The sequence below is a fragment of the Dipodomys merriami genome, unplaced genomic scaffold (genome assembly GCF_024711535.1).
Source record: "Dipodomys merriami isolate MVZ:Mamm:240054 unplaced genomic scaffold, mDipMer1.0.p SCAF_10, whole genome shotgun sequence".
NCBI classification, from domain to species: domain Eukaryota; kingdom Metazoa; phylum Chordata; class Mammalia; order Rodentia; family Heteromyidae; genus Dipodomys; species Dipodomys merriami.
Genome location: NW_027202271.1, coordinates 20,895,673 through 21,035,621, shown reverse-complemented (window position 1 = coordinate 21,035,621; position 139,949 = coordinate 20,895,673). Strand labels below are relative to the sequence as shown.

The 139,949-nt window shown below is 45.7% G+C and overlaps 4 protein-coding genes and 3 non-coding genes across 12 annotated transcripts in view; 5 read left to right on the top strand and 2 right to left on the bottom strand.

Annotated features, from left to right (window-relative positions):
* The window catches only part of Ptges3 (prostaglandin E synthase 3), a 22,363-nt gene extending 5,098 nt beyond the window's left edge, over nt 1–17,265 (top strand). Inside the window, exons 2-8 of the mRNA XM_070043388.1 lie at nt 9,094–9,207; nt 9,303–9,372; nt 11,187–11,285; nt 12,737–12,826; nt 13,912–13,974; nt 15,165–15,189; nt 16,358–17,265. Of these exons, the coding sequence (XP_069899489.1) occupies nt 9,094–9,207; nt 9,303–9,372; nt 11,187–11,285; nt 12,737–12,826; nt 13,912–13,974; nt 15,165–15,189; nt 16,358–16,377 (481 nt within the window). The 3' untranslated portion in view covers nt 16,378–17,265. The remainder of the gene's footprint in view (nt 1–9,093; nt 9,208–9,302; nt 9,373–11,186; nt 11,286–12,736; nt 12,827–13,911; nt 13,975–15,164; nt 15,190–16,357) is intronic.
* Nucleotides 17,266–23,989: 6,724 nt separating this feature from the next.
* On the bottom strand, nt 23,990–24,096 carry LOC138806475 (U6 spliceosomal RNA). Its single transcript, XR_011365896.1, has one exon. It is a non-coding gene; the product is annotated as a U6 spliceosomal RNA (small nuclear RNA).
* A 2,639-nt stretch (nt 24,097–26,735) lies between these two features.
* Nucleotides 26,736–34,847, top strand: Atp5f1b (ATP synthase F1 subunit beta). The gene is made up of 10 exons (XM_070043387.1): nt 26,736–26,893; nt 27,377–27,559; nt 27,778–27,952; nt 28,498–28,619; nt 28,837–29,021; nt 29,555–29,713; nt 29,808–29,930; nt 31,049–31,261; nt 31,556–31,757; nt 34,577–34,847. Exons 1-10 carry the CDS (start codon nt 26,767–26,769, stop codon nt 34,675–34,677), a joined length of 1,590 nt encoding a protein of 529 aa, XP_069899488.1. The 5' UTR covers nt 26,736–26,766; the 3' UTR covers nt 34,678–34,847.
* On the top strand, nt 27,613–27,687 carry LOC138806691 (small nucleolar RNA SNORD59). Its single transcript, XR_011365964.1, has one exon. It is a non-coding gene; the product is annotated as a small nucleolar RNA SNORD59 (small nucleolar RNA).
* LOC138806682 (small nucleolar RNA SNORD59) lies at nt 28,698–28,769 on the top strand. Its single transcript, XR_011365958.1, has one exon. It is a non-coding gene; the product is annotated as a small nucleolar RNA SNORD59 (small nucleolar RNA).
* A 3,089-nt stretch (nt 34,848–37,936) lies between the features above and the next one.
* On the top strand, nt 37,937–81,636 carry Baz2a (bromodomain adjacent to zinc finger domain 2A). 4 transcript variants are annotated; one of them, XM_070043384.1, is made up of 30 exons: nt 37,937–38,107; nt 42,668–42,806; nt 56,275–56,409; nt 57,892–58,485; nt 60,313–60,498; nt 61,690–61,908; nt 62,634–63,071; nt 63,889–63,949; nt 65,845–65,953; nt 66,115–66,216; nt 66,388–66,598; nt 70,158–70,258; nt 70,551–70,616; nt 70,893–71,126; nt 71,260–71,514; nt 71,780–71,994; nt 72,250–72,324; nt 72,496–72,676; nt 72,778–72,837; nt 72,998–73,142; nt 74,665–75,317; nt 75,449–75,671; nt 75,799–75,954; nt 76,061–76,212; nt 76,840–77,129; nt 77,242–77,374; nt 77,488–77,634; nt 78,279–78,508; nt 78,622–78,765; nt 78,850–81,636. In XM_070043384.1, the coding sequence occupies exons 3-30, from the start codon at nt 56,277–56,279 to the stop codon at nt 79,013–79,015; spliced, it is 5,679 nt and encodes a 1,892-aa protein (XP_069899485.1). In that variant the 5' UTR covers nt 37,937–38,107; nt 42,668–42,806; nt 56,275–56,276; the 3' UTR covers nt 79,016–81,636. The 4 variants fall into 4 exon arrangements, with proteins under 4 accessions (XP_069899485.1, XP_069899486.1, XP_069899487.1 ...); XM_070043385.1 differs by lacking the exons at nt 37,937–38,107; nt 42,668–42,806 and adding an exon at nt 43,322–43,446; XM_070043386.1 differs by lacking the exons at nt 37,937–38,107; nt 42,668–42,806 and adding an exon at nt 47,838–47,855.
* A 5,284-nt stretch (nt 81,637–86,920) lies between these two features.
* On the bottom strand, nt 86,921–137,187 carry Rbms2 (RNA binding motif single stranded interacting protein 2). 3 transcript variants are annotated; one of them, XM_070043371.1, is made up of 15 exons: nt 136,828–137,187; nt 136,633–136,700; nt 111,971–112,137; nt 105,516–105,574; nt 103,829–103,920; nt 101,373–101,530; nt 96,670–96,749; nt 96,451–96,560; nt 96,147–96,193; nt 94,514–94,607; nt 92,568–92,645; nt 90,754–90,864; nt 88,260–88,340; nt 87,606–87,692; nt 86,921–87,139 (listed from the first exon to the last, which is right to left on the bottom strand). In XM_070043371.1, exons 3-14 carry the CDS (start codon nt 112,111–112,113, stop codon nt 87,612–87,614), a joined length of 1,134 nt encoding a protein of 377 aa, XP_069899472.1. In that variant the 5' UTR covers nt 112,114–112,137; nt 136,633–136,700; nt 136,828–137,187; the 3' UTR covers nt 86,921–87,139; nt 87,606–87,611. The 3 variants fall into 3 exon arrangements, with proteins under 3 accessions (XP_069899472.1, XP_069899462.1, XP_069899471.1); XM_070043361.1 differs by lacking the exons at nt 136,633–136,700; nt 136,828–137,187 and adding an exon at nt 134,874–135,303; XM_070043370.1 differs by lacking the exons at nt 92,568–92,645; nt 136,633–136,700; nt 136,828–137,187 and adding an exon at nt 134,874–135,303.
* Between the last annotated feature and the right edge of the window lie 2,762 nt (nt 137,188–139,949).

Sequence of the window (139,949 nt, the reverse complement as noted above, 5' to 3'; positions counted from 1 at the left end):
ATTGAGCACAAAGAGGCTCAGAGACAGTGCCCAAACCCTGAGTTCAAACCCCAGGACTGGGGGGGAGGGGGGAGGGAACAAACAGGTACCTATGTTTCTTGTTTTTTTTTTGCTAGTCCTGGGGTTTGAATAAGAGTGTGGGCACTGTCCCTGAGTTGCTTCAGCTCAAGGCTAGCAGTATACCACTTGAATCAACACTTCTGACTTTTTCTGTTTATGTGGTACTGAGGAATAGAACCCAGAGCTTCATGCATACTATGCAAGCACTCTATCACTAAGCCACATTCCCAACCCCCTGTGTGCTTTTGATCTGTCTGGAACCATTCTTTTTGGTGCCTGTATCTTGTAATAAATTTCCCAGAAATGTACTGTAACTATCAATATTGGTTGAAGATTTCACTTGGCTATCATTCATTCATCTTTGTAGGGTTGAACCTCTCATTAATCTTTTAGTGACCATATAGTTAATTTCTCTTAAGTCAGAGGTACCTGATGATGATCTTTGTTCAATGTTGATTCCTTCACTATACTAGAACCTGGCAAATAGGTATTTTTTTCCTTCTTCAGTTAGACTTTAATTAAAACTGCAGTGACAAAAATTTTGAGTGCTAGCCACTAAATTAAGATTAGTTTGGAGCTGGGTGCTGGTGGCTCAGGCTTACAATCCAAAAATACTCAAGAGGCTGAGCTCTAAGATCATGGTTTGAACCCAGGCTCTGAGTTCAGCCCCAACAATATTACAAGTACACACACAAAAAGACACAAGGCCAGTGAATAATAATGTGTACCCAGAAATCCATATGCTACCAACATAAGTTGGGAAAAATCAATAAATTGTGCTGAGGAAACTTGATACCCATTTGCAGAATGAATCTAGACTATCTCTCTTTCAAAAATCAACTTCGGCTGGGAAGGTGGCTCAGTGGTAGACTGTTTGCCTTGTATGCATGAGGCCCTAGGTTCAATTCCTCATTACCAAATAAGCAGAAAAAGCTGAAAGTTGCACTGTGGCTCAAGTGGTAGTGCAGTAGCCTTGAGCTGAAATGCTGAGGGTCAGGGCCCAGGCCCAGAGTTCAGGCCCCACGACTAACCAAAAAAAAAAAAAAAAAACCAACTCGGGCTGGGAAGGTGGTACAGTGGTAGAGCGCTTGCCTTGCATGCTTGAAGCCCTCGGTTCAATTCCTCAGCACCACATAAGCAAAAAGAAAAAAAGCTGGAAGTGGCGCTATGGCTCAAGTGGTAGAGCACTAGCCTTGAGCTGAAGAGCTGAGGGACAGGGCCCAGGCCCAGAGTTCAGGCCCCATGACTGAACCCTCTCCCCCCCCCCCCAAAAAAAAAAAAAAAAAAACTCAACTCAAAGCAGATTAAATTTGAAGCTGGGTGCCTATGGCTTAGGTCTGTAATTCTAGCTATTCAGGAGGCTGAGATCTGGATAATCATGATTCAGAGCCAGCCCTAGCAGAAAAGTTGGTGAGACTGTTCCCAAAATAACCAACAAAAAGTAGGGCTGGTGACATGTATCAAATGTCAGCCAATCAAGCAAGCTGAGTGAGTGCAAAGCTCTGAGTTCAAACTAGTAAAACAAAAAAAATTTCTTTTTAAATTATGAAACTACATGAGCCAGTGGATCATGTCTGTAATCTAGCTTCTCTGGAGGCTGAGATCTGAGGAAAAAATGAGGTTTGAGGATCAAAGTTCAAAGCCAGCCCAGGCAGGAAAGTCTGCAAGAGCACTCTTTTTTGTTGTTGTTGATGATGGTCATGGGGCTTGAACTCTGGGCCTGGGTGCTGTCCCTCAGCTCTTCAGCTCAAGGCTGGTGCTCTACCATTTGAGCTACAACGCCAGTTCTGGTTTTCTGGAGATAAGAGTCTCCCAGACTTTTCCTGCCCTGGCTGGCTTTGAACCATGATCTTCAGATCTCAGCCTCCTGAGTAGCTAGGATTACTGGTGCCAGGTCAAGCACACTCTTATCTCCAAATAACTACCAGAAAGGTGGATGTGGCACTGTGGCTCAAAGTGATATAGCACTAGGCTTGAACAAAAAATCTCACAGTGCTTAGGCTGAGTTCATGGGGTTAAGGGTGCAGGGGAGACATGAGTTTGCTTGCTTTTTGGGGGGGGCGGGTCCAGTCGTGGGGCCTGAACTCTGGGCCTGGGCACTGTCCCTCAGCTCTTCAGCTCAAGGCCAGCGCTCTACCACTTGAGCCACAGCACCACTTCTGGCTTTTGGGGGGGGGGGGGTGTCAGTGATGGGCCTTGAACTGTATGCCTGGGCACTGTCCCTGAACTCTTCAGCTCAAGGCTAGCACTCTACCACTTGACCATAGCACCACTTCCAGTTTTCTGGTCGTTTATTGGAGATGAGTTTCATGGACTTTCCTGCCTAGGCTGGCTTATCTTAATGAGAATTAACAGACTAGAACAGAGGTTCAGTAATGTTTTTGAGTTATATTTTTGTTGGTGGTGGTGGTATAGAGGTCATGGGGCCTGAACTCTGGATCTGGGCTCCCTCAGCTCTTCAGCTCAAGGCTAGTGCACAACCACTTGAGCCATAGCACCGCTTCAGCTTTTTCTGTTTATGTGATGATGAGGAATTGAATCCAGGGCCTCATGCATTCAAGGCAAGCACTCTACCACTGAGCCACCTCCCCAGCCCTTGGGTTATGTTTTAGGAGTTATTTTGTTTCATTTTTGTCATGGGGCTTGAACTCAGAGTCCTGAGCTTTTTGCTCCTCTTTACTGCTTGGAGCCCAAGCTCAACTTTGAGTTTTCAGGTGGTTAAATGGAGATGAGTGTCATTTGCCTTTCCTGCCTGATCTGGCTTCAAATCTCCATTCACAGATCTGTGTCTCCTGAATGGCTAGCATTACAGGTGTGAGCCACCAGCACACAGGGATTTTTTTTTTGGGGGGGGGGTGCTAAGCAAAAAATAGTAAGCAGTTGTGTTTAATAGGTTAAATACTTTTAACCCTGAAATGTGTGGCATATGTGGCTATTTAAAAAAATTAGTACATAAAAATTAAAAAGAATTTACAACCATAGCTACAAGTCAGATGTATATAACTTTGGATACATATAACTTTTCAAACCTGGAGATCAGATTGGAAATTTCCACCTCAGAGAGAGACAGAGAGAGTGTGCGTGCGTGCGTGTTGCTCTCCCTGAGCTTACTTCCAGCTTTTGGTAGTTTATTGTAGCTTAACAGTCTCACAGACTTTACTACCTAAGCTGGCTTCAAATCACAATTCTCAGATCTCAGCCTCCTTAGTAGGTAGGATTATTATTTATATTTTTTTTATTATTGTGGTGGTGGTAGTGTTTGTAAGTTACTTGTGTGTTGAGTTTTTGTGGTGTTTTTTTTCTGATTTTTGTAGTATAGTTGGTTATTTATTTATGGGGGGGGCCGGTCATGGGCCTGAACTCTGGGCCTGGGCGCTGTCCCTCAGCTCTTCAGCTCAAGGCTAGCGCTCTACCACTTGAGCCACAGCACCACTTCTAGCTTTTTTCTTTTTGCTTATGTAGTGCTGAGGAATCAAACCCAGGGCCTCATGCATGCAAGGCAAGCGCTCTACCACTGAGCCACCTTCCCAGCCCTGTTGGTCATTTATTTTTATGTCCTGGGGCTTGAACTCAGGGCCTGGACACTATCCTGCACTTTTTTGCTCAAGGCTAACACTCGACCACTTGAACCACAGCTCTACTTCCAGATTCTTGGTAGTTAATTAAAGAGTCTTTTGGACTCCCAGGGCTGGTACCAGGATCCTAAGATCTCTTCTTCCTGAATAGCTAGGATTTACAGTATGAATCACCAACACCCAGCTCCCCAGATTTTTTTGGGGGGGGGGTCCGGTCATGGGGCCTGAACTCTGGGCCTGGGTGCTGTCCCTCAGCTCTTCAGCTCAAGGCTATTGCTCTACCACTAGCCACGGCACCACTTCCAGCTTTTTTCTTTTTGCTTATGTGGTGCTGAGGAATCAAACCCAGGGCCTTAGGCATGCAAGGCAAGCGCTCTACCACTGAGCCACCTTTCCAGGCCCTCCCCCCAGATTTTAAATGCTCTAAGGCAGCAGCAGCTTTATGCATTCTTCTGAGGCTCTGGTCCATCATAACATTACCTTAGGAAGCATGATTCTATTCTGTTTGTTCAGATTGCCTTTCCAGAAAAAACTTAGTACAACTGCTGGACAGACAGACCTGAAAATTTAAAAGCATCTTGGGCTTTCTCTGAGCAAAGAATGAGATTGCTTTCAGACACTTACAGGTAGGGCCTTTGATAACATCTACCAATAGAAATAAATGTACCAGTTCTCTTTGTTTTTTGTTGGTTATAGGGCTTGAACTCTGGGCCTGGACACTGCCCCTCAGCTCTTCAGCTCAAGGCTAGTGCTCAACCACTTGAGCCACAGGGCCACTTCCAGCTTTTTCTGTTTATGTGGTGCTGAAGAATCGAGCCCAGGGCCTCATGCATTGCAAGGAAAGCACTCTACCACAGATAAATTCTTCCCAGATAAATTCTTTACTAAATATTAGTTTTGTTTTTTATTTTTAAAATCAGTACTTATACCTAGGTATGTTAGTGCAAGTCTGTAATCACAACCCTAAGGAACCTAAAGCATGAGGATTGAGAGTTCCAGGCCAGCCTGGGCTCACATGCACACTGCATGCAAGTTTATGTGTTATTCTGGGGCTTGGGCTCTTCCCTTTTTTTCACTAATGCCTTTTTTGCTTATTAATTGAAAATAAAGAGTCTCAATGTTTTTTTTCTGCCCAGACTGACTTCAAATAGTAATCTTAAAATCTCAGCCTCTAAGATAGCTAGGATTGTAGGTGTGAGACAGCAGCACCCATCATATATCTTGATATTTAATGATACTTTGGAGGCTGGGTGTGGTGGCACATACCTGTTACCCCAGTAGTCAGGAGAGCATGGGAATAGAATGTTAAGTTGAAGACCAGCTTGGGCTGCATAGGAAGACCTTATCTCAATAAAACAAAAATTTAAAGGTGGGCTGGGAATGTGGTTTAGTTAGTGATAGAATGCTTGTCTAGCACACATGAAGCCCTGGATTAATTTCCTCAATATGACATGAATAGAAAAGGCCATTTGTGTCTCAAGTGGTAGAGTGCTAACCTTGAGCAAAAGGAGCTCAAGGACAGTGCCCGGACCCTGAGTTCAGACCCCAGGATTAGCCCCCCCCACACATACACAAATGTATTTTGAGATATATAAAAGATTGGTGCATCTAGGCTGTAAATTTTTTTTTGGGGGGGGGTCTGGTCGTGGGGCTTGAACTCTGGGGCCTGGGTGCTGTCCCTCAGCTCAAAGCTAGTGCTCTACCACTTGAGCCACACCACCACTTCCGGCTTTTTTCTTTTTGCTCATGTGGTGCTGAGGAATCGAACCCAGGGCCTCAGGCATGCAAGGCAAGTGCTCTACCACTGAGCCATCTTCCCAGCCCCTAGGCTGTAAATCTTAAAGTAGTCTCATTATAAATGTTTATAGAGGGCTGGAAATGTGGCTTAGTGTGGTAGAATGCTTACCTGCCAGCAAGCAGGTACATTAGTCTCACAATCTAATAATTTAATAAGTTAATCTAATAAAGTTTAATAAGCTCATAAAAGGACTTTTTGCTTTATTTTGAGAGTAGTGGGGTTTTGAACTATGAGCAATTGGAAATGGAGCTCAAGGACTTTTATCCCTGAGCTGACCTAAGTTGAGCAAGATCTTCCTGATCTCATCAGTGGCTCAGGTGTGAACTACTGATATCTAGCTCAAAAAAAAAAAAAATTTTGATGTACATCAAGTACTATAGCATGGGGCTATAGGGCATAGCTCAAAGAGCTGTAGTTCAAGAAGTAGAGTGCCAGCCTTGAGCAAAGTTGTTCAGGGACAGAGTCCAGGACCTGAGTTCGAACCCCAGGACTGGTGCACTTAGACAAACATGCAGACACACACAAATAGATTAAAATGGCTGGGAAGGTGGCTCAGTGGTAGAGTGTTTGCTTAGCATGTGTGAAGCCCTGGGTTCGATTCCTCGGTACCATATAAACAGAAAAGGCCAGAAGTGTCATTGTCGCTTTTTATGCCTTCAGCAAAATGGTCAGGGACAGTGCTTAGGCCCTGAGTTTAAGCCCCAGGACTGGCAAAAAACAAAAAAGTTGGAGTATTTTTCTATCTTTTTTTTTTGGGGGGGGTCCGGTCGTGGGGCCTGAACTCTGAGCGCTGTCCCTCAGCTCTTCAGCTCAAGGCTAGTGCTCTACCACTTGAGCCACAGCACCACTTCCAGCTTTTTTCTTTTTGCTTATGTGGTGCTGAGGAATCGAACCCAGGGCCTCATGCATGCAAGGCAAGCGCTCTACCACTGAGCCACCTTCCCAGCCCTATTTTTCTATCTTATGCTTACCATGTTACCATATTTGCAGTCCTGTAAAGATTTATAAAAGTAGATCTTTTTGTGTGTGGGGTGTGGATGTATGTGCACGCATGCCAGAACAGAGGCATAAAACTACAAGCCTGATGCTATTAACTCCCTCTACCCATCCAGTCTATACCACTTGAGCCATGCTCCCAGTTTTAGTTTTCTGCCATTTAATTGGAGATGATAGTATCATTGACTTTTCAGCCCAGCCTTGCTTTGAATTCTCAGATTTCAGTATCCTGACTACTAGGATCCTAGATATACATGACAACCAATATCAGACTTGGATTTAATTGTTGGTCTTAGGTCTTGAACTCTAGGCCTGGGTGCTGTTCCTCAGCTCTTCAGCTCAAGGCTAGTGCTCTAGCAATTGAGCCACAGCGCCACTTCTGGTTTTCTGTGGTTAACTGGAGATAAGAGTCTCATGGACTTTCCTTCCCCAGTCTGGCTTTGAACCGTGATCCTCAGGTCTCAGCCTCCTGAGTGTAGCTAGGATTACAGGCATGAGCCACAGGCGCCCTGCTGTTGATTATTTTATGAAGCCAGTCCTGGGAGCTTTTGTGCTCAAGGCCTAGTGCTCTACCACTTGAGCCAGCTCTACTTCTGGTTTTTTAATAATTTATTGGTGATAAGAGTCTCACAGCTTTTTTTCTTTTTCCTTCCCCTTACTTTCTCTGCATGTCTCCATTTTGTGCAGGCGGGCAGTTTGCTTTCCCCCTAATAAGCTCTTTTCTGCCTGGAAAAAAAAAGAGCCTTACAGTCTTTAATGCCTGGTTAGATTAGTGTTTTGCTATATAGTCCATCCTGACATCAGCTTACCTATTGCTGGGATTACAAATACAAGAAACATTACATCGCCATGGGGATGGAATTGAAGCTCAGGGACAGTGCCCAAACCTTGAGGGCAAGCCCCAGGACTGGCAAAGAAACAAACATCACATCAGGCTGTGGGTGGGCATGGTGTGCAGTGCTACTGGGGCTGGTTAGGGCTTGAACTCAAGATCTGTGTGCTGTCCTTTAGCTTTTTCCATTCAAGGCTAGCACTCTACCTCCTAGTCATGACTCCAGTTACACCTTTCTGTGGGTAAATTGGAGATGTTAATCAGAGACTTCGCTGCTTGGGATAGCCTCAAACCTAGATCCTCAGATCTCAGGCTCTTAATTAGGATTACAGAAGTGAGCCATAGATATAAATGGTGCTGTGGCTCAAGTGGTAGAGCGCTCGCCTTGAGCTGAAGAGCTCAGGGACAGTGCCTAGGCCCAGACCTTAAGCCCCACGACCGACCAAAAAAAAGTGATCCACAGGTACCCAGCTCTTGTTGCTTAATTGAATAGATTTTTAAGCAATTTCTTAGGATAAAGTGCTCCAGAGGAAAAATGAATTTTGCAAAGGAGTATCATTTGTTAATATTTTTATTCTTTAGGTCATTTTGGATTTAGATAGTGTTGGAGCTCCAAGCTAGAACCTTGTTATGTATACTAGGCCAACACTGCCACCAAGAGATAGTAAAAACCATATCCATGTCTTTTATTTGCACATGTGTTGCAGTACATTTGTCTGTTGGAAAAATGGTGCTAATGCACAGGGTTAGTAAAAAACAAACTTCAGTTTGAAAATAACACATCTGAGAGCACAATAATTAGTCAAACATATGTCAGGAAGGCACCAGTGTGGCTCACCCCTGTGATCCTACTCAGGATTCTGAGATCTGAAGATCATGGTTCAAAGCCAGGCTAGGCAGGAAATATCTGTAAGACTTATCTCTAAACCACCAAAAAGCCAAATGTGGATTTGTGGCTCAAGCAATAGAGTGCTAGCTTCAAGCAAAAAAAACAAAACAAACAAAAAACAAAACCTCAGGGATAACTGGGCACTGATGGCTCATGTCCATAATCCTAGCTACTCAGGAGGCTGAGATCTGAGGATCACACTTCAAAGTCAGGCTAGGCTGGGCATGTCCATGAGACTCTTTCCAGATAATCACCAGAAAGCTGGAAGTGGTCTTGGGGCTCAAGCAGCAGAGTGCTAACCTTGAGCAAAACAGCTCAGGGATAGTGCCCCAGCCCTGAGTTCAAACCCCAGTACAAGCACCAAAAATGAGAAATACGGTGCTTTTTTTTTTTTTTTTTTTTTGGTCAGTTGTGGGGCCTGAACTCTGGACCTGGGTGCTGTCCCTCAGCTCAAGGCTAGCACTTTACCACTTGAGCCACAGCTCCACTTCCAGCCTTTTCTGCTTATGTAGCGCTGGACCTCATGCATGCAAGGCAAGCACTCTACCATTCACTAAGCCACCTTCCCAGCCCAAGAAGTATGGTACTCTTGCATCAAGCCCCTAGGTAGCCAGGACTAAACATTTATGTCAAGTAACTTGCCTAAAGGAAATTCTTTTGCACATGATCTTCATTTTGTCTGTTAATCAACCATACTTGAGTGTATTTGCCTTTAGTGTTTGTTTTAGACATTCTAAAACACTTGTCACAAAAACCCTTATGAAATTGATGTTCATCTAAACTTTGTTAGAGCTTACTTTTAAGTTGGAATATAACTATTGAGGAAAAGTAAAGATAATGATGTTACCATGGAGTAGAGAAACATTATGTGCCAAACATGGAGGTATGTAAATACTCAGTTAATGAATTGCAGCTTGACTTTCTGGTTTTTCTCCCTTTGTAGGCAGCCTGCTTCTGCGAAATGGTACGATCGAAGGGACTATGTCTTCATTGAATTTTGTGTTGAAGACAGTAAAGATGTTAATGTAAACTTTGAAAAATCCAAACTTACTTTCAGGTAAATTACTATTTTACATCATTGGGATTTCAGGCAACTGAATTTTTTGTTGTTGTTGTTTTATTTTAACTGAAACTTTTTTTTTTAATATACAGTTGTCTTGGAGGGAGTGACAATTTTAAACATTTAAATGAAATTGATCTTTTTCACTGTATTGATCCAAACGTAAGTAAGCCACTCTTGTTTTAAGTTATAAGGAAATGTGTGTCAAGTGTTATTGCAGGAAGAACTAATTCTGTTTATGATAATAGTTTAAAGACTACTTACATCTTGTACTATTTTCCTTTTCTACTTTTAGGTCTTTCTACTGTTGTTTGAACTCAGCAGTAGTCTTAAAGGCTTCCTTATCTTACCTAAAAGTCTTCTAACTGTTCTGTACTAGTATCATATTACATATTTTTCAAGGTTTAATTCACCTTACAGGAAAGATAAAAGCACTGGGTTTAACTAGGATCTTTTGTAGGGTTTGCAGTTGGGTAGTATAAACTTGTTAGTAGTCAAGGACATTTTAATCTGGAGGAAATACTTGTAAAGAAATCAGAGCTAGGCCGGGTGCTGGTGGCTCACACCTGTAATCCTAGCTACTCAGGAGGCTGAGATCTGAGGATCACGGTTCAAAGCCAGCCCAGGCAGGAAAGTCCATGAGACTCTTATCTCCAATAAACCATTAGAAGACTGGAAGTGGCACTGTGGTTCAAGCGGTAGAATGCTTGCCTTTGAGCTGAAGAGTGCAAGGACAGTGCCCAAGCATTCAAGCCCCCATGACTGACAAAAAAGAAAAAAAAGAAATAAGAGCTACTAGGGCTGGGAAGGTGGAATAGGGGTAGAGTGCTTGCCTAGCATGCATAAAGCCCTGGATTTGATTCCTCAGAACCACATAAACAAACAGAAAAGGCCAGAAGGCACTGTGGTTCAAGCGGTGGAGTGCTAGCCTTGAGCAAAAGAAGCTCAGGGATAGTACCCAGGCCCTGAGTTCAAGCCCCAGGACCTTCAAAAATAAATAAGAGCTATTGTGGAGTGCTGGTGGCTCATGCCTATAATCCTACCTACTTGGGGAACTGAGATTTGAGGATTGGGAAAGTCTTTGAGACTCATATCTCCAATAAACTATTTTTTTAAAATCCCTGAAAGGTGCAACAATGAGAAGTACAAGTCCTTATGTCGAAAACGAACTTTACAACTTTGGTGGGGGTGGGGGGAGGATGGGAAGGGATAGGAAGGAGAAACAAAGTAGGAAGCTACAATGCTTGATAAGAAATGTACTCATTATCTTGCCCATGTAATTGTAACTCCTCTGTACAGTATTTTCACAATAAAAATAAATAAAAAATAAAAAAAATCCCTGAAATGGCACTGTGGCTCAAATAGTAGAGCAATAAGAGTTAAGCAGGAGGTCTGGGAAAGTGACTCAGTGGTTGCTCAGCGCTTGCCTTGCATGCATGAGGCCTTGGGTTCGATTCCTCAGCACCACATAAACGGGGAACAAAAAGCCAGAAGTAGTGCTTTGGCTCAAGTGGTAGAGCACTCGCCTTGACCTGAAGAGCTCAGGGACAGTGTCCAGGCCGAGTTCAAGCTCCACAACTGACCAAAAAAAAAAAAGTTGGGCATGAGAGCACTCACACACACCTATAATTCTCAGCACTTGGGAGGCTAAGGGAAGAATTTTTATGCATTGGAGTGAGACTGAAAACAGTAGCAGGACCAGGTACTAGTAGTTCATTTACAAGGCTGAAATCTGAGGAACAAGGTTTGAAGCCACCAGGCAGATAAATGTGAGAGTTAGGGATACCGCCCTCAATAGGTGCATGTGGACATGCATACATAACACCCAAAACAAAAAAGGCTGAATGTATATCAAGTATAGGTTACTTGTTTTTCTTAGTAAATTTGAATATGTGTACCACAAACAAAAAGATAATAAACAAGCTATTTTCATCCTGTAGTAGTCCTGAAGATTTAATTGGTGCTTTTCTTTTTAGGATTCCAAGCATAAAAGAACAGACAGATCAATTCTATGTTGTTTAAGAAAAGGAGAATCTGGCCAGTCGTGGCCTAGGTTAACAAAAGAAAGGGCAAAGGTAGGTTTTCGCTTTCTTATTTTTTTTATTTTTCAAGGCTTATGAAAGGGCTAGGAATGTGGCTTTGTAGTAGACTGCTTGCCTAGCACACATGAAGCCTTGGGTTTGATTCCTCAGTACCACAGGTGCTGTGGCTCAAGTGGTAGAATGCTAACATTGAGGAAAAGAAGCTCAGGGACAGTGCCCAGGACCTGAGTTCAAGCCCCAGGATTGGCAAGAAAAAATGTTATGAAAACATTACTTATCCACTAAGTACAAAGGCTCGTATTCCATATGTCTTTCAACTTATCCATCAGTTGTGGTCACTAGTAGAAACAGAATCTTTTATATTCAAGAGATAGATTTAGGAGCTGAGGATGTACCTTGGTGATAAATTGGTTCAGTACCCAGCACAACACAAAAAGCGTAGTTGGCATTTACCTGAACCAGAAGGTAGAGAGAGCAGGAGGATCTATCAATTCCAGACAAGGTCAAATTAGATCCTATTGCAAGTAAAAGAGGAGGAGGAAGTAAGGAGAGGAAATGGAATAGTACATTGATAAAAAATATATATACATATATCCAGGTACTGGTGGTTCGCACATATAGTGCTAGTTACCCAGGCTGAGATCTGAGAATTTACTTGGCTATCACATGAGAATATAGATGCTTGCCAAATAAAGTAATTCAAGTAATAACTTGTACCAGTGAATTTTTTCTGTATTAAAAAAAGGTGAATAGGCCGGGCGCTGGTGGCTCATGCCTGTAATCCTAGCTACTCAGGAGGCTGAGATCTGAGGATCGCGGTTCAAAGCCAGCCCGGGCAGGAGAGACCGTGAGACTCCTGTCTCCAATAAACCACCAGAAAACCGGAAGTGGCGCTGTAGCTCAAGTGGTAGAGCGCTCGCTTTGAGCTGAAGAGCTGAGGGACAGGCCCAGAGTTCAAGCCCCACGACCGACCCAAAAAAAAAAAAAGGTGAATAGGCTGGGGACCGGTGGCTCATGCCTGTAATCCTAGCTACTCAGGAGGCTGAGATCTGAGGATTGCGGTTTAAAGCCAGCCTGGGCAGGAAAGTCCATGGCTCAAGTGGTGGTAGAGTGCTAGCCTTAAGCTGAAGAACTCAGGCCAAGTTCAAGTCCCATGACAAAAAGAAAAAAAAGGTTAACAAGGGCTGAGAATGTGGCTTAGTAGTAGATTGCTTGCCTAGCATGCATGATTCCTCAGTACCACATACAAAGAAAAAGGCAGAAGTTGTGCTGTGGCTCAAGTACAGAGTGCTAACCTTGAGCAAAAGAGACTTAGGGACAATGCCCAGGCCCTGAGATCAATCCCCAGGACTAGCAGAAATAATGAATAAAAGTTTGACAACTAAAATAAAAGTTTCATGGAACAATATTTAATGAGTGTGAGCCTACAGTCCAAAAAATGTTTTAAGGTACAAACTAACAGGTTTGTGTGTATTCATATGCAGCTTAATTGGCTCAGTGTGGATTTCAATAATTGGAAAGACTGGGAAGATGATTCAGACGAAGACATGTCTAATTTTGATCGTTTCTCTGAGGTAAGTTCTTTTAAAGTCATTCTCTGCATGTTACCTGTGTACATTCATTTGCTATGTATTCATATAGACACTTCCTTCTCAAAACCATTCTGTGTTTGTGTGCACATCGAGGCAGATTATTTGCAGCATGAATATAATTGGCTTTACATTTGAGGGCTATAACAATAATGGTAAGGTCATACTCAGACGTTTTATAGGGATATTTTTAGTTTACAACTATGTTTCTTTTTTTTTTTTTTTTTCGGTAGTGGGGCTTGAACTCTGGGCCTGGGCGTTGTCCCTCAGCTCTTCAGCTCAAGGCGAGCGCTCTACCACTGCCAGTATTTCAGCTTGAACCCAGGGCCAGGACAACTGTCCCTTAACTTTTTCACTTAATGCTGACACTGTAGCACCTGAGCCTCAGCTCCACTTTCAGCTTTTCTTTTTGGTTAATTGGAGATGAGAGTCTCACACAGTTTCCTGCCCAAGCTGGCTTGGTAATGCCATTCTTTTCTTTTTCTTTTTTTTATTTTATTTTGGTAATGCCATTTTTTTTTTTTTTTTTTTTTTGGTCGGTCGTGGGGCTTGAACTCTGGGTCTGGGCGCTGTCCCTCAGCTCTTCAGTTCAAGGCAAGTGCTCTACCACTTGAGCTACAGCGCCACTTCTGGTTTTCTGGTGGTTTATTGGAGATAGGAGTCTCACAGTCTCTCCTGCCCGGGCTGGCTTTGAACCGCGATCCTCAGATCTCAGCCTCCTGAGTAGCTAGGATTACAGGCGTGAGCCACCAGCGCCCGGCTTCTCGTGTATAATTTTAATGCTTCCCTATATATGCTACTGAATGAATTTTAATAAATTCACTTTGCTTTGGGCTGGGAATGTGGCTTAGTGGTAGATTGCTTCCCTACCATGCATGAAGCCCTGGGTTTGATTCCTCAGTACCACAGAAACAGCCAGAAGTGGCACTGTAGCTCAGGTATTAGAGTGCTAGCCTTGAGCAAAAAACTCTTGGGAACAGTGCCCAAGCCCTGACTTCAAGCCCCAGGACTGATAAAAAAGAAAATTATTTAACATCCATCTTTAAAACTAATTTTTATCCTTCAAATAGATGATGAACAACATGGGTGGTGATGAGGATGTAGATTTACCAGAAGTGGATGGAGCAGATGATGTAAGTCTGTCTTCTTTTATCTGTTTATACTGATAATGAGAAAGATGCATTTATAGGTCCTTTTGTATAGATTTTTTGTTGTTGTTTTGCTACTTGTTAGTTTGTTTTTCTGTGAACATCTCATTAGAGATCAGGCACTGGTGGCTCAAACTCCTAATATTAGCTGCTCAGGAGCCAGGAGGAGGATTATGTTTTGAAGCCAGTCCAGGAAGAAAAGTCTTCAAGACACTACCCCCAGTTAACAATCAAAATGGCTAGACTAGAGGGGTGGCCCAAATGGTAGACCTTTAACTGTGAACAAATAATAGTAAAGCAAGAGCCAAGACCCTGAGTCCAAATCCTTATTTAGCAACGCCCCCCCCCCCCTTAGAAGTTGTATTAGGGGGTAAAGCAATTGACTTTAGGGCTATAGTAAGTTGAAAAGCATGTTTTTTATTGGGAGTTTGTACAATGCTAGGCTCATTGGCTAGAATCAGTGCTGTGGGTATAGATTGTATTCAGTTACTGTAATAAACAGGCATTGTGAATCTATCAGGTACATAGATTGACTGTCTTTTAACATTTCCCCCTCTGGAATCCTGTTAACATTTTCCAGAAAGGTTTGGGAAATTTTCACTTAAGACTTTCAGGATCTAGAATTAGAATTCATTATCTTCTGATACTCTATTGGTTTTTTGTGTCAAACCATTTTTCCCTTTATTGAATAACAAGAAAATTTAGGGAAAAAGTCAAAAGGTGAGTTTTTATAGGAAAATAGGTCCTCAATTATACATCTCATCACCTTAAGTAAACTACATCTTAAGTCCAATAATGAAATTCCTAGGCTTAAATACTCATATTTATGCTTCTTTAGTCAGAAATACAATTTTTAAAAATCTATTAGGAAAGCCGGGCGCTGGTGGCTCACGCCTGTAATCCTAGCTACTCAGGAGGCTGAGATCTGAGGATCGCGGTTCAAAGCCAGCCCGGGCAGGAGAGACTGTGAAACTCCTATCTCAAATAAACCACCAGAAAACCGGAAGTAGTGCTGTAGCTCAAGTGGTAGAGCGCTCGCCTTGAGCTGAAGAGCTGAGGGACAGCGCCCAGGCCCAGAGTTCAAGCCCCACGACCGACCCAAAAAAAAAAAAAAAATCTATTAGGAAAAGAGTATTTCTTCAGTTGGGTAACTTCGTATTTCCTCCTCTCTACAGGATTCACAAGACAGTGATGATGAAAGTAAGTATTTTTGTTGAAAATAAGTTTATGCAGTAGTGTCTTACATCACAGGGAATTTGAAATCTAGAGATGTCATTGTCAAATTTTGGAAAGAAAATTTTAGTTTTTTTGTTTTTGTTTTTGTTTTTTTGGTCCAGTCAGGGGGCCTGAACTCTGGGCCTGGGTGCTGTCCCTCAGCTCTTCAGCTCAAGGCTAGCGCTCTACCACTTGAGCCACAGCGCCACTTCCGGCTTTTTTCTTTTTGCTTATGTGATGCTGAGGAATTAAACCCAGGGCCTCAGGCATGCAAGGCAAGCGCTCTACCACTGAGCCACCTTCCCAGCCCTGTCCCTGTTATTCTCAAATTTTGGAAAGAAAATTTTAGTTTTTGATGTTGATTAGAAAACACAATGTGCAAAAGTAAATAATTTGATGGCTGGGAATGTGAATTATAGGTAGAGTGCTTGCCTAACATGCATGAAGCTCTGGTTTTGATTCCTCAGTGTCATAGAAACAGAAAAAGTGCCGGGCGCTGGTGGCTCATGCCTGTAATCCTAGCTACTCATGAGGCTGAGATCTGAGGATGGTGGTTCAAAGCCAGCCCGGGCAGGAAAGACCCTGAGACTCCTATGTCCAATAAACCACCAGAAAACCGGAAGTGGCGCTAAAGCTCAAGTGGTAGAGCACTCGTCTTGAGCTGAAAAGCTGAGGGACAGCGCCCAGGCCCAGAGTTCAAGCCCCATGACAGACAAAAAAGAAAAAAGAAAAAGCCAGAAGTGGCTCTGTGGCTCAAGTGATAGATTGCTAGCCTTGAACAAAGAGGCTCACAGACAGTGCCCCAACCCTGAGTTCAAGCCCAGCACTGGCAAGGAAAAAAAGTAAATTATTTCAGCTAATGAGGAATTTGGCAAGAAATATTTTCCCTATAAAACTTCAGAGGGCCGGGGTCTACAAATTCTGAAGTTTTGGGGTTTTTTTGCGGGGGGTCTGGTCGTGGGCCTGAACTCCAGGCCTGGGCGCTACCACTTGAGCCACAGCGCCACTTCCGGCTTTTTTTCTTTTTGCTTATGTGGTGCTGAGGAATCGAACCCAGGGCCTCATGCATGAAGACAAGCGCTGGTAGATTCTCTTCCAATGCCCCTGTGTTCCTTCGTAATTTATACTAATTGTTTTTTAAAAATCTTTTCAGAAATGCCAGATCTGGAATAAGGAGTATTGTCATCACCTGGATTTTGAGAAAGAAAATTTCTCTGCAAGATTTCATAATTGAGAAAATTCCTGAGTTGATAGCTCTAAAGGCAGATACTGTATTTGCCTCTTTAACCCATTTTTCAACCTGTTTGTTTTTTTTAAAAAGGCTTCACTAAGGGTTGATAATGTACCATTGTATGGGGCAACTTTAAGTCAGCTAAGGCAATATATCCTTATGCATGAACATTTCCCAGATTTCATGAAGCTGTTGAGGTCCATCTAGGCAATTGATCACAGCAATTGTGATAAAATATTTCACCTAAGTCTCCCTTTACTCATAACTTAGCTACTGACAAGATAGGAAGTTCTCAACTTAGAGAAAGATGAATAAATTTTAAATTCCCAGAACATGGATTCAAAAGTGACTGAAACAAATTGGCTGATACCTTAAACATAAACCGTGTCATTTCTCTGGTGTATCCTTTAAGATTGTTTCACTAAAGTTTATTTTTCGAAAAAATTACTTCACATTATTGCATATAAATGATTACTTTGTCAGTGTTCCAGATGTATCTTAGCTAAAACTAGTAAATGCCCTAAATTAGATGGTTTTTGAAGCCTGTACATTTGGTATTGTTTGACCCTTAAGCTTTTACATCTCTTAGCATGGAGGACAAAGAAAGCTGTACATTGTTGCTTGAGAGTATGTACATTTTAGACCAGATTGTATTTGCACTGTCAGTATGGCAAATGAGTGAGAAAATGTTAATACACTATTGGGTTTTTTTAATTTTTTTTTTTTTTTGATTCAGCTTATAACCGGGCTGAAAAACCTCAATTTATGTTCATGACAGTGGGGATTTTTTTAAATGTCTACATTCTTTCTAATAAACTGTTGGAAGATTTCTTGGCTGTCCTTTTAAGTGTCTGGTTACTGTAATTTCATGTATTTACCATTTACTGGAATGGAGTTTTACTTTTGAGGTAGAATTGGGACTGCTTTGTTTTAAAGAAAAGTAAAAGGCTTGCTGTAATGTCACAGGAAACCTTTATAAAGTGGATCTGTAATAGAAAATTGTAGATGCACTTTGCAGTGGCTGGAAAAGAAGGTGTTGTGATTTGACTGAAATAAAGCTGAATGTGTTGTCCTCCTATACATTTTTGGGCTTCTGCATTTTGGCAGTTTTCATTCCCTCATAGCTTCTGTATTTCTTTTAGCTTTGTATCAGAAATATTTTATATATTTAGGACATGTGTTTCATGCAGCAAAAGTTCTGAGGATACGAAGGTTATTCCTCAAGTGAGTTACTGTGTGTATGTAGATCTCAGGCTAAGCTTGAAGAAAACTTAATGGGTGGAAAAAAAACAGATGGAAGAGGCATTTGTACACAAAATATTCATACCAGATTGATGAAGATTTAGAATAAAAGCCTTTTTTTCTCCCTGTATTCAGAATGAAAACTCAAAACTTATTTTGGTACTAAGGCTTGAATTTTGGGCCTGGGAACTGTCCTGAGCTTTTATTTTCAAGGCTGGCACTCTATACCATTTGAGCCACAGCTCAACTTCCTTCTTTTTGTGATTAATTGGAGTTAAAAGAGTTTCACAGACTTTCCTGCCCACACTGGCTTCAAGCTACAGTCCTCAGATCTTAGCTTCCTGAGTAGCTATTGGCTACTCACCTGGCTTCAACCATTTTTATAAGATGCTGAACAACTGTCCTGTGTTTCAGTGGCTTAATCTTTGGAAAATGTTAAAGTAATGCTCTATATAGTATAATTTTTAGTTTCAAGGAAGAGAAACTTTTTGGACTTGCATATAGTTTAGTTTGACCTACTCCAGCCTAGCTTTTTGCTCAAGGCTCTAGTGCTCTCCCACTTGAGCCACAGCGCTATTTCTGGTTTTATGGTGAGTCATTGAGAGAAGAGTCAGTCTCAAGGACTTTCCTGACCAGGGTGGCTTTGAACTTTGAGCCTCAGATCTCAGCCTCCTTAGTATCTAGGATTATAGTTGTGAGCCACTGGTACCTGGCTGGTTATTTTCAAAAATGGAGTCTCAGACTTTGGCCTGCCTGGCTATCTGAATCTCCCCTGAGTAGCTAGGGTTACAAATAAAAGCCAGCAGTGGCCTGCTGTCAAACTATAAAATTTTATTCTGAGCTGACCTGAGTAGGAAAATATGAGACTTACTCTAGTTAAACACCAGAAAGCCAAAAGGTGTGGCTAAAATGGTAGATTGCTAGTCCAGCTAGGGCAGCAACCAGGCTCTCCCTGAGTTCAAGGCCCAGGGCCAACACACAAAAGCTGGAAATCAATCCATTAGCTAAACGGTCAACCCATTCATCTGTTTTGCTGGGTGCATGCCTGTGTGTATGTGTTGGTACTGTTTCTAAGCTTTTTTACTCTAGGCTAGTTCTATTACTTGAAACACACTTCCACTCTAGCTCTAGGTGATTCAAGCTATGAGCCTTAGATTTAGTTTGGGGTTGCGACTAAGACTTGTAGGTTTAATTGTAATGGTAGATGCATTTATCTAAATAGATTAGTTCCTTGAAATAATCATTTCATGTTGAATGTCACTAATGAAAAACATTGCATAACTTTTTTTGGTTCTTAGCATATTAATTTGAAGACAAATACCTAAGTTTGTACATTTCAAGAATACTATTCCAAAGCCAGGTGCCAGTGGCTCACATAATCTTAGCTGCAGAGGAGGCTGAGATCTGAGGATGTTGGTTCAAAGCCCCGGTAGGAAAGACTAAAACTTTTTTGGTCAGTCTCGAGGCTTGAGCTTTGGGCCTGAGCTCTTCAGCTCAAGGCTAGCACTATAACTTGAGCCACAGCACCACTTCCAAACTTTTCTGTTTATGTGGTACTGAGGAATCAAACCCAGGGCTTCATGCATGCTAGGCAAGCACTCTTAACCACTAAGCCACATTCCCAGCCTGGCCATAAACCTCTTTATCTCCAATAAAATACCAGAAAACTGGAAGTGGTGCTGAAGCTCAGGTAGTAGAGTACTAGCCTTGGGCTGAAGAGCTGAGGGATAGCCCTCAGGCCCCTTGACCGACCCCCCCCCCCAAAAAAAAAAAAACCTACTCCAGTAGTAATTTGTTGGTGGTAAGGAAACAAGTTAGTGCCAATAATTTGGACAAATTTAAATGAGGCATTGAGACTTAAGCAGTTGGGACCCAAATGTCAGATAATACACAGGTGGTCAGTACTGTTAACTGCCAATCTTTTTTTTTTTTTGGAGGGGGGGGTCCGGTCGTGGGGCCTGAACTCGGCCTGGGCACTGTCCCTAAGCTCTTCAGCTCAAGGCTAGTGCTCTACTACTTGAGCCACAGCACCACTTCCGGCTTTTTTCTTTTAGCTTATGGTGCTGAGGAATCAAACCCAGGGCTTCATGCATGCAAGGCAAACACTCTACCACTGAGCCACCTTCCCAGCCCCGTTCCCTTTTTCTTTAGGCACTTGTTTTACTTTGAACCCCCACAGTTCTCAAGTCATCAAAGTCACTCAAGTCATCAAAGTCACATGATCTTTGTGTGGATTCATGGGTCTGAGATAAGCTCTAACATAGACCTATTGGGTCAGAAATTAAAAGAATATGAAAACATTAATCACATCTGGTGATTCTGAATTAAGTATGAAAGTTTAACAAAGTTTTAGGTCTTTGTGTATGTGTTGGTCTTCAGGCTTGAATTCAGGGCCTGGGTGCTGACCCTCAGTTTTTTTCACTCAACACTAGCGTTTTACCACTTGAGCCACAGATTCCCTTTCTGGCTTTTTAGTAGTTTATTGGAAATGATTTTTTCTGCCCAGGCTGACATCAAACCATGATCCTAAGCTCTCAGACTCATGAGTAGGGTTTTTTTTTTTTTTTTGGTCGGTCCTGGGGCCTGAACTCTGGGCCTGGGCACTGCCCCTCAGCTCTTCAGCTCAAGGCTAGTGCTCTACCACTTGAGCCATAAGTGTCACTTCTGGCTTTTTCTGCTTATGTGATGCTAAGGAATTGAACCCAGGGCCTCATGCATGCAAGGCAAGCACTCTGCCACTGAGCCAACTCCTGCCCTCCCTGTGATTTTTTGCTCAAGGCTAGTTCCTTATCTACTACTTTAAGCCACAGCTCTACTTCCAGCAAAAACTGGTTAATTGGAGATAGGAGTTTTCAGTATGATAAATTTGGGAAAAGCAGTGCATAAGTGAAAATAGGAATGTAAAAATATAATTGGAAGCCGGGCGCCGCCGGTGGCTCATGCCTGTAATCCTAGCTACTCGAAGCTGAGCTCTGAGGATCACAGTTCAAAGCCAGCAGGCAAGGAAAGTCCATGAGACTCTTATCTCCAGTTAACTGCTAAAAAACTGGAAGTGATGCTGTGGCTCAAGTGGTAGAGCTGAAGAGCTGAGGGACAGTGCTCAGGCCCAGAGTTCAAGACTCAAGATCAACAAAAACAAAAGCTGGAAGTGGAGCTGTGGTTCATGTGGCAGAGAGTCAGCCTTGAGCACAAAGACAACAGAGAACAGGAATCCCTGAGTTCAAAACCCCAGTTCCAGCACAAAAAATAAAACTCTAAGCTCAGTGCCCTCTGATGGCTCACACCTATAATCCTAGGTGAGAATCCTGGATCAGAGCAAGCCTTGGCAGGCAAATCCTGAAGATATGTCCAATAAGCCAGGCAGGGGGTATGGGTGAGCCAGAAATGAGCAAAGGCTGTGAATAGAAAAAGCCAAGTGAGGGACTGGGAAGGTGGCTCAGTGGTAGAGCACTTGCCTGAGGCCCTGGGTTTGATTCCTCAGCACCACATAAGCAAAAAGAAAAAAGCTGGAAGTGGCGCTGTGGCTCAAGTGGTAGAGCATTAGCCTTGGGCTGAAGAGCTGAGGGACAGCGCCCAGGCCCAGAGTTCAGGCCCCACAACTGGACCTAGAAAATAAATAATAACAATAGAAAAAAAATTAAAAAAGAAAAAGCCAAGTGAGCTGGACTCTGGTGGCTCACGCCTATAATCCTAGCTACTCAGGAGGCTGAGATCTGAGGATCGCAGTTCAAAGCCAGCTGGGGCAGAACGTCCAGGAGACTTATCTCCAATAAACAACTTGAAAACGAGAAGTGGCGCTGTGGCTCAAGCAGTAGAATGCTAGTCTTTTGCTGAAGAGCTGAGAGACAGCGCCCAGGCCCAGAGTTCAAGCCCCACAACCGACAAAAAAAAAAAAAAAGAAAAAAAGAAAAGGGAAAAAAAGCCAAGTGACTGCATGAGAGAGCCTGAGTTCAAGTCCTGGCACAGTTCCTTTTAAAACCTGGATCTTGTTTCTCTGTATCTTCACTATCCTGGCTTTTTGCCTCTCGCCTCCACTCAAACTACCTCTAATTAAACATAAGGAACATGCTCTTTTATGCCAATGCCAACATAGATGCTTAGAATACTTTTTCTACTTTCTGTCCATATTTCACAAATAAAATTACTCCCTTTGGGCAATTTTTTGTTTTGTCAATTGTGGGGCTTGAACTCTGGACCTGGGTGCTGTTCCTGAGCTCTTTTGCTCAAGGCTAATGCTCTCCCACTTGAGCTCCAGTACCAGTACGTTTTCTAGTGGTTATTTGGAGATAAGATTCTCAAACTTTCCTTCCTGGACTGGCTTCAAGCTGTGGTCCTCAGAGTTCAGTCTCCTGAGTAGCTAGGATTACAGAGGTAAACCACCCAGCCTGGCTTGGGCAATTTTCTTGTTTTTTTTTGTTTTTTTTTTTTTTGGAGGGGTGTCTGGTGGTGGGCCTGAACTCTGGGCTTGGGTGCTGTCCTTCAGCTCTTCAGCTCAAGGCTAGCGCTCTACCACTTGAGCCAGAGTGCCACTTCCAGGTTTTTTCTTTTTGCTTATGTGGTGCTGAGGAATGGAACCCAGGGCCTCATGCATGCAAGGTAAGTGCTCTACCACTGAGCCACCTTCCCAGCCCCTTGGGCAATTTTCTTACATCTGAGGTTGATCCAAATTTATCCTCTTCTCCCTTCTGCATCTCCTTTATACTTTACTAAGCAGGAACCAACAACTTATTGCATTCTTTGGTCAAAGATTCTGAATCTTGGGCTGGGAAGGTGGCTCAGTGGTAGAACGCTTGCCTTGCATGCCAGAGGCCCTGGGTTCGATTCCTCAGTACCACATAAGCAAAAAGAAGCATGAAGTGGCGCTGTGGCTCAAGTGGTAGAGTGCTAGCCTTGAGCTGAAGAGTTGAGGGACAGCACCCAGGCCCAGAGTTCAGGCCCCATGACCGGACACACACACACAAAAAAAAAGATTCTGAATCTTGCCAGATGCCAGTGTTTCATGCCTATAATACTAGCTACTCAAGAGGCTGAGATCTGAGGATAATAGTTAAAAGTCAGCCCAGGGCCGGGCGCTGGTGGCTCACACCTGTAATCCTAGCTACTCAGGAGGCTGAGATCTGAGGATCGCGGTTCAAAGCCAGCCCGGGCAGGAGAGACCCTGAGACTCCTATCTCCAATAAACCACCAGAAAACCGGAAGTGGCGCTGTAGCTCAAGTGGTAGAGCGCTTGCCTTGAGCTGAAGAGCTGAGGGACAGCGCCCAGGCCCAGAGTTCAAGCCCCACGACCGACAAAAAAAAAAAGTCAGCCCAGGGAGAAAAATCTGTGAGACTTTTTGTTGTTCATCATGGGGCTTAAACTCTGGGCCTGAGCGCTGTCCCTCAGCCCTTCAGCTCAAGGGGAGCACTCTAGCTCTTGAGCCACAGTGCCACTTCCAGCTTTCTGGTGGTTTATTGGAGATAAGAATCTCACAGAGGGGGCTGGGAAGGTGGCTCAGTGGTAGAGCGCATGCCTTGCATGCCAGAGGCCCTGGGTTCAATTCCTCAGTACCACATAAGCAGAAAAAGCCAGAAATGGTACTATGGCTGGAGTGGTAGAGCACTAAACTTGAGCTGAAGAGCTAAGGGACAGCACTCAGGCCCAGACTTCAGGCCCCATGACCGACCAAAAAAAAAAAAAAAAAAAAAAGAATGTGGGGTGCTGGTGGCTCATGCCTGTAATCCTAGCTACTCAGGAGGCTGAGATCTGAGGATCATGGTTCAAAGCCAGCCCGGGCAGAAAAGCCCTAGAGATTCTTATCTCCAATAAACCACTCGAAAACCAGAAGTGGCTCCGTGGCTCAAATGGTAGAGTGCTTGCCTTGGGAGCTGGAGAGTGCAGGGACAACGCTGAAGCCAGAGTTCAAGCCCCATGACCGACCAAAAAAAAAAAAAACAATTTGGCAAGAGCAGACCAAATGGATCCCATTAAACTAAATTGCTTCTGCACTGCAAAATAAATAGTAACAACTGAAGACACAGCTACAGAATGGGAGACATTTTTTACCAGCCATTCATCTGGCAAGGATTAAATCACCAAAATATACAGGAGCTCAAAAAACTTCAGTGAAATATTATTAAGCTATACAGAAAAATTAAATTATGTCAGTTGCAGGGAACTGGATGAAACTGGTGATCATCATGTTAAGCAATGTAAGCTAGGTTGAGCATGAAGGTTTCACACTTGTAGTCATATGTGAATTCACACTTTTTTTTTTTCAGGATTCTGCTTTTTTTTTTTTAATTTTATTTGTGAACATACTGTACAGAGGAGTTAAAAATATGGAACGCTTCACGAATTTGCGTGTCATCCTTGCGCAGGGGCCATGCTAATCTTCTCTGTATCGTTCCAATTTTAGTATATGTGCTGCCGAAGCGAGCACTGAATTCACTCTTTCTTAACCTGCTTGCTGCACCATCATGTACCCTCCCCCTGGAAATTCAAGTTTACTGACTTTTTTCTTTTTTTTTTTTGTCAGTCATGGGGCTTGAACTCTGGGCCTGAGCACTGTCCCTCAGCTATTCAGCTCAAGGCTAGTGCTCTACTTGAACCACAGCGCCACTTCTGGTTTTCTGGTGGTTTATGGGAGATAAGAGTCCCATGGACTTTCCTGCCCAGGTTGGCTTTGTTTTTTGGTTTTTTTTGGTGGGGAGAAGAGTCCGGTCGTGGGGCCTGAACCCTGGGCCTGAGCGCTGTCCCTCAGCTCTTCAGCTCAAGGCTAGTGCTCTACCACTTGAGCCACAGCGCCACTTCTGGCTTTTTTCTTTTTGCTTATGTGGTGCTAAGGAATCGAACCCAGGGCCTCAGGCATGCAAGGCAAGTGCTCTACCACTGAGCCACCTTCCCAGCCCATGGTTTTGGGGTTTTTTTGTTTTTTGTTTTGTCAGTCATGGGGCTTGAACTCTGGGCCTGGACGTTGTCCCTTAGCTCTTCAGCTCAAGGAGAGCGCTCTACCGCTTGAGCCACAGCACCACTTCCAGCTGGCTTTGAACTGTGATCCTCAGATCTCAGCCTCCTGAGTAGCTAGGATTAAGGCTGTGTACCACCTGTGCCTGGCTTTTTTTTTTTTTTCCGGTCATGGGGCCTGAACTCTGGGCCTGAGCACTGTCCCTCAGCTCTTCAGCTCAAGGCTAGTGCTCTACCACCTGAGCCACAGTGCCACTTCCGGCTTTTTTCTTTTTGCTTATGTGGTGCTGAGGAATCAAACCCAGGGCCTCAGGCATGCAAGGCAAGTGCTCTACCACTGAGCCAACTTCCCAGCCCTGGCTTTTTTTTTTTTTTTTTCTAGCTGTTGTGGGGCCTGAACTCAGCCTTGGTGCTGTTCCTCAGCTCTTCTGCTCAAGGCTAGTGCTCTACCACTTGAACCACAGCGCTACTTCCGGTTTTTTCTGCTTATGTGTTGCTGAGGAATCAAACCCAGGGCCTCATGCATGCAAGGCAAGCGCTCTACCACTGAGCCACCTTCCTAGCCCCAAATTTTTTTTCTTTCTTTTCTGTTTTTTTTTTTCTTTTCAGTCTGTGGCTGGAACTAAGGACATGGAATCTGTCCCTGAGCTCTTTTTGCCAAGGCTATAGTGTTCTACCACTTTGTCACTAGACAGAGGTGAGGTTTAGTGAAGCTCTCCTTTAAATATAGGAACTCTTCACTTAGGGTTCTTGACTTTGATAGCAGAATAAGAATTTCTGGACAAGTCCCAATGATAAGAAAACTTGGCAGAGCTTTATTAAGTAAACAAGCAAGGAAACAGATAGACAAAAAAGCAAACAAACGGAAGAGCAGGGGCACACTCTAGCACAGTGTGTGTGCTCTCATAGGGCCACAAAGACACATACACAGACACACACAAGGAGACACCCAGAAAAACACACAGCTCCTTGAGCTGTTGGGTATTTATAGGGTAAAGGCAGGGGGTCTTGCTTTAAGTTATGCAGAGCTAGGTGCTTTGTCTTGGCTTTAACTACACCTAGTGGTATTCTCTGAGTTTCCAGGTAAGAATGCATCCTGCCTTAAAACAGATCCTTATCCTGGAAACAAGGAAACACCCTGCCGTGCTATATGCATTTTGGGGCATTCTGTCTGGCAATTGTGAATTATTGGGTGAGAAATGCATCCCTTGTCTCTCTTTGAAGCAAAGATAGCATTTCTAAGTTTCTAGATACCATATTTCTGAGTTGCCTACACCATGTCTCAGTTTCCCTAAGTTATCCTGCTTCATTTTCCCCCAAATGACTTTTGTTCCCTTAATCTTAAAGGAAGTACATGAATTCATATCTCCTGTATTTGCTGTTAGTGGACTGTACCTCTTTTTTCCTAGTCTATCCGGCTTCACTTTGAGCCACAGCTCCACTTCTGGTTTTTGAGGGGTTAATTCCTGGAGATAAAAAGTCTCACCGGGACTTTTCTGACCCGACTGGCTTTGAATCGTGACCTTCAAATCTGTGCCTGATTAGCTAGGATTACAGGCATAAACCCCCAGCGCCCGTCCTTGCTGACTCCCTCCCCCCACCCTCCAATATCTGTGTATGTGTATTTGTGTATTGCACCAAGGGATTTCACTATCGTATAGAAAAACCATATTTTTACGTTTGAGAAGGTCCCTGACTTCTTCAGGGTCACCCTCAGTGTGGCCTCAAATCGCCATCATTTCGATAACCCCGCCTCCGTGGCTGTCAACCAACGCAGAACATCTGAGGAGCGAGCCCAAGGACGGGCAAAGACAGGCCACGTGCTCTCTTCTCACTCCCAACAGGAACTTAGCCCTTTTCCAAGACGTACTTCCGCCAAAAACTCTAACTGACATTCCTATGGCCCAATTACGTTTCGAGGCTCGGAAGGTGGCACTTCCAATGAAAAAAGAAGTTTTAGATTAGCACCAGTTTAGGCCAATGGCAAAGAAGATGAGAAATTTTTAACCTATAGAAGCAGTGCTAAGAATGATGAGCATCCAAATTGCCCAATGGTTGTGCATACAGCAGAATAGGTCTCGTCCCAACTGCAGCCTAGCCGCCGGCAGGGACAGCAGCCGCGCTCAGTCTCCACCCGGACTCCGCCATGTTGAGTCTTGTGGGTCGTGTGGCCGCTGCGTCGGCCTCCGGGGCTTTTCGGGGACTCAGCCCTTCAGCTTCGTTACCCCAAGCACAGTTTTTGCTGAGGACTGCCCCAGCAGCGGTCCAGCCCGGTAAGCGTATTCTTCTAGCAGCCTGGGTCGTTACCGTCTTCCCTATGACCTTGAGGTGGGGGGCCTGTTGTAGTTGGGGCCTAAAGAATCCGCGGTGCCAAAAGGATGCTTAGGGGCAGTGAACTGCCCTCTATTGGCGGGATAACAAGAACAGGTCACTCGTTGGAGTTTTATTCGACGAGTGCCGTTCGAATTTTGAGAGTGGAGCTCAGTATGACGGAAAAGTGGTAAGCAGGTGCCTTGACCTTCTCGTGGAAAGGCTGTCCCGAACTCAATAATAACGGACTTTGTGTATGAGGACGGGAAGGCTAATTCAGGCGCGTGGTCTATTGCTGAGTGGCTCTTCTGGACACGCCTTTCGTTCAAAGGGAAAATGGCTGCGCTTGGGCTGAATTTGTTTCTCTTGGTGGGGGAAAGTCGGATATCCGCTGACCTCTAGTCGTCCTGACTCTAGTTCTGTTCAATTTCTTTTTTGTCCGTTAGCCAGAGACTATGCAGCGCAAACGTCTCCGTCGCCTAAGGCTGGCGCAGCCACTGGACGAATCGTGGCGGTCATCGGTGCAGTAGTGGACGTCCAGTTTGATGAGGGATTACCACCTATTCTAAATGCCCTGGAAGTGCAAGGCAGGGACACCAGGCTAGTTTTGGAAGTGGCCCAGCATTTGGGTAAGTAGAATTTTTAGGAGTAGTGAAGACTTTGATTAGCTGAAGGCTATACTCCTTCTATGATGATTTTCTCAAAGTGACTTTCGTTCTTCTGAATTTGCTGAAGCCACAATTAGTTCCTGAGAAGGAGCCTATAAATACTTAGTGCCAGCCACCTTTAAATATTACAATACCAGCTTGCCCAGACATCTAATCTTGCAATGCCTTTTATCTAACAGGGGAAAGTACAGTAAGAACCATTGCTATGGACGGTACTGAAGGCTTAGTTAGAGGCCAGAAAGTATTGGATTCTGGTGCACCAATCAAAATTCCAGTTGGTCCAGAAACGTTGGGCAGAATCATGAATGTCATTGGAGAACCCATTGATGAGAGAGGTCCTATCAAAACCAAACAGTAAGTACCTCTTGCTCATTTGTGCACAGAGGAACTGGTTTTTTTCTTGCAGTTTTATACACTTAAGTGGCAAGAAGAATTTTCCTACAGAAAATACTTGGTGCTGATTCATTCAATTAAAATCACACATTGCATTTTTTTTTCCCTAAAGCAAAGATACAGATTTGTAATTATTATTATTATTGTTATTGTAATTATTGCTACTTAGGAACCCATTTGGTTATATAAAGCTTGGGTTTATTGCTTAAGTTGAAGATTTTCTAAAACTGGGAAGGTCTTTTGTTTTCCTATTGGTATGTGAAAGGATGTCTTTAGCTAGGTAATAGAAAAGCTTTGTGACAGTTGAAGTTGTCAGGAAATGGGATTGTTGGCTTCTGAGATAATTAAGTCTTTTATTGCTGAAAATTAAGTTAGATGCTAGAGGACAACTTATCTAAAAAGGATTAGATAGAAGCATTGATAAGTACATTTAATTAGTTAAGACTATTAATTGCTTTCAGCTAGGCTAACAGATGCAGCTCCTCTTACTTCCTTTACTTTTACAGATTTGCTGCTATTCATGCTGAGGCTCCTGAGTTTGTGGAGATGAGTGTTGAGCAGGAAATTCTGGTGACTGGTATCAAGGTTGTGGATCTGTTGGCTCCCTATGCCAAGGGTGGCAAAATTGGTATGCTAGTGATGGGTACATGTTTTCCAAAACTAATATGGGGGGAAATCATGCCATGTCATGAGTGGGTGTTGATATCCTTCACTGATGAGTAGCTTCTGACTTTCGTTCTTCTGAGTTTGCTGAAGCCAGATGCCATTCCTGAGAAGAGAAAAGATGGAAAAGAAGTTGATTCAGTTTGAGACTACAGAGCTCTTAAAGATTTAACTTCCCCTAGGGCTTTTTGGTGGTGCTGGAGTTGGCAAGACAGTACTGATCATGGAGTTAATCAACAACGTTGCCAAAGCCCATGGTGGTTACTCTGTGTTTGCTGGTGTTGGTGAGAGGACCCGTGAGGGCAATGACTTATACCATGAAATGATTGAATCTGGCGTTATCAATTTAAAAGAAGCTACCTCCAAGGTGAGTTGCTGAAGTGGATGATGCCACTTCACATAGTACTGACATATACTACTGTGCCAGCCAAAGCCATTTATTTTCCTGTTAATGTACCAGGACCTATAAATACTGTTAAATACCTGTTAAATACTGTCCCATCCCATAACTTCTAATATAACAAGTACATTTTTTTCCCCCTCTCATGTGGAATTACTTTTCTACACCTGTCTTTTTGGTAAATAGTCCTGTCATTTGAAAGCTAGCTTGAGGGAGGAGATTGGAGGTGTTTCATGTAACTCAACTAACCTTATTCTGTGCCTTTTACTTACAGAATTAGTTCCTTCCTACGTAAGGAATTTTGTCTTAAAAATATGAAATTATCATTAGGTTTTTGAATTGCATGCACATTGAGTAGGGAAGAGAAACTTGCAAGCAAAATATACTTACACATGGAGAGAACCTGTGGTAGTTTCTCTAATTGGGGATTTTGTTTAGGGATTTGGAGACTGGCTTCTGTTTTCCTCTGCTAGGTTTTCTGATTTGTGTGATTACTACAGGTAGCCTTGGTGTATGGTCAGATGAATGAACCACCTGGTGCTCGTGCCCGTGTAGCTCTGACTGGACTGACAGTGGCTGAATACTTCAGAGACCAAGAAGGTCAAGATGTACTGCTTTTTATCGACAACATCTTTCGCTTCACCCAAGCTGGCTCAGAGGTACAAGGGAAACCTTGAGAAGATCTTTGGTTCATGGGGTCTTTGTGTGGAGTTGTGTATACTAGACACTTAAGATCTTTGTTCTTTTTTTTAGGTGTCTGCCTTATTGGGCAGAATCCCTTCTGCTGTAGGCTATCAACCTACCCTAGCCACTGACATGGGTACTATGCAGGAAAGAATTACCACCACCAAAAAGGGATCTATCACTTCTGTACAGGTAAGAAAAATTTTAAGTGAATAAAGGTTTAATTTGTATAAAGGCAAGTTGAGAGGTATAAAAATGCATTTCTTACATCTCAAAAATAACCTGTAAAACACTTTGTTCACATGTCGAAGACTATGAAAGGTTAAAAAATACTCTAATTGACAGTGTAAATGTAGATCACAAAGGTGGTAATGAGTGTGAGCCAAGTCTGCAGCTGTGTGGAAATTGACCAGTAAGTATTTACTGTGTTAAAGTAACAAATTTCAAGTATATATAAATAGTATACATAGCAAAGTTATATAAAAATGTGTCTAAATTGCCAGGACCTTGTGCATTAAGCATATTTTTTATCATTGGAGTTACACCTTCAGCCCTCATGATTCATTTTAATTAACTACTGTGGTGTAGTATAGGGATGTTTTTAAATTAAAAGCAAAAGTTTTTGCTGGTCCTGGGGCTTGAACTTGGGACCTGGGTACTGTCCCTGAACTTTGTTCAAATCTAGCTCTTGAGCCACAGCTCCACTTCTGGGTTGTTTTTGGTGTTTAATTGGAGTCTCTCAGAATTTGCTGTCCAGGCTGACTTGAAACTTGGATCATCAGATCTTAGCCTCCTGAGTAGCTAGTATTACAGACATGATGAACTGGTGCCCACCTATTGCTTTTATCTTTGAAAGCTGGTTTCATTGGAGCTAAATGTAGGATGAAAAGAATGACAATGAGTGGGCATGGTGGTTCGGGCTGATAATCCCAGCACCAGGGAGGCCAAGGCACGGAGGATCTGTTGTATTAAGGCCAGGTTGGGTTACATTTTTTGTCTCTTCCCCTAGAATTGAATGCCAATATCTTTCTGCTATGTCTTAGAGAAAAGAGATAATCTGTAAGTTCACTTAATATATGAGCAGCTCTTTTAGATAGACTTTACCCCCATAGGGTACATGCCTGTGATCCTCTTAGTATTTGGGAGGTTGAGGCAAGAGAATTGCCAGTTTGAGGCCAGCCTAGTTTACATAGTGAGAGTTTGTCTCAATAAAAGGGTGTGACATGATGGAGAGCTCAGAAAAGGGAATGGCTTTAAATAGAATTAACTTTGGCTTACAGTGTTTTTCATGGGTTCTTGACTTACCCTAGGCTATCTATGTGCCTGCTGATGACTTAACTGACCCTGCTCCTGCCACTACCTTTGCCCATTTGGATGCCACCACTGTACTTTCCCGTGCTATTGCTGAGCTGGGCATCTATCCAGCTGTGGATCCTTTGGATTCGACTTCCCGTATCATGGATCCCAACATTGTTGGCAGTGAGCATTATGATGTTGCCCGTGGCGTGCAAAAGATCCTGCAGGTGTGTATATTGCTTTGGGGGTCAATAGTCAAAAGATCATAAGTAATTTGAGAACCATATTAGGACTAGATCTTTCCTAATTGTGATTTGATTTGCTTTGGAACAAGGAAATACTACAGTAGTAGTTGGTGCTTGAGGCTTATTTTAACTCTTAGGATTCTGTCTTGAGTTTTTAATTAGCATACATTTATTACACAGGGGGAAGAATTTCATTGTGACATTTGTACTTGGTTTTAAGAGTCTAAATTAAATGAATGTGAATACTCAGGCCCTTTTATTCTTGCTTTTCCATAGGATTACAAATCCCTCCAGGATATTATTGCCATCCTGGGTATGGATGAACTTTCTGAAGAAGATAAGTTGACTGTGTCCCGTGCAAGGAAAATACAGCGTTTCTTGTCTCAGCCATTCCAGGTTGCTGAGGTCTTTACTGGACACATGGGAAAGCTGGTACCCTTGAAGGAGACCATCAAAGGATTCCAGCAAATTTTGGCAGGTAAGATTTTGGGTATAAAGCTGAAGGTAAAATGATAAACTGAAATCCTGAATGCTTGATGTTCTCATTCCAGTGATCATCAAATTATATATATCATAGTGGTTTTGTTTTTAATTTAAAAAAGCTTATTTTCCACCAATGTATTTGATAATTTAGAGTGCCTTTTATTTGATTCTCTGCTTCTTTTCTTGTGGCAGTTCCTGGGCTTGAACCCAGGGACTCTTGATCTTGCTTGGTTTTTTTTTTTTTGGTTTTTTTGGGGGGTCCGGTTGTGGGGCCTGAACTCTGGGCCTGGGCACTGTCCCTCAGCTCTAGAGCTCAAGGCTAGCGCTCTACCACCTGAGCCACAGTGCCACTTCCAGCTTCTATCTTTTTGCTTATGTGGTGCTGAGGAATTGAACCCAGGGCCTCAGGCATGCAAGGCAGGCGCTCTACCACTGAGCCAACTTCCCAGCCCTCTTGCTTGTTTTTTTTACTCAAGGTTGGTACTCTACCACTTGAGCTACACCTCCATATCTGCCTTTTTACTGGATAATTGGAGATAGTTGCAGACTAGGCTTTCTGCATGGACTGTCTTTGAACCCCGGTCCTGAGAGTTTAGATTGTAAGTGTGATCCACTAGCACCTGGCCTGGCTGCTAGGTCTCTTTGCCTGTGTATGCTTATGCCTGTCCTGGGGCTTAGACTTAGGTCTCTGAGCTTTTTTGCTCAAGGCTAGCAGTCTACCACTTGAGACACAGCTCTACTTTCTGCTTTTTGGTGATTAGTTGGAGGCAAGAATTTTACTTTCAGGCTGGGAATGTAGCTTACTGGTAGAGTGCTTGCCTTATATGCATGAAACCCTGGGTTCGATTCTTCCGCAGAAATAGCCCAAAGTAGGGCTGGGAAGTTGGCTCAGTGGTAGAAGCGCTTGCCTTGCAAGCCTGAGGCCCTGGGTTCGATTCCTCAGCACCACATAAGCAAAAGGAAAAAAGCCGGAAGTGGTGCTGTGGCTCAAGTGGTAGAGCGCTAGCCTTGAGCTGAAGAGCTGAGGGACAGCGCCCAGGCCCAGAGTTCGGGCCCCACGACTGGACCCAAAAAAAAAAAAAAAAAAGAAATAGCCCAAAGTGGTGCTGTGGCTCAAGTGGTACCCTTGAGCAAAAGAAGCTCAGGAACAGTGCTCAGGCCTTTCAAGCACCAGGACTGGCAAAAAAAAAAAAGTGGCGCAGTGGCTCAAGCGGTAGAACGCTTGCCTTGATCTGAAGAGCGCAGGGACAGCGCCCAAGCCCAGAGTTCAAGCCCCACGACCGACCAAAAAAAAAAAAATCTTACTTTCCTCCCCAGGCTGGCTTGGAACTTCAACTCAGATCAAGACTAGCTGCAGGTACAACCTTAAAGGAAAAATGTTATACAAATGAAATTGGGACTGGGAATGTGGCTTAGTGGTAGAATGCTTGCCTAGCATGCATGAAGCTCTGGGTTTGATTCCTCAGAACCACATAAACCGGAAGTGACGCTATGGCTCAAGTGGTAGAGTGCTAGCCTTGAGATAAACAAGCTCAAGAACAGTGCCTAGGCCCTGAGTTCAAGCCCCAATACTGGCAAACAAAACAAGCTGGGTGCTGGTGGCTCACACCTGTAATCCTAGCTACTCAGGAGGCTGAGATCTGAGGATCACGGTTCAAAGCCAGCCCGGGCAGGAAAGTCCGTGAGACTTTTTTTTTTTTTTTGGTCCGGTCGTGGGGCCTGAACTCTGGGCCTGGGCGCTGTCCCTCAGCTCTTCAGCTCCAGGCTAGCGCTCTACCACTTGAGCCACAGAGCCACTTTCAGCTTTTTTCTTTTTTCTTTTTTTTTTTTCCCAGTCATGAGGCCTGAACTCTGGGCCTGGGTGCTGTCCCTCAGCTCTTCAGCTCAAGGCTAACACTCTACCACTAGAGCCAAGCACCACTTCCAGCTTTTTCTGCTTATGTGGTGCTGAGGAATCAAACCCAGGGCCTCATGCATGCAAGGCAAGCACTCTACCACTGAGCCACCTTCCCAGCTCCCCGGCTTTTTTCTTTTTGCTTATGTGGAACTGGGGAACTGGGCCTCAGGCATGCAAGGCAAGCGCTCTACCACTGAGCCACCTTCCCAGCCCGTCCGTGAGACTCTTACAATAAACCATTAAAAAACTGGAAGTGGTGCTGTGGCTCAAGTGGTGGAGTGCTTACCTTGCGCTGAAGAGCGCAGGGACAGCGCCCAAGACCCACGACTAACCAAAAAAAAACAAAACAAATTGGGAACACACTAAGTTTAAACCCAGTATCACATAGCCATGGTAGCAAGATTTTAAATCCAAGTTACATTATCTTAACCCATGTTTTTGTTTTTTTTTGTCTGTCCTGGGACTTGAACTCAATAGCTTGAGTGCTGTCCCCAAGCTCTTTTGCTGAAGGCTAGCACTCTACCACTGAGCCACCACTTCCAGTTTTCTGGTGGTTAATTGGAGATGAGTATCTATCTCATAGACTTTCCTGCCAGGCAGGCTTTGAACTGCAATCCTCTTATCTTAGCCTCCTGAGTAGGTAGGATCATAGGTAAGAATCACCCAACACCCAGCTAGCATGCTTTCTATTTCTCTTTTGGGGGTAGGGGGGGCTGAACTCTGGGCCTGGGCACTTGTCCCTCAGCTCTTTAGCTCAAGGCAAGCGCTCTACCACTGAGCCACTTTCCCAGTCCTCCCCAGCATGTTTTCTTAATCGATTGTACACCATGTTTTTCAAATCTGACTGTAAAAGAAGTACACTACAAAAGGTTAATATTCCTCCATTTCTTACTAATCGGATTTATTTTCTTTTATAGGTGAATATGACCATCTTCCAGAACAGGCCTTTTATATGGTGGGACCTATTGAAGAAGCTGTGGCAAAAGCTGATAAGCTGGCTGAAGAGCATGCATCGTGAGGGGTCCTCTTGACAAACTAAGCACTCATCCTCATCCTGTACCTTTCCTTGTCCTCCGGTTCTAAAATTTACAGTTTTCTGTGAAAGCCAGATAAGACCCTTGATTGAAGACATGTTCTGTCTCAAGAGTATTTAAGGTTTCCAATAAAATGTATACCCCTCAGAATGTATCTCTTTCTTGGTTCTGACTACATTTACTTTTTTTTTTTAGAGGGTATGTAGACAATATAAGGGTTTGAACTCAGGACCTCACACCTTTTAGGGAAGTGATCTACTGAGCCATGTCAACAGCCCTTTTTTTGCACTGATTTTTTTTTTTTTTAAAGTAGATAGGATCTCTTTTTGCCCCAGTGTATGCTTGTACTTTGTTCCTATTTTATACTAACTACTATAGTCCTGCAATATGCTTGGCTGGCTCCAACTATGATTCTGATCTCAGCTCCCTGAGTAAATACAATTACTATGAGAGCCACCATCCTGGTGCTGGTGGCTCATGCCTGTAATCCTAGCTACTCAGGAGGCTGAGATCTGAGAATCATGGTTCAGAGCCAGCCTGGGCAGGAAAGTCCATGAGACTCTTATCTCCAATAAGCCACTCAGAAAACCAGAAGTGGCACTGTGGCTCTAGTGGTAGAGTGCTAGCCTTGAGCTGAAGAGCTGAGGGACAGCACCCAAGTTCAGGGTTCAAGCCCCACAACCGACAAAAAAAAAAATAGCCACCATGCCTATCACTGAAATTTTTGACAAGTTGGCCTCAAAGATTCATTCAGCTTTAGCATAAAAAAGGCTATGTATGTTTGGAATGGGGATTATTTTGGATTTATGAACTGCATTTTAGAGTTACCTGTGCACAACTAGATCTGAGCTTTGGCCCACTTGTGAAGTGGCATTTGTTCAAAACACTTTTTCTGCTTTAAACATTTTATATAGCACATTTGTGCTTGGTAAAAAAGCAAAGTTTTTTTTAGTAAGGCGTAATGGGGAAATGATTTTAAATTTGTTTTTTCCTGTCGGTCATGGGACTTGAACTCAGGGCCTGGGCGCTGTCCCTCAGCTCTTCAGCTCAAGGCTAGTACTCTACCTACCACTTGAGCCACAGTGCCACTTCGGCTTTTTCTGTGTATGTGGTGCTGAGGAATGGAACCCAGGGCCTCAAGCATGTAAGGCAAGCACTCTACCACTAACCTACCTTCCCAGCCCTAATTGTTTTTAAGGAATAACATCTGGCTGCCGGTGGCTCACTCCTGTAATCCTAGCTACTCAGGAGGCTGAGATCAGGATTATAGTTCAAAGCCAGCCTACCCAGGGAAGTCCATGAGACTTGTCTCCAGTTAACCAGTAGTGGAGCACTAACGAGCAAAAGAGCTTAAGAGAGCACCCAAGCCCTACAACCCACAAGAAAAAACTGATTACTACTGATTATATCATGACTGGATTTCCCCCCCCCCCCCCCCATTTGAGTCAAGGACTCAGACTGAACTGATCCTCATTTCCTTTCCTCTGAATTCTGAATGCTGAGATTACATACCTGTGACACCAGAGCTGGCACTGGCCTTCATTTCTTCAGAAACTTTCATGCAGTTTTCTGAGGTTTGAACTCAGACCCTGGATGCTGTCTTTTTTTTTTTTTTATTAAGAGCTATTTAGCAAAGCAATTTGTGAATATAATGCATCTTGGTCAGTGTCACCCTTTCATCATTCTTCCAACCCATCCCTTCACTCATTTTTCTTGTATATACATTGAATTTTTTATTGCATTCTCCCCTCAGCTTTTTTGCTCAAGGCTAGCAACTCTATCACTTGTGTCACCGCTATACTGGCTTTTTGGTGCTTAATTGGAGATAAGTCTCAGAGACTACTGACTGGCTGGCTTCAAACTGATCCTCACTCAGATCTCAGCCTTCTGAGTAGGATTACAGGTGTGAGCTGTGCAGAAAATTTACCGTCTTTTTTTTTTTTTTTTGGTCGGTTATGGGCCTGAACTCGGCCTGGGCACTGTCCCTCAGCTCTTTAGCCCAAGGCTAGCACTCTTACCACTTGGGTCACAGCTCCACTTCCAGCTTTTTTCTGCTTATGTGGTGCTCCAGGGCCTCATGCATGCAAGACAAGCACTCGACCACTGAGCCACCTTCCCAGCCCCTGCTTCCTGACATTTTGAGCAAGCTGAAACTTGCATGTTTGTGATTGCTTCAGTCTCTGTGGGGTAAAAATTCAGGAGGCATAGCTGAGCTCTGCAAAGATCTCATAAGTTTGGAAAGGGGCTTAGTAAACTGCTAAAGGGAAATAGCAATTTTCAGCGTTACTGCTAGGGCTGCTGACCAAATGCAATTAGATAAATTCTCCTTTTGGCCCAATAAATTGCAGATTGCAAGGTCAGACTTGGTTCCCTGTAATTGTTCTTGGGGCCCACACCTATCCTAGTGCCCTCTCGCGGCAGCCTTGGAGATTGAGAAAACTGATCTCACCATTTTGAATCTATAAAGGCTATTTGCTGAGAGGCGATTGTCTCATCTAATGACTGTTTACAAACCAGCTGGGGCTTTTGTCCTGAAGCCGAGCCTGTATCTATAAGCCCCGCCCTCCAAGGCTTTCGATTTAGTAGAAGCTGGGCGGGGGACAGGTTGAGCTCCCAATTCAGGGGCCCCTAGGGCCAGAAGGTTGAGGAGGGGCCCAGGGAGACCCGCCTGGGGCAGAGTTGGGGCCTCCGAGCTTCCTCCCCACTTGCGGTGACGTCCAAGGCAGCAGTTCCTCCGGTGCCACCATCTGGACAGAAGGTGGAGCCCCTGAGCTGCATGTGCCTGGTAGTTTGCTCCCAGAAAAGCCTGGATTGGGGGAAATGTTACTGGGCGGGGGCTGAGGGGGGGGAAACACTTCTTCCAGGCTCTGACTTGCTCGTGGGTATGCTAGCGAAGGCTCCAGTGTACCGGTCAGCTTTTTCCTTTCCCCCAGTAACCAGATGAGGACCCAGCAACTGAGGTACCAAAGGTCATTTGCATCCCCTTCTACATTGGTGTTCTTCAGTATTTATCGACCACCTTCTCCATCTCACTAGCTACAATTATTTGCTTCTCCTTTTACTGTCCTCTTCTACCGTGCTACCGAAGAGTCAACATAGTTCTAACCTTCCTCCATATTTCTCCCAGTCTGCCCTGTCCTGGGTCTCCTCCCTCTCTCCACCCAGAGAAAGCCCCGCCCTTCCCTCCCTCCTCTTTCCTCCCTCCTCCCTCCCTACCAGTCTGTCACACAGGGACATCACCCTACAGCAGTTCAGGCTGTGAGGTTCGCAGGAAGCATATATTGGCTGTTGGATTCTTGCTAGTTCTCAGTTCACAGTTTTGGAGGATCTAACACAAGCCTTCACATTGAAGGGAGCCCAAGGACAGTGAGCAGCCAAGTGGTCCCAACCTGGAGCTCTTCAAGCCTGACATGGGTGAGTTTGGGGCCAGCCCCCAGGGAAGGCCTGAGGGATGCCTAGCTCCCTCCCAGGCTGACTCAGCAGGGGTGGGGCTTAACCTTTGCTCTTTTAGGGGTGAAAGAGAGGAAATGGGACCACGGGGAAGGGGGGGGGCCTGAAGATCGACACCAGCCGACCTTGACGTACTCCAGCTCTATTGAAGCCCCTGAGGCTGTGCCTTAGGCCTGGGTTTCCGCTCCCTGTTCGGTGAAATTAAGCTGATCCTGGTAATATTTTGTAGTACTCTTTGCGAGCCCTTTTGTTGTTGTTTTCGGTCGTGTTAGAGGTGCTTCCCCCCCTCCCCCGATTTCACTCAGGCCTTTTAAGTCCCTATCAGCTCTCCTCCCCCACCCTGACCCTCTACCAGGTGGGCTGCACTTGAGCAGCTGCTTCCTGTTCCTCCAGAGGTTGCTACCAGGGTGGTGGTGGTGGTGGTTGGGGCAAAGCCGAACTATGAATCAAGCCAGTTCCCACGGTCCCACAATCCCAACCTCACGAGGGCTCCATGGATGGCTGCCACACTAGTCACGGAGGACACTGAGTGAGAGGTAGGGCTGAGGTTGAGAGGACAGGAAGGTTTTGCCCTTGTGGCTTCCCTGATCCTAGAGGCTCCGCAGCTGTATGGATGGGGCCCAAGAGGGGGTGAAGCAGGGGAAGCTGTTCACCGAGCAGGGCGCTGTGCGTGACCTCCAGCATGCCCGGCCTTGAGTTCTCACCCCTGCTCCCCTAAGGCCTCCGGGAAATCCTTGTGACTCCCCACGGTCCGCCTTCTTTGTAAGTCTCTGATGATGCCTGGGGAGCCTTGGCACATCTCTCCCAAGTAGTCCAGCTCGGACCCACCACCATCTCTTCTCCCTCCACTCCCCGCCCCCGCCCCCGCCCCACTACGCCGCAGAAGTTTCGGTCTCTTCCTGGGATCTGTTCTCTCTTCCTCCATCTGGGATCCTTCCTGGTCTGGCCCCTAGGAGACGCCACCCGCCCTCCCCTCCCCCAGCGGATCCTTTACGACCGCCCTCCCCGTGCGCTCCCGTCCTCACCCGAGGAGCTCCGGCCCCTCCTCCTCCGCCTCCGCCGCCGCCGCCGCCGCCGGCCCCAGGCCGCGGGGAGGAGGCGCTGCCGCCGCCCGGCTCGGCCACCTGCGCCGCCGCCAGTGCTCGCGGCCCGGCCCTGCTCCAGGTGAGGCCTGGACCCCACCTCCGGGGCTGGCGGATCCCCCGGTGCCAACCCCGGGACTCAGGACCGGACCCTCCCTCTCCCCGTGGGAGCGGCTCTCCCCACACACGCCCCTCACCCCCGTTCTTGAATGGCCCGTTTCTCCCCTGTCCTCTGCGACCGGAATGCTGGGTCTCCCCACGCCGCTCCGCCATCGGCTCCCGGGGTCCCCCTCCTATGCTGGGCCCAGGATCTCCCCTCCCCCGCCAGGAAAAAGAAAAAGAAAAAACATCTCCCGCGGTCTAGGTTTTGCCGCCTCCTCTCTGGAACTCGCGCTTTCCCACGCCATTCTAACCCCGATGGGAGGGCGGATAACCGCCACCCCAACAACTCTCCTTGCTTGTAGGAAGGGCGGGGAGGAGGGGGAGACAACTTAGGCCACAGTTACTATCCAGCCTGGCTTCACTCAGCCCTTCAAGTCCAGCCAAATCCCACCTAAAAGCTTTTCCGCGGCCCTCTTCCCTACCCACGTCTCGATGTTTGGGGTCCGACCTCCGCACCGCCCACCGAGCCTAGGTGGGAAGGGCTCTCTCCTTGGGCTTGGGGTTGGCTGTTCTAGCCTAGGAACGCCCCTCCCCCAGAGCCCCCGGAGGTGGGGGCCAGTTCGCAGCGGGAACCTTGTGGTCCTGACCTCTAGCGGCTGTTAGCGGGGCAGAATGGACTGAGGCTGAGTCTCCGAGGGAATTGGGGTGCTAGGTAAGGCAAGGAAGCCCCACTTTCTCCATTTTCGGATGCCAAGGGAACTCCCAGCCCCTAGGAAATAGGGGCTCACCGCAGAGACGCCCATTGAAAAGCTGGGGAATCCGAGGGGCACAGGCCGACTTGGAGGGAAGAGAGGGACAATCCAGCCTCTCCAAAATATAAGGGTGACAAAAACTAGATTGGCTTCAACCTAAGAGGGAGGGCAAATCGATTGGAATGGTTTACAAGGCCGAGAGCCATTTCTACTAGACCCTATTAATAGTACGAGCTGTCTCATGAGCCTGAGGAAGGAAGGTAGTTTTGTTGTTCTGCCAGTCCTGGGGCTTGAACTCAGGGCCTGGGCTCTGTCCCTGAGCCTTTTTGTGCTCAAGACTAGGGCTCTAACACTTCTGGCTTTCTTGAGTCATTTATTGGAGACTCTAGATCCTCAGATCTCAGCCTCCTGAGTAGCTAGGATTACAGGTGTGAGCCACCAGCACCCTGCTAGGAAGGTGTTGTGTGTGTGGTGTACAATTAGCCCTACCTTCATTGGGAAATACACCTTACCCCAAGTCCAGCTGCACCCATAGCACCTGCTTTCATTCCTTCCCCCACCTCCAGAATTAGGAGAGTGGTTGTCAGGATTTGTTTCAGACTCTTCTGAGTCACCATCTAGGGGTCCTGGAGGGCATTGGGGGAAATCAGCAATGGTACTGGGGTTGGATGGCAGAAGTGTCTGGAAGGGGAGAGGGAATATGCAGGCCTACTTCTCTCACCCAGCCATCTGGTTCTCCAGTGGAGCCAGGCACTATGGCAGCTGACCCGAGTCAGGAAGGTGCATCATAAAGGTGGGGAAGGTGAGGAAGGTAGAGCAGGTGCTAATTTCTCATTCTCAGGCCTGACTTGAGGGAAGTTTTGGTCTAATCCTTAAAGGCTCTTCTCACAAGTTACTGATACTATGATCAGTTCTTCTGGTGCTTTCTTAAAGAGAGGTGAGTGGATGGATGTATTGGTCACATCTGATGGGATTGAGGAATGTTTGGGCACATATAGGGTCAGTCTGCCCTCTGTAGCCTGGGTAGGGTGAGAAGGGCAACTAACTGCTATCAGGGGGATGACATTTGTGGGGCATATCGGCAGCAAGCCTCAGCCTTCAGGGAGCTAGGAGGATCCCCATAAAGCCAGGACTCATTCAGGGATGTAGGTGGTTGTCTTTTTGTACCAAATAGGAAAAGTAGATCCTGTCCCATTTTTCTAACCCCAAGTGGTCCTGTCCTACTCTACCCCACCGCTCCTGGCAGAGATACCTAGAGGTTACCCTGGAGACTAGGCCTGGGGCTCGGAAGGGGTGGGGACAGTCAGTGGGGCACAGGAGTAACCGGCTCTTCCGGAGCCCTGTGGAGCCAGCGGTGGGTGTGTGTGGGTGTGTGGTGGTGGAGCGAAGGGGCGTGGCTACAGCCCGTCTGACTGGCGCAGGCTCCACCCCCCTCCCGCCTGCCTAGTCTCCGACTGGCTAGCTTAGCGACTGGGGCGGATGTAGAAGATTCTCTCCTTGTCCTGGAAGAGGGAAGACAGAGGAAAAGGGATACCAGCTCTCCTTCCCACCTGCTTCCTCACCCCCACCGCCCTTCAGGTGCCAGTACAACCTACCTTTATTTTTTATTTTGGAATTAAAGAGGCATTTCTCAGCAGAAGTTGGCTGGCCTCTCCATCCAACGTGGGCTCAATTTACTCAAGGACTAGCAGGCTACTGTGGAGCTAGTTGTCAAGTGTCTTTTATTCTCCCTCCCTCCCTGCAAGGTGACCTATAAATCTGTGGGACTATAAATCTGTCGGACATGGAGAAGAGAAGGACTTTAGTTGTCTTCTCCTTCCCTTGGTAATCTACTTATCTCAGAAGGAGAGAAACCCTCCTTAGCCTCTGCAGGCCCTCTCACTCTGTAAGGCATTCCTTCTTATCCTCTAAAGTATTTATGGGTGGAGTTCCCCCCTCCCCCCCAGTCAGAAAAAAGCCCACTCATCTGTGGAGTTAGGATATCCAATCTAGACCAGTCGATTAGGCCCCACCTTGCCTTGTCCACACTCCGTTTCTGGCAACCCCCGAAAGACCAAAGTTATTTGGTGGCACTCCTCAACCTGCCAGTTGTATCATCTCTTCCAAAATGCTCAGCCTGAGCTTTTTACACGGTTTGGGCAGTTTTTTTGTTTTTTTTTTAAATAGAAATCCATTGGACTGAATTGAATGGGAGTTATCTTGAAATGAATCCTGTGAAGTGAGAGTTGTAAAGAAAGGAAACTTAAAAAGCTGGTTTCCTTTCTAGTTGTATATTTTATCCACTGTTTGACCTTGAAGAAGTCAGTGAACCTCTCTGGGCCTTCTCCATCTGATAAATGAGAGATTGAACTACTACTTATATAAGCTCTAACATCATGTTTCCCACTCTGGGGTCTACAGTGTTTTAGGAGAAGACAGCCAATTCCTCTAATGGGTTTTATTATGTTCCTGTTCCCAGATTCCACACAGCTATGTAATCCTGTCAGAAAAAAAAAAGTATTAGAACTGAAAAGTAGGTAGACATTTCTGGCTTCTCTATTTGTTGGTGAGTTTTCTGCTTATCCTCTCTGCCCTCTGACCCTGTTTAGACTAGAATCGAGTTGTCTGGACCCAGAGCCTAGCCTCCAATCCCTATGCTCAGGAATCTTTCCAACGCCCAAGGCCCTGCAGATGTCGTCAGGAAAGTGGTGATCTAGGCAGGCCCAGGCTGCCCGGACAGGACAGAAGGTAAGTAGGTGGCAGGCTCTTGCCTCTGTCACCCTTTTGCCAGGACTAAATAACGCCCTAACCTTTTCACTTCCATTTTTCCACTGCCTCGCCCGGGAAATAAAACTGCCCCTGAGACTATATTCCAGGCGCCAGCCCCAGAAAGCGGCCCATGCCTTTGGGTCTATAAATGTGGCCTCGTCTCTTGGGTTAACCTTGGGATTGTGGCACGCCTTTCCGGAAAGTTCGGCTCTTGTGAAGCCTGCCTGCAGCCCGCCGGGAGGTTCGGCTGCCGAGGGAGCTGCCCTCGGGGCGGCCGGCTGGCTGACCCCAGCGGCGCTAGGACCCAGATTCGGGCCTGGCAGCCGGGCGGCGGGGCGCTAGGACCCTGTGGCGGAGGCCGGGGAGGGCGGCTCTCCTCCGGCCGCAGCTTCCCCGCCCCCTCCGGCACCGACTCTCTCCTCCCCCGCCGGCCATGTTGGCTCCGCTCGGGCCCCGCGGTTGAGCCGCGTCCCCCTCCCCCCTCCCGCACCCCCAAACCCCCTTCCCCGGCCGGCGTCTCCTCCCCTCCCGGCGCCCGGAGCGCGGCCATGTGAACCGCCCGCCCCCCGGCGGGGAGACGAGCCCCGAGCCCGGCCTGACGCCGCCGCCGCCGCCTCAGGTTTGTGGGGGGCCGTGGCCGGGTGCCTGAGGGAAGGGAGCCCCGTTTTCACGCCGGGCTTCCCCGTGGGGGAACGGGCTCGGGAGTGGCCCGGAGCCTCGCCGGGGGCGGAACGTGACGGGCGGGCTCTCCCCGCGCCGGGGTCCGGCGGCGCTGCCGACGACCCCGCTCCGGGCTCCGGGCGCGGGGCGGGAGCGGCGCGGAGGCTCCCGGCGGCGGCGACGCGTGCGGGGGACGCGGGTGGAATCCCGGGGGGAGGGTGCCCGCGTGCGAGGGCTGCCTTAAACTACCGGTTTGCGGGCAGCGGGGCGTGTGGGCTGCGGAGACCCGGGGTGCCCGGGGTCCGAGGCGTCTTCCCCCCCCCGGGGAGCGCGCAGGTTCTCCGGAGCCCCGAGGGCAGGTGAGGGCTTGGCTGGCAGCGGAGCGGCGCCCGGCGTGGGGCCCGCACGTCCCGGGAGAATCCCCCACTCCAGGGATGGAGGTGGACGGGCTGGGTGCGAGGCGTCCGGATTTGACCGGGCGGAGAGGAAGAATAAAGAGGGGATTCCTTTCCCAGGAAATCCTTTACCGTGGGGATCCCCGTTTCCGTGGCAAAAAAAAAAAAAAAAAAGAAAACACCAAAATCCCTTACATCAATCCCTTTCTTTCCCGCTGCTCCCAGTCTTCGGGGAAAGGCAGTGCCAGTATCGGGCATCCTTTGTAGGGCTTACTGGAGTGAGGGATTTGTATCCTTTGGGGGGCGTTGGGGGGGCATGGCTTCCACCTCCATCTGTACACAAACAGCCCCTCCCCCAGCCTCCCGCAGGAAGTGGCCGGGAAATGGCAGCTGTGCATTTGCTGCTGCGTCTCTTGTTGTTTTGAAATGTCCATTTTAATCTGATTTGGTTTCATTTTCTGAGGCCTGGGCAACCTTGGATCCTGCCAGACATGTGGCCTCAGAGACCTTTCATTAGACTTTTTAAAACTTCATTTATGTAGTAGTCAACTACAGTTGACTCACGGATCCTGATTCCATCCACCCACTCCCCCCCCCCCCCCCCCCCCGCAAAGGATCTCTGCCTTCCAGTCTGGATTTATTTTTCTTCTTGAGCTAGAGGTCATAGAGAAACAAATTCAGTGATCCACCAGCTGCATCAGTTAAGTACAAGTGATTTAGATGCTCTCAACATACAAGCTGCAAGAAAGACTTGGAATCTCTTGTGTCAGGAGAGTGGCTTCTTCAGATCCTGCTTTTGCTCTTAAGTATGACAGTTTGGATATTTCAGAGCATCTGAGCAAGTGAGTTTGTGAAGTGAGTAAGGGTAGATTCTCAAAGTGGAAGAAGAGAAGAGGAAATCTGCATAGCTTTTAGGATCTGTATGTGACAATTTTTTTTTGTTTTTGTTTTTGATTTTGGTTGGTTGTAGGGCTTGAGCTCAGGGCCCTGGCTCTGTCCCTGAGCTCTTCAGCTCCAAGGTTAGAGCTCTACCACTTTGAGCCATAGCTCCACTTCCGGCTTTTGAGTGGTTAATTGGATAAAAGTCTCATGGCCACTTTTCTGCCCTGTCTGACTTCGAACCACAAACCTCAGATCTCATCCTCTCAAGTAGCTAGGATTACAGGAATGAGCTGTAGGTGCCCAGCTTGACTAAGTATTTGTAAATCAGGGATTCAGAGTGGTAAGCTTGTTCCTGAGAGGTGATTCTAATTTAAGGAGAGTTTGTGGGAAGCCTGTTGTTGACTGAAGTTCCTGGAGGTTTATCATCTGCAGAACAAAGAGAATAAAAGAGTTCTTACCATCTGCCTCCCCCCATTTTTTTTGCCAGTCCTGGGGCTTGAACCCAGAGGGCCTAGGTGCTGTCCCTGAGCTTTTTGCTCAAGCCTTGCACTGTGCCACTGAACCAGAGCTCTGCTTCCAGCTTTTTTGGTGGCTATTTGGTGATAGTTTCACAGACTTGATTGCCTGGGTTGGCTTTGAACTGCAGTCCTCAAAATCTCAGATTTCTAAGTAGCTAGGATTACAGGTATGAGCCACAGGTGCCCAAATGATTTAATTCACTTTTTCTTTTCTTCTTTTTGATTGGTCCTGGGCTTGAACTCCGGGCCTGGGCACTGTGCCTAAGTTTTTTTTTTTTTTTTTTTTTTTTGGTTTGTTGTGGGATTTGAACTCTGGGTCTGGGCCTGGGCCACTGTCCCTCAGCTCTTCAGCTCAAGGCTAGCAGTCTACCACTTGAGCTTTAGTGCCACTTCTGGTTTTCTGGTGTTTATTGGAGATAGGAGTTTCACGGTCTTTCCTGCCAGGGCTGGCTTTGAACCACAATCCTCAGATCTCAGCCTCTTGAGTAGGTAGGATTACATGTGCGAGCCACCGGCGCCCCTAAGGTCTTTTTTGTTCAAGGTCAACACTCTACCACTTTGAGCCACAGCACCACTTCTGGTTTTCTGGTAGTTAACTAGAAATAGGATTCTCATAGACCTTCCTGCCTGGGCTGACTTTGAACTGCTCTCAGCCTCCTGAGTAGCTCTGAGCTTCTTGAGTAGCTAGGATTATAGGCACCAACCCTCAGTGCCCACCTATTTTACTTACTTCTTTGGTGCTGATCTTGAGGCTTGAACTCAGGCCCTGGGCAGGTTGCTAAGCTTTTGTGCTCAAGGGTAGTGCCCTGCCACTTCGGCCACAGCTTTTGGTGGTTAATTGGGGAAAAGAATCTTGTAGACTCTTACTTCTGCTGGTTAATTCATCAGACCAGGCTGACTTTAAACTGTAATCCTCAGATCTCAGCTTCCTGAGTAGCTAAGATTACAGGTGTGAGACACCAGCACCCAGCTCTTATTTTGCTTTTTTTTTTTTTTTTTTTTTTTTGTCAGTTGTGGGGCTTGAACTCTGGGCCTGGGCCCTCTCTGTCAGCTCTTCAGCTCAAGGCTAGCACTTGACCCACAGCAGCTTTTGTTTTTTTTTCTGGTGGTTTATTGGAGATAAGAGTCTCACGGACTTTCCTGCCCAGGCTGGCTTTGAACCTTGATCCTCAATATCTCAGCCTCCTGAGTAGCTAGGATTACAGCTGTGAGCCACTAGCTTGCAATTTCCTTTTTCTCTGCTTTGTTGGAGCTAGCTCAAATCTTGCTCAGCCTCTTGAGTTGGTACTGGCTTAAATCTTGCTCAGCCTCTTCAGTATCTAGGATTATAGGTATTAATGTTACCTGTCTTCCTTTTTTTTTTTTTTTTTTTAACTTTCCCTAAAAGAGTTTTTGGAGTATAAACCCATGGCTCATGCCCTTAATACTAGCTACTTCAGGAGGCTGAGATCTGAGGATCTTGTTTTTTCAAATCCAGCTGGAGCGAAAAAGTTCCTGAGCTTTTTCTCCAGTTAGTAGGCAGAAAGAGGCTGAGAAGGTGGCTCAGTGGTAGAGTGCTTGCCTTGCATGCAAGAGGCCTGAGTTCGATTCTTCAGAACCACATAAGCAGAAAAAGCCAGAAGTGGCGCTGTAGCTCAAGTGGTAGAGCGCTAGCCTTGAGCTGAAGGGCCCCATGACTGACTTTAAAAAGGGGGGGGGGCTGGGAAAGTGGCTCAGTGGTAGAGCGCTTGCCTTGCATGCTCGAGGCCCTGGGTTCGATTCCTCAGCACCACATAAGAAAAAAGAAAAAAGCCGGAAGTGGCGCTGTGGCTCAAGTGGTAGAGCGCTAGCCTTGAGCTGAAGGACTGAGGGACCGCGCCCAGGCCCAGAGTTCAGGCCCCACGACCGGCCCCCCCCCCCCAAAAAAAAAGGACAGAAAGCTGGAAATGGCCTGGTGCCAATGGCTCGCATCTGTTTTCACAGCTGTTCAGGAGGCCGAGATCTGAAGATCCAAGATTTGAACCCAGCCAGTGCAGGAAAAATCCATGGGATTCTTATCAGCACCGAGGTCCTGAGTTCAAACCCCAGCACTCTCCCACCCCCATATACATAGGAGCACAGCACTGGTGGCTTACACTTAGATCTCAGCCATCTCAGCATCCTAACTAGATAGGATTATAGGGATCATGGTTCAGAGTCAGCCTAGGTGGAAAAGAGAGACTCTTTATCTCCCCAAAACTACCCCAAAAAAGCCAGAAGTGGAGCTGTGGCTTAAGCTCTAGCCTTGAGCAAAAAACAACGAAAACCTCAGGGACAGTGCACAAGCCCTGAGTTTAAGCCTTAGGACTGGCACCACAAACAAACAAACAAACAAAAATAGAATTTTTGAGGTATAGAGACAATTATGTGGACTGACCTCAGCCCATCAGAAATCTAGAATGCCTTGAGAGGTTCATTTTTCAATCTTGGTGGTTCTGGAATCAGGTGTTGCCATGAGAGAAGCAGAGCCCATTAGGGCTACTGACTGTTTCTGGTGTTGGCTTTTCTTTTAAAGTACCAAACTGTCATCCTTTTACTACTAAAATAGTGTACAGGTTAGTCATTAGTGTGATATTTGAATTTGTGTTATGATCTGTTAAATGAAACAAATACTGCCAAAATTCATGTCTTAGAATGCAGAGTAAGTATACAACTTAAGATATTAACTGGGTAATTAATTATTCCTTCTTGTTTCTTTTTATTATTTATTTATTCATTTTGTTGGTCATGGGGCTTGAACTCTGGGCCTGGGCATTGTCCTTCAGCTCTTCAGCTCAAAGCAAGCGCTCTACCACTTGAGCTCCAGGGCCACTTCCGGTTTATTGGAGATAGGAGTCTCAGGGTCTTTCCTGCCCGGGCTGGCTTTGAACCACTATCCTCAGATCTCAGCCTCCTGAGTAGCTAGGATTACAGGCATGAGCCACTGGCGCCTGGCTTGTTTCTTTTTATTTAGACAGGGTTTTTTTATATTGTCTAGGCTGGTCTTGAACTACAATCTTGCCTATATCCCTTAAGTGCGAGATTACAGCTATGGGCCACTGTGCCTAGTAGAATTTAGGGGTCGAATTTTGATTTGTTTTTCCCATCTCAGAAGTTGAGCATTGAACCCAATACCGTTTGAGCCCAAGGCCTCTTAAGCCCAGGATCTCTCTACCAGAGCCATACTCTCAGGCTTTAATTTAATTAGGATGTTGGTGTCTTTGTAGTCCAAGATGAGTATTTTTCATGTGGGTGAGGTAGGACTATGTTTTCATTAGCTTGTTGGTTGAAACTTCAAAAAATGTTGGAAAAGGGGCTGGGAAGGTGACTCAGTGGTAGAGCACTTGCCTTGTATGCCTGAGGCCCTGGGTTCGATTCCTCAGCACCACATAAGCAAAAAGAAAAAAGCCGGAAGTGGCGTTGTGGCTCAAGTGGTAGAGTGCTAGCCTTGAGCTGAAGAGCTGAGGGACAGTGCCCAGGCCCAGAGTTCAGGCCCCACGACTGGACCCAAAAAAAGAAAAAAAAAGACAAAAAATGTTGGAAAATGACAACAAAACCCTGTTTTGAGCTTGTATAGTTTTTGTTTGTTTTTTGTTGGTCATAGGGCCTGAACTCTGGGCCTGGGCCGTACCTGTCCCTCAGCATTTCAGCTCAAGGCTAGCGCTCTACCACTTGCCACTTCTGGTTTTCTAGTGGTTTATTGGAGATAAGAGTCTCCTGGACTTTCCTGCTTGGGCTGACTTTGAACCTTGATCCTCAGATCTCAGCCTCCTGAGTAGTACCCAGCTTTTTTTTTTTTTTTTTGGTCAGTCGTGGGCTTGAACTCTGGGGTTGGGCGCTGTCCCTGCGTTCTTCAGCTCAAGGCGAGCACTCTACCGCTTGAGCCACAATGCCACTTCCAGTTTTCTGGTGGTTTTTATTGGAAATAAGAGTCTCATGGACTTTCCTGCCCAGGCTGCCTGGGCTGGCTTTGAACCTTGATCCTCAGATCTCAGGCTCCTGAGTAGTTAGGATTTATAGGTGTGAGCCACTGGTGCCCAGCTTTCCTTTACTTTCTTCCTTTTTTTTTTTTTTGACATGGGTCCTAGGGCTTGAATTCAGGGTTTGGATGCTGTCTTTAAGGTGTTTTTTGTTTGTTTTGTTGGTCGTGGGGCTTGAACTCTGGGCCTGGGCACTGTCCCTATGCTCTTCAGCTCAAGGTGAGCACTCTACCACTTGAGCCACAGCACCACTTCTAGTTTTCTAGTGGTTTATTGAAGATTAGAGTTTTTTTTGGAGGGGGGGGAGGGGTCCGGTCGTGGGCCTGGGCGCTGTCCCTCAGCTCTTTAGCTCAAGGCTAGGGCTCTACCACTTGAGCCACAACACCTCTTCCGGCTTTTTTTTCCTGCTTATATGGTGCTGAGGAATCGAGCCCAAGGCCTCATGCATGCAAGGCAAGTGCTCTACCACTGAGCCACCTCCACAGCCCCAAGATTAGCGTCTTATGGACTTTTCCTGCCCAGGCTGGCTTTGAACTGTGATCCTCAGATCTCAGCCTCCTTAGTAGCTAGGATTACAGGCCTGAGCCACCAGTGCCTGGCTCTTTAAGTTTTTTTGCTCAAGGTTGGTGCTCAGCCACTTGAGCCACAGCTTCACTTGTGACTTTTTGGTGGTTAATAGAAATAAGAGCTTCAGGAACTTTCCTGTGTAGCTGGCTTTGAACTACTATCTTCAGCTGTCAGTTTCCTAGTAGCTAGGATTACTGGCAGGATCCACCTGATGGGCCTGGAAATTCTTATCACTATCAGTTTAGCATTGGTTTTGTGGGTTTAGTGTGTGTATGTGTGTGTGCACATGCATATACTCTGGGGCTTGAATGCAGAGCTTTATGCTCATTTGGCTTTTTCACTCACGGCTGGTTGGTGCTCTACTACTTGAATCACAGCAACACTTAAGGCTTTTTGTTGGTTAATTGGAGAAAAGAATTCCAAGATTTTTCTGCTTGGCCTGGTGTCAAACCTTGATCCGAAGATTTCATACTAACTAGCTAGATTATAATACAAGCATGTGCCATCATTGCCCAGCAACATAAATTTCTTTTGATTCTTTTCTGTACTTAGTACTAAATTAGGTGCTAGCAATATGATAGTAAGACTTAATATCTAACTGCTGTTGTAGAACCTACATAGTTCCGAATATGTAAGAACAGAGAACAATTATCTTTGTATTATCTTGAGTGACATAGACATGGCAGTTTTGAATATCACCCTTTCCTTAACACAGTCTTCCTTGTCTCATCTTCCTCCTGCCTCACTTAGAGTTCTGGCTAGAAAAGAGGGTTAAGGAAAGAACATCTTGAGGTAAGAGTTTCATGGACTTTCTTGCCTAGGCTGGTTTTGAACCATGATCCTCAGGTCTCAGCCTTCTGAGTAGCTAGGATTACAGGCGTGAGCCACCAACACCCGGTAGGAAAAAGGGTTTTTAAATATAAAAATCAATGATATTTACCTCCAGAGTCAAGAATTAGGAGCAAGAAAAATTTGGAACTTCCCCAGGGTATGTGGCAAAAATGGGACAAGGGGATTTCTCTACGATGGTGTACTAAACTATGGGCCAGATTAAGTCTTTGTGATTGAGAGCTGTCGTATGTTTAAAAAAAACAGAAAACAATGCTTAGAACATTCCTAGCTTCTATTTAGTAAATGCTACTATCAGGTACCTTCAGGTATTATTAAATGTCTCCCAGGAGTAAAACTACCCCTGTGTTAAGACTATGATAAATAATCCACGTGTGTGGAGTTGATGTCTCCATAATATTTAAATTATACAGCCAAAATGTATAGTTTGCTGCTTAGAGTAGATAAATATTTAAAGTCTCAACCCACCCATCTCCCTCACCAAATTAGAAACCTCTTCAGGTTGGAGGCATGGCTCCACTGGTTGAGCCCACACTGTTGGGTACTGTGTTGGGGTACCAAGTTGGAGTCTTAGAGCTAAAAAATAGAAAAGAAACCTGTTTGTTTAATTTGGGTGTAGTATGGGAGATGTATGAGCCAGAGGAGCATGGACTGATACCAGACCTTCAGCTAGAGGGTTGACATGTTTTGTGTTCTGTGATCTCAAAGGTTTGCAATTAGTCAGACAAGGACCTGTAGTTTGAAATCTGGCATTCTTAGGCTTTTTCTGTTAAAGTCATGTCATAGACCCACAGAGTAGAAACTTTCTCCAGTCTGGGACTTGAACTCTGGGCCTACACACTGTCCCTGTGCTTCTTTTGCTCAAGGCTAGCACACTTTTGCTCAAGCCACAGCACCACTTCCAGCCTTTTCTGTCTATGTGGTACTGAGGAATCGAACCCAGGACTTCGTGCATGCTAGGCAAGCATTCTACTACTGAGCCACATTCCCAGCCCTCATGCTCTTCTGTTCTTGATATGTATGTAACTCAGTCTGGTCTTGAACTTGAATTTTTCATGGATGAGCCACCACACTAATTTGAGTAGAAGATCTTTGAAATAATAGGGTAGCCGGGCACTGGTGGCTCATGCCTATAATCCTAGCTGCTCAGGAGGCTGAGATCTGAGAATCACGGTTCAAAGCCAGCCTGGGCAGGAAAAGTCCATGAGACTCTTATCTCCAATAAACCACTGGAAAACTGGAAGTGGCACTGTGGTCCAAACGATAGAGTGCTTGCCTTGAGCTGAAGAGCGCAGAGACAGCACCCTAGCCCAGAGTTCAAGCCTGACAACTGACAGGAAAAAAAAAATATTGTAAAGCTGCCCCTTTAGCTATGTGACTAGTATCTTACTGCTGCTCCATGCTTAAGGGGCAATGTTCTTTTGACACAGGATTGATTGATTGATTGATTGATTGATTTGCTTATTTATTTGCTTGCCAGGGCTAGGACTTGAACTCTGGGCTTGAGCAGTCCCTGAGCTCCTTTTGCTCAAGGTTAGCACTCTACTACCATTTGATCCACAATTCCACTTTAAGCTTTTTCTGTGATTAATTGGAGATAAGTTTCATGGGCTTCCTGGCCGTGATTCTCAGATCTCAATATCCTGAGTAGCTAGGTTTACAGGCTTGAGCCACAGGAACTGGGATTGATCTAAGTGCTTCTCTGATTGTACTTCATGGATATGAGAGTTGTCATTCTGGGAGTTGGGTACTGGCTGGTTTCTCTTTTTGTTTGGCAAAACTCCTATTAGTGCAAAGGAAGACACCCTTCCTTTGCTGTTCTTACTAGCTCTGGATTGGAAGACAATTTACCTTCAGACTTTATTTTGAAAAGCATCTTGGATTAGGAAGATTAAAATGAAATAATCCTAGATTTATTACAGAGAGGAATTGTTCACATTTTCATTATATTCCCGTATTGTGACATTTGTTAAGTGACATTTCAAATTAGGCACAAGGAAGTCTGGCTGAATCAGCTCTAGGTTTTGTTTTTTGTTTTTGTTTTTTCTCAGTTGTGTGGCTTGAGCTCAGGGCCTGGGCACTCCCCCTCTCCCCCCCCCGCCCCCTCCCCCACACTCAAGGCTAGTGGTCTGACACTTGAGCCACAGCACCACTTCTGGCTTTTGGGTGGTTAATTGGAGATAGAGTCTCAACACTGTCTGTACTGGCTTCAAACTGCAATCCTCAAATTTCAGCCTCCTGAGTAGTTAGGATTACAGTTGTGAGCTCCTAGCTCCCAGCTTCATCTCCAGTATTTTTTGTTTTTGTTTTGTTTGGAGGGTCCAGTTGTGGGACCTGAACTCTGGGCCTAGGCGCTGTCCCTCAGCTCTTCAGATCAAGGCTAGCGCTCTACCACTTGAGCCACAGAGCCACTTCTGGCTTTTTTTTTTTTTTCTGCTTATGTGGTGCTGAGGAATCGAACCCAGGGCCTCACGCATGCAAGGCAAGTGCTCTACCACTGAGCCATCTTTCCAGCCCTCATCTACAGTTTTTTTTTTTTTTTCATCTCCAGTTTTGTAGTGTTCTCCCATATTGATGGTAGTTTTAAATTATATGTACACCTTTTCAAACCAATAATCATTTTGAAAACAAAATATTTTTTACTCTTGTCCAGTAATAATAGCTAATGTTTATTGAGTGCCTGCTGAATGGCAGACACTGCCTAGGGCCTTTATGTAGATTTTCTTTATTTAGTTTTCACAGGCACTGCAAATGCACACAGTCTTTTCCAGAAGATGAAACTAAGGCTCAGCAAGTTTAAGCAACTTGTCCAAGGTCAAAGAACTAGCAGATATTAGAACTATGACTTTAACTTAGAGCCTGTTACCCTTATTGTACATCACAGATTATTTCATGTGTCTAGGAAGCTTGTAAATGAGATGGTTCCTGTCACCCTGTAGTGGAGCAAGTAAGGAAACAGCTCACTACCAGATAACTTCCCATTTCATCTACTTCTCTAATATCTATTTGCTATCCACTTACTGTTGCTAGTATGGGATTTAAAAAGAAGATATGCTGAGGTTTCATAGAGTAGCAGAGAGAAGGTCATTAGTTTCCTCATGGATTCAAATAGAAAATGGAAAAATGAACTGTCTCCCATCATTGAATTAGAAGATATAGTCCAGAGGCATAGAGAAAAAAAGGTGTATGTCCTCTCCACATGCAATAGCAAAAGTGCAACTGTATAAAAACGGGGAGAGAGGGAATGTAGGCTGAGATGAAATGTTTCTGCAGGCATAGCATTTCCAAATGAATCTGCATTGGGAGGAACCTAACCTATAGATTAGAGAATAATCTTTGCTTTTAAATATCTTTCTGTCAGGATTATTATTATTATTATTTTTTTTTTTTTTGGTCGGTCGTGGGGCTTGAACTCTGGGCCTGGGCTCTGTCCTTCAGCTCTTCAGCTCAAGGCGAGCGCTCTACCACTTGAGCTACAGCGCCACTTCCGGTTTTCTGGTGGTTTATTGGAGATAGGAGTCTCACCGTCTGTCCTGCCTGGGCTGGCTTTGAACCGTGATCCTCAGATGTCAGCCTCCTGAGTAGCTAGGATTACAGGCATGAGCCACCAGCGCCCGGCTCTGTCAGGATTATTGATCTGATTATTATTTTTCAGACCTTAGGCTGCTGAACAATATCTTCTCTTTTCTCTCCCCTCTATGCCACTACTGGGGCGGGGCTCGAACGCAAGGTTTTACTCTTGCTCAACTTTTTTGTTCATTCTACCACTTAAGACACATCTCCACTTCCATCTTTCTGCTCATTAAGAATCTTGCCACTAGGCTGGGAAGGTGGCTCAGTGGTAGAGCACTTGCCTTGCATGCATGAGGCCCTGGGTTTGATTCCTCGGCACCACATAAGCAAAAAGAAAAAAGCCGGAAGTGGGGCTGTGGCTCAAGTGGTAGAGTGCTAGCCTTGAGCTGAAGAGCTGAGGGACAGCGCCCAGGCTCAGAGTTCAGGCCCCATGACCAGACCCCCGCCACCCCCCCAAAAAAAAACAAAAAACAAAAAACTTGCCATTGCTGGGTGCTGGTGGCTCACATCTGTAATCTTAGCTACTTAGGAGGCTAAGATCTGAGGATCATGGTTCTAAGCCAGATTGGATAGGAAAGTCTGTGAGACTTGTCTCCAGTAAACTCAAAAAAGCTGGAAATGGTGCTATGGTTCAAGTGGTAGAGGCCTTGCCGTAAGCAAAGAAGCTCAGGGACAGTGCCCAGGTCCAGAGATCAAACTCCAGGACCGGCCAAAAAAAAAAAAAAAAGAATCTCACCACATCCAGTTTTTTGGTAGTTAATTGGAGATGAGTCTCATGGATTTTTCTGCCCAAGTGGGCTTTGAATTTTGATCCTCAGATCTCTGTCTGACTGGCTGTGTTTTTTTTTGTTGTTGTTGTTTTGAGACATTACAATGGCCTAGAGCTCACTTCATTGCCCAGGTTGGCCTCACACTTGATCATCTTGCCACAGCCTCCCAAGTGCTAGGATTGTAGGTGTATACACCACACTTTCCAAAGGTATCTTTAAAAAACTTCTTAAGCCAAGTGTAGTGGCATGTACCTGTAATCCCAGCTATAGGGGAGGTGGAGATAGGAATATCATGGTTCAGGACCAGCCTGGACAAAAATTGTTATTGAGACTATTGCAGAAAATAAATGAGGTGTAGAAGGATAATCCTAGCTACGCAGAAATGAGGTCTGCTCGTGGCCATGCCTGTAATCCTAGCTACTCAGGAGGCCGAGATCTAAGGATTGCAGTTCAAAGCCAGCCCAGGTAGGAAAGTCCAAGAAACTTTTGTTGATTGTGGGGCTTGAACTCTGGGCCTGGGTGCTGGCCCTCAGCTCTTCAGTTCAAGGCTAGTTAGTGCTCTACCACTTGAGCTACAGTGCCACTTCCTGGTGTTTTTTTGTTCTTGTTGTTGTTGGTCGTGGGGCTTGAACTTAACACTTGAGCCACAGTACCACTTCCAGTTTTCTGGTGGTTTATTGGAGATAAGAGTTTCATAGACTTTTCCTGCCTGGGCTGGCTTTGAGCTGCAATCTTTAGATCTCAGCCTCCTGAGCAGCTAGGATTATCTGCGTGAGCCTCCAGCTCCCAGCTTCCATGATACTCTTAATTTCCAATTAACCAGCAAAAAGTTGGAATTTGAGATTCATCTCAAATGGGAGAGCACCTTGGCCATTTTTAATTCAACCTCCAGTACTGGCACACAACAAAAAGAAACAAGTTTGGTGGTATATACCTGTAACCTCAGCTATGTGGGAGGCAGGGGTAGGAAGATGGGGGTCCAAGGCTGGCCCCACAGAACAAGGCCCTATCTAAAAAAATGAAGGGGGGGAAAAAGGCTTGGAGCATGACTTTGCCAGCTCTGATTTCAAGTGTCACTAAGAAAACAAAAGCCTTCCTATGGGGTCATTACCCAGGTTGGGGGTATAGTTTCCTCCTTTCAGTGCCTAAATAGAAAAAGGTAAATAAAGGGTACCTCCCTCTATGAGATGCTAGGTGATATAACCTTGTTTAACCACCAGTATTTTTTTCCCCCTTCTCTCTCTCCCCTCCTACAGAAATGGAGGCAAACGACCATTTTAACTTTACTGGCCTTCCCCCCGCACCTGCTGCCTCAGGACTGAAACCCTCTCCTTCAGGGGAGGGCCTCTACACTAACGGGTCTCCCATGAACTTCCCTCAGCAAGGGAAAAGTGAGTTTCAAGGCCTCATGTCCTTGGGAGGGAGTGGGTACTGTTTCTTTAGGGCAGGTTGATGGGAGGAGAGTTGGCTCCACTTTGTGCTTAACTACTCCACAACAGCTCTTTCTTGGCAGGTAGTGAGAGAGGAAGCAAATCCATTCAATCAAACTTGCAAGAATAAGTTCAAGGGATTTATGGAAGTAACACTTTCATTCTTGACTTAAGGTTGGAATGGGTTAGGAAAAAATAGTACTTTTATCATCTTAGACTGTTCTCCTGTCATTCCTGTTCCTTGGCTATTGCCAAAGAATGGTGTAGGGCTGCTGCTGATAATCAGGGTGGATCTATGAAAGATGGATTTGCCTCCTGAGAAGCTGATTTTAGAGGTTGGAGAAGTTACTTTGGGATAGTACTAGAGGCAAGGAAGGTAGGGAAAAGTTGATATATTTGCCTTTTAATTTGTGCAGCAGAAAAAAGGGTTGATGGTGAACTGTGCCACCTCTTTCTCTTGGATAGAAGGTAGGGCTTACAAGGGGACCTTAGGGTCTGTCTAGTTTCTCCATCATTTCAGATGGAAGTGTTGGTGCCAAGATTGGTTTTTTTCCTGGACTTGGCTTATCAATTACTCTGAACCATGACTCTACCAACTACTTTTCTGATGTTGCTTAGGTTTCAAATTCTTTATGCTTGGAAGCAAAAAGAAGCTGGCCTCCTTTTCCCTCCTTCCTTGCAGTAGAAAAAAACAGGCTTAGCATTTTCCCTCTGTTCTCAACAAGGAGCTTTCAGATAGATACTCCTTTATTTCATTAGGATCTACACTTGGAATTTCAGTTTCTTTTATTTAATTGTCCTCTGTTATCTCAGAGGTTTCCATTGGTGTTGAGAACTGAAGTCTGCAGTTCTGATCATGTAAAGATTTTTACCCCCTTCGTATTACTCTTCAGGACCTATTGGGAGGGGCTAAGCCTAGCCTCTGAGCTGGAATCTTGTCACTGTGGTGACTGCAAATTCTATTCTTAGCCCAGCACAAAGTGCTGGATCTGCATGTGCCAGTGAGGTGGAGGCTGTTCCTTCTGGTACCAGTGTGGGGCCAAATAGGCATTAGGGAAGGGGCTGCACCGAAGAATTCAGTTATGTCCTTCAAAGGGAAGAGTCCTCTATGGCATGAGAGTAGGGAAGAATGCAAGTCACTGTAGGGAGTCTGTATACAGCCTCACTTAATAAAAAACCTGCAACAGCAGCCACTCTGCTGGTGGCTTCTATGGTAGGCTCTGAGAGCTCCCTGGCCCCTCCTCTGCAGCAGTCACTAAGCTTGCATTCAGGAGCATCTGGGTTTGGTGTTCCCCAGAGACTCAAAAGCTAAATATAACAGAGGGGGCTCCCCTTCTTTTTTACCTTCCCTTTTTCTAGTCAGGGCTATTACTTTGGGGTTCTTTTAATAGAATTGCTTCCATATATGTCTATAACTGACCCTTTTCTCTCCTTTTCTGCCAGGTTTGAATGGGGATGTGAATGTTAATGGCTTATCTACTGTATCTCACACTACTACTTCAGGGATTTTGAACTCTGCTCCCCACTCCTCCAGCACCTCACACCTCCATCACCCCAACGTGGCCTATGACTGTCTCTGGAACTACTCGCAGTACCCACCTGCCAATCCTGGCAGCAACCTCAAGGACCCACCCCTTCTCTCTCAGTTCTCGGGGGGACAGTACCCACTGAATGGCATCCTTGGGGGCAGCCGGCAACCTCCATCCCCAAGTCACAACACTAACCTTCGGGCTGGGAGCCAAGAGTTCTGGGCCAACGGTACCCAGAGTCCCATGGGGCTTAACTTTGACTCACAGGAACTATATGATTCCTTTCCTGACCAGAATTTTGAGGTGATGCCCAATGGACCCCCAAGTTTTTTCACCTCCCCACAGACTTCTCCTATGTTGGGATCTAGCATCCAGACCTTTGCGCCCTCCCAGGAGGTGGGCAGTGGTATCCATCCCGATGAGGCAGCAGAAAAGGAGCTGACTTCAGTTGTGGCAGAGAATGGCACTGGCTTGGTAGGCAGCCTGGAGCTAGAGGAAGAACAACCAGGTATAACTGGGCCCATGAATTGGGTGGGAGAGGGAGAATGAGACTGTGGGGGTACAGTGGCTTTTTGAGGTAAGAAAAACTTGTCTTTCCAGCTAGCTGTCTGCAGTGGAGGCTGATTTGCATGTTGGTAATTAGTAGAACCAAGTGGCTGGTGTGTTTGTGGCAGCAGCACTAGCTTGAGAGTGGGAGTACAAATTATTTCTAGCTCATGCTTAGCTGCTGGCCTGGAGAGGGCAGGTGGGAGAGCCTGAAACAGCCCCAACAGATTCTCAGTGTCAAAAAGGGCTTCCTGCCGGGCGCTGGTGGCTCACGCCTGTAATCCTAGCTACTCAGGAGGCTGAGATCTGAGGATCGCGGTTCAAAGCCAGCCCGGGCAGGAGAGACCGTGAGACTCCTATCTCCAATAAATCACCAGAAAACCGGAAGTGGCGCTGTAGCTCAAGTGGTAGAGCGCTCGCCTTGAGCTGAAGAGCTGAGGGACAGCGCCCAGGCCCAGAGTTCAAGCCCCACGACCGACAAAAAAAAAAAAAAAAAAAAAAGGGCTTCCTCTGAAATATAAGAAAGGGTTAGGGTATTAGCAGCAGACAGTGAATCTAACTGCAGCAGCATGGCTAAAGTAGACTGAGCCCTAGCAGTAACTGCCATGTGATGGAGGAAACAGGCAGAGCATGCAAATTTGTTTTTATTTTTATGATTGTTATTGGTGTCAGTACATGTGACAGCTCCTCATCTTTTCCCTCAAAATAGATAAAAGCTTATCCTGAGCCTGGCCCTGGTGGCTCATGCCTATAATCCTAGTTACTCAAGAGGCTTAGATTTGAGCATCACGGTTCAAAGCTGGTTCAAAGCCAGTCCAAGCAGGAAAGTCCTTGAGACTCATCTCCAGAAAACCACTAGAAAACCAGAAGTGGCACTGTGGCTCAAGTGTTAGAGCACTAGCCTTGAGCTGAAGAGCCGAGGGACAGCACCGTGCAGGCCCAGAGTTCAAGTCCCATGACTGACACACAAAAGAAGCTTCACTTGCAGTCGGTAACGAATAAGGGTCATCACCCTGTGAACTTACATGGGGATGTTTTTTCTCTTGCACTTGTTGGAGAAAGTATCATCTCTGTAGAATTTGTTTATTTGTTTTTGTGCCAATCCAGGAGCTTTAACTCAAGGCCTGGGCTCTGTCCCTGAGCTTTTTTTTTACTCAAAGCTGGCATTCTACCACTTGAGCTACAGCTCCACTTCCAGCTTTTTTTTTTTTTTCCAGCTTTTTTTTGTGTGTGTGATTAATTGGAGATAAGAGTCTAATAGGCTTTCCTGGCTGGCTTTGAACCACAATCAGATTTCAGTCTCCTGAGTAGCTAGGATTACAGGCATGAGCCACTGGAGCCCACCTGCAGGATTTGGTTTACTAGCACATCTCTACTCTTTCAGAGTATCTTGACAGAATTGGTGTTTTTGTTTTTGTTTTTGTTTGTTTTTGTCAGTCATGGGGCTTGAACTCGGCCTAGATGCTGTCCCTCAGCTCTTCAGCTCAAGGCTAGCACTCTACCACTTGAGCCACAGCACCACTTCCTGTTTTCTGCGTGGTTCATTGGAGATAAGAGTCTGAACCTCAATTCTCAGATCTCAGCCTCCTAAGTAGCTAGGATTACTGGCTTGAGCTACCACGTCTGGCTTTGTAAAAATATTATTATTATTTAAACATATAACTGGTACCATAGCAGCAATAAACATTAATTGAATGAACATTCTTATATAAAGATTAACTGCCTTCTATAGCCAAGTGAAGCATTTGAAAGCATCAATTTTGACTTTTACTCTCTTGGAATTCCCTAGAACTAAAGATGTGTGGCTACAATGGCTCTGTTCCTTCTGTGGAATCATTACACCAAGAGGTCTCAGTTCTGGTTCCTGATCCCACAGTGAGCTGTTTAGATGATCCTTCACATCTTCCTGATCAACTGGAAGACACTCCAATACTCAGTGAAGATTCTCTTGAGCCCTTTGACTCTCTGGCACCAGGTGAATTGGAGGCTAGATCCCTTGCATTTGTCTAGGCAGAAGGTAGTTACTACTTGGAAGAGGTAGTAAAAGAGGGAAAGGGAATTTGGGATGTTAGGGCTTCCTGATAAGCAGTTACATGCCCCTGGTTTGGCTGGGTCAACTGCACTCTGAGCTGAGTTGGTTTATTTCCCAGGTTCTTTCCCAGAGTTCCATTTGAGGCCAAGAATCCTGGACTGTAATAATTCATTGAATAGGGACTTAACTACTCCACAGTTTGGCCTATTTGGGTTCTCAAAAGAAGATATTTGCTAGTGAACAATAACCTTTTATCTCACTGAAGTATGAGAAAGATCATTTTATTACAAAAGATAGAATAGATACATACTGTTTTTCCCTTTATTTTCATAGTCTCATGATTTTGCGCTTTCAGAGGGCTGAAATTTTCTCTAATATTAAAAAGAATTAAGAAGGCTTGTTGAAACCTCTTTGTGTGACTACTTAAAAAAAGAGTCAAGGTGGGTGAAGTGGCATGTGCCTGTAATCCCAGTGCTCAGGAGCCTGAGACAGTTCAAAGTCAGCCTGGACTATATAGCAAAAGATACCAGTGGTAAGCTACTCAGGAGACTGAGATCTGAAGATCATAGTTTGAAGCCAGTTTGGGGCAGGAAACTCCCATGAGACTCTTATCTCCAATTAACCATCAAAAAGCCAAAAGTGGAGCTATGGTTCAAGCAGTAGAATGTTATCATTGAGCGCAAAAGCTCAGGTACAGCTCAAGCCCTGAGTTCAAGCCCCAGGACTGGTTAAAAAACAAAACAAAACAGCCGGGCGCTGGTGGCTCACGCCTGTAATCCTAGCTACTCAGGAGGCTGAGATCTGAGGATCGCGGTTCAAAGCCAGCCCGGGCAGGAGAGACCGTGAGACTCCTATCTCCAATAAACCACCAGAAAACCGGAAGTGGCGCTGTAGCTCAAGTGGTAGAGCGCTCGCCTTGAGCTGAAGAGCGGAGGGACAGCGCCCAGGCCCAGAGTTCAAGCCCCACGACCGACAAAAAAAAAAAACAACAAAAAAAACAACCAAAACAGGTTTCACAGTGTGCAACTAGAATTAGATATTTTTAGCATTGTTTCATGAGGAAATCTTGCATGCTGAGTTTTCCTCAGTGTCCTGCTTTCTGATTTTTTTTTTTCCTCTCACTTCTGTATACAGAGCCAGTGAGTGGAGGACTTTATGGTATAGATGACACAGAGCTGATAGGAGCAGAGGACAAGCTGCCTCTTGAGGACAACCCTGTGATCTCTGCCCTAGATTGTCCGTCCCTCAATAATGCTACTGCCTTCAGTCTCCTAGCAGATGAGAGTCAAACATCAGCCTCTATCTTTGCCAGCCCCACCTCTCCACCTGTCTTAGGGGAGTCTGTCCTGCAAGGTAAGGGAGGAGAGGTAAATGAAGTCCTTGTGCTGTAAAAACAGTGGGAGCGGTGGCTGGGAAGGTGGCTCAGTGGTAGAGCGCTTGCCTTGCATGTATGAGGCCCTGGGTTCGATTCCCCAGCACTACATAAGCAAAAAGAAAAAAAAAAGCCAGAAGTGGCACTGTGGCTCAAGTGGTAGAGCACTAGCCTTGAGCTGAAGAGCTGAGGGACAGTGCCCAGGCCCAGAGTTCAGGCCCCACAACCGGACCCAAAACAAAAAACAAAATAAAAATAAAATAAATAAAAACAGTGGGAGAATAAAGTCCATAGTTAGGGTGTTAGGAGTGGGGAATCTGTAAGAGCACCTTATTGGGGGCTGAGTGAGAGGGCTATAGGATAGTGTTCAGTGGGTCTAAGAAAGCCACAGGCTACTGTATTCTGACCTATATCCTCAGTTCAGAAGAACTTGTAAGACTTGGAGTTTGCAAGGAAAAGGAGGCTGAGGCCTTTGTGGCTCCAGGTAAAAGATACTTCTTTATGCAAGATGCCAGCAGCAACAGCAGCTTTGCTCTTTAACTTTCATAAATGGCTGAGGAGGGGGAGCCGGAGCTATTGCTTTTTGCAGTCCTCTTAGGAAAAGCCCTTGAACTAACACTGTTTAGCTTAGTGTCTAGGCTTAACTGAGTATAGACTATCTTCTATGTCATCTTTTCTTTACCCACCCTGTTTCCTTGTATTCCAGATAACAGCTTTGACATGAATAATGGCAGTGATGCTGAACAAGAAGAAATGGAGACTCAGGCTTCAGACTTCCCTCCACCCCTAACCCAGCCAGCCCCTGACCAGTCATCCACTCTTCAGTTACATCCAGCAGTCTCACCAACAGCCTCCTCCAAAATCTCTCCAGAAGTTTCCCCAGCACTTTCTCCAGAAGCTTCTCCCCATCTCACCTCTCCGGCAGTCTTCCCAACAGTCTCTACCACTTCCTCAACAATCCTCCCGGCAATCTCTGCAGAAGCCTCCTTTATAGTTCCAGTAGCCTTCCCACAAGCCTCCCCTGTAACTTCTCCAGCAGCTGCCTTCCCAGCAGCCTCTCCAACAAACAAAGATGCCCACACCTTCCCTGAAGCTGCTGCTGATCTGGAAGAGATCTCCGAAGGAGTCAAAACTTCTGGTAGCAGTGAGTATCCACAATGTCTATACCTGCCTGGTCCCTAGAAGTTTATTAAGTCTCTTGGGGCCTCCAGCCCTTTCCTACTAGCCTTTTAGTTTGCTTGAACTTTTTTCCCCCCTAGTCCTAGGACTTGAACGCAGGGCCCGAGCATTGTTCCTGGGCTTCTACCACTTGAGCCATAGCTCTGCTTCTGACTTTTTTGGTAATTTATTAGATATAAAAGTCTCATCAAGGGCCTGGGAAGGTGGCTCAGTGGTAGAGCGCTTACCTTGCATGCATGAGGCCCTGGATTTGATTCCTCAGCACCACATAAGAAAAAAGCTGGAAGTGGTGTTGTGGCTCAAGTGGTAGGGCGCTAGCCTTGAGCTGAAGAGCTGAGGGACAGCGTCCAGGCCCAGAGTTCAGGCCCCACAACTGGGCCCCCCCCCCCCAAAAAAAAAAAAAGAGTCTCATCAACTTTCCTACCCAGACTGGCTTCAAACCGTGATCCTCAGATCTCAGCCTCCTGAGTAGCTAGGATTACAGGCATAAGTAGCTAGGATTACAGGCATACGCCTGTCTTGCTTGAACTTTTTTTTTTTTTTTTTTTTGGCTGGTCATGGGGCCTGAACTCTGGGTCTGGGCGCTGTCCCTCAGCTCTTCAGCTCAAGGCTAGCACTCTACCACTGGAGCCACAGCACGACTTCCAGCTTTTTCTGTTTATGTGGTGCTGAGGAATCGAACCCAGGGCCTCATGCTTGCAAGGCATGCACCCTACCACTGAGCTACCTTCCCAGCCCCTTGCTTGAACTTTTTAACTTGGATGTCCCATCTTCCTCCCAAGGTGATGTTCTGAAGAGACGTATTGCCACTCCAGAAGAAGTCCGTCTTCCCCTCCAACATGGGTAAATGCTCCAGATTGCTATATGCATTGATCTTGAAGAAGGAAGTTATTCTTTATCTAAGGCCTAGAGGGAGTAGATAATAGGACAATTATCTATAATAATAGTGTTCCTTGGCATGCTTGAGATTCTTATGTTTTCCCTCTTAAGGTCTGTCATCTCTTACCTGTTCTTTCCTCTTCTTGTGGTAACTCAGGGGGCTCCAGCTTGGATCTTTTCCAGGGCTCAAATATCCAAACTACCTGGCATGTCCTGTTTCATAGAGATGGGATAGTAATGAATAGAGAGTAACTTATTTTTTTTTTTTTTTGGGTCCGGTCGTGGGGCTTGAACTCTGGGCCTGGGCGCTGTCCCTCAGCTCTTCAGCTCAAGGCTAGCGCTCTACCACTTGAGCCATAGCGCCACTTCCGGCTTTTTTCATTTTGCTTATGTGGTGCTGAGGAATCGAACCCAGGGCCTCAGGCATGCAAGGCAAGCGCTCTACCACTGAGCCACCTTCCCAGCCCGAGAGTAACTTATGATCAATGAATTGGGGTGATTTTTGATGAGGTGGTTGTGTGTGTGTGTTTTGGCCAGTCTGGGGCTTGAACTTAGGGCTTAGGTGCTGTCCCTGAGCTTCTGCTCAAGGTTAGCACTCTACCACTTGCCACAACACCCCTTCTGGCTTTTTCTGTTTGTGTGGTGCTGAGGAATCGAAAACAAGGCTTCATGCATGCTAGATAAGCACTCTACCACTAAGCCACATTCCCAGTTTGGTTTTTTGCCAGTCCTGGGGCTTGAACTCAGGGCCTGAGCTCTGATCCCTCAGCCTCTCTGTGCTCAAAGCTTATTTAGCACTCTTACCACTTGAGCCACAGCGCCACTTGTGGCTTTTTCTGTTTATGTGGTACTGAGGAATTTAAGCCGTGACTACATGTGTGCTAGGCAAGCACTCTACCACTAAGCCACATTCCCAGTCCCTGATAGTTTTTGTTTTAATGTTCTTCAGAGAGTTAATCCTAGAACAATAACTTGACTGAATGAGCAAGCTAGCTAACACCAAGGGCCTTCTGGGAATAACTGTCTTCCTGGATCTATTTGTGGTCACCAAGTCTAATGAGTACTACTTAGTTTAACAAAAAGAAAAGGCTTAGTCTCAGATATTTTGTTGCTCAAAACATAAAGAGTTCCTGAACCCTAGTCTACTGAGTCATTTCATGGAGTCAACAGCAAGTTGACTTCTACTTGTCTTCCCAATGCTCTGTTTTCTATCTTTATTCCCTGAGGTATTTCCTCTTTATTGGAAACTTGGTAATTACCCTGAATGCCACTAGGGAGGGGTTTCTGGCTGCTCATCTTAGTGACTATAGAAAGAAGACGTAGAGGGCTGGGAAGGTGGCTCAGTGGTAAAGCGCTTGCCTTGCATGCCTGAGGCCCTGGGTTCGATTCCTCAGCACACCACATAAGCAGGAAAAAAAAAGCTGGAAGTGGTGCTGTGGCTCAAGTGGTAGAGTGCTAGCCTTGTGCTGAAGAACTGAGGGAAAGTACCCAGGCCCAGAGTTCAGGCCCCACGACCGACAAAAAAAAACAAAACAAAACAGAAGACGTAGAGGTTTTTCTGGTCTATGTATAGTGTATTGCTTTCCTCCCGAGGGTCTTGAGGTATGTGCAAGAGTTCAGGCTGCTTTTGCATCTGCAAAATTCTAAGATAGATGGCTAGAGGTCATCCACTCTTCTATATCAAGCTTAAGTGGTAGAACACCAGCTGAGCAAGTAGGCTGAATGATAATGAGCCCCCACAGTCAAACCTCAATATTGGCACACAAGATAGATTCTGGAGGGTCTTGTTTGACTCTTGGGTGGAGTGGAAGTGGGTAGGGGTGTGACCTGGTGGCAGGGCCCATGTGCTTCTCTGGCAGGTGGCGGCGAGAGGTGCGTATCAAGAAGGGAAGCCACCGATGGCAAGGGGAGACATGGTATTATGGCCCCTGTGGGAAGAGGATGAAACAATTTCCAGAAGTTATCAAGGTAATTTCAGTATGGTTTGTTTTGAAAGGAATACTCCTTTCTTTGCCCCTATGACATCAAGATGGTATTGTTTAGGAGCCTGTTTGGTTTGTGCCATTGTTGGCCAAAGCCATGGTAGAGCTACAACTGCATTAATGCTGCTTTACCTCTTCCTTTCTCAGTACCTGAGTCGCAATGTGGTACATGGTGTCCGTCGTGAACACTTCAGCTTCAGTCCTCGTATGCCTGTTGGAGATTTCTTTGAAGAGAGAGAGACACCAGAGGTGCTGTTCCAAGGGCTAACTATGGTTTAGTCTCTGAGAAAGAGTTACTGAGCAAGTTGGAGTTTCCTTTCCATGGGGTTGTGGAGATTCTGGTGGTCTGAAATAGTTCAGAGGGCTTAAAGCCTGCAACCATTCTCTCCTATTGTAACACAGTCTTCCTTACTACTTTAGGGCTTGCAGTGGGTACAACTCTCAGCAGAAGAGATTCCATCCAGGATTCAAGCAATTACTGGCAAACGGGGCCGACCTCGAAATAATGAGAAGGCTAAAACCAAGGAAGTTTCCAAGGTGAAACGTGGCCGAGGTCGACCACCTAAAGTCAAAATCCCTGAGCTTTTGAGTAAGACAGACAACCGCCTCCTAAAGAAATTGGAGGCTCAAGGTATGGTGCTTTTTCTTTTTTTGAAAGGCTTCTTCCATGAAGTATCTGAAAAGTTGCCAACTTGCTAATGATCTGAGTTTCCTGAGAGTGTGGTTGGTATCTGGACAGAATAATTCTGCATCAGTTTTTCTTTTGCAGTATCAGAGTCCCAGTACTTTGTCACTGTGTGTACGCGCGCACACGTGCACGTGCGTGTGTGTGTGTGTGCGAGCGTGCGCGTGTATGCGAGTGCGCGCGCGCGTGTGTGTGTGTGTGTGTGTGTGTGTGTGTGTATGTGTGTAATGGGGCTTGAATTCAGGGCCTTGTGTTCTCCCTTACCTTTTGTTTGCTTGAGACTGATGCTGTACCACTTGAGCCACATCTCCACTTTCAGCTTTTTACTGGTTAATTGGAGACAATTTATCTGCCTGAACTGACTTGGAACTGGGATCCTCAAACCTTAGCTTCCTAAAGATGACAGGCATAAAGCCACAAGCTCCCAGAAATTTTTGTACTTTTTTTCCAGTTTCTTCCATTGAGTTGCTCTTACTTAGTAAAGCCTTGGACTGTCCTGCGGTGTAGTTATGTGGTCCGGGGAATAGGACCTTTCATGCCCTTTCTTACACTGAACTCAGTTGTGTGTGCGCGCGCGCGCGCGCGCGCGCACACACACACACACACACACACACTTTTTGTTGTTGGTCGTGACACACACACACACACACACACACTTTTTGTTGTTGTTGTTGGTCGTGGGACCTGAACTCTGGGCCTGGCAGCTGTCCCTTAGCTCTTAATCTACCATTTGAGCCACAGCACTACTTCTGGCTTTTTCTTCTTATGTGGTACTAACGAATCAAAATCAAACCCAGGGCCTCATGCATTCAAGGCAAGCACTCTACCACTGAGTCACCTTCCCAGCCTTTTTTTTGTTGTTGTTGATCATGGAGCTTGAACTCTGGGCCTGGGCACTGTCCCTCACTTGGCTCTTCAGCTCAAGACTAGTGCTTTACCACTTGGGCCACTGTGCCACTTCCAGTTTTCTGGTGGTTTATTGGAGATAAGAGTCTCATGGGGACTGGGATGTAGCTCAGTGGCAAAGCGCTTGCCTAGCAAGTGCAACGTCCTGGGTTCAATCCCCAGTACCAAAAAAGAAAAGACAAAAAAAAAAAAAAATACAGTTAAAAAAAAAAAACCCAAACAAAGAGTCTCAGGGACTTTCCTGCCCTGGCTGGCTTTGAACTGTGATCCTCAGATCTCAGCTTCCTGAGTAGCTAGGGTTACAGGCGTGAGCCACCAACATCTGGTATATTTTTGTATGGTATTTTTTTTTTTTGTTTGTTTGTTTTTTGCTGGTCGTGGGGCCTGAACTCTGGGCCTGGGCGCTGTCCCTCAGCTCTTCAGCTCAAGGCTAGCACTCTACCACTTGAGCCACAGCTCTACTTCCGGCTTTTTCTGCGTATGTGGTGCTGAGGAATTGAACCCAAGGAGTCATGCATGCAAGGCAAGCACTTTACCACTGAGCCACCTTCCCTATTTTTGTATGTTTTTTTTCCCTGCTAATTACCACTGTTAGGGAGATTCTAAATACTGTGGAGATTCAAAAAAATACTATCTTAGTGGGATAGACAGGTTAAAAAAAAAAACCAAATAGGTAAGAAATGTCTTTTTTTTTTTTTTGGGGGTAAATATTCCATTATCCTGGAATAGTGTGAAAAATTTAATCTTCTGATTCCCATTCAGAGTTTGACTCTACAATTTTCTTACTGTATGACTTAGAACAAGTTTCATTTTATTTTTTATTTTTTAATATATTTTTATTGTGAAAATACTGTACAAAGGGGTTACAATTACGTGGGTAAGATAACGAGCACATTTCTTATCAAGCATTGTAGCCTCCTGCTTTGTTTCTCCCCTTCCTGTCCCTTCGTATCCTTCCCCCCTCTCCCGTCCCCCCACACCAAAGTTGTAAAGTTCGTTTTTCGACATAACGACTTGTACATCTCATTGTTGCAATGGGTCCTCCTGTATCCCTGTTTTTACAATTTGTTTTTTCCCTTCCCCTCCACATATACCAACATCATATATAGTGAAAGCAGGGGTTGTACCATGGGGGAGGGACATACAAGGCATTAAGTGATTGATCTGCCCAAGACAGTTACTGTAAAAATGTATGGTATTGGGGCTGGGAAGGTGGCTCAGTGGTAGAGCGCTTGCCTTGCATGCATGAGGCCCTGGGTTCAGTTCCTCAGCACCACATAACCAGGAAAAAGAAAAAGCCAGAAGTGGCGCTATGGCTTAAGTGGTAGAGTGCTTGCCTTGAGCTGAAGAGCTGAGGGACAGCGCCCAGGCCCAGAGTTTCAGGCCCATGACCGGACCCCCCCCCCCCCAAAAAAAAAAAAAAAGTATGGTATTTGGCTGGGAAGGTAGCTCAGTAGTGGAGCGCTTGCCTTGCATGCTTGAGGCCCTGGGTTCGATTCCTCAGTACCACATAAGCAGAAAAAAAAGCCGGAAGTGGCGCTGTGGCTCAAGTGGTAGAGTGCTAGTCTTGAGCTGAAGAGCTGAGGGACAGCACCCAAGCCTAGAGTTCAGACCCCACGACTGGACCCCCCCACCCAAAAAAAAAAGTATGGTATTTATCAGAAACAAAAATATATAGGTACTGCCATGTCAAAAAATGGTTACAAAATACACCCTGTTTATAGAGTAACACTTTAATATTCAGTCTTACTGAAGAAATTCAGGTTTTTTTGGTTTTTGTTTTTTAAATGGAAGGAGCCATGCAAGCTGAGCATAGCAACAGTTATGTCGGTTTTGATCTTAGTGTTGGTCTTAAGTGTTTAGCCAATGCTACCAGTTATTACCCTCTTTCCCAGACAGTTTGGCTGTTATCCTTTTCAGCGCTTTCTCCATTAAATCAGTTTGTGTATTCATACCCTTGTCAGATAGCCTAGGAAGGAGACAGGCTGAAATGATACCCTGTCATTGCCTCTTTTCCATCAGTTGGACTACTTCCAAAATAGTCTAGTTGGAGCCAGGGGCTGCTGTTTCTGGGCAAAAGATACCATTTCAGTTCTCTTTTTTTTTTTGTCGGCCATGGAGCTTGAACTCGCCTTGGGCGCTGTGCCTGCTCTCTTCAGTTCAAGGCGAGTGCTCTACCGCTTGAGCCACAGCGCCACTTCTGGTTTTCTAGTGGTTTATTGGATATAAGAGTAGATGATTTAGAGAGGTGCTTGAGAAGCCAGCTTTGTAACAGGTATATGCTACCTTTTAGGATACCAAGCATCAGCTTTCTTCTTTCTTTCTCTCTTTGTGCCAGTACTGAAGCTTCATGAATCAGAACTTCATGATCTTGCTTGTTTTTTTTTTTTATTCAAGGCTAGCACTTTACCAGTTGAGCTACACATCTGCTTCAGGCTTTTTGATAATTAATTGGAGATAATAGTCTTATGAGTTTTCTGTTTAGGCTGGCTTTGGGCTGAAATCCTTAGATCTCAACCTTCTGAGTAGCTAGGTGTAGGGTGTAGGTGTGAGCCACCAGTGCCCAGCCCTATCTCTCTCATTTTTTCTTCCTTCACAGAAACAACAAATGAGGAAGATAAAACAAAGATGAGTAAAAGCAAAAAGAAGATGAGGCAGAAGGTACAACGGGGAGAGTGTCAGACTCCTATCCAAGGGCAGGTAAGGGATATCAATGTTTCAACTTTTCCTATAACCTTCATATTTTTTCCCCACCTTCCCCCATGTAGCAGCACACATTTCATTATCTTGTACTTGGGTTTGATTTTTGAGAACTTGACTTGTTCACAAATAATGTAGGCATCTCTAGAATTAGAGAATTGATCCATTGCCAGCCCCTCATGATCCCATCTCTCACCTCTCCTCCCCAGCACCCTTGACTGTTCTTGACTTCTAGTCCAAGCAAAGATGCTTTCAGAATTTGAGGAGAAATTACTTCCCTTATGGTTTACAGGCCAGAAACAAGCGGAAACAAGATACCAAGAACTTAAAGCAAAAGGACACTAAGAAGAAATTTAAGGTAGGTTCATGTATGCATTTGCAAAGTCTTAATTTTTCCTCCCCAGTGCTTAGGATTGAACACTGGCTTTGCTTATGATAGACTAAGGCTGTCCCACTGAAGTGCATTCCCATCTTCCAGTTTGAAGTCATCAAACTGATTTTCCGAGATACACATATGCCAGTCTCATGTTCAGTTACTTTTCTGGTTTCTGAATTTGGAAGGGACTGGAATCAGGGAAGGGTGATGAATAGTATCTTTATGACACTCCTATTCCTCTTTACCCTGGGCGGATAGGCTGAGAAGGAAAAGATAAAGGTAAAGCAGGAAAAGCTGAAGGAAAAAGTGAAGAGGGAAAAGAAAGAGAAGGTAAAAATGAAGGAAAAGGAGGGGGTGGCCAAAGCGAAGCCAGCTTGTAAAGCAGATAAGACCCTGGCCACACAGAAGCGCCTGGAGGAACGACAGAGGCAACAGGTGATCTTGGAGGAGATGAAGAAGCCCACTGAAGATATGTGTCTGGCTGACCACCAGGTAGGGATGGGAAAGTAATCGTTCCTGGGTCATGGAGGGGCTATTCTAAGAATACTTTTTAAACGAAGATCCTCTGGACATCCAAATTACTGCCTCTGGTATGTCTAACAGGACACCCTATTTATCCCCCCAGCCTCTGCCTGACTTCACACGCATCCCTGGTTTGACATTGCCCAGTAGGGCCTTCTCAGACTGCTTGACTGTTGTGGAGTTCCTGCATAGTTTTGGCAAGGTGCTGGGCTTCGACCCTACCAAAGATGTACCTAGCCTGGGGGTCCTGCAGGAGGGACTCTTGTGTCAAGGCGACAGCTTGGGCAAGGTTCAAGACTTGCTGGTGAGACTCCTGAAGGCTGCACTCCATGATCCTGGCTTGCCCTCCTACTGTCAGGTTAGCTTCACTTGCTAGACAGGCTGGGAGGGTTTGGGATGCAGAATGATCTGGAGAAGTGAAGGAAATATGGCTTTTTCCTGTTTGTATTTTCTTTTTTTTTTTTCCCCATGTACTACTTTGATTTCTGATGCTTTGATCTTGTTGCACTGGTTTTCATTATTTTCCCAAGTCCTGTTTTTACCCTGTAGTTATCTCCCAGGTCCACCCAATTTGACTTGGGTCCCTTTCCCTTCTCATTCCCATTATGTTCTCTTTTAAATAGTCCCTAAAGATCTTGGGAGAGAAGGTGTCTGAGATCCCTTTGACAAGAGACAATGTGTCTGAGATTCTGCGCTGCTTCCTCATGGCATATGGAGTGGAGCCAACCTTCTGTGACAGCCTGCGCACCCAGCCTTTTCAGGCCCAGCCACCTCAACAGAAAGCTGCCGTTCTGGCCTTCCTTGTGCATGAGCTCAATGGCTCCACCCTCATCATCAAGTAAGGGGTGGGGATAGTTATCCCTTGCCTGGTGGGGTAGGGTGTTAGCCAGCCAGAAGTCCTGGGTGATGTGCAGGAGTGATTTGGAACTAAATCTTGGTGCCATTTCTGGAGGAGCTTAAGCTTGCCTCTACTATTCGTCCAGTCTAAATTCTAGGCTGAACTCTGCAGCCCCATTTACCCTAAAAGTGTCCCCCCTCTTTTTTTTTCTGCTTCTACTTCTGCTCAAAAATTCTATTCCTTGTACCTTTGCAGTGAGATTGACAAGACTCTGGAGAGTATGTCCAGCTACAGGAAAAACAAGTGGATTGTTGAAGGCCGGCTCCGGAGGTAAGAACAAGACAGAGTTGAACTCAAAGAGGAGAAAAGGGAAAAGGGTGAAGCATAGCCAGTACTGCCTGGAACAGGATGCCCTTTAGGAGCTAACCAGGGGGTCAGGATGTCTCTTGGCATCATCATTTTCCTCACCACAGAGACCTTTATCCCTTTATCTATTTCAAGACTGAAAACTGCTCTGGCCAAACGAACTGGGCGACCTGAAGTAGAGATGGAAGGGTCAGAGGAAGGTCTGGGACGCAGGCGCAGTTCTCGGATCATGGAAGAAACTAGCGGCATGGAAGAAGAGGAAGAAGAAGAGGCTATAACTGTTGTCCATGGCCGTAAAAGTCGAAGAGATGGAGAGGTGCTAGCCCAAAACTAAGGAAAGTGGAAGTTAGGAAGTAAATAATGCTCTTTCTTGACTCTAGTATCTTCTCTTTTTTTTTTCCACTTGTCTCTATCCAGGTTGATGCTATATCATCTAGCATTCCGGAGTTAGAGCGTCAGATAGAAAAACTCAGTAAGGTACTATAATTCTAACCCTGGGAGCTAAAAGTGTGGGCTGGGCAAGAATTAATCACCTTCAATGGTATCCGTTGTATAGGGAAGCTCCCATACACCAGCTGAACTCACTACTGTCTGGAAATGTTTTTTATTTATCTTTTATTTCCTTCTGCTTACCCAGCGTCAGCTCTTCTTTCGCAAAAAGCTGCTATACTCATCTCAGATGCTACGGGCAGTCTCCTTGGGTCAAGACCGTTACAGACGCCGTTACTGGGTATTGCCATATTTGGCTGGGATCTTTGTGGAAGGATCTGAGGGGAGCTTAGGTATGTATGTATATGTGTGTGTGAGTGTGTGTGTGTAAGCTTCAATTCTGAATCCTAACACAAATATTCCTTTTCTTCTACTTAGTGATCTTGGGCTTCTTTCATTTTTATGAAAGTTAGTGTAGCAGTGGCTAAGAGCACAGACAGCTGCTGGGGACTACTACTGAGGCCTGACAGGCTCAAGGCTTGTTGGGTCAATTTCCATGACTAGAAAGACAAACAATTAATCTAGAGCCGGGCGCTGGTGGCTCACGCCTGTAATCCTAGCTACTCAGGAGGCTGAGATCTGAGGATCGCGGTTCAAAGCCAGCCCGGGCAGGAGAGACCGTGAGACTCCTATCTCTAATAAACCACCAGAAAACCGGAAGTGGCGCTGTAGCTCAAGTGGTGGAGCGCTCGCCTTGAGCTGAAGAGCTGAGGGACAGCGTCCAGGCCCAGAGTTCAAGCCCCATGACCAACCAAAAAAAAAAAAAGAGAGAAAAAATTAATCTAGAGTAAGACTGCCTAAATACCTGTGTTGCCACTTACCAGTTGTATTCTTGTTTTTTCATTTGTAAATGAAGTATACATACTTCATAAGACTATTAAGATGATTAAAGTGTTAATATTTCTAATTACAGTACTGCTTAACAGAGCTGGGGAGTGCTAAGCACAGAATGAGGCCCTGGATCTGACTAGCACTGTGCTAAGTTGGACATGGTGGTACACATACTTGTAATCCTACCACTAAGGAATTTGAGGCAGGAGGATTGTTAGTTTAAGTCCAGACTGGGCTACATAGTGAAGCAATGTTGAGAGAGAAAGGAAAAAGAAAAAGGTCATGCATCACAGTGGACCATGTCTATAATCCTAGCCACTTGAGGCTGACATGTGAGGATCTCTGTTGCAAGCTAGCCAGGTAGAAAAGTCCAGAGACTCTTACCTACAGTTAATCACCAAAAAAGCTGGAAGTAGAACTGTGGCTTAAGTGATAAAACATCAGCCTTGAGCAAAAAAGCTAAGAGACTATGCCCAGATTCTGAGTTCAAGCCTCTAGTACCAACACAAGTACAAAGAGAAAATACTGCAAAAGATGCAGTTGAAGCCAAGCACTGGTAGCTCAGGCCTGTAATCCTACCTACTCAGGAGGCTGAGATCTTAAGATCATGGTTCAAAGCCAGGCCAGGCAGAAAAGTCTCTGTGAGATGCTTATCTCCAATTAACTTCTCAAAAACTAGAGTGGCACTGTGGTCCAAGTGGTACAGCACTAACCTAAGAGACTTAGAGACAATGCCCAGTCCCTGAGTTCAAGTCCCACAACTCACAAAAAGAAAGATGCAGTTGATCCTTAGTCAGATTATAAATCTGATGGCTGATGATGATCGCACAGTGTTTATTCCCTAGATGTTGTGTTCATTGGCATGTTATCTCCAAAAGAAGGGGGCTTAAGTCCAAGAGAAAAAGGGTATATCCTGTCTTTATATAATATTTTCCTCTATTATATAGCAGTGTCTGTCTTAAACTCTTTTATTTGTCTGTATAGTTCCTGAAGATGTGATAAAGCAGGAAACTGACTCCCTAAAGGTGGCAGCCCATCCAGCACCCAGCCCTGCCCTCTTGTCTGTGAAGAAGGAGTTACCTGGCTCCAACACTCCTGCTGCTTCTCCTGCCCGGACCCGAGGCCGACCTCGAAAAACTAAGCCTGGGTCTATGCAACCTAGGCACATTAAGTCCTCTGCTAGGGGTCAGGATTCAGAACAACCTCAGGCCCAGCTTCAGCCAGAGACTCAGTCCCATCCTCAACTTCTGGTTCCTCCCCAGCCCCAGCTTCAGTCCAATCCTCAATCCCATAATGGATTTCTGGAGCCAGAAGGTTCCCCTTTGTCTTTGGGCCAGAGCCAGCATGACCTTAGCCAGTCAGCCTTCCTGTCTTGGCTGAGCCAGACTCAGAGCCACGGCTCCCTGTTAAGTAGCTCAGTCCTCACACCCGATAGCAGCCCAGGAAAACTAGACCCAGCCCCATCACAACCCCCAGAGGAGCCAGAGCTTGATGAGACAGAATCTGGCCCTGATCCTCAAGCACCCTGGTTTAGCTTCTCAGCCCAGATACCCTGCAATGCTGCCCCTACGCCACCCCCTGCAGTTTCTGAGGACCAACCCACTTCCTCTCCTCAGCTGTCTGCCTTTTCCAAGCCAGTAAGTAGTTAGAATTAGTGTGTGTACTTTATTTGCCACAGGCTCCATTGCCTGGCTACAGCCTGAAGTTGAGGGAACATTTAAAACATAAGATATCCAAGTGCTCTTTCTACGTCTTCTCTTATTTACAGATGAATAGACTCAGTGCTGCCAATCCCTGTTTTCCAGTGCAGTTCTCTTCTACTCCCTTGCCTGGGGTGGTCCCTAAGAGGAGAGCAGGTGACTCTGGAGAAATGTCACAGAGTCCCACAGGGCTAGGGCAGCCAAAACGGAGAGGGAGACCTCCTAGCAAGTTCTTCAAACAGATGGAGCACCGATATCTATCCCAGTTGACAGCCCAGCCTGTCCCTCCTGGTTAGTGATCTTAAGTGGAATGGAGTTAGGTAATAGTGGTGTCCAGTGTGGGCAGTGGGATTCACAGCAGTTTCCCACCCTGCCTGCCCCTCACCACCCACCCCACATGTATATCCTTTGCTTGTAGAGATGTGCTCAGGCTGGTGGTGGATCAGAGATCCTGAGACATTGGATGCTATACTTAAGGCTCTCCATCCTCGAGGCATCCGGGAGAAGGCACTTCACAAACACCTTAACAAGCACAGGGACTTCTTGCAGGAAGTCTGCTTACGGCCCTCAACTGGTAAATAGATAATTTTGACACAGCCTAAGCTGAGGAGACCAAGGCAAATGATGAGCTGCTGCTATAATAATACCTGATGGACCTCTCCCTCTGCTTTCTCTCTTAGATCCCATCTTTGAGCCCAGCCAGCTACCTGCCTTTCAAGAAGAGATTATGGGCTGGTCCCCCAAAGAGAAGACATATGAGACAGACCTAGCTGTGCTTCAGTGGGTAGAGGAGCTGGAGCAGCGAGTTATCCTGTCTGATCTGCAAATTCGGGTATATAGGGATTGGTACTGGATAGCAAATTGTTCATGGGAAGAAGTCATTAAAACTTTAAATCTGCCAGGTACTTGTGGCTCATGCCTATAATCCTAGCTACTTAGGCTGAGATCTGAGGATTGCAGTTGGAAGCCAGCCCTGTGCAGAAAGGCTCAGGAATAGTGCCTAGTCCTTGAGTCCAAGCCCTAGGACACACACACACACACACACACACACACACACACACACACACACACACACACACACACACACACACACACACACACACACACACACACACACACACACACACACACACACACACACACACACACACACACACACACACACACCCCTTAAATCTGTTAGAAATGACTTTATATGGTCGTTTATTTTCCATTTATTCCTGTTTCTCCTTGTTTACAATGAGGTTTTTTGTTTTGTTTTTTGCTGGTCCTGGGGTTTGAACTCAGGACCTGGGCACTGCCCCTGAGCCACTCTGTGCTCAAAACCACTTATGGCTTTTTTCTCTTTATGTGGTACTGAGGAATGGAACCCAGGGCTTCATGCATGCTAGGCAAGCACTCTACCACTAAGCCACATTCCCAGCCCTACAATGAGTTTTGCTCCTCTTTCCCACACAAGGGCTGGACATGTCCTAGCCCAGACTCTATCCGTGAAGATTTGGCCTACTGTGAGCATCTGCCTGACTCCCAGGAGGACATCACCTGGAGAGGTCGGATCAAGGAAGGACTGGTACCTCAGCGAAAAAGTACTAACCCTCTGGACCTGGCTGTGATGCGACTGGCTGCCTTGGAACAGAATGTGGAGCGACGGTACCTGCGGGAGCCTCTCTGGCCAGCCCATGAGGTGGTGCTGGAGAAGGCCCTGCTCAGCACACCCAATGGTGCCCCTGAGGGCACTACAACAGAAATGTAAGTGACTCCCACTCCTCACATTCTAGGTCCTGGAGAGAGAAGGAAGAAGTTCCTCTCTGTAATGGGTCTTGCTCCTCAACCCAGGTTTACAACCACTTTCCCTCTGTAGATCATATGAGATCACTCCTCGAGTTCGTGTCTGGCGTCAGACACTTGAGCGGTGCCGGAGTGCAGCCCAGGTGTGCTTGTGCATGAGCCAGTTGGAGCGGTCCATTGCCTGGGAGAAGTCTGTCAACAAAGTGGTAAGAGGCTGGGAGAGCTCACAGGCTGATGAGCCAGCAGGCTGGGGTAGTTGGGGTCACTGGTAGGGAGAGGCTTTAAGAGCTCATCCTGCCTCCTCACAACCTTGGTCTAGACCTGTCTAGTCTGCCGGAAGGGTGACAATGATGAATTCCTTCTGCTTTGTGATGGATGTGACCGTGGCTGCCACATTTATTGCCATCGGCCCAAAATGGAGGCTGTCCCAGAAGGTGATTGGTTTTGTGCCGTCTGTTTGGCCCAGGTAAGGCTTTCATTTTCCCAAACTGGAGTCAGTTTTCTTCTTTCATCTCGTTTAGCATCATGCCCTCAGTCTCCGTGGGATGGGATCATGACAGTGTTAGGGGTACTTAGCCACTTAAATTCTATAGTCTTTGCTTCCTCTATTTAAAAAAAAAAGAAAAGAAAAAAGGGCTGGGAAGGTGGCTCAGTGGTAGCATGCTTGCCTTTCATGCATGAGGCCCTGGGTTCAATTCCTCAGCACTACATAAGCAGAAAAAGTCGGAAGTGGCACTGTGGCTCAAGTGGTAGAGCGCCAGCCTAGAGCTGAAGAGCTGAGGGACGGCACCCAAGTGCAGAGTTCAGGCCCCATGACTGCCCCCCACCCCCAAAAAAAAAAAACAACCCAAAAACAGAAAGTTAGGTGCCATTGGCTCACGCCTGTAATTCTAGCTACTCAGGAGGCAGAGATCTGAGGATCATGGCTCAAAGCCAGCAAGGACAAGAACATCCTTGAGACTTTTATTGCCAGAAAACTACTCGGAAAAAGCCAGAAGTGGCACTGTGGCTCAGGTGGTAGATTGCTAGCCTTAAGCAAAGAGAGCCTTCCGAAGAAGCCAAAGGCATGCTTCCTCAGCCAGTACTAATCTCACCATTTTCTGTCCTCAGCAGGTAGAGGAAGAATTCACTCAGAAGCCTGGCTTCCCAAAGCGAGGCCAGAAGCGGAAGAGTGGTTTTTCGCTGAACTTTCCAGAGGGTGATAGCCGCCGACGCCGCGTACTCTCAAGGGGCCAAGAAAGCCCAGCAGTGCCTCGGTACTCAGAAGGACTTAGTGTGTCTCCTTCCAAGCGGCGGCGATTCTCAATGCGGAGCCAGCACAGAGATCTTACGTTCTGCGAGTGAGTTGAGCAAGTTCTAGGGATAGCTGGCTCTCCCTCTGCCAGAGGAAAGTGGCAGGGAAGAGTCAATGTGTGAGCTTCCAGAGATAGGACCATCACTCTTGTACTGATAGGATTATCCTGATGGAGATGGAGTCCCATGATGCAGCCTGGCCTTTCCTGGAGCCTGTGAACCCACGCTTGGTGAGCGGGTACCGACGCATCATCAAGAACCCTATGGATTTCTCCACCATGCGGGAACGGCTGCTCCGGGGAGGGTAAGTACAAGTTCACTCCTCTAGTCCTATTTCATTGTGCGCCTCATAGTGCTTACACCTACCTCCACCTCTATCTCTGTGCAGGTATACCAGCTCAGAGGAGTTTGCAGCTGATGCCCTCTTGGTCTTTGACAACTGCCAGACCTTCAATGAGGATGACTCTGAAGTTGGCAAGGCTGGGCACATCATGCGCCGCTTCTTTGAGAGCCGCTGGGAGGAGTTTTATCAGGGAAAACAGGCCAATCTGTGAGGCAAGGGAGGTGTGGCATTTTCCCCTCCTTCCAACAGAAAAACCTGCCATTCTCACCTGCTGATGCTGCCCTGGGTCCAGACTCAAGTCAGATAATAGCCCTGACTTTTGAGCCTGCCCTTGGCAGCACCCACGTCCTCTTGTCCCCAGTTCCCTTTTTTCCCTTCCTCTCTTGCTCCTCAAGTAAGAGGTGCAGAGATGAGGTCCTCCTGGACTGAAAGCCAAAAAAGAAAGAAAGAAAAATAATTTTTCTTTTCTGTTTTATTTCCTGATTAAAAAATGGGGAGGGGAAAGAAGTCCCTATTTCCTCTTCCCAGCTTCCTCTCCTTCCCTGTTCATGCCCCAGCATTCTGGGGTTATTTAACAATAGCAATAGTTCTAGTGAATGTGTGAAACCGAGAAACACTCTGTACTGTGTGCGGACCCGCAGTGACGGCCAGTAAAGTGGACTTAACTCCCAAGTGTGTCGAGCCGGACACCGGGCCCTGAACATGCTGCTTCCATGTTCAGTCTCTTTCCTGCTTCTCACTTTCTCTCTCTTTTTTTCTTTTTCCTTTCCTCCTACCCCATTTTTCAGATTTTTCTCTCATCCAATAATATAAAACTTATCGTGTACGGGTTCTTTCCTCCCAATCTTTTTCTCCTTCAAAAGAAAAAAAAGTTCAGAGGTCCCTGTCTTTCTCTGTCCTCATCTTCCTGCCAATAACTATCCCTCTAAAATGTTGTATCCTCCTCACATGCTGAGTTTCCAGCCTTTTCTGAAACTCAGTGGCTGGGGAGAGGGCAGGCAGGCACCCTGAGCCTTCCAGCCTCCTTCCCAAATCTCCCTCTTGGGAACTCCTCAGGGACAACTACTGCTGAGTTGGGGTGCACCTCCGAAGTGGAGGCCAAGTAGCAATTGACTGGCCTCGGAGAAAGGAAGAGAGAAAGGCATTGTGTTTGCACGTATGTGTGCATGTAAAAGTGTGTGTGTGTGTGTGTGTGAGAGCGAGCTAGACACCCAAGATAGAGTGAGCAAGCAAGTATGAGTGACCCTGTTTTGTTTGATAGGATCCATTCAGTCTCCCCAAGTGTCTGTTTCTATTCCCACCTTTCCTATTGTTGCATACTAATACTTTTATCTTTGGGAAACAACAGGAACTCTTTGTGTGGGGACAAGGCTGTCTCTCTCCTCTCTCCTGGTCATTTCTCTTCCAGCCTCTCCAAACTGTGCAATCTTTCAGCAGGAACTCCCTCTCCTCTCAGTAGCTTTGAGTCTAAAGCTTTTGCAGGGAGAAGGGTAGAACTGGATCTTTCCTAACCCATGACCATCCATGGGTTTAGTTGTGTTTTCTTCATCTACTTCATAGCCCATACCCCTTCCCTAGCAGCAGAGACCCTGGAGGACAGGAGAGGCTGGGAGGAGGGGTCCACAACTGCCCTATGTGTGACTGTGCCCAAAGTAAGCCCCCAATATGTGAGAGGAAAGCTGCTAACTCCAAACTATAGCCATGGGCCTCTGGCCCCCTGCTTTCCTGCTCAGCAGAGCCCCTCCCATTAGAGATTACGGGTACTTGCACTGGGGAGGTGGCTGCTGGCTGGCCTAAGCAGAGAGCTGAGGCATCCAAGAAATGTTCCATTGGGGGGGGGGGGAGGGCACCGGGTGAGATGGAGCGTTCCTTATACTTATGGCAGCACTGAGGGGTTGGGGCAGTGTAGGTCCTGGGCAGTCCCTTTATCCTTTATGTCCCTTCTCCCCCCATAGCCTATTTCTAAAGTCGCCTTTTCTGTCAGATAAACCTCAAAACTTTTAATTTTATTTGAGATTTTTTTTTTTGCTTTTAAATAAGAGGTGGATTGAAGAATATTTGAATTGACTTTATATTATGCATAAATATTTATATTTTATCTAAATAACTGCGCCGTAACAAATTTTGTGTTAGATGTTTGGAACTGTTATAGTTGGGGGCCCCACTTTTCTCCCCATGGCAATTTTCCTGGCCTAAAATGTACTACTAGAGTAATTCATGGTTGGAGGTGAGGTGGAGACAGGGAGTGAAGTCTCAGTTGTTCCTGCTTTGTGTTCCTCTCCCGGCTCCATCTCTCCTTAGGGACCAGGCACTCTTAAAATGGGGTGGAGTCCTAGGCTCAGTTTGAGGAAGTCAGGGCTGCAGAGGGGGTGGGGATAAGGCATGATCAGAGGAGCCATTTTTTTCCTCATCCTCACTGCCCCCTGGAATTAGGTGGATTTTCCATATTGTGTATTTGCTAAGGAAGGCAGGTTAAGGTAAAAGGACAGCCCACCCCCAGCCCCTCTGTTTCCCTCCCCATTAGTCTGGTAACAGCTTAAAAAAACCACACCATCAACACCAAGTTTCAATGTTCCTTTTACAACAAAAGGGACTGACTTTTTATATAACCAAATGTGGTGTTTTAGTGACTTTTTGATAATGTACAGTTTTTTGTGAATTTAAATTTATTTCTTTCTATATTTTTAGGACCAATCTCATTTTTAATAAGGTTTAAAAAAGGAAAAAAAAAGCCTAGAGAAAAAAAACAACCTGTTTTTGCCATGTGATGTTCCACAAGTGCAGCTGTAGAAAAGTGCTTGTCAGTTGAATAAAAACCACATTTGATAGAGATTCAAAGGACTCTTCTGTGTCTTTGTTCCTTTCAGCATTGATTCTCACACATACCTAAGGGGCTGACTGGATACTGATCGATATGACTGGCTTGGTATGAGAGACAGGTTTACCTCTCAGCCTAGCCACTTTGCCAAAGGCAGAATTCTGTACACTTCGTTCCCTACCCCTGCCCTTGTGGCTCTAGGGTCCTGTTGGAAAGTCTGAGGTGCAGGGCAAAATGAGAGTCAGTGTGTTGGTCCCTGCCTCCTTGTATGCAGAGTCTTCTCCTCCCAAGCTGCCCCTGGGTTCCTGGGGTAGCAAATACAGGCCCATCACCAACAAGCCAGGAGCCAGTGGCTTACACCTGTAATCCTAGCTACTCAGGCTGATCTCTGAGGAGCACAATTTGAAGCCAGCTTGGGCAGAAAAGTCCATGAGGCTCTTAATCTCCAATTAACCACCAGAAAACATAGTGGGAGATGTGGCTCAAGTGGTAGCTAGCCTTGAGCACAAAGGGCTCAGGGAGAGTACCCAAGGCCTAAGTTCAAGCCCCAGGACTGACTTGAGAAAAAGAAAGAAAATACACCAACACTCTGGATTTTATGTTTTATTTAAAAAAGCCAAAATGAAGCTCTTACCAAATTATAGGTTACAGGAAAAGACAAAGGGTCAGAAAAGGGAAGAAGCTAGAAAGGTGGTATTGGCCTAAACATGGGTAGAGTATAAAACTAGAGGTCTCTGCATAAGGAAAAACACGTACAAAATGTGTTTTAAGTATAAATTAAACTCATTTCTTCTCCAGGTGATAAGTGCACACAACAGAGGATCCACCCACTCAATGTGGACAAAAAGGGTATGTGTTGGAGAGTCAACACCAGCATGAGGAGGGGGGGAAGGGGGTTGGTCAGGCTGGAAAAGTTGAGAATCTCATCTCCCTCTAGGCTGGCAGCAATTCCTCAACCCTGTAGACAAATGGAGTTGAGGTAGAGAAGGAGCATCTGCTTCCAGCACTAACTAAAATTACTAACTCCCTCTTTGGTGTTTGCTTACCTTCTCATTTGGTAGCCCCACTAATGAATTCTCCTAAATTCTAAGCTCTGCTCTGATTGTGGTAGTCTGGGCTAACCAACCATTGTTATCCTAAGTGGTCACCACTCAAGTCTCCCCATAGTCTGCCACAGATAGATCCTACCAAATAGACCTGTCTGGGGTTTACACTCGTGTAGGACGGTCCGTGAGCCAAAAATACACAGAGAAGACATCCCAGAAACAACCATTAGGAGAGTCTGCATTTGTTGATGCGCCCTTTCTAGCCCCAGCTTCCTAACCCTCATGAAGACAAGGACAAGATGCAATATAAGTCAGGTGTTGGTGCCCTTGTTGAATTGTGAGGTTGAGGTAGATAAGTAACAAGGATGAGGAAGTTTGGGGATGGGCTTGTTGGACATGCTTATTGGATAGGCAGGACAAAGCAGTGGTCACAGGTGATGAGAGCACCCAGCTTCCTCATGTGAAAGAAGAGAGCTGCAGGCTAGTTTTAGCTGCTGAGGGAAAACTGGAGGGGGGGGGTGAACAGCTGAATAAACTTCTGGAGTCTGCTAATGCTTGCAAAGACCTAAAGCAAGCTGTCTCGAAATGGAGTAGCTGATTTTAAAGGCAATCAGGAAGAATTCATGTAACAAGGCACAAAACTATAGAACCTATAGACAGGCTATGATGACCCCGCCTGTTTCTCTGGCGTGCACTATTCGAGGCCTGGAAGAAGATAGGGCAAGTTTGGACCTGACTAACCCATCCAAGTGTTGCTCTTGGCTAAGGAATGCAAACTGATAATGCTGCTGTCCTGATAGGAGCTATGCTGCCGTGTTCCCATAAGGTGGGCTCCTGTTGAGGAGCAACACTGGTTCTTTGTTGTTGATGAGGCTCTCTCTCCTGTGTAGTAGCTTAGGCTGGCCTTGAAGTTGTCCTGTCTGCCTCCCAGCATGCTGGGATTATCAAAGGATGCCACTATATTCGGTTTGCAATAGTCTTTTCTAGAAGCCACTGCCAAAGACCCATGCAACATCAGCAGGGGCTCTCACCATGCTTCTGGTGGGGCAACAGCCCAGATTTAGGTCTTGGCTTCAGCAACTTGATGTAGTCACAGCGAATGAGCCCTGAAGACACTGGAAAATGGAGAAAGGTGAATGAAGCTTACCTAACTTGCAAGGTGAGTAGGAGGAGGAAGGGAATAGGGTGGTGGTGGCCTAACCAGAGGTGAGCAGCAAAGTCTGGTCTTCTGCCTCAGTGCAAATACTATCATTTCCCACCCCTGTCTATTCCTGATGAGGGCAGTTACCTTCTCTGAGCCAGTGGGCTTCCCAGACTGGCAGCTCTTCAAATTCTTTGGTTGAGAACACAAAACTAACCATGTTCCCCATCATTCCTGTGCCTTCCTCATGGGCTTCTGTAACCTCAAAGTCAAATCTCTTTGGGGTCTGAGAGTAGCAGTCATAATGGCAGGGGATGAAATGGGCTTGGGGCCTAGTGAAGGAACAGGCTCTGGTAGTTTCTATTAAAACAAAAACCAAGAAAAGAATTTTGAAAGCAACTGTAATAAGTGGGGGTGAGATGCAAAAGACAGGAAAAACCTGACTGTAAAGACAGGATTCAGAAACACTAGGCATAGTGTTTAGCCCTGCCTTTCTCCAGTCACACCCACCATCAGAAATCAGCTTTTTTAAAAAGGGAAAATAGGAGTATAGACCAAAAGCACCAAAAAGAAATTCCTCAGTGGGGGGGATTAGCCATGACAAAAACAACTGCAGGCTCCCCCCTCACTCCCATGTCCATACCGGCCCCAATCAGAAACACTCAGATTCACATAAGATGGTAATTAGAAAACTTACACAACGCATCTGATCATATTAAGCACAGAGGAAGGAGACGAGCGTGACTTCTAAGAGGCAGACAGAGCTGCAGTGTCATCGGGGTTATGGGAACCCTCCCCCACAAATAACCTACCAAGACTCCTCAATCTACCTCCAGTCCAATGAATAGACATCTGGGTTTTTCTCTTAATGGCCTCCCACAAGAAAGTAGCTCTGCTGTACTTCTGTTTACTAGGGGCTAGGGACACAAAAAAGAATTATCCAGTTAGGCTACTGGGTTTGGATAAGCCTTTCCTGCAGAACCAATGAGAAAACAGTAGCCAGGTTTTTTTTGTTTGTTTGGTTGGCTTTTTGCGCTTTACCTTTGTATCTTCCCAGTGGTCCAACTCCCTTACTGGTAGGACATACAGAGGGACAATATGGAGCTAGGGAGGGCTGGAACCCTCAATTCTGGGGTGAGAGGCAAGGGGGAGAAAGCTAGACCCCAAGTTCTGCATACAGAGACTAAGCCACAGTTTTTCTCCTCTGCTCTGACACTGTCTTCTGAGCTCCTTTCTCCTTAGCTCCATCACTTGTTTGCCCAATTGTCTCAGGAGACATACCTGGCCCCAACACCAAGGGGGACTTTGTGTGGGAGCAAGTGTCTGGGAGAAGCCAGGAATAGGATCTTACTTCCTAGTGGATGGGCAAAGCTTTCTCCTACCTGTCTCTATGTGCAGTCAGGTCTTGCAGAAGATGACAGTTAAAAGACCAGAGAGATTTTAAAATGTCTTTCCTGATCTTGTGAAGAATGAGGTGGGATGTAGATTGCTCTTTTCTCCCCTACCTCCTCCCTGTTGGCCTTCTACAAGAAGGAAAATTATTTCTGATGTGCTGGATCCCTGGAGAAGGGGTCCAAATATACCAGAGCAGGGGTAGGGGAGATTACTCAGCACACTTAGGAGAGCTCTGTCCATGTTCTGTCCTTGTCCCACCTCTATTCTTTCAAGCCAGATGTGCTGGCCTGTGCACAACAGCAATGCACTATGCAAGGATGGCTCTTGCATAGAGATGTCAAAGGTTACAATAGTTCCATCCCTCCCAACCAGGTGTAGTAATGTCAAAAGGCACTTTGTGTCCAGGATGCAGGTTCACCTGACTCCCAGAGGGCAGAGAAGCATTGTTTTCATCAAAGCACTAGTGATGTTTTGAGCCAGAAAAATCTTTGACGGTATTTGTACACCATAGGCTAGCCATCAGCATCCAGGCCGACACCAACTAGATACCAGTAGTGCACACAACCATCCTTGGGCATGGCAATGAAAGATGTCAGATATCAGGAACCATCTCTTGGGGGATAAAGCCACCTGCAGTCAAGAACCACTGTTCCATGGGTGAAACAGCAGGTCTTCCCCAGTGGGAAGGAGGCTGATGTGTATTCGGCAAGGTCACAGCTGCAGACAGTACATAATACAGCAATGAGCTGCAGGGAAAAACGAGGCTGAGAGACCCAGCAGAAGATCCTCCCAGGGCAGGAGAGCAGACATTCCTGAAAATCTGAGGCTGGGAACAAAGCTTCCTATGAAGGTGGTAGGCTGGGCAGTGAATGCTAGTCACAAGCCAGTAAGTCTGTCATTCCAGAACTTGCCAGGAAAGAGGCAAATTTGATTCAAGGATGGTTTTTGAAGGTCGTGAGGTGGTTTCTTTTTTCTTTTTGTGCCAGTACTGAGGCTTGAACTCAAGGCCTAGACACTATCCCTTAGCGCTTTCATTCAAAGCTGGTATTCCGCCTCTTGAGTCACAGCTCCACTTCCAGCTTTTTGGGTGGTTAATTGGAGATAAGACACTCATGCACTTTCCTGGCCATGATCTTCAGATCTCGGCCTTCTGAGTAGCTTAGAATTACAGGTGTTAGCCACGAGTGCACAGCAGGTGAGGTGGTTTCCTGGAGCCTAGTTCACAGCTGCGCTTACTGTAGCCAGACTCTAGTCTTTTCTTCCCAGGATGGGACAGCGCCGGGGAGCAAGCTACTTCCTCTGGCTGTTAGGATTCTACTTTGTCCTTGCCCATTCCTTCTCCACCTCCAAATTTACAGGAAATTTCATTCAAAAAAGAAATTCACAAAAACTAAAAAAAAAAAAAAGCAAAGCAGGAAAGCTCAGCTATATGGAAAAGAAAAACAGAACAACTTGGATGAGAGAAAGCAAACCAAAAAAATGTGTAAAGAGGAGACTGATGTGAGCTGAGAGTTTTACAAAACAAAGTCTGCATATTTCTTAAACACATACACACATATCAAAAAAAAAAGTCCATAACCAAACTCAGCAAGCAGGCTGCTTTGTCAGCCTTCTAGCACCATGTCTTTCTGTTTTTTGTTTTGGTTTAAAGAAATAATTCCAATCATTTTAAAAGCCTTCTCAAATCACGCCAATGAATAATTAAAAAAACAGTTCTTCATGCAGATGAGAAGCTCCAGCCGCCATGTCTCTTTGGGGTAGGAGAAAAGTACATTGCAATAAAAACAAAGCAAAAAACTTTCTTTGCAAAAGAAAAAGGTTTCTTTGATCTCCTTGAGTGTAGCACATAGAAAAAGTGACAGGTGCCCAGCCTCCGTCAGCAATGAAGAAACAGCACAGGGCAGGAGTGTCAAGGATTCTTCTCTTGGCCCAGGTCTGTGAAAAATGATGCCCAATCGTTAGTCCATAGTACAGTCTACAGATGGTAACTTGCTTAACCCTTGAGTCTGGGGGTGTTTCCAAGAATTTTCTCTGTTTGTGTGTGTGTACACGCATGCAGGCGAGTGCCAGCTCTGGGGCTTGAACCTAGGACCTGGGTGCTGTCCTTGAGCTTTTGTGCTTTTGTGTGCAAGGCTAGTGCTCTACCATTTGAGCCACAGCTCTACCTTCTGATGGTTTAACTGAAAATAGTCTCTTGGGCTTTCCTGTCCAGGCTGGCTTCCAACCACAGTCCTCAGATCTCAGCCTCCTGAGTTGCTAGGATTACAGGTGTGAGCCACCTGTATTCTTTGCCTGGCTAAGAATTCATTTCTATTCAATGAATGGAAATTGAAGTGAATGCTAAAGGTAGCCTAAATCAGAGGCTGTGCTAGGGGCATGTCCCCTAGCTGGAGCTTCTTACCTGTCGTTACTTGCTGAACTGGAAAGAGTAAACCCCATGGTCTGAGGGTGTCTCCACTGCCACTTGATTTTGCTGGCCACTGTTCTCCTGCACCACAGCCAAGAAGAAGAGTCACTCACATAAAGTAGCCTCACCGGAGCCCACCACTCTCCTGTGAGGATGCACCCCAGCACCATACTGCAGCTGTACTGGGAACATTTCAGCAGCTCCTCAGTGCTCACAGCAACCTGCCCTCTTCCTAAGACATGAGGCAATTCAAGATAGTATCCTGGCATTAACCTCGCTGGCCATGACATAGACAAAATCTTTGCTTCCTATATATTTTTTTCCAGTGGTGGAGGAGCCAGTTCTGGGGCTTGAACTCAGAACCTTAGGGCACCTTTTCTGAGCTTTTTCACTTGACTAGTGTCCTACCATTTGAGCCACAGCTCCACTTCTGGCTTTTGCTTGTTAAATGGAGGTAAAAGTCACATGGACGTTTCCTGCCCAGGCTGGCTTTAAACCTTGATCTTCAGATCTCAGCTTCCTGAGTAGCTCCTGGTTCCCAGTTGCTTCCTATGTTCTTCATGTACCTCCCAGCTATTTGTGAACACAAAATCAGCACCCTGGGGAGAGGAAGGTCCTTTCCTCACTGTAAAGAAATGGTGCGCTTACCTCCACTGAAACGTTAGAAGAAGGCACAGGTGGGTACTGGGAGATGTAAGCTCCTTGCATAGTGGCAGCTGTTGGCATGTACTAGAATAAAAACACCAAGAGGTTACAAAATGGTTCTTGGTGGTGGGGGATAGCAGAAGTGCTATCTCAGGGCCTCATGCTTGCTTGGCTCTTGCTCTACCACTTGAGTCATACCTCCAGCCCTGATTTTTGCTGCTCATTTTTGGAGATGGAATCTAGCAAACCTTTTCTGCCTGGGCTGGTCTTGTGATCCTCCAGATCTCAGCCTCTTGAATAGCTAGGATTATAGGCATGTGTCACTGATTCTCAGCTCTGGGGAGCTTTATAAAATACTAATACCAGGAAACAGAGATTTTTTTTTTTTTTTTTTTTTTTTTTGCTTATGTGGTGCTGAGGAATCAAACCCAGGGCCTCATGCATGCAAGGCAAGCGCTCTACCACTGAGCCACCTTCCCAGCCCATGTGTTTCTTTTTGTTTTGTTGGTCAGTCGTGGGGCTTGAACTCTAGGCTTGGGAGCTGTCCCTACACTCTTCAGCTCAAGGCAAGTGCTCTACCACTTGAGCCACAGTGGCATTTCCAGTTTTCTTAGTGGTTTAATGGACATAAGAGTCTATGGACTTTCCTGCTTGGGCTGGCTTTGAACCTTGATCCTCAGATCTCAGCCTCCTAAGTGGCTAGGATTACAGATGTGAGCTACCAGTGCCCAGCTAGAGATGTGTTTCAAGAGAGCATGAGAGGGGCTGGGAAGGTGGCTCAGTGGTAGAGTGCTTGCCTTGCATGCATGAGGCCCTGGGTTCGATTCCTCAGCACCACATAAGCAAAAAGAAAAAAAGCTGGAAGTGGTGATGTGGCTCAAGTGGTAGAGCGCTAGTCTTGAGCTGAAGAGCTGAGGGACAGAGCCCAGGCCCAGAGTTCAGGCCCCACGACCGGACCCAAAAAAAAAGAGAGCATGAGACACTGAGTTCAAGCCCCAGTACTGACACAAAAACAAAACCTGATAGAGATTCTAATTTTCTTTGTCTCTGTGCTGCCTTTTTTTTTCTTTCTTTCTTCAGTACCAAGGTTTGAACTCAGGGCCTGTTTGCTAAGCAACACTTTTAACCACTTGAGCCATGCTCCAACCTACATACTTCTTAAAGCATTCCAGGTGGTGCTAGCACTCTCTGGCATAGAAGAGCATCTAGCTGCATGACTGCTCTTCCTTACCACCTGCTGCTTCCTCCTGCCCCTCACCCTCCTGCACAGAAAGCCCCAAAGAAACCTAATGCACTTCATCTTTTCTTCCTGTTACTATTTGGCCATGCATTTCTAGGAAATACGAATCAGGTCTTTTTTTTTTTTTTTTTTTTGGGGGGGGGGTCCGGTCGTGGGGCCTGAACTCTGGGCCTGGGCGCTGTCCCCTCAGCTCTTCAGCTCAAGGCTAGCACTCTACCGCTTAAACCACAGCGCCACTTCCAGCTTTTTTCTTTTTGCTTATGTGGTGCTAAGGAATGGAACCCAGGGCCTCATGCATGCAAAGCAAGCGCTCTACTACTGAGCCACCTTCCCAGCCCCATGAATCAGGTCTTAAACTGACCCATAGTGGCTGGGAAGCAGGTAAAGAGGGCTGGCTGGACTACATTCTGGTTTATGGATTATTTTTACAATTTATCTCTAATTCTAGGTGCCTTCAATGACACTAAAGTGATTCCACCCTATTTATGCAGAGAAATTTCACATAAGTATGTCTTGCCCTATAGGAATTTATTCTTACTTCATTTGTTTATTTTTTGTGCCACGTTAGGACTTGATCTCAGGGCCTGGGTGCTGTCTCTAAGCTGTTGTTTTGGTTTGGTTTGGTTTTCTCAAAGCTAGTGTTCTACCATTTGAACCACAGCTCCATTTCTAGATTTTTCTTTTCTTCTTTTTTTTGTTTTGTTTTGTTGGTTATGGGGTCAGAACTCTGGGCCTAGGCCCAGCTCTTCAGCTCAAGGCTAGCACTCTACCACTTGAGCCATAGCACCACTGCCAGCTTTTTCTGCTTATGTGGTACAAGGCAAGCACTTACCACTGAGCCACCTTTCCAGCCCCTCCAGCTTTTTCCTTAATTGAAGGTAAGAGTTTCACAGACCTTCCTGCCCAGCCTGGCTTTGAACCACGATACTCAGATCTCAGCTTTCTCAGTGGTTAGGATTATAGGTGTGAGCCCTGGTGCCTGGCTTATTTATTTATTTGTATGCTAGTCTGAACACAAGGCCTAGGTATATTCCATTAGCTTTTTTACTCAAGGTGCATTCTACCACTTGAGCCATAGTCCCACTTCTGACTTTTTGGTGATTAGCTGGAGATGAAAGCCTCACCAATTTTCCTGCCTGGGCTGGCTTTGAAATGCAATCCTTAGATCTCAGCCTCCTGAGTAGCTAGGATTATAGGTATGAGCCACCGGTGCTGGCTGCTGTATAGGAATTTCTGTTTAGAAATAGATTGCTTTACCGTGCCTGTGCTGCTGAGCGAGAGGTGGCCCAGTTGCTGGGTAAGGGGTCCCATCATGGAGGCAGGCTGGAGAGAAATGGGATGATCCATCCCTGGTGTTAGAACTGAGCCCTAGAAGCCACAACAAAGGAAAATGTTAGGTAGCAGCACTCATTGAAGCTGCCTGCAGCAGAGATTGAAGACATCTAGGATCAGGGAAAGCAGACTTTTTTTTTTGTCGGTCATGGGGCTTGAACTCAGCCTGGGTGCTGTCCCTCAGCTCTTCAGCTCAAGGCTAGCGCTCTACCACTTGAGCCACAGCACCACTTCTGATTTTCTGAGTAGTTTATTGAAGATAAAAGTCTCACGGACTTTCCTGCCCGGTCTGGCTTTGAACCGTGATCTTCAGATCTCAGCCTCCTGAGTAGCTAGGATTTTAGGTGTGAGCCACCAATGCCCAGTAAACAGACTTTTTTGTGTTCTGGTACTGGGGGCTTGGATTCAGGGCCTGAGTGAGCCATCCCTGAATTCTTTTGCTCAAGACTAGCACTCTACCGTTTGAGCCACAGCTCCAGTTCGGGCTTTTTACTGGTTAGTTGGAGAGGAGAGTCTCATGGACTTTTTCTGCCTGGGCTGGCTTTGAACTGTGATCCTCAGATCTCAGCCTCCTGAGTAGCTAGGATTACAGGTATGATTCACCTTCATCTGCACCCAACAAAGACTTTTTTCTTTTATTTTTTGCTGGTCTTGTGGCTTGAACTCAGGGTCTGGGCTGTGTCCCTAGGTCTCTCTGTGCTCAAGATAGCATTCTACCACTTTAGCCACAGTGCCACTTCCAGCTTTTTCTGTGTATGTAGTACTGAGGAATCGAACCCAGGACTTCATGTATGCTAGGCAAGCACTCTACCACTGAGCTACCTTCCCAGCCCACAAAGACATTTTTTTTTTGGGGGGGGGTCCGGTCGTGGGGCCTGAAATCTGGGCCTGGGAGCTGTCCCTCAGTTCTTCAGCTCAAGGCTGGCGCTCTACCACTTGAGCCACAGCGCCACTTCTAGCTTTTTTCTTTTTGCTTATGTGGTGCTGAGGAATGGAACCCAGGACCTCAAGCATGCAAGGCAAGCGCTCTACCACTGAGCCACCTTCTCAGCCCCAAAGACATATTTTTAAATCTTGGAAATTAAAAACTCCAGTGAGAAGCAAGCCATCTCTGAAACAGGAACAAGTACTCTGTTCATTAGATGGGGGAGAACTTTGTCCAAGGATGAACTCACAGAATTTAAGGGCTTCTAGTTGAGTTGCACCAGACACTGTGTCAGAACTCACACCCACATTTCCTCAGATACTGTGTCAGAACTCACACCCACATTTCCTGTCATCCAAGCCCTTTGTCTTTGTTGTTGTTGTTGGTTGTGGGGTTTGAACTCCAGGCCTTGGCACTATCCCTGGTTTTTCGGTGATTAATTGGAGATAAGAGTCTCACATTGGCTGGGAATGTGGCTCAGTGGTAGAGTGCTCACTTAGCATGCATGAAGCCCTGGGTTTGATTCCTTAGTACCACAGAAAAAGCCAGACGTGGAACTGTGGCTTAAGTGGTAGAGTGCTAGCTTTGAGCAAAAGAAGCTCAGGGACAGTGCCAGACTCTGAGTTCAAGCTCCAGGACTGGAAAAAAAAAAAAGATCTCACAGACTTTCCTGCCCAGGCTAGCATTGAACCACAATTCTCAGATCTCAGCCTCTGGAGAAGCTAGGATTATAGGCATGAGCCACCAGCACCCGGCCCTTTGTCTTTTTTCATATCAAATTGTCTCTCTGGCTTTGGCCCATGGGGGAACTCACTGAAGGCTGCATGAGGTATGACTGGTGGTGCATCCAGGATGGGTTAGGTACTTGTAGAGGCGATGTCTGTGTCATTCTCTGATGGAAATAAAAACAAACAAAAAAAAATGTCATTCTTCTTAGAAACCACTGTTCAGCTCCCTGAGCAGCAAAGTCTTCAAAAGCTGAAATACCCCATCAGAATGCAGCTGTTCCAGCTGGGTACCAGCAAGATGCTTATTTCCAATTAACCAGCAAAAGCTGGACATGGAGGTATGGCTCACATGGTTGAGAGCTAGCCTTGAGTTGAAAAAGTCAAGTAGGAACATGAGGCTGTGTTTAAGCCTCAGTATCAGCACAAAAAGAAGAAAGCAAAGACACCTGTGGCTGAGAGGGAACTCCTCCCACATTGTGGGAGGAAGTGAATTGACACAGATCTTGTGGAAGAATCTGTCAACTTTTCTAAAACTAAAAATCTATATACTATTCAACCTAGCAATCCCACTCCTGGGACTCTAGCTTCCAGAAGTAAAAGCATAGATTTCTATGTAAGAACAGAGGTATAGAAATGTTTCTGGAAAGCTGGGCATTGGTGGCTCACAACTGTAATCCTAGCTACTCAAGAGGCTGAGATCTGAGGATCGCAGTCCAAAGCCAGCCTGGGCAGGAAAGTCCAGTGAGACTCTTATCTCCAATAAACCACCAAAAAACCTGGAAGTGGAGCTGTGGTTCAAGTAGTAGAGCCAGTAGCCTTGAGCTAAAGAGTTGAAGGACAGTGCCCAGGCCCAGAGTTCAAGCCCCACAATGGACAAAAAAAATGTTTCTGAAGCCAGGTGTTGGAGGCTCATGCCTGTAATCCTAGTTATTCAGGAGATTGGGATCTGAGGATCATGATTCAAAGCCAATCCAACCAGTAAAGTCCATGAGACTTATCTCTAATTAACCACCAGAAAACTGGGTGGTGCTGTGGCTCAAGTGGTAGAATGCTAGCCTTGAGCAAAAGAGACCCAGGGTCAGTACCCAGGCCCTGAGTTCAAGCCCACAACTGACAAAAATTAAACAAATAAACAAATCATTAGAGCAAAACCCTCTATAGTAGAACTGTGGCTTGAGTGGTAGAGCACTAGCCTTGAGCAAAACAAGCTCGGGAACAGTGCTCAGTCCTGAGGTCAAGCCCCAGAACCTGTATACACACACACACACACACACACACACACACACACACACACACACACACACACACACACACACACACACACACACACACACACACACACACACACACACACACACACACACACACACACACACACACACACACACACACACTATTTTTACTAGGCTCTCTGGGTAGGGCCCCCCTATGTATATTTCTATAAACCCCAGCTATTGCTGAGACCTCACACAACTGTCACTAGTCAAAGATACACTAAATAAAGAGGCTACAGTATAAACTTAGCATGCTTTGATTTTTGTAAAATAAAATGATTCCCCAAACCTTGTGCATATGTAGATATCCATTTGAACTATAACATGGAAAAATGCAGGCCAAAAGAAAATGAACATAGGTTTACTTGCGTGGAGAGCAAGAAAAACATATACACCAGGTACAGCCGGGCACCAGTGGCTCACACCTATAATTCTAGTTACTCAGCAGGCTGAGCTATGAGGATCACAGACAGAAAATCCTTGAGACTTTTATTGTCAATTAACCAGCAAAAGGCCAGAAGTGGAGCTGTGGTTCTGCTAGTCTTCAGTGAAAAAGCCAAACCAGAGCATAAGGCCCTGCCTGAGTTCAAGCCCCAGTACAGGTAAAAAAAACAAAAAAAACATATATACATATATGTATATCTACATTGAGTTTAATATATACAGAAGAAAAACCAAACAAGTAGTTTCTAGCCTTATAATCCTTTATCTAAAACATGTGATAGGGAAAACCAGCTCTCTGTGGGGCATGAGCATACCTGATAGGAAGACACAGGAGACGGCAGATAAGGAGAGAGTGCAGGCTGAGCCAGCATCCTGTTGGGAGTGATGTTATAAGGCGCTGGGTAAAATCTGCAGAAAAGAAGCTGATTCAGTGAGGAGCCACAGGAATGCACAAGGAAAGGGCCTTGATTGATTAAGGCATGATCTCTTCCCACTAACTCTATTTGAAAATAAAAATCAATACCATTGCCATTTTCAGATGTCTTGATCATATAAAACACCAGTGCCCGCTATGTGCAGTGGCTCAAACCTCTAATCCTAGCTACTTGGGAGGAATTGTGGTAAGAGACCAATTTGGGCATAAAAGTTTACAAGACTCGGGGCTGGGAAGGTGGCTCAGTGGTAGAGCACTTGCTTTGCATGCTCGAGGCCCTGGGTTCAATTCCTCAGCACCACATAAGGAAAAAGCCGGAAGTGGCGCTGTGGCTCAAGTGGTAGAGCACTAGCCTTGAGCTGAAGAGCTGAGGGACAGTGCCCAGGCCCAGAGTTCAGGCCCCACGACCGGACCCAAAAAAAAAAAAAAAAAGTTTACAAGACTCAATCTCAACTAATGCTTGAACACAGTGGTATGTGTTTGTCTCCCTGCTAGAGCGCAGGGAGGGAGCACAATGGCTGGGTGCTGTGCTGCATACCTATTACCCAAGCAACATGGGGAAGCCAAGTAGGAGGATCACAATGCAGCCCAGTCCAGGCATGAAGATCTTGCCTCAAAAATCACTAATAAAAAGGCTGGAGGCCAATGGCTCATGCCTGTAATCCTAGCTACTCATGAGGCTGAGATCTGAGGATCGAGGTTCAAAGCCAGCCCAGGCAGGAAAGACTGTGAAACTCCTATCTCCAATAAACCACTAGAAAATGGGAAGTGGTGCTGTAGCTCAAGTGGTAGAGTGCTCCCCTTGAGCTGAAGAGCTGAGGGACAGCGCCCAAGCCCAGGGTTCAAGCCCCATGACCGACCAAAAAAAACAAAAAACAAAACCCACTAATATAAACTGGGCACTGGTGGCTCACACATGTGATCTTAGGTACTCAGGGAGGGAAGCTAAGATCTGAGGATTGGAGTTCAAAGCCAGCTGGGGCAGGAAAACCCATGAGACTCTTATCTCTAATTAACCACCAGAAAACCAGAAGTGGTGCTGTGGCTCTAAGTAGTAGGGCTCAAACCTTAAGCAAAAAGAGTTAGAGACAGTGCCCAGGCCTTGAGTTTAAGCCCCACTGGACACCCCCCACACCCCAAAATTCACTAATATAAGCCAGGTGCCGATGGCTCATGCTTGTAACCCTACCTACTAGGAAGGCTGAGATCTGAGGACTGAGGTTCAAAGCCAGCCCGGGCAGACAAATCCAAGAGACCTTTATCTCCAATTGGCCAATAAAAAGCTACATGTGAAGGGGTGGCTCAAGTGGTAGAACACAAACCTTGAGCAGAAAAAAGCTAAGCAAGATTTTTGAGGCCCTGAGTTCAAATTCTAGTACTGGCATACAAAAACATTAAAATAAAATAAGCAATATAGAAAGAGGGAAACTCAAGTGTTATAGCACCTGCCTAGAAAACACAAAGGCCTGAATTCAAGCCACCTTACTACCAAAAAGAGAGAGAAAAAGTTTTACCCATTCTGAAGCGCTGTGGTTGGGTCATAGGTCAAGGCCATACCTCCCTATAAAGAAAAGAACAGTTCAATCCCAGAATGCCCAGGTTCTAGTGTATGCAGTTCATCCAATCAAAGTCCCAACACGTCCCATTCCAGCTGCTCCTGAATTCCATTGACGATGCAGGCTGTAGAACCACGGTCCTAGCACACACCAAAGCATGATGTGGCCAACACCTCTCAGGGATGTCTATAGCTCTCCAGCTTGCCAGGGTCATTCTACTCCTGTGTCCTCAGTCCTGATTCCTCAGAGGAAGGTCTCTTACCATGTCTCCATTCCTTGGCCAGGCCCGTCCATTTTGCACAAATTTTCCTTGGTTCTGTCGTTTCTTTGGTCCACCATCAGCAAATTTGCAAAGCAAGGGATCAGATGGTGCTGGCAAGACAGAGAACAGATAGATGGCTGAGTGTCACCACTAAGCTGCTCACCACGATCTCCACTGGGAGGAGCCACCTTCGGCTCTTAGCGTGGTTCCCCGCCTTACCTGGCACTCCAGGGGGTGTCTTAATATATTTTCCATTAAAGTGGGTGATGATGGCTTCACACTTCTCTGTGGACTCCATCCTAAGGAGCACAAGAAGGGTTAGGCTCTCGCTTCTCCAGGATCCATGCTAAGTCAGAGAAAGCCCAAAGTTCCCAGTCCCCACGTTCTCCAGAATGAATGACCAGAAACTCAGGTTTCAAGGTATCTTGTAGGTATCCCCAAGCTAATGGTCTCCACAGGAAGCTACTGTAGGGGATCCTCAAAGAAATAATGGAAGTCTTCAAGGTATACTGGGCCTAAAACTCAGGCCCTTGGTGCTGCCCCTTACTTTTTTGCTCAAGTCTAACACTTTATCACTTGAGTCACAGCTTTGCTTCTGGTGTTTTTTGTTGGTTAGCCAGAGATAAGAGTCACAGATTTTCCTGCTTGGGCTGTGATCTGCATATCTCAGCTTCCTGAGTTGCTAGGATTACAGGCATGAGACACTAGTGTCTGGCTCACTTGCTCATATTTAAATTAAATCTTGGTATATTTTCAGTGCCAATAACCACTAAAAATATGAGCCATTCCAGTATGGGACATAAATGTTAAAAAGGCCTCAAATAGAATCTTCTAGAGAAAACCACACCTTAGGAATCCTAGCTCGGTCTCCTTCAGTGACCTCCATGTATACTGTTTTCAAAGGTATGCATGCAATGTTTCAGAGCCTTGGCTTCCTGTAAACTCCTACCCTCATGTGCAGAATGAAGACTCAGGATTCCTAATGAGTAAGGCCCAGTCACCTTTCCCAATCATTCCTCTCAACTAACTTCTCCCCTATCCTAAAACTCAATAGCAGAAGCCTGGCACTGGATTGTGGTTCTTAGCTAGCCTGAGAAGAAAAGTCTGTAAAACTGTTTCTAAAATAACAAGCAAAAAGTTGGGCTGGAGGCATATGTCAAATGATAGCGCACTAGTTGAACAAGGCCCTGAGTTCAAACCCCAGCAAAACTCAACAGCAGGGGCTGGGAATGTATCTTAGTGGTAGAGTGCTTGCCTAGCATGCATGAAGCCCTGGGTTTGATTCCTTAGTACCACATAAACAGAAAAACCTGGAAGTAGTGCTGTGGTTCAATAGGTAGAGTGCTAGCCTTGAGCAAAAAGATGCTCAGGGACAGCATCTGAGTTCAAGCTCCATGACTGGAAAACAAAAACAAAAAGAACCCTCAACAGTAGGAATGGAAGGATGAGGTCTAAATCCCTTTTTATAAGTCAGATGGTTTCCAATCATCTGCTTCCAATGCAATTGGAACACTTCAGATTACTGTTCAATGACAAGTTAAAAAAAATTATCGCTGGGCACTGGTGGCTCATGCCTGTAATCCTAGCTACTCAGGAGGCTGAGATTTGAGGATTGAGGTTCAAAGCCAGCCTGGGAAGGAACATCTGTGAGACTCTTATCTCCAACTAACCACCAGAAAACCGGAAGTAGCACTGTGTTTCAAGTGGTAAAGCACTCGCCTTGAGCTGAAGAGGACAGGGACAGGGTTCAAGACCCACGACCAACAAAAAAAAGCTAAGGGACAGTGTCTAGTCTCTGAGCTCAAGTCCCAGGACCAGCAAAAAAAGGAAGGAAGGAAGGAAGGAAGGAAGGAAGGAAGGAAGGAAGGAAGGAAGGAAGGAAGGAAGGAAGGAAGGAAGGAATAGGGAAGCAGAAAAAAGTGATGTGTGGTCTAGAACTCTTGTTTGATTATACCCAGGCCTGCCAGCAGGTGGTGCTACCCAGCTACTTTATCCCTCTGGGGAAGGACATTCCTTTCGTGAATCTGAGTCCACTGGAAGTTCTTGCCAGACAGGACAGTGGAAGACAAGACAGGATTCTCAAATCACTTAGTCTAAAAGTTTTCAAACTTCAAAAAACAGTTATAGGGGCTGGAAAGGTGGCTCAAGTGGTAGAGCGCTAGCCTTGAGCTGAAGAGCTGAGGGACAGCACCCAGGCCCAGAGTTCAGGCCCCACAACAGACAGACACACAGACACAGAGACACACAGACACACAGAGACACACACACACAGACACAGACAGACAGACAGACAGACAGACAGACAGACAGACACACACACACACACACACACACACACACACACACACACACACACACACACACACACACACACACCAGTTACAGAATATCTTTTCAAATTAAACTTTTAAAAACATGGTGTAGAGGATGGAACCCGGGGCCTCTACTTTTTGTTTTATTTGAGACAGGATCTAACCTTGAACTCATTGTATTGCTTGAACTCAGAAATCCTCCTGCCTTAGACTCCTGAGTGCTGGGATTAATGTGCCAGCAAAACAAAATCTTATGATAAAAGCAGATTATTAGCCGGGCATTTGGGGGCTATACACCTGTAATCCTAGCTACCCTCAGGAGGCTGAGAGCTGAGGATTGAGGTTTGAAGCCAACTTGAGCAAAAAAGTTTGTGAGATTCTTTTTTTGGGGGGGGTCCGGTCATGGGGAACTCTGGGCCTGGGCGCTGTCCCTCAGCTCTTCAGCTCAAGGCTAGCACTATACCACTTGAGCCACAGCGCCACTTCCGGCTTTTTTTTTTCTGCTTATGTGGTGCTGAGGAATGGAACCCAGGGCCTCATGCATGCAAGGCAAGCGCTCTACCACTGAGCTACCTTCCCAGCCGCTGTGAGATTCTTATCTCCAGTTAACCAGCAAAAAGTTGGAAGTAGAGCTGTGACTCAAGTGACAGAGCATCAGACTTGAATGAAAAGCTAAGGGAGAGCATCTCAGCCCTGAGTTCAAGCCCTAGTGCCTGCCCCCCCATCATCTCCCCCCCAATAAAAAGCAGATTATTCTTTTGTGGACTCTACATCGTGGAAGCTCCTTAGCAATGACATTCGAGCCCAGAAGAGGGCAGCTTGGAGCACTCCACTCTAGGAAACAGGGTAAGAAAATGACTCATTTTGATTGAGAACCAAAGTCTGGTATCACTAGGGCAGTTAGTGACAGAATCTGTTCTAGAACGTAGGTCTTCCAACAGACCTGAAAAGATGGACTAGTCCTTCCACTTCATTCTACTGACCTCCAAGCCAGAAGGATCAGGCCTCTGTTCTCCTGTTGTAAGACTTAAGACAGATAGCTTTTCCCTAGAGAAACCACTGTATTCATGCATAAAATAGAGAATACTGACATGTACCGTGGCTCACACCTGTATTCCTAGCTACTCAGGAAGCTGAAATTTGAGGATCATGGTCATGGTTCAAAGCCAGCCCAGGCAGGAACATCTGTGAGACTCTTATCTCCAATTTGCCACCAAAAAAACAGAATTGGTGTGGTGGCTCAAGTGGTAGAGCACTGGTCTTGAGCTGAAGAGCTCAGGGACAGTGCCCAGGCCCCAGTTCAAGACCCACAACCAACAACAACAACCAAAAAAAAGAGAATATTTACCTCACAGGGTTGTAAAGAATAAATGAGGTAACAGATGGAAAAATTACTTAGCTAAAGAAATATGTATTTATTTTGTTCTGGTTGGGTCTAAATCTGGATCAAAGGAACAAAGGTCAAAGCCAAGCATCAGTAGGATGGTTCATGCCTGAAATCCTAGCTACTCAGGGGACTGAGATATAAAGATCGTGATTCGAAGCCATTCCAACTACTTGGGAAGCATAAATACAATTGCAGTCTGGGCCATTCCAGGCAAAGTCAGGAGATCCTGATTGAAAAATAACTGAAGCAAGCTGGTTGCTGGTGGCTCACACCTGTAATCCTAGCAACTCAGAAAGCAGAGATCTGAGGAACGTGGTTCAAATCCATCCTGGGCAGAAAAGTCCATCAGACTCTTATCTCCAATTAACCAACAGAAAACTGGAAGTGGAGCTGTAGTTCAAAGCAGTAGATCACTAGCCTTGAGCAAAGAGATCAGGGACAGTATCCAGGCCCTGACTTCAAGCCCGAGTGATTGATAAAAATAATAATTATAGAGCCTAGCTTATGACTATAATCCTAGCTATTCAGGAGGCTGAGATCTAAGGATCTCTATTTGAAGCCAGCCCTGGCAGGAAAGTCTATGAGATTCTTTTTTGTTGTTTTTTGTTGGTCCTGGGGCTTGAACTCTGGACCTGGTTGCTGTCCCTGAGCAATTCAGCTCAAGGCTAGCGCTCTACCACCTGAGCCACAGCACCACTTCCACTTCTGGTTTTCCGGTGGTTAACTGGAGATAAGTCTCACAGACATTCCTGCCTTGAGTGGTTTTGAACCTCGATCTTCAGATTTCAACCTCCTGAGTAGCTAGGACTACAGGTGTGAGCCACCAGCACACACCAGCTCCATGAGACTCTTATCTCCAATTAACCACCAGAAAACTGGAAGTGGCGCTGTGGCTCAAAGTAGTAGAGTGCTAGCCTGGAACAAAAAGGCTCAGGAACAGTACCCAGGCCCTGAGTTCAAGCCCCACGACCAAGAAAAAATAATTATAATAACTGAAGCAAAGCCGGCTGAGAGTGTGGCTCTCAAATGGTAGAAGCCTTACCTAATGAGTGGCCCAGAGCTGAAACACCAAAACTGCCAAAAATAAAAATGACATGAGCACTTACTGTTGAGTATTTCTGACCACTGACTTGGTATCTTATAGAGAGGAGAGACACAGGTTTTCTGGCATCCTAAGTGACCTTTTTATTAACTTTACCATTTCCCACTCTTACATCCCTCACCTGGCAAATCCAACCCCTCTGCTGGTCCCACTGGTGTCTCGAAGGATTCGGGTGGAGATAACCTGACCAAAGGGCTTCAACATCCCCTCCAGCTCCTGCTCGTCCATCGACAGTGGGAGGTTTGAGATGTATAAATTTGTGGGGTCCTGTTCCTGTTGCTATGGAAATAAAAGTGAGAAAATGAAGTTCCTATTTCTCATCTTCCTCTACACAATGACATTTCAAATAGAGACAGGAGGAAGCGAATCTTAAGAATTGTAGCATCCAGTCCTACCACCATGAGCTGGAGACTGAGTAGTCCAGGAAGAAAAAAAGGAGATTTAGTATTTGTAGTACAATCCCATGGAACAAGTTCCTGATGGCATCTGGGTGTCCCTTTAAGAGCCAGGCAGAGCAGGTCTCTCCCCCCCCCCCCCCCAGCCGCCTGTCCCTAAGAGCTGGACTCCTTCAACTGCCCTCTCCAGGACAGGGATGCTCTGAGGAATCTCCCTGCTCTCCTCCGGTCATGACAGAACCTCTGGGCAGGAATGCCTGTGCAGTGCAGTCACTGATGGAAGGAAAGCAAGAAGAGGGGAGAAGTGGACAGAAAAAGGACCAAAAGTGCTGGGCGCTGGTGGCTCACGCCTGTAATCCTAGCTACTCAGGAGGCTGAGATCTGAGGATTGCGGTTCAAAGCCAGCCCAGGCAGGAGAGTCCGTAAAATTCTTTTTTTTTGTTTTCTTTTTTGTCGGTCGTGGGGCTTGAACTCTGGGCCTGGGCCTGGGCGCTGTCCCTCAGCTCTTCAGCTCAAGGCGAGCGCCCTACCACTTGAGCTACAGCGCCACTTCCGGTTTTCTAGTGGTTTATTGGAGATAGGAGTCTCACAGTCTTTCCTGCCCAGGCTGGCTTTGAACCGTGATCCTCAGATCTCAGCCTCCTGAGTAGCTAGGATTACAGGCGTGAGCCACCAGCGCCCGGCGAGTCCGTGAAATTCTTATCTCCAATAAACCACTAGAAAACCGGAAGTGGCACTGTAGCTCAAGTGGTAGGGCGCTCGCCTTGAGCTGAAGAGCTGAGGAACAGCACCCAGGCCCAGAGTTTAAGCCCCACAACCAAAAAAAAAAAAGGCCAAAGTTCAACTCAGTGGGTCACCTGGATGGTACTCTGAGCCTCTAAATATCTGAGCTGTGGCCAAAGGTTATACTCTAGAAGGGGCAGAATGTGTACAAGGGCAGAAGCTCCTCAATTTATTTATTATTATTTTTTATTATTATTATTTGGTTGTGGGGCCTGAACTCTGGGCCTGGGCGCTGTCCCTTAGTTCTTCAGCTCAAGGCTAGTGCTCTACCACTTGAGCCACAGCACCACTTCTGGCCTTTTCTGCTTATGTGATGCTGAGGAATGGAACCCAAGCACTCTACCACCGAGCCACCTTCCCAGCCCAGAAGCTCCTCAGTTTTAAGAGTTGAGCTGGGCTCTGGTGACTCACACCTATTATCCTAGCTACCCATAAGGCTGAGATCTGAGGACTGAAGTGGAATTGTGGCCCAAGTAGTAGAGTTCTAGTCTTGAGCAAAAAAACCCTAAGAGACAGCACCCAGGCCCTGAATACGAGTCCCCAAGCCTGACAAGGAAGGAAGGAAGGAAGGAAGGAAGGAAGGGAGGGAGGGAGGGAGAGAGATTGGAAGGGAAAGGAAGGGAATGGGAAAGAAAAGAAGGAAGAAAGGGAAGAGAGAAAAGGGAAAGATGGAAGGAAAGAGAAAAAAAGGAAGGAAAGAAGGAAGAATTGAAGCAGTGCCTTTTCCTTCCAGTGGTCACAGCATCCTTAGGCCCTCTTCTTTCTCCTCAAGGTTGCTTTTTTTTTTTTTTTAAATTGTTACAGAAAGGGTGGCTGCCCTCATTAGCTTTTTTCAGAGTACCTGGAACAATCCCATCTAAATGGAAAGGGAAAGAGAAGGTTCTACTTTTCCTGTGTTCTGGCTGGAAAGGCCAGCGCAGACAAAAGTGAAGAGGAACTAGTGCTCCAATTCCCCCTCCCCAGCCCAGGCCCCGCCCCTGCAGGAGGCTGAGTTGGGAGGTGGCTAATATTGTTCTGAACCTCTGAGTTGCACAACTGGCTTGTGCAGGGAACGTTGCAAAACTATCACCATCTGTGTGGTAGGGAAGTGGGGCCAGGGTGGAGGCAGCAGGAGCAGCTGCCAGAGGCTAAGCCTCCTGCCCGCTAGATGAGAAGGACACACACTGTGGACAGAGCTACAGCCACAGACTGCATGCCATCTTCCTCCAGCAGCCCTGGGGATCAGGGGCCCCTGGTTCAGGCTATCTGTGGTTAGATGTTGTCAGAAAGCACTGCAGACAGCCCTGGCCTATCAATTTCATATGCTTGTGCATGTAGAAGAAGCCTTGGGCCTGGGGCCTGGGTGTTGGGCACAGTCCCTGGGGTGGGGAGTGAGGGACAGACATAGGTGGCACCTTACCTTTGCCATCTGGGCCTGTACACCGCTGGCTTTCAGGGCGGTTACAGCCTTTTGTGCTGCTGAAGGGCTGTCAAAATCCACAAAGCCATAGCCTGGAACAGGGAAACAGCACAAGGAGGGGGAGGTGTGAGCAAGGTAGGAGGCCCAGGCTTTTCAGGAGACAGAGGAAAAGTTAGAATCCATGTATGGGATGTGATAGGGAGAAAGAGAATTAGGAGGTTTCAGTGGTTGTCTCTGCATGCCTCCCACTCTGAGCTTTGGCCCTCCTTCTGGCTATGAATTCCAAGGGAACAAATGAAGTTCTGGTAGTATCTTTGCCTTTTTCCTTTTCCCTAAAAATCTGAAGTTTCAGGAACTAGGCCACCCTCTTCTTCTTCTTCCTCCTCCTCCTCCTTCTCCTCCTCCTTTTGTCTTCTTTTTACTTCTTTCTTTATTTTTTGGTCAGTCATGGATTTGAACTCTGGTCCTGGGCACTGTCCCTGAGTTCTTCAGCTCAAGGCTAGTGCTCTACCACTTGAGCTACAGCGCCACCTCTGGTTTTCTGGTGGTTTATTGGAGATAAGAGTCTCATGGACTCTCCTGCCTGGGCTGGCTTTGAATGGTGATCCTCAGATCTCAGCCTCCTGAGTAGTTAGGATTACAGGCATGAGCCACCAGTGCCTGGCCACTTGGCTTATTTCCATTCAAGGCTGGGGCTCTACCACTTGAGCCATAGCTCTACTTCTTGCATTTTGCTGTTTAATTAGAGGTAAGAGTCTCAAGGGCTTTTCTGCCCAAGCTGGCTTTGAACTATGATCCTCAGATCTCAGCCTCCTGAGTAATTAGGATTACTAGGCTTTCTGATATTTCACAGCCCCAGCCACCTCCATACTATTAAAAGAACCCTAGATATCTCTTCTTTTTTTTTTTTTTTTTTTTTTTTTTTGGTTGGCCGTGGGGCTTGAACTCTGGGCCTGGGTTCTGTCCTTCAGCTCTTCAGCTCAAGACAAGTGCTCTACCACTTGAGCTACAGCGCCACTTCTGGTTTTCTGGTGGTTTATTGGAGATAGGAGGAGTCTCACGGTCTCTCCTGCCCGGGCTGGCTTTGAACCGTGATCCGCAGATCTCAGCCTCCTGAGTAGCTAGTATTACAGGCGTGAGCCACCAGCGCCCGGCCCTAGATATCTCTTCTATCTACACCCCAGAAGTGCTAGTCACACCAGGAATGCAGCCTTTCCAGGCAGATGACCAGACGCCTGCTGGAAGTAGCGATCCCCACTGAATCTCAGCTCTTTCTTGGCCTCCCAGCCTCCCTGAGACCTGCTCGAAACTCTTATGCAACTGTGTCTTTGGAAAACATCACTTAGCGAGACATCTTTCCACTTCCACCAAAAGGTGTTTATGTTGCTAGGTAGAAAGGATCTCCATCCCATCTACCACTTCCATCAACACTATTGGGAAGTGTGAGTTCTAAGCCAGCCCAAGAGACTGAGCAACTCTGGGGAGGCTTCTGGCCTTGGGACTCCAACAGTATTTCCAGCTCAAGCCATCTGGTCACTAATGGATCTAAATACCTACTAGTATTTTAAGCCTGGAAACCTCAGAGCCTTCTCTCTGGCACCAGGTACTCAGACTCAGCAGCAAAGGACAGAGGGCAGCGATGTCCTCCCTCACTGTGGCTCCATCAGCAAGAGCAGCATCCTCTCACCTTTGCACTTGTTTGTGGTCTTGTCCAGGATGGCCTTTGTGGACACAATCTTGCCATATCTAAGAGAAGGAGAAGGAAAAGGATGATCTTGGGTAGAGACTAAGGATAGAATGCAGATGAACCATCTGGATGAATTCTGGGCCTGTCTCTCTTCACAGGCAGTCAATTTTTAGGCTTCCCCTAAGTAAATGACTGGAATCACAGGTGCACACCACTGCCCCCAGCTTGCTTCCCGGCACACAGATGGAGTCTCACTATGGCTCTTTTGCCTGGCTGGCCGTGTACTTCGATCCTTACAAGCTCCATTTCCCAAGTAGTGTGGGATTACAGGCAGCCATGACACAGTGCAAAGCTATAGGTTCAGAAGGGATTTCAAGAACTTTTTGGCACAGGCTGGCCTTCAACCATGATACTTCTGATTTCAGTCTTCCAAATAGGTAGGATTGCAGGTCTGACCCATCAGTGCCTGCCATTAGTTACTATATTTCTTGTAGTCACCTTTGGTTGATTAAAGTTATATTAAGGAGGGGCTGGGAAGGTGGCTCAGTGGTAGAGTGCATGCCTTGCAAGCATGAGGCCCTGGGTTCGATTCCTCAGCACCACATAAACAGAAAAAAGAAAAGCCGGAAGTGGCGCTGTGGCTCCAGTGGTAGAGCGCTAGCCTTGAGCTGAAGAGCTGAGGGACAGTGCCCAGGCCCAGAGTTCAGGCCCCATGACTGGCAAAAAAAAAAAAAAAAAAAGTTATATTAAGGATGGTGTGGTGGATAATCCTGGTTGTCAACTTGATTGGATTGAGGGATGCCTAGATGATTAGCAGACCTCTGTTGTGTCAGTGAGGAAATTTCCAGAGAAGAGTAAGTGTGAATGAGTGTGAATGACAAAATAATCATGTAAAACCTGAAAAAGGCCAAAGAAGGTCTGCACATTTTTTCAGTGTCATGGTAGAACATTCCAAGAATAGACTCTTAGTATCAAGACATGTGTGGCTCCAATATGAAGGCTGTTGGGTCTGCTCAGGACGCAGCCTTCAGTCCCGCACCACAGATGCTTGCTTCATTTTCCCCCAAAGGCTGCCTGCCTTCTGCTGAAGAGATGCCACCTTTCCACAGCTCTCCAATTTTCACTCCAGCATTTAAATTAAGCAATTAACTTTCACCTTGCTTTTGGGGGCACCATTAGCCTTTTGGGGATGCAGATTTTCACAAAATTAAAAGCAGAGCAGCACTAAGTAGATCACAAGGTTAGACCCAGTGAAAGTTTTTACACATTACCTGAGCTATGTGATATTTACTTGGGGAAGTTAAAAGTTGTTTTGGGGCTGGTACTGGTGGCTCACACTTGTAATCCTAACTGCTCAGGAGGCTGAAATCTGAGGATCCTGATTCAAAGCCAGCCTAGTCAGGAACACATCTGTGACTTTTTTTTTGTTGGTCATAGGGTTTGAATCAGGGACTGGGCACTGTCCCTCAGCTCTTTTTGCTCAAGGCCAGCACTCTACCACTGGAGCCACAGTGCCACTTCTGGTTTTCTGGTGGTTAATTGGAGATAAGAGTATCAAGGACTTTCCTGCCAGAGCTGGCTTTGAACTGTGATCCTCAGGTCTCAGCCTCCTGAGTAGTTAGGATTACAGGCATGAGCCACCAGTGCCCAGCTTTGAGTTTTATTTCTTATATTTATACTGGGTCAAAATTGTGTGTAATGGGAGCTGGGAAGGTGGCTCAGTGGTAGAGTGCTTGCCTTGCATGCATGAAGCCCTGGGTTCGATTCCTCAGTACCACATACACAGAAAAAGCTGGCTCAAGTGGTAAAGTGCTAGCTTTGAGCTGAAGAGCTCAGAACAGTGCCCAGGCCCAGAGTTCAAGCTCCATGACCAGCAAAAAAAAAAAAAAAATTGTGTGTAATGCATTCAAGAGTAAGGTGTGCTTACTGTATTTCATTTTCTTCATGTTTGTTTGATTACTATCTACTCACTACACATTAAGACTCAGACTTGGTAAAGATACATGTTGACTTGTAGATTTTTGTTCAACATAAATGCAAATTGCTTCTCTCCATTGGAGAAACTAATCCCAGGCCTTGGTAGAGTTCAGTGACAGAGCACTCCTACAGTTCTTATAAGGCCCTAGGGGTCCAGGCTCAACACCACACACAGACATACATACACACAATTCTAAAGGCTGGTGGACATGAAGTAGTTTCTGTATCTATTCGCAATCTTCTTCCAACATTTTTTTTTCTTTTTTTGGGTCCGGTCATGGGGCCTGAACTCTGGGCCTGGGCGCTGTCCCTCAGCTCTTCAGCTCAAGGCTAGCGCTCTACCACTTGAGCCACAGCGCCACTTCCGGCTTTTTTCTTTTTGTTTATGTGGTGCTGAGGAATCGAACCCAGGGCCTCGTGCATACAAGGCAAGCGCTCCGCCACTGAGCCACCTTCCCAGCCCCGCATTCTTTCTTCAGTGCTTGAACCTGTGTTTTTCATCTTGCTGGTTGCCTCAGAGCTCCACAATCTCTGACATCTGTCCTCTCTAAATGTGTGAGTCACGGTTTTCAACTTTTTGGAAATTCTGCTTTCATGCAAGCATAGCCTGTACTCCAAAAACTTGAGTAGTGGAGACTCACGGGTGAGGGGTTAGATGAGAGGTGTTCCACCAGGAAAAAAAGTCTCCACATTCCAGCAAGGGAGTGGGAACAGGAGGGAGAAGGGAGGGGGAAAATTAAAGAGACAGAGCAGAAACCACTAACAAAGTCAAAAGTACAAGAGCTAACTGGAAACTGTTGGCAGGAACTGAATTTGAGACCAAGAACCCAAACAAGCATTTTTTCCCCCTCCCATCTCCTCCTCTTATCCCTCAAGGCCCTCGGCTGATTGATTTGTTTTTACTCCTTGGCAGTCTCTCACTGACTTTTTTAGTGGAGCTTCAGTGACCCAAAGGATTAGACAGCGTAAACCAGGCAAAGGCCCAGCGGCTGGGAAAAGAGCACAAGAAAAGGAGGTGGGGTGGGGGTGGGGTAGATGTGGAGATCTTGGCCCTTCTGGCCTACATTCTTGGATTCCTTCCCAAATTTAGGCAAGAGGAGGGACTCAGGAGAAGTCTGACTGCAGGCCAGAGGACGAGCATGCTGCTATCCCCGTCAAGGCCCCAGGGTGGAGCTTGCTGTGGTCTAGCAGCCTGAGCCTTGGAGCTCAGAATTTCCACTGCAGCTGGCAACAGCTGGGTGACTGCTGCTTCCTCCACGGAAGGAGCAGCCCCTCCGAGAGAACCAGGAGCTCCAGGCCCAGACCTCGCCTCTTCTTCCGGTGCACCAGAGTTTAGGATCCAACAACATTTTCTCCCCCCTCCTCTCCACACTACCACTTCAGCCCCGGAAGAGACTACTGGGACAAAGGCAGGAAGTCCTTCTGCTCGTGGAAATAACACCCTTCTTAGACTGCTTAACTCACTGCTGGCCATTCAGCCTGCCTCCTCTCATCTGCTCACATGCACCGCCAGCCTCCCTGCTACCAGCCTACTCCTCCACAGACAGTTTCTAGGCCTCCCTCCCTCCCTCCCTCCCTCCCTCCCTCCCTCCCTCCCTCCCTTCCTTCCTTCCTTCCTTCCTTCCTTCCTTCCTTCCTTCCTTCCTTCCTTCCTTCCTTCCTTCCTTCCTTCCTTCCCCTTCTCCATTCCTTCATTGCTCTCAGATGGACAAGGTAGACGTCTCAAAACAAAGAAATCAAACTGAGTTTCTTCTCTACTCTATGGAGTGACAAGATTTTTTTTTTAGTTAGTTAGATTTTATGTTTATTGCAATAAGTAGTAAGGAATTCAAGGATTGGTGTGAGGGGTAGGGGGTACGGGGGGCTCATGCCTGTAATCAATCCTACCTACTCAGGAGGCTGAGATCTGAGGATTATGGTTTGAAGCTAGCCTGATCAGGAAAGTCTATGAGATACTTATTTCCAATTTCCTGCCAAATAAAGCAGGAAGTGGAGCTGTGGCTCAAGTGGTAGAGCATCAGCCTTGAGCAAGAAAGCTAAGTCAGAGCTCAAGGCATTGAATTCAAGGACCAGTACTGGCATGCGTATGTATATGTGCATGCATGTACAAGCACGTGTGCACACATGCAACATACACACAAAGTTATAACAGATGATAACTGTACACAGTCCTTATTTCTACCTCTTTGCACTATTCACTTAACCAAAATTCACTTCATTCCTCTCCCTATTACTTTCCTCATGCCATTCTAGACTTCTTTCTCAAATGGTTTCTACAAACACATTATTTGAAATGCATGCTTTTCTGACAAATGAAACTGAGCTGAGCCAGGCACAAGTGACTCATACTTGTAATCTTTGCTACTCAAAAGGCTGAGATTTGAGAATCCAGATTCAAAGCCAGCTCTTATCGCCAATTAGTTACCAAAAAGCCAAAAGTGGAGCTGTGGCTCAAATGATAGAGCACTAGCCTCACTCAAAAAAAAAAAAAAAAAAAAGCTCAGGGACAGCACATAGGTACTGAGTTCAAGCTCCAGAATTGGTGCGTGAGAGTACATGTGCATATGTGTGTGCATATACACACATATACATACATGTCCTCTGCTTATTATCACTATCTTGGGGTCTGCATAGTCAGATAGAGGGACAGCCTTTCCTTATACCTTCTTTACTCACTCCTGTGAGGACCTGTCCATTCACCAGCAGCATCTCCAGAAGTGGGCTATTCCCACTTCTTCTCATCTCATCACTATTTATAGAAATAAATGAATATCCTGTGCTCAAGATGAAAGCACTGTAGTCTTTGCGTTATTAATTTGGGGGGATACTGGAAAAGTTAGATGCTAGGTTCAAAGGCCAGGCTCATCCTGGCTTCCAAAAAAAACCCAACAAAATAAAAACCGTAAAGATTGGGCACTGGTGGCTCACACCTGGAATCCTAGCTACTCGGGAGGCTGAGATCTAAGAACTGTGGTTCAAATCCAGCATGGGCAGAGAAGTCTATATAATTCTTATGTCTAATATACTAGCAAAAAGCCAAGCTGGAGGGGCTGGGAAGGTGGCTCAGTGGTAGAGCACTTGCCTTGCACGCATGAGGCCCTGGGTTCAATTCCTCAGCACCACATAAGCAAAAAGAAAAAAGCCAGAAGTGGCGCTGTGGCTCAAGTGGTAGAGCGCTAGCCTTGAGCTGAAGAGCTGAGGGACAGCACCCAGGCCCAGAGTTCAGGCCCCATGACCGGACCCCCCCCCCAAAAAAAAAAAGCCAAGCTGAAGGTATGGCTTAAGTGGTGGACACAAGCTGAGCAAGGACAAGACCCTGAGTTCAAACCCCAACATCTTTAAAAAGGCAAAACAAAAAAACCCAAAGTGCTGAGCACCAGTGGCTCAAGCCTATCTATCATCATAGCTACTCAGGAGACCGAGATCTGACTATCCCAGTGTGAACTAGCTGGAGCAGGAATGTATGTGAGACTCTTATTTTCAATTAAGCACCAAAAAGCTGGAAGAGCTGGAGCTCAAAGTGGTAGAGCTAGTTAGCCTTGAGCAAAAAAGCTCAGGGACAATACCTAGGCCCTGAGTTTAAGCCCCAGCACTAGCACACACACACAAACACACACACACACACACACACACACACACACACACACACATGCATATACATGTATATATATATATATATATATATAGTATATATAATAATATATATATCAACAACAAGATTGATTGATTGATTGATTTTGCCACTCCTGGAACTTGAACTCTGGGCTTGGGTGCTATCTCTGAGCTTTTTGCCCAAGGCTAGCACTCTATCGCTTTGAGCCACATCACCACTTCTAGTTTTCTGGTGGTTAATTGGAGATAGGAGTCTCACAAGCCAAGCGCCAGTGGCCAAGCGTCTGTAATCTTAGCTACTCTGGAGGCTGAGATCTGAGGGTCATGGTTCAAAGCCAGGCAAGGCAAGAAAGTCCAGTGAGACTCTTATCTCCAATAAACCACTAGAAAACCAGAAATGGCCCTGTGGCTCAAGTGGTAGAGCACTAACCTTGAGCTGAAGGACAGTGCCCAGGCCCAGAGTTCAAGCCCCATGACCAAAAAAAAAAAAAAAAAAAAAAAAGAGTCTCAGACTTTCCTGCTAGGACTGGCTTTGAACCTCCATCCTCAGATCTCAGCCTCCTGAGTAGCTACGATTACAGACCTGAGCCACTGGCGCCCCTTTCAAGAATTTTTTTTTCTTTTTAATGCAGATCTACTGTATACCTGAGGCTGGCTTCAAATTTGCCACATAGCCCAAGCCAGCCTTAAACCCATGATCCCCCTGCCTCTTCCTCCCAAGTACTGAAATAACAGGTGCGCCACACTCAGCTCCGAATTCTTTGAAGGGGATAGGCTAAGGCATCTCATGGCATCTGTGGGTCGTACAAAGCACAAAGGCTTTCAGCAGAGCCTTTGTCCCTGGAAGCGAGTGTCCTGAAACTTACGGCTGACACAATCGAACAAGGTCCTGATCCGTAGTGCCTGGCTGCAGTCCCCGGATGTACAGGTTGGTTTTGCTCAACTGCTCGTTCCCGTTATTCCCGCTGCTGCTGTTAGGGGTGCTGTTGCTCGGACTAGGAGGTGCCATCTGCTGAGCCGATGACACATATGGCTGCAGGAGACAGAGAACAGAAGGTCAGAGATTGTACATTTGGAGGCTAGACACGGGGGAAGTGCCTAGCTCCTGGCAAAAGATGACACCAAGTGTTAAAAGTAGTGACTCGACAGGAAAATAGGGAAATGAAAAAAGACAACTACAAGAATCCCTCTGGCATAGAGGAAGAAAATATGTAACTGTCTTACCTATCTGCCAGGCATAATGAGGCTAACAGAAACTGTGAACGGTTTAGAAAAAAAGGAACTTGCCAGGCGCCGATGGCTCATACCTGTAATCCTAGCTACTCAGGAGGCTGAGATCTGAGGATCACAGTTCAAAGCCAGCCTGGGCAGGACTCCATGAGACTCTTAGCTCCAATTAATCACCAGACAACCAGAAGTAGTGCTGTGGTTCCCATGGTAGAGCACAGCCTTGAGCTGAAGAGCTCAGGGACAGTGCCCAGACCCAGAGTTCAAGACCCACAATCAACAACAACAAAAAAAGGAATTTTGGCTTCAATGGACTGTTTTCACATAGGTGCTACAGAACACAATTGAATGTCTGACTCTTAAGTCCATGGTGGTGCTGGGCACCAGTGGCTCACACCTGTAATACTAGCTAATCAGGAGGCAGAGATCTGAGGTTTGCAGTTCAGAGCCAGCCTGGGCAGGAAAATTCATGAGACTGTTATCTCTAATAAACAATAAACTCAAAAAAGCGAGAAAGGGCACTGTGGCTTGAGTGGTAGAGTACTAGCCTTGAATAAAGGAAGTTCAGGGACAGTGTCCAGGCCCAGAGTTCAAGCCCCAGCACTGGTTAAAAAAAAAAAATAGGGGCTGGGCAGGTGGCTCAATGGTAGAGCGCTTGCCTTGCATGCCTGAGGCCCTAGGTTCCATTCCTCAGCACCACATAAACAGAAAAAAAAAAAGCCGGAAGTGGCTCTGTGGCTCAAGTGGTAGAGTGCTAGCCTTGAGCTGAAGAGCTGAGGGACAGCACCCAGGCCCAGAGTTCAGGCCCCACTACTGGACCCCAAAAAAAAAAAAAAAAAATAGAGTCTCACAGAATTTCCTGCCAGGGGCTGGCTTTAAACTGAGATCCTCAGATCTTAGTCTACTGAGTAGCTAGGATTACAACTGTGAGCCACGGGTACCCGGCCTTAACAGACTCTTTTACTCCAATTAATCAGCAACAAAGCTGCAAGTCAGGAAGTGGAGCTGTGGTTCAAGTGGTTGAGTGCCAGCCTTGAGTAAAAAGCTGAACAAGAGCACAAGGTCCTCCGTTCAGGCCCTAGTACTGGCACAAAACAAAACAACAACAAAAAACACCTGTGAGGTTTGTGGCAGCTTGTTCTCGCCTCTCTCATGAGTGCACCTTCTACTTACATTATAATCAAGACGACGGTGACCTACATTCTAATCTTGCTTCCTGAGTTCACAATATACAGATTACTCAATAAGATATGACCTTACTCATCTTTCAGGAGTTACTATTACTTCTCTCTACTCGAGCAAACAGAGCTGCTTCTCCCAAGCATGTGACTCTAGGCCTGGGGTGGTGATGACAATTCATGATGCCAGCAGCAAAAAGAGAATCAGCAAATCCAGACGCCCTGTGCTCTGAGCCATGTGCTCTGCTCTCCAAGTGGAGACTTGGAACTCCTCCACCCCTTCCCCGTGGTAAGAGAATGTCCCTTCGATTCTCTCCCCTCCCTTTCCCCTCCCCTCCCTTTTTTTTGGGGGGGGGTCCGGTCGTGGGACTTGAACTCTGGGCCTGGGCACTGTCCCTCAGCTCTTCAGCTCAAGGCTAGCGCTCTACCACTTGAGCCACAGCGCCATTTCCGGCTTTTTTTTTTCTGCTTATGTGGTGCTGAGGAATCGAACCCAGGGCCTCATGCATGCAAGGCAAGCGCTCAACCACTGAGCCAACTTCCCAGCCCTCCCCTCCATTCTTTTCCTTCCTTTCCTTTCTTTTTTCTTAACTCTGTCTCCTAAGTAGCTAGGATTATAAGCATGAGCCACCATGCCGGGAATGAAGATAGAATATTTCTTTTTTTTTGGGGGGGGGGTGTCCAGTTGTGGGGCCTGAACTCTGGGCCTGGGTGCTGTCCCTCAGCTCTTCAGCTCAAGGCTAGTGTTCTACCACCTGAGCCACAGCGCCACTTCCAGCTTTTTTCTTTTTGCTTATGTGGTACTGAGGAATCGAACCCAGGGCCTCAGACATGCAAGGCAAGTGCTCTACCACTGAGCCAACTTCCCAGCTCCGAAGATAGAACATTTCTATAAGTATTATAATGCCAGGACTGTTTAAACAAGAATACAAGGGTTACTAAAGAAAGAAAGAACATGAAAACTATAGGTTTGCTACCATGGATACAGCTGGTATTTATACACACACACACACATTATAGATGGTGAAACCCCTTAGTACCATTAATGCACACTTTGAAATTTTAAAAAGAGAGAAAGAACCACACCTGTGGCTCACACCTGTAATCCTATTCCAAAGGTTGAGATCTGAAGATCTTGGTTTAAAGCCAGCCTGGGCAGGAAAGTGCAAGAGACTTATCTACAATAAACTACTTAGCTGGGTGCCTGGGGCTCAAGCCTGTAATCCTAGCTACTCAGGAGGCTGAGATCTGAGGATCACGGTTTAAAGCCAGCCTGGGCAAGAAAGTCTGTGAAACACTTATCTCCAATAAACCACCAGAAAACTGGAAGTGGCACTGTAGCTCAAGTGGTAGAGTGCTCACCTTGAGCTGAAGGGCTGAGGGACAGAGCCCAGGCCCAGAGTTCAAGCCCAATGACCAACAAAAAAGAAACAAACTACTCAGAAAAAGTAGGAAGTAAGGGCTGGGAAGGTGGCTCAGTGGTAGAGTGCTTGCCTTGCATGCATGAGGCCCTGGGTTCGATTCCTCAGCACCACATAAGCAGAAAAAAGCCAGAAGTGGTGCTGTGGCTCAAGTGGTAGAGTGCTAGCCTTGAGCTGAAGAGCTGAGGGACAGCGCCCAGGCCCAGAGTTCAAGGCCCATGACTGGCAAAAAAAAAAAGAAAAAAAGAAAGAAAGAAAAAGTAGGAAGTAAGGCTGTGGCTCAAGTGGTAGAGCACTCACCTTGTGAAAAAAGCTAAGGGACAGTGCCCAGCCCTGAGTTCAAGCCCTAGGACTGGAACAAAGAAAAAAAATAATAATAAAGGAAAATAAATCAGGTACCAGTGCAAGGAGAGAGGGCTAATGGAGGGTGAATGTAGCTGAAATGGTTTATCGTTATGTTTGAAAACAGAACAATGAAACCTATTGCTACTGGTGACTGGGGAAAATAAAGGAAATAAAAATTGCAGGTTAAGATCAGACTAGGCCTTAAACAAACAATCTGAACATGATGGCTCACATCTATAATCACAACCACATGGAAAATATAAGTAGAAGGATTATAGTACAAGGCTGTCCCTGAGTAAAAAGTGTGAAAGCCTGTCTAGAAAATAAAAGCAAAAAAGAACTGTGGGCATGGCTCAAGTGATAGAGCACCTGGCTAGGAAGTTCACAGCTGGCCTGAGTTTAAACCCCAGGACTAAAAAAAAACAGACTAATATAAATGTCCATCAGCTGATGGGTGAATAACTTAAATGTAACATATCCATTCAATGGAATATTCCTGAGCCATACAAAGGAAGAAAGTACTGAAGCATATTAGGACAGCGGTAAAGCTTACTAGCCATAAGCTCAAGAGCTGAGGAACAACGCCCAGGCCCAGAGTTCAAGCCCCAGGACTGACAAAAAAAAAAAAAAAAGTCTCACAGACTTTTCTAACCAGGCTGACCTTTGAACTGTGATCCTCAGATCTCAGCTTCCTGAGTAGCTAGGATTACAGGCTGGTACCCAGGTCACTTCTGGCTTTTTAGTGGTCAATTAAAGATAAGCATCTCACAGACTTTTCTGCCCAGACTGGCTCAAAACCAGGATCCTCAGATCTTAGCCTCCTGAGTAGCTAGGATTACAGGTGTGAACCACCAGAATCTGGCTAATGTGTTCCCTTTTAGAACTCTGAGTGAGAACCGACCATTCTACCATACAGACTCACATTAAAGAGAATTTGTGCCACAAGTTCTCAGTGAAACTGCTTTCTTCATGATTGGATAAAAATCCTCATCACTGCAAAAGTCTCTACAGCTCAGTTCACTGCAGGATTCTGTCACAGATCTATATAGCTTCAACAGTGCCATGAATCCTGCTGCAAATGGGATTTCCTTCCTCCAACGCCTCTGGGAGGAGAAGTTGATGTTATTTGAAAACGTGGGGACGGGTACTCCCATTTTCCAGCACTCCCTCTATTCTATCCCTCTGGGTTTTGTTAAGCAGAACCAAGTTGTTGTTGTTGTTTTAATCCATAAATACTGACAGAATCCAAACTCAGGTAGATAGCTAAGTCACATATAAATAGGCCCTTTGAATGACTCCATTTTTTGTTTTATTTCCTTCTGGCAAAGAACAGTTCTAAGTTCCTGGAAATAGGTCATGTCTACTCAGAGTAAAACACTGAACACAAAGGAAATGAAACTATGAATCAGAGGAGAAGTGAGAGGAAAAGCTTATGTGAGACTGCTGTGGGGCTGTGAGGAACATCAGTGATAGAATGAGTAACTTTAAGAAAGCACCATACAATGGAATATTAATCATGCAACGGAAGCACACTGGTTATATGCCTGGCATCACAAAACCCAAACCCAAACTGATCCTGCTATGGCTGAACAGAGCAACAGCCCTATGTATCACAGATAGGCAAAGTAAGCATAGCCCTTCTGCTATTATGTTTTTTGTTTTGTTTTGTTTTGTTTTGGGGGGTCAATTGGGGGGGCTTGATCTCTGGGCCTGGGTGCTGACCCTGAGCTCTTCAGCTCAAGGCGAGCGCTCTACCACTTGAGCCACAGCGCCACTTTTGGTTTTCTGGTAGTTTATTAGAGATAAGAGTCTCACAGACTTTCTTTGCTGGGCTGGCCTTGAACTGTGATCCTAAGATCTCAGCCTCCTGAGTAACTAGAATTACAGGTGTGAGCCACCAGTGCCCAGCTTGCCATTGTATTTTTAGACAACACAAACCCATGCTTTGCAACCATGCTCAGAAACCATCAACAATGCCACCAATTTTTTTTTGTTGTTGTTCCGGTGTGGGGCCTGAACTCTGGGCCTGGGCGCTGTCCCTCAGCTCTTCAGCTCAAGGCTAGTGCTCTACCACTTGAGCCACAGCGCCACTTCCGGCTTTTTTCTTTTTGCTTATGTGGTGCTGAGGAATCGAACCCAGGGCCTCAGGCATGCAAGGCAAACGCTCTACCACTGAACCACCTTCCCAGCCCCAATGCCACCAATTTTTAAATGTCTGTCAGAATGGCAATTCCTGATATCAGAGAATTTAAATTCAAAGCCAGTCTGAGGGGCTGGGAAGGTGGCTCAGTGGTAGAGTGCTTGCCTTGCATGCATGAGGCCCTGGGTTCGATTCCTCAGCACCACATAAGCAGAAAAAGCTGGAAGTAGCACTGTGGCTCAAGTGGTAGAGCACTAGCCTTGAGTTGAAGAGCTGAGGGACAGCGCCCAGGCCCAGAGCTCAGGCCCCAAGACCAGCATAAATAAATAAATAAATAAATAAATAAATAAATAAAATAAATTCAAAGCCAGTCTGAGGAGAAAATTCTGCAAAAATCTGGACTGGAGGTGTGGCTCGAGTGGTAGAGCATCAACTATAAACAAGAAAGCTGAGTGAATGCTGAGTGCGAGGTTCTGAGTTCAAGTCCCAGTACTCGCACAAAAGTAACAACAAGATCAATAAATGATGTTTCACAAACATAGTTCTTTTTTAGGACTACCATCACAAACCAATACAAACTTGAAATGATCTGGAGATTCTCCTTGGGGAGCCATTTGAGATGTTTCTTCCAAACATGTCGCTAAGTCCTCCAAACATTACCTGCAACTAAGTTTGAGAACAGGGCAGAAGCTGGAGGTTAGGAGGGTTGCCACAGTGAGAATGGAATGCAAAAAGCCAGTTCTATCAACAGAGGACTCCAAAGAAAGGAGGCGAAAGCCAATTCAGTTCCTGGGAAGTCATACAGAAACTTAAGTAGGCAATTCCACAGCGTCAGTGCCCACAACCAACTAAGAATACATTGTTTCCACAACAGGTATCACATAGTAAACAGCAAACCTTTATTATCTTAGGCTGATAAGATGGAATCACTGTTTTTATATGACTTTACTACAAAGTGACTTTGTGTGTATGTGTGTGTGTGTGTGTGTGGTTTTTTTGTTTTTTGTTTTTGTTTTTGTCAGTCAGGGGCTTGAACACTGGGCCTGGGGGCGCTGTCCCTCAGCTCTTCAGCTCAAGGCCCATACTCTATTTCTTGAGCCACAGTGCCACTTCAGTTTTCCAGTGGTTTTTGGAGATAAGAGTCTCACAGACTTTCCTGTCCGGGCTGGCTTTGAACCTAAATCCTCAGATCTCAGCCTCCTGAGTAAGTAGGATTACAGGTGTGAGCCATTTGCTCTTTTTTAATCAGTAGATTTACCATTTATCTCTCTCTTTCTTGCTCTTCCTTCTTTTTTTCTGGAATTTATTTGTTGAAGTTGAATCTTATATATAGCAGTATAAACATTAATGCAAGCTGGGTGCCAGTGGCTCATACCTGTAATCCTAGCTACTCAGGAGGCTGAGATCTGAGGAATGAGGTTCAAAGCCAGCCCGGGCTGAAAAGTCTGTGAGACACTGATCTCCAATAAGCCACTAGAAAACTGGAAGTGGCGCTGTGGCTCAAAAGGTAGAATGTTTGCCTTGAGCTGAAGAGCACAGGGACAGCGCCCAGGCTCAGAGTTCAAGCCCTACAACTGACCAAAAAAAAAAAAAAAAAGGAAAAGAAAAAAAGAATGCATTCAACAACCATTTAAATTATTATCACATAGGGAGAAAATAATCTATTTAACTAAATTGTTGGCTGTACTTTGTACTCCATATAGAGGTATTATGAAGAAATGCAAAAAGGTTTGCCTCCAAAGGGCAGAAAACAAAATTCAAAGACAGAGCACTGACACAAAGCCATACCAATAATCAAAACGCATAGTAACTACAAAGATCCCTGACCCAGGCTCTCAAAAGAGATTGCTGGCAGGGTGTCCATGGCTCATGCTGTAATCCTAGCTACTACTCAAGAGAATGAGGATCACAATTCAAAGTCAGCCTGGGCAGGAAAGTCTGTGAGACATTATCTTCAATTAACCACCAAAAAGCCAGGGTGGATCTGTGACTCAAGTGGTAGAACCCTAGCCTTGAGCAGAAAAGTTCAGAAACAGTGCCCAAGCTGAGTTCAAGCCCCACGACTGCTATTAGAAAGAGACAGACAGATAGAGACTACTGACGTTAAAATCAAGACCACTAGACAAGTCAATTCAGGAATGTGGCAAGTGACAATTTCACTCTATTTTCTCAGGCAAAGGGAGGGAAATTCACCTTTGCTGGGTATCTCAGTACCCAGGCCCTACATTGGGGTATGTTGTGACACACTGTAATCCTCACAAGATAAAGAGAAAAGTATTTCACGTGGATGAGGAAACAGTTTCAAAGGAATAACTGCTTTCCCAATTTATATAATTAGTATGGAGCAAAATCTTATTTTTGACCCAGGTCATTTGGCTCCCAAACTCTACATCCTGTCCTTTGCTTTCTCTCTAAAGTGGAACAGCCAATGACTTTCACCACCTATAAGCCTCATTTTTTTTCTTTTTCTTTTCTTTTCTTTCTTTCTTTCTTTCTTTCTTTCTTTCTTTCTTTCTTTCTTTCTTTCTTTCTTTCTTTCTTTCCTTTCTTTCCTTTCTTTCTTTCTTTCCTTTCTTCCTTTCTTTCTTTCCTTTCTTTCTTTCTTTCTTTCTTTCTTTCTTTCTTTCTTTCTTTCTTTCTTTCTTTCTTTCTTTCTTTCTTTCTCTCTTTCTTTCTTTCTTTCTTTCTTTCTTTTCTTTCTTTTTGGTGCAGGATCTGGGGCTTTAACTCAGGACCTGGGCATTGTCCTTGTGCTTTTGTGCTCAAAGCTAGTGCTCATCCACTTGAGCCACAGGTCCACTACTGGTTAATTGCAAATAAGAGTCTTGTGGACTTTCCTGCCCAGACTAGCTTCAATTGTGATCCTCAGATCTCAGCCACCTGAGTAGCTAGGATTACAGGTATGAGCCACCAACACCTGGCTAACCTAACCTATTTCCACAAAGCTTTATTATACTCTCAGCATTAATCTCTCTTTCCAAGTTTTACAATGTGATTATGATTTCCTTGTTACTTTGTCAAATTAGCCTCAATTTAAAAAACAAAAACAAAACAAAACAAAATGCAAAGCCAGGCGCAGGTGGCTCACGCCTATAAATCCTAGCTACTCAGGAGGCTGAGATCTGAAGATCACGGTTCGAAGCCAGCCTGGGCAGGAAAGTCCACAAGACTCTTATCTTATTGGGGACTTCCAATAGAAACAAGAATAAAAGGCAGTGAAGCTGGAGTATGCTAAGGCCTAAAGAAGCAGGCAGAACCTTGTAGGCTATAAAGTTAAAGTGTTTCTAAGCTTTCATTCTCAACATAGTAGACAGGGAATGATTTAGGTACTAGAAAAGTTACCAAATCTAGGTTGAAACACTACTTTGTCTATATGGGAAGAATAAATTACAGCGAGACAGAAGTTCAAATGCACAGATAAATTAGAGGGCCTCTCTACAAGCCCACCCAAAGGCTGACCTGGAGATAGTTCCATGGGTAGATCAGTAGTCCAGTCCTTGCTTGGCATGCACCAGGCCCTGGTTCAATCCTTAGCATCAAAAAGAAAATCATTCTGGACAGCAGTCTAGAGGTTCCTCAAAAACCTAACATAATATGTCGAAAAATGAACTTTACAACTTTGGTGGGGGGAGGGGGAGGATACAAAGGGACGGGAAGGAGAAACAAAGCAGGAGGCCACAATGCTTGATAAGAAATGTGTTCAGGACTGGGAAGGTGGCTCAGTGGTAGAGCGCTTGCCTTGTATGCATGAGGCCCTGGGTTCGATTCCTCAGCACCACATAAGCAGAAAAAAGCCGGAAGTGGTTGCTGTGGCTCCAGTGGTAGAGCACTAGCCTTGAGCTGAAGAGCTGAGGGACAGCGTCCAGGCCCAGAGTTCAAGCCCCATGACCGGCAAAAAAAAAAAAGAAATGTGTTCATGGGCTGGGAAGGTGGCTCAGTGGTAGAGTGCTTGCCTTGCATGCCTGAGGCCCTGGGTTCGATTCCTCAGCACCACATAAGCAAAAAGAAAAAAGCCGGAAGAGGTGCTGTGGCTCAAGTGGTAGAGTGCTAGCCTTGAGCTGAAATGCTGAGGGACAGTGCTCAGGCCCAGAGTTCAGGCCCCATGACTGGACCAAAAAAAAAAAAAAAAAGAAATGTGCTCATTATCTTATCCATGTAATTGTAACCCCTCTGTACAGTATTTTCACAATAAAAATATATTAAAAAAAAAAAAACAAGCATAACATAGGCCAGGCACCGGTGGCTCACCTGTAATCCTAGCTGCTCAGGAGGCTGAGATCACAGTTCAAAGCTAGCCCGAGCAGGAAAGTCCGTGAAACTCTTATCTCCAATAAACCACTAGAAAACCAGAAGTGGATCTGTGGCTCAAGTGGTAGAGAGCTCACCCTGAGCTGAAAAGTTGAGGGATAGTGCCCAGGCCCAGAATTACCCAAGATATCACAAGCCAGGATACCAAAAAGATGCTTGCATATCATGTTCATTGCTGCACTATTCATAATAGCTAAGATGTGGAAACAGCCCAGATGCTCTTTAACAGGTGAGTGGATCAAAAAAGTGTGGTACAAGGCCTGGCACTGGTGGCTCACACCTGTAATCCTAACTAGTAAGGAGGCTGCACTTAGAGACAGTGCCCAGGTCTAGATTTCAAGCCCCAAGACCAAAAATGTGGTACAAGCCCGGCGCTGGTGGCTCACGCCTGTAATCATAGCTACTCTGGAGACTGAGATCTGAGGATTGTGGTTAGAACCCAGCCTAGGCAGAAAAAAGTCTATGTGACTCTTTTTTTGTTTTTGCTTTTTGTTCTTTTGTCGGTTGTAGGGCCTGAACTCTGGGCCTGGGCACTTTCCCTCAGCTCTTCAGCTTAAGGCTAGCACTCTACCACTTAAGCCACAGCGCCACTTCCAGGTTTTTCTGTTTATGTGGAGCTGAGGAATCAAACCGAGGGCCTCATGCATGCGAGCCAAGCACTCTACCACTGAGCCACCTTCCCAGCCCGTCTGTGTGACTCTTATCTCCAATTAACCATCCACAAACTAGAAGTGGAGCTGTGGCTCAAAGTGATAGGGCTCTAGCCTTCAGAATAAAAGCTCAGGAACAGTGCCTAAGCCCTGAGTTCAAGTCCCTTGACCACCACCAACAACAAAAAGTGGTACTTATAAAAAATGGAATTTTAGCCGGGCGCTGGTGGCTCACGCCTGTAATCCTAGCTACTCAGGAGGCTGAGATCTGAGGATCGCGGTTCAAAGCCAACCCGGGCAGGAAAGACCGCGAGACTCCTATCTCCAATAAACCACCAGAAAACCGGAAGTGGCGCTGTAGCTCAAGTGGTAGAGCGCTCGCCTTGAGCTGAAGAGCTGAGGGACAGCGCCCAGGCCCAGAGTTCAAGCCCCACGACCGACCAAAAAAAAAAAAAAAAAAAATGGAATTTTACACACAGCCATTAGAAAGAATAATATCAGTCATTTGCAGGGAAATGGATGGACCTAGAACAAATTATGTTAAGTGAGGTAAGCCAAGTTCAGAAGACAAAAGGGCATGTTTTCTCTCATAAGAGGAAGCTACATCCTAAATACACAGAGACATCATAAATTATACAGGACAGTAGGCATTCACACACAGGGAGACCAAAGGAGGATACTCTCAGGGGAAGAACACAAAGGTGAATGCCTCTGGGCCTCTGATCATACAAAGTAATACTTATCAAAATGAATTCCAGGAAATGGGAAATGAATTTTTTTCCTTTTCTTTTGTTTATTTGTTTGTTTGTTTGTCTTTTGGGAGGGCTGGGGGCACAGAAATTAAGGGACAAAGGGTGAACAAATGCAGCAGTGGTACTAGACACTGTTGAAAATGAACTATACAATTTATGGGAAGGGACATGAGGGAAAAACTGGGAGAGAGTAAAGGAAGGGGTGACATGGTCCAACAAGAAGGCCAGGCACCGGTGGCTCATGCCTGTAATCCTAGCTATTCAGGAGGCTGAGATCTGAGGATCGCAGTTCAAAGCCAGCTTGGGCAGGAAAGTCTGTGAGACTCTTATTTCCAATAAACCAATAGAAAACCGGAAGTGGCGCTGTGGCTCTAGCAGTAGAGTGCTCGCCTTAAGCTGAAGAGCGCAGGGACGGTGCCCAAGACCAGAGTTCAAGCCCCACAACTGACAAAAAAAAAAAAAAAAGTGTACTCATTACCTGACATAAAACTGTAACCCCTTGCCGGGCGCTGGTGGCTCAGGCCTGTAATCCTAGCTACTCAGGAGGCTGAGATCTGAGGATCACGGTTCAAAGCCAGCCCGGGCAGGAGAGACTCCTATCTCCAATAAAACCACCAGAAAACCGGAAGTGGCTTGTAGCTCAAGTGGTAGAGTGCTTGCCTTGAGCTGAAGAGCTGAGGGACAGTGCCCAGACCCAGAGTTCAAGCCCACGACCGAAAAAAAAAAAAAAAAAAAAAAAACTGTAACCCCTCTGTACATCACCTTTATAATAATAATTTTTTTTAAATGTAAGCTGGACACTGGAGGCTCACACCTGTAATCCTAGTTACTCAGGAGGATGAGATTTGAGGTTCATGGTTCAAGACCAGCCCAGGCAGGAAAGTCCATGAAACTATCTCCAATTAACCACCAGAAAACTGGAAGTGGCACTGGCTCAAAGTGGTAGGGCACTAGCCTTGAGCAAAAAAGCTCACAGATAGCACCCAGTCCCTGAGTTCAAGCCTCATGACTGACAAAAGAAAGAAAGAAAAAAAAAAAAGAAGCAATACATTTGGGATATATTATGTTTTAATAACCAGTGAGATTTCCAGGAGCAAATAGCAAATAGTCAGTTGGATACACAGAAGAGAGATCTGGCCTAGCAATTATAATGTATAAATCTGTTAGTATAAAAATAGGTAAAATCTAGTGAAAAATAGGTAAAATCTAGTTAAAAGTGTATTTAAAGAGAGAAAGCAAGAAGGCCTGAAAAATTATAAACACCGTGAACACTGAGTTTAGGCACAGTGACTGACAAGGATAGAGAAGGGACAGAGGGCAATGTTTTTTTTGTTTTTGCCAGTCAGGAGGTTTGAACTCAGGGCCTGCGCACTGTCCCTGAGCTTCTTTTGCTCAAGGCTAGCGCTCACAGAGCCATTTTCGGGTTTTTCTGCGTATATGGTATTGAAGAATTGAACCCAGGGCTTTCAGCATGCTAGGCAAGCACTCTACCACTAAGCCACATTCCCAGCCTGTTTGTTGTTGTTGTTGTTGTTTTTAAGACGAAACTTTTAAAAAGTCAGTTGGAGACCAGGTACTAGTGGCTCATTTCTGTAATCCTAGCAACTCTAGAGGACAAGATGGGGAGGATGATGGCTTGAGGCTACCTCTGGAAGAAATGTGAGACCTTATCTTAAGCAATAACTGGATGTAGTATTCCATCCTAGCTATGTGATCCAGGCTGACTCAGACCTTATTCAAAAAAATAAAGAAAAGCCGAGCGCTGGTGGCTCACGCCTGTAATCCTAGCTACTCAGGAGGCTGAGATCTGAGGATCGCGATTCAAAGCCAGCCCGGGCAGGAGAGACCGTGAGACTCCTATCTCCAATAAACCACCAGAAAACCGGAAGTGGCGCTGTAGCTCAAGTGGTAGGGCGCTCGCCTTGAGCTGAAGAGCTGAGGGACAGTGCCCAGGCCCAGAGTTCAAGCCCCACGACCGACAAAAAAATAAAAAATAAAAAAATAAAGAAGCCAGGCGCTGGTGGCTCACTCCTGTAATCTTAGCTACTAAGGAGGATGAGATCTGAGGACCACGGTTCAAAGCCAGCCCAGGCAGGAATGTCCCTGAGACTCTTATCTCCAATAAACCACCAGAAAACCGGAAATGATGCTGTGGCTGAAGTGGAAGAGAGCTTGCCTTGAGCTGAAGAGCTGTTCAGCGCTCGAGTCCAGAGTTCAAGCCCTATGACCGACAAAAACAAAAAACAAAATAAAGAAGGGGTTGGAAGTGTGGTTCAAGTGGCAGAGTGCCAATCAATGAGCAAAGGCATCAGACACCAAATTCTAGTCCCAGTCTTGAACCAAAAACAATAATGAAGACCAAAAGGGCTGGGGGTGAGGCTCAAGTAGACCGCTTTCTCTAATAAGCACAATGTGACACGTTCAAACTCCAGTTCCACCACAACCACCGAAAACAAAAAAATGAGTTAGATTTAACAATTTAGAAGCACCTATTGTAGTAGGATAGTCAAGACAAAAGTCAAACTAGAGGGGGCTGAAGAATGAGGAGATTTTGAATTGAATATATGTAATTATATCCAAAGTTTCCAAGATCCTACTAAAATTACTATAAAGGTCTAGAAAAAGACAAATTTGCAAGGCAAAGAGAACAGGTAACAAATGAACTGTTTAGTAGCAAGTCACCAAATGGATAAATGATACGTGATTTCAAAGAACAAAGAGATTGAAAAGCTAACAAGGGCTGGGAAGGTGGCTCAGTGGTAGAGCACTTGCCTTACATGCCTGAGGCCCTGGGTTCCATTCCTCAGCACCACATAAGCAGAAAAACCTGGAAGTGGCGCTGTGGCTCAAGTGGTAGAGTGCTTGCGTTAAGCACCCAGGCCCAGAGCTCAAGTCCCACGACCAACAAAAAAAAAAAAAAAAGAAGGAAAATATGTTTCTCATGCATGAATCAAAATGGCATGAGTCAGTTCAATGACAGTTTTAGAAATCAGATGATGAGTCAGGTACCAGTACCTCACGCCTGTAATCCTAGTTACTCATGAGGCTAAGATCTGAGGATCATTGTTCAAAGCTAGGCAGGAAAGCTTATGAGACTCATCTCCCCAATTAACCACCAAAAAAGAGGGAAGTAGAGCTGTGGCTCAAGTACTAGAACAGTAGCCTTGAGCAAAAAAATCTCAGGGACAGTGCTCAAGCCCTGAGTTCAAGCCCTAGAACTCACACACACACACACACACACACACACACACACACGCACGCATGCACACGCGCACAAACACACACACACACACACACACACAGACCAAATCAGAAGACAATGAGCAAGCCTTTGAAACTCTCAGGAAAAAGTTATTCCCAACCAGTCATTACACAGTGACTTATCAGGAAGTGGTAGAATAGATGAACATCTTCAGACCTGCACGTTGTCAAAACAAATTCCTCCTCTGAACTTTGTGACACTCCACCATAACCAGAAAGTTAGGCAACAAAAAGCAGGGCTTGGGAAATAGCATCCAGACAGAGAAGAGGGAAAAAAAGTTCCCAGGGCAAAAGGCAAGGGAGAACCAGACACAGCTCAGGAAAGCAACCAGCCACTAAGACAGGACATCAGCAAGCTCAGAGGGCTCCATTTCATGACAGATTTCCTCGGCACCAGCACAACAACAACAACAAAACATCAAATACCAAACATTGGGGGAAGGTTTAGAAGAAGTAGGAACTTTTGTGAGCTGTTGAAGGAACTGTACAATGACATAGCCGCTGTGGTGACACCTCAAAAATTACAAATACCTGTGCACTTGTGGCTTACACCTATAATCCTAGTTACTTAGGAGGCTGAGATCTGAGGATCATGGTTCAAAGCCAGCCTGAACAGGAGTCTATGAAACTCTTATCTCCAGTTAACCACCAAAAACCAGAAGTAGAATTATGGCTCAAATGGTAGAATGCCAACCTTAAGGAAACAAAGCTAAGAGACAGCATCTAGGCTCTGAGTTTATGCCCCAGAAATCTCTTCTGGGAATGGCTGGAGGACACGTATGTACCAGCAAAGCAGTCCCAGGACTGCTCTGGGTGCCTTTGAGCGTGTGAGAGCTTCTGATGACACTCTCTGTGAGCCTCAGTCCCCAGCCCTAGGGCTGACGCCCAGCGGGCTTCCTTGTCCTCTACAAAGGAGAAGAGCTCATCATCCACAGGAGAAGAGCTCATCATCCCCCCTCGTCATCCACCCTGGCCTCTCAGGTCCTCCAGTGCCTTTGGGGCACTCCCTCCCCTCTGCACTACCTCTTTGCAATTTTTCTTCTTACAGCATCCACCTTCCTCCTACTCTGTCAGCTCTAAAGCCATAGAACACATGCTCTGCGTGTATTCCCAGCTCCTGCCCTTTCCTCCCACCTTCACCTTAAGGGCCATGTGATATCATTTGGCCCCTTTTTTTTTTTTGGCAGAACAGTCACTGTTCTGGTAAAGGTATTCCCCGAGCCTGGTCCTGGGGCTGGAACTCAGAGCTTGGGTTCTGTCCCTGAACCTCTTTGTGCTCAGGGCTAGTGCTCAACCAATTGAGCCACAGTGCCACTTCTGAGTAGTTTTGCTTCTGTGTAGTAGTGCTTTTTCTGAGTAGTTTATTGGAGATGAGAGTCTCAAAGGCTTTTCGGCCTTGGCTGGTAAAGTTTTACAGATCAAGGAAGTCAGTGACAGGAAGAAAGAGAGCAAGAGCAGGCAAGCAGATCTGTTTTAGTTATCTTAACTTTAAAATGTCTAATAAACAGGGCTCCAGATGCTCACATCTGTAATCCTAGCTACTCAGGAGACTGAGATCTGAAGATCATAGTTCGAAGCCAGCTAGAGCAGAAAAGTTCAGGAGACTCATATCTCCAATTAACCATCAAAAAAGCCAGAAGTAGGCTGTGGTTCAAATGGTAGAAACTCAGGGACAGTGGTATATACCTTTCATCCTCACTACATGGGAGGCTAAGATCAGGAGGATAGCAGTTTCAGACTAGTCTGTGCAGGGGGGAACCAAAAATTCAGAGATCACAGCTCAATAGAAAGAAGCTGGACATGTCGGTCATTCCAGCTACAGCAGGTATAAATAGGAGGACGCAATACTGGCAGTCTAGATAAAAAGCTAGACCCTAAATCAAAGAATAACCAGAGCAAATCCATCTTGGATTGTGGTTCAAGCAGTAGAGCACCTGCTTCACAAGGACAAAGCCCCAAGTTCAAAACCCAGTACTACCACTTCCATCTTCCTTCAACTTCTATCTCCTTTCCCCCATCCCTTGCTATACAACTTTACTGAGACATAATTCACACCATCACTCCTTAAAAGTACAAATTACAGAGCTGTGCAACCACAACCAGAATAAATTTTAGAACATTTTCATTACTCCAGAAAGAAACCCGAGACTCATTACCAGTTACTTCCCACTTCCCCTGCATCCCTTCTTCTCAGGCTGTAGATAACCACTAATCTACTTCCTGTCTCCATGGATGTGCTTGTTCTAGACATTTCATATCAATGGGATCACACTTAGTCTTTTTGACTGGCTTTCCTTCATAAATACAATGTTCATCGATTGGTGGCTGTATCTGTACTCTGTTCCTCTTTACTGCAGAGTCCACAGCATAGGTATATATTATAGTTTATTCAGCCAGTCAGCAGTTGGTGTGGACTTGGGTAGTTTCAATTAGGAGACTATTATTAATAATGCTGCTAAGAACATTTGTGTACAGGTGTCTTTGCATTTCGTGAGGGTTTGAATCTAAGAATGGAATTCCTAGGACTGTGTTGAACATTTTTAAGGAACTGCCAAACTGTTTTGGTAGTTTTGTTTTGTTTTGTTTTTCTGTTGTTGTTGTTCTGGCCTCAGGTATAAATTATCTGGGAGTAAGAGGTAGAAAAATAGGGGACAGAGGCTGAGAAGGTGGCTCAGTGGTAGAGTGCTTGCCTTGTATGCATGAGGCTCTGGGTTTGATTCCTCAGTACCACAAAAGCAGAAAATGCCAAAAGTGGTGCTGTGGTTCAAGTGATAGAGCGCTAGCCTTGAGCTGAAGAGCTGAGGGACAGCACCCAGGCCCAGAGTTCAAGCCCCATGACTGGCAAAAAAAAAAGAAAAGAAAAATAGGGGACGATGAAAGTGTGTGGGATTTTTACTAGAGTGGTAAAGATAGAATTGAGAGCATCAATTAGGACTAAAAATGGGAAGGAGGGGTCAGTGGTAAGACAGTACCACTAAACTTCAACCACCTGCGTTAACATATTACTAATAACACTGATAGCTGGGCCCAGTGGTAAGTAACTTTAGTCCCAGCTCCTCAGTAAGCTAAGAAAGGAAAATCTCTTGAGTCCAGGAATTTGAAGCTAGAGTGAACAAAGGAGAGTTCTTTTAAAAACAAAACAAAAAAGCAAACACAAAAAACAAACCCCAAATCCAAAAACCATATAACATCATCATGAGAAGTTAGACTTAAAAGTTCTTTAAAGCTGAGTATGGTGGTACATTCCTGGAACCCTAGCACTCAGGAAGCAGAAGCAGGAGGACTACAAGTTCAAAACCATCCTGGATTACACATGAGATCCTATCTCTAAACTAAATGATAGCCAAGTGAGAGAGTAAGACCTGAGTTCAAACCCTAGCACCGGCAAATTAAATTCATAAATAAATTACATCAATGAATAACTGAGACCAGACACTGGTGGTTCATGCCTGTAATCCTAGCCACTCAGGAGGCTGAGATCTGAGGATCACAGTTCAAAGCCAGCCTAGGCAGAAAAGTCTGTGAGACTCTTATCTCCAATAAGCCACTCAGGAAACCAGAAGTGGCAGCGCTGTGGCTCAATTTAGTAGAGTGCTATAGGGCCTTGAGCTGAAGAGCTGAGGGACAGCACCCAGGCCTAGAGTTCAAGCCGTACAACCAACAAAATTAATTAATTTTTACAAATCAATGACTGAATCAGTATGTAGGTAAATAAATAAAATTTCATTTTGATTTGGTGGGAGCTAGCTAGGAAGGTTGTAAACACATGGGAAATTCTCTCATACATGATACTTCATTGTTTTGCCACTTTCTGTTCTCTGTGCAATAAACCTGACAATCTTAGGCAACTGAAGCTTGTCAAGGAATGAGGCTATGGAAATCTACCAGTCCTGTCTCCATTAGTGCCCCACAGGGGTCTTTAGTACACTGATAACAAGAAAAACAGACTTCAAGCTTAAGATCAGCCTGGGCTGTTTAGTAAGCTTGTCCCAAAACATAAAAATAAAAAAGCTGAGTGCTGGTAGTTTATACTCCTGTAATCCTAACAACTCCAGCCTAGGCAGAAAAGTCTTCAAGACTATCACCTTAAAATTAGCAAAATACCAGACTGGTGGTATAGGTCAAATGGTAGGGTGCCAGCCAGGAGAAAGAAAGTTAAACATGTGTAAGGACCTGAATTCAAGCTTCCCCAATGAAAAGAAAAGATTTTTTTTTTTTTTTTTTTTTTTTTTTGCAAAATACTAAGGGAAAGTAATTATTCCAAATGAAAAGCAGTCCCTTTTCTTTTAGCCCAAAGGAAATGACTGTTGATGCTGGAGGAGTTAAATTATAATAACACATGCCAGGGAGATGATGTCAGTGGAGGCGTGGCTAACCCTTTGCAAGTATGAAATTCCTTCAGTCCCAAACATTTCCTCTTCCACTCTCACCTATACTGAGTCCCTCTACTGAGGCAATCCCTTCAAACCCCAAGACACTTTGTTCAGAAGCTAGGATGAATCTTTCTGGATTCAGACTCAACTAACCAAGAGTAGCTGAAGGCCATTAAGACTGATGATTAAAATAAAAAAATTTTTTAAATGGCACATTAAATTATCTTGCAGAATCTCCTTTTGAAAGCTACATGACTTTCTTCTGCAACTATTTTAATTCCAAAGAAATGAATGGGAATTGGGCATTTTTTTAAGCATTAAGTACATTTGTTGACTACATTTCTATATTTCTTATCAGTCAACAAAAGAAGTATGACTGCCATAAGTATCTCAGAAAAACACCTTCCCTGCGGAGTTACATAAAGAGAAACATACCAACATGTTTCAGAATAAAATAATCTCTTTTTTTTTTTTGCCAATCCTGGGCTTAAACTCAGGGCCTGGGCACTGTCCCTGAGCTTCTTTTGATCAAGGTTAGTATTCTACCACTTGAGCCACAGCACCACTTCGGCTTTTTCTGTGTATGCGGCACTGAGGAATCAAACCCAGGGCTTCATGCATGCTAGGCAAGCACTCTACCACTAAGCCACATTCCCAGCCCCTACTTTTTTAAAGTTAAGTAAAATATCAGCTTTCCAAACTGTTATCACTGGCAATTATAGTATAATTATATTATAATTATTCCACAAACTGGAGGTGATGACTATACCCAAAAGTAAATCATGCAGTAAGAATTCTCATTTAAAGAAAGCAGTAGATATGTATAGTTTTTATTTCAATTCTTTTGGGAAGAGTAAAGGTACAGAGACAGAACCCATCTCAGGCCCTTGTGCCTGCTAAGCATGTGCTCCAGCCCTAGTTCTGAACCCTTTCGGTTAGGCCCAATAACAGTGTTTTGTGGTTTGTTTGTTTGTTTGTTTTTTCCTACCAGTACTGAGTTTTGAACTGAGGACCTAGGCACTGATCCTTAAACTTTTTTGGCTCAGCCGGGCGCTGGTGGCTCACGCCTGTAATCCTAGCTACTCAGGAGGCTGAGATCTGAGGATCGCGGTTCAAAGCCAGCCCGGGCAGGAGAGACCATGAGACTCCTATCTCCAATAAACCACCAGAAAAACAGAAGTGGCGCTGTAGCTCAAGTGGTAGAGCGCTCGCCTTGAGCTGATGAGCTGAGGGACAGTGCCCAGGCCCAGAGTTCAAGCCCCACAACCGACAAAAAAAAACAAATAACTGGGCTGGGAAGGTGGCTCAGTGGTAGAGTGCTTGCCTTGCATGCTCAAGGCCCTGGGTTCGATTCCTCAGCACCACATAAGCAAAAAGAAAAAAGCCGGAAGTGGCACTGTGGCTCAAGTGGTAGAGCACTAGCCTTGAGCTGAAGAGCTGAGGGACAGTGCCCAGGCCCAGAGTTCAGGCCCCACGACTGGACCCAAAAACAAACAAACAAACAAACAAACAAATAACTTTTTTGGCTCAAGGATGGTGCTCTACCGCTTGAGCCAAAACTCTACTTCCATATACTTGGTCTATTGTGTAACAGAGATTTTTAACAGAGATGGAAAACTAGCCATCGTCAAAATAGAAACTGTCCTGACATAGAACAGTCTGGACAGACTATTTCTTGTTATTTTCTTTGAGGACTGGAATCGGCATAAGGACATGAAGGAAGATTTATTTTATAAACTTCTTTATGTTTTATTTAGAAATAACTATGCCTTACAATTATCACCTTAAACTAATGAAAGTTATTTTAAAGTTTTAGCCTTAGGTAAAAATGCACCAATTTATATAAACAGACTAAGTGCTCATGACTCAAGTCTATAATCCTAGTTATGAAGGAGGCTGAGATCTGAGGATCATGGTCAACTCAGACAGCAAAGTCTGTGAAACTCTTATCTCCAATTAACCACCAAGCCTTGAACAAAAAAAGCTCAGGGACAGTGATTCCCCCCCCACCCCCGCCCTACCACACACACATTATTTTACACGAATAAATGCATCCAAAACACCTTCCAACACAGTCAAACACATTAAACTCTACATGTCAGCACCAAGACAAAGAGCAATGTAATAATTAATACAGCCAACATTCACAAGCAGTCACACACACAGCCTCAAAATAATGTGGACACACCATCAAGAACCCAGAGAATTATGTACAAATATAGTAGGAATCATGTATCTCCTTCCCTTCCTTCCCTTTCCACAGGTTTCAACATTGCCTGGCCTTCTCCCTCAAACTTTCTGGCTTGTCAATTAATGTTAGGAGACTTGAATCTATGGCTACACTCATAGTTTCTGTCCCTCTATTAGACTAGATTTGGAAGGTGGTTAACCATTACCCATACTCCAAGACAGGAAAGGGTCTGGAGAGCAGAGAAAAGAGATGTGAGATATTTTCACAGACAGGAAATCCTGAAATAAGAAAAAATTAATTGGCAGGCAGGGGTGGGGGATGGGCATGGGTATTTAAGTTGGTTCTAGGTCATCTGAGAAACTTGGAAAAAAGCAAAATGAGGAAAGAAATTTTTATACAGAACTATATAGATCTGAAGAGAATACAGATGAAATGTCCCTTTTCAGATACATAGTTATAATACATGAAGAAGACCTATATAGTTGGTGGAAGAATTTTGATATATGGACAAAGACACATATTGGTAACCAACAAAATATGTTGGACTTTTATTTCTTAAAGCCATCAACAGAATGGATACTATACAAACCAACAGCTGAAAACTAACAGGAAGGGGCTGGGAAGGTGGCTCAGTGGTAGAGCGCTTGCCTTGCATGTCAGAGGCCCTGGGTTCCATTCCTCAGCACCACATAAGCAGAAAGAAAAAAGCCGGAAGTGGCGCTGGGGCTCAAATGGTAGAGCGCTAGCCTTGAGCTGAAGAGCTGAGGGACAGCACCCAGGCCCAGAGTTTAGACCCTACAACCGGACCCAAAAACAACAACAACAACAAAAAACTAACAGGAAGCATTTGGGTCTATTGACCTAATCAGATATTTGAGTTTCTATCTGTAATGGTATCTATAGATTCATGAGAAAGCAGCAGAAATCTTTTCCCACTATCAAATATTATATTAGATGAAAAATAACAATAAAAATTAAATCCCTAACTACTGATACACATTTTTTTCCTCAAGGAACAACTACAACACCCAGAACAGTAGGTAAAAAGTCTTCCTGCTCCAGCATCATAGTTTGTTCTAATCAGGATTGTGTACCCTGGAACGCCAAGCAACTACCAAATCTGTGTCCTGGCAAATGTGGGCAAGCAGGTCCCCTCTCTCCCTGGACTGCTCATTTGCCAAACCACAGTAGAACTCCTCTGGCAGCCATGGGTTAATTGTAAGGACTCCAAGGATCCCAGCTAAGCCTGGCTTATCTGCAGAGCTCCAAGTACCAGCTCAAAAGAAAGACCTAAAGAATCACAGAGCTTTCTGCCTTAATCCCAAGGCATTTCTCTCAGTTTCTCAATTCTCCTCTGGAGTTTTCTTTGGGCTACTGGGAGTAAAGGTGTGGGGGGCGGGGGTATTCTGGTTGAGAAGCACCCACCCAGTTCTTGGTGAACTGTGAGATTTCACTGACTACCCGCGATCTCGCCTATCTGGTGGTATAGGTAGGAAGGAAAAAAGATAGCGTGAAGAATAGAAACAATGACCCAAAAGGTAAAAATGAAATAAACAAATAAAAACCCACGTGGGGTGGGGAGACAAATTCTAAAATGACATACTGCTCATCCCGTGAAGATTGTACATCAGTGGGAAATTAAACTAACTCCACTGCACAAAGATATAAACTTGCAGGCTGTTCCGTTGTCATTGTTGCTGTTTTAATTTCTCTGCCTTCTCAGGTCCCACACATTGAAACTGTAAATTCTTTAAACTCCAGAACCAGGTGAGAAGAGCACCAAAAAATTGGTAGGAAAGGAGAGAGGCGCTGAGAGGGAGGAATCTGGCTCCACTCTTCAAGGAGCCTGCTAAAACCAAGGGCACTCGCAGATCCCCAGAAGAGGAAGTAGCTACATTCCAAAAAAAAAGCGCTTTCCCCTACCTTCTTGTTGTTCTTGTTATAGCCAAAAGTTGAAATCCCAGGCCGGGAAGTCACTGATAGCAGCATTTTTCTCCTTACTGTTGGGGGAGATGTGAGAGAGAGAGGGAGGGAGGGAGAGAGGGAGAGAGGGAATGAGGGAGGGAGGGAGGAAGAGAGAGAGAGGGAGGGAGAGATCGTGAGAGAGAGAGAGAGAGAGAGAGAGAGAGAGAGAGAGAGAGAGAGAGGAGAGAGAGAGAGAGAGAAAGGAAAGGGAGGGGGAAATGGGAAGGAGGAGGAGAGAAAAGAAGAGAGGAGGGAGGGAAGAACAGAGGGGGAAGAGAAGGAGGGAAGAGAGAGGAAAGCGAGGAGAGAGAGAGAGAGAGAGAGAGAGAGAGAGAGAGAGAGAGAGAGAGAGAGAGGGAGAGAGAGAGAGAGAGAGAGATGGGAGATGGGGGGGGGGGTGCTGTGGGTAAGAATGAGCAAGGGCTGCTCCAGTACGTCACTGAGAAGTTAACTCACAGTCTGGACAAGCCACTCCACTGGGTCCTAATGCCCAAGATGTTCTGTTTTGGTTTGCTGACAACAGGCTCCATAGTTAAAGCCAAAAAGAAGTTCTTAGGTCTAACCTCTTTGAAATTCATCCACTTTCCTCTCTGAACAAGTTCTGATTATCATAAAAAGACCACAAACTCCTCCCCACTTCCTTAAAGCTGATATCAGGCCTGATGTTAAAGTAACCCCTTAGATACTTTTGAGATCATAGAAGAAAATCTTACTGAGGGAGCTGTAAGGTACGCTCAGGGATTCCCCTACCTTACATCTAGGATGATCTCCAATAAAGAACAAAAACAAAGCAAACTAGGTGCTGGAGACTCAGGCCTTGTAATCCTAGCTACTCAGGAGGTTGGGAGCTGAGGACTGAGGCTCAAAGCCAAGGGAGCAGGAAAATCCGTGAGACCCTTATCTCCAATTGACCAGCAAAAAAAACAGAAGTAGAGGTGACTCAAGTGATAGGCACCAGCCTTGAGTGGAAAAAGCCAAATGAGAGTGTAAAGCCCTGAGTTCAAGCCCCACTACTGGTATACACACACACACATACACACACACACACACACACACACACAAAAGAGAGAGAGAGAGAGAGAGACAAGGAGGAGGAGGAAGAGAAAAAGGGAGGGAGTACCTCCAAAAAGCAAAGAAAAAGAAAGTATGGGGGGCTGGGAAGGTGGCTCAGTGGTAGAGCGTTAGCCTTGTATGCCTGAGGCCCTGGGTTCAATTCCCCAGCACCACATAAGCAAAAAGAAAAAAGCCGGAAGTGGCGCTATGGCTCAAGTGGTAGAGCACTAGCCTTGAACTGAAGAGCTGAGGGACAGCGCCCAGGCCCAGAGTTCAGGCCCCACGACCGGACCAAAAAAAGAAAAAAAAAGAAAAAGAAAAAGTATGGGAAGTAATTTTAGACCCTGGGTAGTTCTGTTTCTCATGAGCTGCACTGCTGGGCTAGTATCCCAATCCACACTCCTATTTCAGATTCACCTAGAAAAAAGGCACTCTCAGACTGAACCATACCATCAACCTCAGTGCCTAGCAAGTTCTTTGGCAAGTGGAAGCTAGCTTATTGGATCTCCCATTACCCTCAGTGCTGGGGATGGAGCCTATGATTCTAGCTTTGTGCATGTTTGGTCAGTACTCTACCCTGGCCCATCAGCCTTTATTTGACTCTTTATCTCACGATTTCCTAGTCTTTCAGATCCACAAAGCTGAAAAAAGTCCCGTAACTCACCAAACTTGGAATTTATGGCCAAGCTGAATTTCACAGAATCAGTATGTCTGTTTCAAGTCGTCTCTGAGCTAGGAAAAAAAAAAAAAGTAATATGAATTTTGAAAAAGCGTATATATCACAGAGGAGAAAAATACAAACTTTTCCAAGAAAGAACTTAAAGAGTCAAGAAGCTATCACAGTGACAACAAGACTCACCTCTAACAGTTTCCAAGGAAAGCTCTTGGAGACACAGTTTTAACAAGACAAGAAACTTGCAGAAGATCAAAAACATAAGAATGATAAACAAGGACCCCAACCCATCCAAGTCGACGGGGATATAAAATAAAGGCCTTCAGATCCCTGCATAAGGCTGACTTGCTGCCATCGGTCCAAGACTTCTCCAGAAGTAAATGAAACCTATTTGCTTTATCACAATGAACGCGAATCCCAAACTCTTCCCTAAAATGAACTCCTGGTCTCTACTCTTCGTTTTCCTGTCACTTTTTTTTTTCTTGCTGTGATAATAGAACAGACAATACTAGCATTCTGCAGAGTAAACGCACATATCCACATCCACCCCCCAATCCCTAGCTTTCATTTCCAATAGGACAGGAAGTGTCTGCTCAGCTCAAGGGACACAGGAAGGGTGGGAACAGGCTCAATGTGGGAATTGCAACTGAGATCGGGAACAGCAGCCAACAAGAGGAAATAAATAAATAATAGCATCTTTCAGTGATGCTGGGGTTTTTCCCCCAACTTTCTTGCTTTGCCCTCAGAGACATTTATCATCTACCGACACATTTGTCCTTGCTGTACTTTAAGCCCTTGGAAGATGTGCTCGCCTAGGCCCTAAAATTGTACAGAAACTTTACTCATGAACGACTTATTCAAGAGGGTGGCCAATTTAACTTTTTTGTTTTGTTGTGTTTTGTGCAGTCCTGGGGCTTGAATTCAGGGCTGTGTGTGTCCCTAAGCTTGTTTTACACAAGGCTAGTGCTATACCACTTTGTACCACAGTGCCATTTCCAACTTTTAGGTAGTTAATTAGAGACCTGGGCTGGCTTTGAACCACAAGCCTCAGATCTCAGCCTCCTGAGTAGCTAGGATTTTAGGAATGAGGAATGAGTCACCCAATGCTCAGCTTAACTTTTTATTTCTTTTTTACTTTTAATTTTTTTAGGTCCGGTCATGGGGCCTGAACTCTGGGCCTGGGCACTGTCCCTCAGCTCTACAGCTAAAGGCTAGCGCTCTACCACTTGAGCCACAGCGCCACTTCTGGCTTTTTTCTTTTTGCTTATGTGGTACTGAGGAATTGAACCCAGGGCCTCAGGCATGCAAGGCAAGCGCTCTACCCCTGAGCCACCTTCCCAGCCCTTAACTTTTTATTATAGAATTTTTTTTTTTTTTTTTGGTCAGTCACAGGGCTTGAATTCAGGGCTTAGTTGCTGTCCCTGAGCTTTTTTTGCTCGAGGCTAGTGCTCTACCATTTTTGAGCCACAGTGCCACTTCTGGTTTTCTATAGTTAATTGGAGATAAGAGTCTCATGGACTTTAGTGCACCAGGTGGCTTTGAACCACCATCCTAAAATCTCAGCTTCTTGAGTAGCTAGGATTACAGGTAGGAGCCAACTGAGTGGCTTATAACAGGTGCTGGTGGCACACACATGTAATCCTAGCTACTCAGGAGGCTGAAGTTCTGGGGGATCTTGGTTTGAAGCCAGCTTGGGGCTAAATAGTCAGGGAGACTCCATCTCCAATTAACTATCAAAAAGCCGGGCGCTGGTGGCTCACGCCTGTAATCCTAGCTACTCAGGAGGCTGAGATCTGAGGATCGCGGTTCAAAGCCAGCCCAGGCAGGAGAGACCGTGAGACTCCTATCTCCAATAAACCACCAGAAAACCGGAAGTGGCGCTGTAGCTCAAATGGTAGAGAACTCGCCTTGAGCTGAAGAGCTGAGGGACAGCGCCCAGGCCCAGAGTTCAAGCCCCACGACCAACCAAAAAAAAAAAAAAAAAACTATCAAAAAAACTGGACTGGGGAGCTGGGAATGTGGCTTAGTGGAAGAGTGCTTGCTTAGCATGCATGAAGCCCTGACTTCAATTCCTCAGTACCACATAAACAGAAAAAGCGGGAAGTGGTGCTATGGTTCAAATGGTAGAGCCACAAAGAGGCTCAATTACAGTGCCCAGGCCCTGAGTTCAAGCTCTAGAACTGGCAAAAAAAAAAAAAAAGAAAAGAAAAGAAAAGCCAGACTGATGCATGGTTCAAGTGGTAGATCACCAGGTGTCAGCAAAAAAGCCAAGTGAGAGCATGAGGCCCTGAGTTCAAGTCCCAGTACTGGCAGAGAGGGAAAAAAAAGGCATCTTTACAATTTATATTGTTCTAAGGCTAATTGGAGATAAGAGTCTCATGGGCTTTCTTGCCTATTCTGGCTTTGAACCTTGATCCTCAGATCTCAGTCTCCTCAATAGGTAGAATTCCAAGGTCAGCCACCAATGCCCAGCTAAATTTTTTTTTTTTTTTTGAGGTAGAGTATTGCTTTATGCAGGTGAGTCTAGACTATGATCCTGCTTTTACTTTGGGGATGACAGGCGCATACCACCATGTCCAGCCACTGGTTGAGATGGAGTCTCAAGAACTTTCTTATGCCTAGGCTAGCTTCAAACCATGACCCTTCAATATCTAACTCCTGGAAAAGCTAAGGTGACAAGCTTGAGCTACCACCCTAATCATTCATTCCTTATGGTAAAAACATTCACAAATCCTCCTATTTTGACTAGCTATGTGGCCTAGACCGGCCTTAAACTCTTCTTCCAAGCCAAGTGCTAAAACTACAGATGTGTGCCACCGTATTCTTTTTTCCTAGCTTTTTAAAATGTAAGTCCTTATTTCAAATCTTACAAGTAAATACTCAAAAATGGGATTATTGGATCAATTCAAATATCCTTCTTTTGTTTTTTGTTTTTTGGATCTGGTTGTGGGGCCTGAACTCTGGGCCTGGGCGCTGTCCCTCAGCTCTTCACCTAAAGGCTAGCACTCTACCACTTGAGCCACAACGCCACTTCCGGCTTTTTTCTTTTTGCTTATGTGGTGCTGAGGAATCGAACCCAGGGCCTCATGCATGCAAGGCAAGCGCTCTACCACTGAGCCACCTTCCCAGCCCTCAAATATCCTTCTTAAGGTATTATGTTCTCTTCCTACATTAAGGAATAAAGGAATTACTTAATAATATCTTAGTTAATAAGCTAGCTGGGTGCTGATGGCCACGCATATAATCCTTGGAACTCAGGAGGCTGAGATCTAGTATTGCAGTTCAAAGTGAGCCCCAGGCAGGAAAGC

Bases quoted from the DNA above. Each gene is read 5' to 3' on its own strand.
- Atp5f1b (XM_070043387.1), top strand. From the start codon at position 26,767: ATGTTGAGTCTTGTGGGTCGTGTGGCCGCTGCGTCGGCCTCCGGGGCT. The intron at 27,953-28,497 runs GTAAGTACCTCT...TTACTTTTACAG, and splicing joins GGTCCTATCAAAACCAAACA to ATTTGCTGCTATTCATGCTG. The intron at 28,620-28,836 runs GTATGCTAGTGA...AACTTCCCCTAG, and splicing joins TGCCAAGGGTGGCAAAATTG to GGCTTTTTGGTGGTGCTGGA.
- Rbms2 (XM_070043361.1), bottom strand. From the start codon at position 134,939: ATGCTGCTATCAGTGACTTCCCGGCCTGGGATTTCAACTTTTGGCTAT. The intron at 92,646-94,513 runs GTATGCTCATGC...TATTTCCATCAG, and splicing joins CTCCTGTGTCTTCCTATCAG to AGAATGACACAGACATCGCC. The intron at 90,865-92,567 runs GTGAGTTCCCCC...TGTGGCTTCTAG, and splicing joins CATACCTCATGCAGCCTTCA to GGCTCAGTTCTAACACCAGG.
- Baz2a (XM_070043384.1), top strand. From the start codon at position 56,277: ATGGAGGCAAACGACCATTTTAACTTTACTGGCCTTCCCCCCGCACCT. The intron at 63,072-63,888 runs GTGAGTATCCAC...CTTCCTCCCAAG, and splicing joins AGTCAAAACTTCTGGTAGCA to GTGATGTTCTGAAGAGACGT. The intron at 72,838-72,997 runs GTACTATAATTC...CTGCTTACCCAG, and splicing joins AGATAGAAAAACTCAGTAAG to CGTCAGCTCTTCTTTCGCAA.